A 121,896-nucleotide genomic window follows, 5' to 3' on the forward strand; every position below is an offset into this window, starting at 1 on the left:
TTTACATTGATGTTCTTAAATACTTTAGAAATTAGGTTCGGTTAGCATAATTTGTCTATTAAAAGCGCAGAAAATGTCCTTGAATGAATCTTAAGCACAATTGCTTAGTAGTAGATATACTCCTAACACATGTTTTTCTATACATTATATAGTATTCTATCGTACCGTGAACGTACGTCGGTGTTTAGAGCGTAAAGTCACGGTTACATCACTCGGTACAGTTTACGATACGCCAAGGTCAGGGGTTGGTTGGGTCAACGGCCGCCCGCATCGCTTTGTTGAATAGGCAGGTCAGCTCGAGAGCGCGCGAATATTTTCAAATTTCAATTTTCGAATGTGACATTTCTGAACGGTTCGAAAACCAATCGTATTTAAGACAAAGTTTGTTACCCAATTAAATTAATCCTTGTAACGCTTTTGCATTACAAAAAATATATGTATTTGGTAAAGCTACTAAAAAATAGTAAAAAATAAAAGAAAAAAATATTCGATATTTACTTAAACCGTTGTAAAATACTGTTATGTAAAATATTTATATTATTATTAAAAATTGTATAAACAAAACAATTTATGTTATGTTATTTAAATTAAAATATGAATATTTTATTTACTTGTACTACATATCTGTATACCTATATGTAAAAAAAAATATCGGCGTGTGCTACCTAAGTGTGTCAGCATAAATAATCTAGTGTTGCAAATAAATACCTGTCATATCTAGATCTTGAAAACTACACAGCAATTAATACGTTCCCTTTACTGATAAATTATATATGAAGTTACTTACAACAAGTATTAATTCATTATAATATATTCCTTGCCTTCGTTTGGTCCAAATATTAAAAAAAGGTCTTACATTTTTATATTTTTAAAAATGGAACCAATTTAACAGCTCATTAAATAAATGCTAAATACCATTCACTTGGCACACTGAACAAAGAAACAATAATTTACATTTATAAGTTCCTGTATGGATAATTATTATCTAGGGGCGGAGGTGATCACTTACCATCAAGCAGCTTATTCGCTTGACTGGCTAACCGTCGTCTAACAACAACCAAAAACCAGCTAAATGATTTCTTTGTTTATTTTATCAAAATTCAAAAATGCGCGCGAATTAAAATGAAACCAAGCAACTAATGACATAATTTTCTACAATGTAATCGTAATTTAATTTAATATATATATATATATATATATATATATATATATATATATATATATAATGACTTAATAATAAAAAAAATACAAATACTGCTTTTAAAAGTGGAGTTTGTGTTTATTGTAGATAATATACTGTATTTAGGTTTTGATGTAGGTACTAAATAAGATTTGTCGTTCATTTGTTGTTCGGTGAGCAAATAAACTATCGGCAACTTGACGAAATGTGCATGTAAGATGAATTTCGGAATAATTTTAGGTAATTGTCGTAAACTTGTTAAGCGTCGAAACCGTCTTAACAGGAAATGAGACATTTGCCTAACTTCGCAATACTGATGATCACATTTATATAAATGAGACACAATATTATGATTATTTTTCTATATAATTCAAAAATTCCATAAAAATATGTCAAACAATGCTTATCCTCTAAAACTTCAAAATTGTTCAGGTGTTTATGAACGGGTAGAGCTGTAACCAACATCTTAAATTAATTATTCTACCGCTATACAGGAAAAAATTGTATTACTTTGTTTCGACTTAAAGGGTGAGTGAGCCAGTGTAATTATAAATACAAGAGACAAAACATATTATACCGTAGTTAGCGGCACGGAAACGGTGCATGAAATGATAGAATTACTTTGCCTGTGGATGATCATTGGACGACCATTTACCGTTACGCGGCTCATTTGCAAAGATAAATAAAGAATATATAAATGAATACCTAAACGTAAATATTTCTTATGGCTCATACAAAAGTATTAACGATGTTTTATCAACTTTGTTAACCAAATTAAGCGATTACTTAGCTCTCGAATGAAGGCTTATTGACGACACGTACCGAGTTGTGGCATTTTCCGAGTAAGGGCACTACCGTATAGCCAATGATATTATTTCATATAGCAGGTGTAATGCAGGCAGTTTGTTGAATATTAACAGAAAAAAACCTTTTCTGTTGAGAGAATAAACACATTAAAACGAAAATAAATTAATTTAATTAGTACTTTATTTTAGATAGAATACAAATTTTAAGTTTTTTGCATAATGATATTTTTAAAGTTAACCAATTTAGCAACAATTTCTGTAATAAAGAACGTTTAAGTATGTTGATAATTGAATTTAAAGCACTTAATAAATAAAGATAATTTGCTTAATATAGTGCTAATATAATAATTTAAATTTAGCCCGTAATCATCGATCGTAATAAGAACGTCTTATTTCCTTAAGTCGTTAATGCGCAGACATCGTTTCAAATACATAATTGAATAATAAATTTAATTATTGATAATATTTGAGACATTTATATCATAAGATGTAAGGTCTCTGTTCCTCAAAACCAAATAGAATTAACAAACACCGGAGCCTATTTAAACAATGACATTTTCTAACAGGTGGCGTTAGTGGTCTAGTTTTTGCGTGTGCGCAGTGGGTGGGCCGGTCCGTGTTTATTTATTTATTTATTGCTACCGCTTCTCACTTGATATACTATGCGTTTTTTTTGTCATATGCTAATACATGAAGTTTATTTATGCAATGTGTAATTTTACAGTCGAAGCGATCTCGAGAAACGTGTCAAGTTCCCTGTATTTTTGTGTCTTTGACGATCTATTTACTAATATTATATACATGAGTATTTACTTTACAAATCTGGTCAATTTTATTGATAGAGGTTTTTTCTTGTTTTATATAATGCTTACTTTTTATAACAGCCTTGTTTGTCTAGTGGCTATCTTGTTTAGTCGCAAACCTTGAGATTCTGGATTCAAATCCCTTTTGCCAAAATTGTGTTAGGTTAGAATAGTTAGGTTTGCGTTTTGAGGCACGGAAACCAAAGGCAGGTTATCTACCGACTGACAGAGTGCCATCCCATCGATCTATGAGAATGATTCGTGCAAATACTCGTTATCTCCTGCGCGTTACTCTAGTCTCCTTTGATTATGGCCGCGGTGCGGAGAATACGTGTTAAGACCGTAATAGGTATAATATAAATTATTATTATACTTAGATGGTGTTTTAAAGAGCTAATTTTTTTATGAAATCTATAAACAATTTATGCATGTTCTTGCTCGCAAGGAAATGATACTAGTTTGATCCGGATAAAAATGCTAATCCGTTGTCTCTGTGACGTTATCACTATCGTTTTGGTTTTTTCATTTCATGCGGAACTAGAACTCTATAGCTATGATTTTTACATTACATTAGCAGCCTGTAAATTTCCCACTGCTGGGCTAAGGCCTCCTCTCCCTTGAGGAGAAGGTTTGGAGCATATTCCACCACGCTGCTCCAATGCGGGTCGGTGGAATACACATGTGGCAGAATTTCGTTGAAATTATACCGAATATATATTTGAAACCTTTGATAGTTACTGCTTGTAAATACTATATAAAAATGACTAGATTGCAATTCATAACATGATAGGCACATAGGTATATATATTTTTTTGCCTTTTAGTCTCCGAATATGTTTTTACCGTGCCTCTGGTACATCTTTCTATCATTGTAATTTAATCTCAATCAAATTGTTTGGACATTCATACCCAACATAGGTATCTACATGGGTAAATTCCTATCGGCGTTCATTAGTATGAGTGACTGACGGTCGTGCTTACAAAACGTCTTAGTGTGCTTGATATAACTAAGAGTAGTAGTAGAGAGTAGTTTTTATTAGTAGGTATATGTTTCGTTTATATCGCAATGAGAAACTTCCTCTTGTTTATAATGGTAATCATAGTAATAATAGTCTTAAAAAAAGTTACTAATTATTTTAAGTAGGTAGGTAATGGCGCATTGTTATATATAAAATATACTATAAATTATGAACTGTAATCTGCGGTTTTCACAAGATAAACTTTCATAGATAAATGAGTAAATTTTCGATGTTACCGTTGCAGATACGATTCTTACCCCAAAAGTTATCTACCGGTTTTTTATTATACAAATTATAAAAAATGTAGTTGTAAAAAGAAATACCGTGGTAAGTGCTGGAACTAAAACCATATAGATACCTAATTTAATAGAGATTCGAGAATGTTCGATTGGTCAATGCAATGGGCATTGACCAATCGAACATTCTCGAAATAAATAATTTGACTTTCATCGACCGTTTGCCGAATTTGTAACGCTTATTGACTTACTATCTCTGTCCCCGACTCTACGCACCTGTTACACTAAGGGTTTATGCCCTAATAGTAAAATATATTTCCTATACGCAGTTAATACTTCCGCCTATAATATACTTGGCTTTGTACATCTTTTTCAAGATTTAAACAAAATATTAGGGTATTCAGAGTCAGTAACCTTGATGGCTATGTAATTCAATTCAACAGCAAGCTCATCTACACGTTATACAGATATACATATATGTATATTTCTCCATAACTATACATATAAATATCAATTACTACGGACTCAATGTTTTTTACTTATAATATACGAATTGTTTATAGTCTATTTTAAAATGTGTATATTCGAAATTAAACTACTGGCTTACTAGCCAGCCAGGCTTAATTCTTCAGACTCTGCTAACTTGATACATCATTGCGCGGACAAGGTATTCGTTTCTATTTTTTTTAGGCTGTTCCTTATTAATTCGTCTATTATTAATATTACAAATTAAGCATCAGAAAAAACCTTAATAGATAAAGTTTGTTACATAACATAAGAATTTTTTTTTCAATCACTGGTAAGCGGACGAACAACTGGGCTACCTGATGGTAAGTGGTCGGGCTATAGATGTGGCGCCGTAAGAAATTTTAACCATTCCTTCCATCGCCAATGTGCCACCAACTATGGTAATTAAGATGTTACGTCCATTGTGCCTGTAGTTGGCACTGTACACTGGCTCACTCATCCTTCAAACCGAAACACAACAATACTAAGTATTTCTACCCAGACGGGCTTGCACAACGCCTTACCATTAAGAAACGAATAATTAATTTGCCATTATTTTATTCTACCTTAGGAATATTACCTAGGAACTCATAAAGCGTAGATTCTCCTCTTCTGATGTATTTTTTACCTCCAGCTAACCGATATTTCTCTCTAAAGGAAAACATACAAAACTAAGTTTTCCACAATATTAAATATTTTTCCATTTATCAAACCAATATAGTGCAATTCTTAGAATAGATCAAACATAAATAAGTAAATAAAAATATAAATAGCTCCATAATTTTTTGAGATAAGCGGCCGGAAACAAGCACTTATTTTTATACGAGAGTACCTAATACCCCATCCGTTACTCGTACATTGATCGGCGTTACAGAAATTTACATTTACCTATTTTATTTATTATTATTTTTTATAATTAACCCGTCCGATTATTAAAGTATTAATATTACTTTTATAACACGTCGACCGGTACGACCGTTTTATACCACGCTGCTCTATTGCAGGTCGGTGGTTAGATAATTTTATCCAAAAGTGCGTGATTCTTATCTTTCTTTAAAAATATAAAATAATTAAATTTAGCGTAGAAACGATTTAAATTCATAACATACCTAATACAAATTTATACATTTAGATACAATAAAATGTATACCTACTTATCATAATTAATTAATTAGATGATGAGGGTTAATTATAATATCATAAATATGTGATAATACGGATTTAATGAGATAGCCTTACATAGTTAATTTATTACTGATGCTTTGGTATTGGATCAAATTTTGACTCTACTTTTTTAATCGACATTCGGGCAAAGGCTTCGTGGAGCTCTGATTACTTACATTAACTAAAAACAAAGCAAACTTTTCAATGTCGTTACAACTCTTAAATATTCCCATATCAATATTCTTACTTAATATTAATATAATCTTATAAGAACTGCGTATATTGTTAATAATTGTGTAAGTATATAACACAATAAAATTAAGTTATTCGTATAGAAAACAAATTAAATAAAATAGAATAGAATTAAAAATAGAGTTCTTTAAAATTGAAATAATTTCAGTTTTATTTTCAAGTAACTTGTAATATCAATTAACTGTATCTCTATATAAATGTATTATGATAATGTTTATATAGAAACTTTTATTTCTAAAAGTATTTACCTAATGAAAGAAAGTCTGTAATTATAATGTATATAAATATCACAATAAACTTTTATAAGCCGCCATACCAAATACATCCAGATAGAAAACTTTTATAGCAAAAAATATAGACAGATTACAATCACAGGCATATCTACTTATAAAGATGAATAAACAATATTAGATAGATCAGATATTTAATTAAATTTAAAATGTACTAACAGATTTCTAATTATGTAGGTATTATATGTATTTATCAAATGTAAAATACGTAGTTTCGTGTAAACGTTATCAAATGCTTGAACAAAAACTCAATCGTGTTGGTATTGAAACCGTGACATTGTAAATGAACTATATATCACTTTTAAATAGAAGTTATTGAAAAATAATGCATAACTATTGATCTTCTCGCCGGTCATAGTAGAATCTAATTTCTGATCCAGAGTAAATTAACTTTTAATGAATTATATAAATTGACGATTCAAAAACTCATATAAGAGCTTACTTGGATAAAGTACCTACTTCTAATTATTTTTTTAACGCTTAAAAGATTACTTCGACAATCACTTTCCCAAATATAATAAATTAAAAAATTATCATACCTTGTAATAAGACAAAATGAATACAATCTGTATTCCCTGTAACGAATTAACAAAACATTTTTATTCTTGACATCACAAAACGAATTCGTTCTAAATTCAAATATTTTATATTCCATGCGTTGATGTGAGTAGGTAACGACACACACTTATGCCCACCTAAGTTTGTTTTATGTAGTTAGTTATATATAGTTGGTATGTGTGACTTAGGTATATGTATTGAAATAATAAAGGGATAAATATAATAAAGAATGATTTTGTATTTTAATTTATTTAATATAGTACTTATCATATTTTAAATATAATAGAGCAAGTTATGTAGAGACGTTTCTCATTTACCTAAGACAAGAAAAATAAATATATTATCTATATATTATTGATAACTTTATCTTAACAGAGATATCTATCTAGATGCTTCGAATATCTATTTTTTCTGTAGGTATACTTAAATAACTGTTTATCGGTTTCGTTTTTCGAGAAAATATTACACAGGCTTGGACATTGTTGTCTGGACTAATGCTTGTTTTGGTAGAATTGTTTAAGCGATGCCGAATGTAAAATGTTGTAACTTTAAAACATAATAAGCGAGTAGTAAAATCATATGTAGATTTATCTAGTTATAACTGGCTTAAGAAATAAAACAATAAAATTTAATAGGTGGGATAATTTATTATCTGCTAAACACCAAACAGTCGTAAAAGCTTTAAACAGTTTTTGGTCTGTTCTTTAGAGGAATATTACATAAATTGCATAAAAATAAAAAGTAGGTATGAAATTTCTTTATCATTTCTTTGGGATATTAATTGGATTTATATTGCAATAGGTCTAGATTTATCTCAAAATGCTCTCTTTGTATTAATTATTATGTTTGTTTTACAATTGTAAATGTCGTGTCATAATTTTTTGTCCAATTAAAACGATACGTTGACGAGCGTCTTAAGCTAAGCGAACCAAAATAAATGTCGAATCACGGAATTCGAATAAAAACTATTGTGCTCAGATCGTCTGCAATTACTCTGCGTAATTAACGCCGAGGCGTGGCCGCGTTAATGAGGGACGCTCAGAGGCGGCGGCGGACGTAATCAACATTAAAGATTGGCGGGAGATGCGCCTCTCCCTCCCCCTCCCCCGCACCGGGCTACCCCGCGCTCCCCTCATTACTTATACAAAATACTTAAGACGCGCGTCGTCCCGCTCTCCGCGCGCTAATAGCTCGCGCCCACTCTATCGCCGTCCCGCTTCGCCCGCTAAGCGTAATTAAGCTCGCCTCGCCTCGCGCGGGCCCCGCCCCCTGAGAGGCGCGGGGGGGAGCGGAACGAGCGGGGGGCCGCAGCGACCGGCCGCGCAGTGTGCCGGCGACCGTTGACAGTGTAGTGTCGCGCGTGTTCGGCCAACAATCGGAACGATACAAGCTATAAGCGACAACACCCTCAGTTCCTCATTAACAGTTCAGTGTTATCGTGCCCGAGTTCTCTGTGTTTTGACTGACCCCCAAGTGTTGTTTGAGTTTACATTCAAATATTGGACAAGTGCTATTAGTGACTGCGCGTGATATGCCGCAAATACGTGTTTAGCAGCGTTCTGCGGGCGATGCTCACAGGTTATTATTTACGTTTTACAATTTTATATTGGACTCTTACTTTACGTAAAACTTATGTTCGTAGTGTCCACTTACTGATCTCTTTCATTCGCTCTCTATTTTCAGTCAACTTCGAAGTTTAGTTTAGAAAAGCACATTGTTTATACCTATCTCCTTATAGGAAAATTTTAAGTCAACGAAAGTTTTTCAAATTTTTTTTTTTGTCTTATGATAACATTTTAGTAATGGCCAATAGAGTTTTTGATGAATATTCTAAAGAAAATTTCAAAATTTATAGTGGATATTTTGATCATAAAGTTAGTTAGCATACGCTTAGACTTTTCCAACAGTCAGATAAAGATAAATTATTATCAGTTAACATATAAGACCATTGTCTCTTTAGAAAACATATTAGATTCTATTTTCAGATATTAAAAGACTTCGTTTAGAGAATTTTTTTTATTAATTATTATCATCACTATTTAAAATCTTGATATAAACATGTTATCATTTCAACGTGCAAGTGCTAAAAATACCAGTATAATGAACACTTACCTTTATTTTTGTATTAATAATAAAGTTTCGGTGTTTCGCGAATCTTTAATGGCCGTCGCACTGTTTTAAAAGTCATAATTCTAAAATCTTTGAAAATAGAATACATTTTTTTTTAATAGAAACATTAAGATATACCATAACAAACAAGATAAAAATATTATTTTAATAAAAAACACAAAGGCAAATTCGTAATAAAAAAATAAACAATTTAATGTTTTTTAAAAATGGAATTTCATTAAATTGAATTCGGGTAAAACATACATTTCAGTTATGGTATTATTATAATCTGCATCCACAAAAAGCTAGAAAGCTGTCAATCTGAAATGTGGCTTAATCATTGTTAACGTATCGACAGTTAGGAATCTTTTATCACAAATGTTTGTTTCCCTGAAAATAACTTGGCATTAAATTTATTTAATTCACTCCGTATAATATAATATTAGAAAAATTAAGAAAAATGTATAAACAATGGAAAAAATAATACAACAAAATTCGATTCTATTTTTAAATATTCTGCTTAAAATACGATAAATTCTAATTACTCGTAAGAATTCTTATTCGAACTTTGATCCTGTTCATATTGGTCTTGATGAAAATAAAATAATAATACAAAAAATAATAAAAAAGTCCCCATAACGAAAATGTTCACTAAAATTATGTTAAATTTTATTGCCAGTTTTACCAGTTTTATTACCCTTTGCTTATAACGTGTTGTTAATAAATAGGTAGGTATTAACAAAAATTTGATTATCTTAAATAAATAAATATCTATTAAAAACATTATTTTTATAATGTAAATGGCAATATATTCTCATTTATAATAAATATAGAGATGCTTTCAAATCTTACAAGATATATAGGGAATAGGTACGTGTATGTATTTTTCTAATAGTTATTATTATCTGTATTCTGAATTTAATGTTCCTGTATTCGATATTTGAATATATAATTTCCATTATATACCTATATAGTCTATGTTTATAAGGAAGAAAATTGTAAAAAGTTTAATTATTCTGATATGTTGTCTAAAATGTGATTTACATTTCAAACAAAACTCAGGTTCAAATATTTTGAAATAAAAGTTAATGTTGTTTTTCAATTAGTAATCTCGGAATAAGAAGTTCAGACCCTTTTTTTCCCTTAAATGTGGTTCTATTGAAATACCAAATACATTAATTAGTAGTTTAGAAATTCATGCCAAGAGATTATTTCCTACGAAATATAACTGTTATACCTATATAACATAATCAGGTGTCAAATCTTTAAATTATTTGAAATCATTTAATAATACCATAACATCTTAGTTATTACGTAAATAAATATTTGATATTTTATATTAATTTAATTTCCCATACATTTATTACTTCTACAAAGTTAATCAAAAATATAAAAAAAAAATATATTTAAACGTAATTCTAATTCGAAACTAAAAAATTAAGATGAACTATAAAATTATATTAGATTATAAATTTCTATGAAATAATAGCATATATTCGAATTTCGATTACACTAACATAAAAACAATCGTTGCGCGCGCGCCGCATTCTCTCGCAACGGGGCGGCCATCTTGCAAGATCGTTTCGATCCATCCCGATATCCCAGACGATATTCGGGACAGATATAGTCATTAATCAAAACGACCTTAGATCGATATCAGTGATCAAACAATATTTAATTTATTACAGAGCGCATTCGTATAATTGATAAAGGTGCGTAGGCGCACAGATAAGGGCCATCGTGACGGCTCGTTGAGATGGACCGAAAATAGGGAGATAACACTTTTTAGTATAAGTGTGTTTGTTTTTGAGAGTACGTACTTAGATAAATTTAAAACTGAAATTTTGTTATCCAAATTCAAATTATTATAAAGTTTTTATTTTTACCTTTATCGATAGTTGCTAATTAAGTACATAGTACTAGTAGTAGTAGTAGTATATAATTAGTATAGTACATATATATAATATTATAAATTACATTTAAAACTCTATTCTTTAAATGAGTATGATTTATTTAAAATCTTATTTTGATTTAAAATGAATAATGGTAATTATTTTGATTATATAGATACACCTATCATTTTTATTGTTAGAATGAAACCACATAATCCATTAAATATCTGAGAAGCAGTAGATCATTTATGTTTAATAAAATTTGCAGTTTCCACGTCTAACCATAAATTTTGTATAAATAGGCTGTTTAAATTGTCTGCCTGATAATACCTTCAAGTCACCGACCTGAGGACGTCGGCATTTCGCCTAGATACATAGTATTACACGCACCCACAATAGCACTCGCAGATTCAACAGATCCAGATAGAAACCTCTGAAACATTGTAAACATAATGTTCTACAAGTTTACATAACAGGATGAGGTCGGATCTGAGGTCGGCCATACAATACGAGTATAACCGACTGAACGGTCCGTGAACGTATTCCAAATTTGAATTCATGATGTAAACATATTACCGAAAACAGTTGACGCGTGTGACCCGTTAAAATTAAAAAAAAAAAACACGCGTTCTATTACCGTTGCCGCGTTTTCCAAATTTAAACGCGAGATCATAAATTTTCGTTCCACAACGGTCGCGATCGGTGCGCAAATGTCAACAAACATGGCTGTCGAACAAATCGATTATCGAAATTTCAACGCCGCATTCTGATGGAGACTTTTACGAAACATTAGTTTTTATATAATCTAAATTGTTTACTATATTTAATACATAAAAAGGAATGAATCGGTTAAATTTATTATTCACTAGATGTTACTAAGCGCTCCCAGCAACTAAGAGCATTTATTGAAATCAATTGTCGAAGTATAAGAATTTGTTAGGAGATAATAATTCTAACGGTTCTTACGACGAAATGTCCAATTTATTATTTATATTGTGCAGACCGACCGTTGTGTATTCAAGTTATTACGGTGTCCACTTTCTGGTTCCATTTTCTCGTTTAGCGCAATTTATCTGTGCCCGGTGACATCAATAAATTTTTCGTTTTCGTACGTGCTTATATGGGTATGATAATTTGTTTCCGGTGTATGCGGTGCGTGCGCATGCCACGACAAACTATTACATTCATGGCGTTAGCACGATTTGCATTTGAAATATTTCGTATGGCTCGCGCCTAGGACTCACAATAGCGGAGAGGCGTCTCGACAGTTAATGCCCTGTGCCATATCAAATTTCGTGGTTTATTTTTCAGACTCGTGCCTCGGGTAGAAGGTTTCTTTTGTAGGAATGTGTGATAATGGGGCACATTTCGTGACACACGTGTCCGTAGAATGGAGCCTTACGGTGTGTAAGGAGTCGTTCGACTAGGGGCTTTGTAAGCGATGATTATGAGCTCCACTTAACTGGTTCCGAATAATAAATTTCTTTACCTAACAACGAGTAAGTAAGTACATTGGCTTGTTATGCTTTGTTTAACTATTTATATGTTTCTTTTACATCGTGTATTAAAGAAATGTTTATAGCATAAGTTTCTTTGCTATTGCGAACTCTTTGAAAATATTTAAATAATGAAATGTTTCATAAGAGTACTTTTGTGAGCTATATGTAGATATTGCACATATAAAATATAAACATTTTGAAAACAATTATGACGTGGTAACTCCAGTAGTGCTTAAAAAAAGTGCAGAGATCCGAGGAAAAAATAACGAGAAAATATAATTTATATTTGAATGTATGAGTTTCTATGTTGTATAGTTTTATCTATGTGAGAAGTTGGCTATAGATATAACTTTGAATAGTATTTAAATGATAATCTGTCCATATTAATTTAATGAAAATACACACCTATTTATACAATAAATTGTTATTAAACACTAAGTCAAACCGATTAAATGACTTTATTTAAAATACCTGAACTACATGATTATCGAATTTTAGTCGAAATACTCAATGAATGGGCAAAATTCGCTAATTAAGCGAAATGAATCTGACAGCATTTCTCGATGTGACGTAAAGGTAGAGATGCTTTTGTTTTATTGAATAATTGCCGCGAGGTGTTTCGACGAGACGAACTGGTTCCTCCAAGGCCAGCCGTCGAACTTGCCGACCGATGCCACTATTCTGTTAGCCGATCGATTTCAACTCGAACGATTGGCGAAAATTACTCCGATACACTTATCAACACGCTAGATATGTTATTCAACATCCTTATTCTGGTATACTAGAATACAAAACGCATTTTAACCGACCTCGTTGGCAATTGATAAAAGAATAAATAAAAGATCAATCAAACTACTAAAAGTAAAAGCAAGACGAATGAGACGAGATCATAAATTTAAAATTATCCCGAACTATTACCAATTTATCGGCTAGCTCGGTTTAGGTGGCGTAAAATAAATTTATGAATCCGAAACGGCTCCACGTATCTCAAATAATAAGTTTGGTTATTGAAATCGCCCGAGGCGAATCGGAATGGCGTGCGGGGCTGTAGAGCCAGTGCCTCTCATTCCGCGTTGACACCGCGCTAACTTTGACGCCTCTGTGCAATTACATACTATGTTTACCTTTTGAGCTTTAGTACTCGTGCTATAGCTATTTGTATATAAATATTGATTCGAATGTACATAATTATGTTTATTCAGTACGATCAAATATCATAAGTAGGTACCTATATAACGTAGAAAATTAATGAGGATTTTTTTTTATATAAATTAATTAAATAGTTTTTTTTTGTGCAAAATATTTTGATGGATATAAATATTTCAGACCTCAATATTTTGGTAACAAAACCATCAATTTCGTTAGATAGCAATCTACACTAACCACTCACGTTCCATTAACTAGATACCTAGTAAAAAAAAGTTTAGTATTCTCAATATTTCATAAAATGAAAACCAGGCAAATATTAAAAAATACATCTATATGTTAAAATAATTTATTAATTAAAAAAAAAAAACTCTAAATTCGAATTTCGAACTAAACATTTAACGTTGATTAAAAATATAATTTATATGAATATACATTATTATAATTAATACGAATAACCTATGCATAGTTTTAATAATAAATAAAAAAAAAAAACAAATGACATGAACATAAATTTGTAAACTTTAATATTAGATAAGATATAATCCCTACTATATTGCTGCTATCAGTTGATAAATATCGGTATATTTGTTATTACAAGTAATGTAAAGTGCTAATTGCATTTTAATCCTATATGATTGTTTTCTATGTACTTGAAGATTTTTAAGTTATAAAGAACTATTAATTTTACTTAAATGAGTGAAGTGATCAAATTATTTGATGATTATCGAGTAGACTGGTGTACTAAATAACCCTTTACAACAACAACAAATTCAACAACAATTGTAAGTTACTTTATTTGTATCTGTTTACATATAGAAAATATAACGAGGATTTTTCAAAAGTCTAACAACATTTTTGGCATGAATGAAGTATTGATATTATCAAGTTACAATACAGTTTGAGTGGAATTGGTTTTTCAGTTACAAAATTATCATGTGTCAATAAATAACCTCAGCAGTCGGTTAACAAGATGTACCCAAATGTATAATGCAATCATTGTATGGAAACTTTCAATGTATAAAACAAATATGTACATATGTATATAGTAAGTCCCCAAATAAAAGCAGATTAGCCAAGTGGTCGCATTGTCAAGGCACTTCACTGCTGTAATAGCGGAGCTATCTCCCAATAATTAGTGATAGTCGATAACTCCCAAAAACGTTATCAACAATATTTGCTATTAAATAATCGATACCATCGCTCTGTTGGTACTCGATAAGCGGTCATTGCTTGTTACAATTATTAGATACTAAAACTATCGGGAAATAACTACTTTATTTTTATTTTGGTTACAGCATATGAATCGATGTTTGATGTAGGCTGAATATAAATTAATACTTTAAAATTTAAACCATTCTTACACCGTAAATACGAGGCTAACTAGGGCTTAAAACGGGACAAAACATATATTTTATATCGTTTTTATATTACTGTTCGACTGTAGAATCTACCACCTTTTATACCACAAGGTTTTGCTAACGTGTATGTTTAAATAATTTCCCCTAATTTGATATACGAACGATCTGCTAGCGAAATAAGACAAAGTCCGGATAAAGCGTAACAATACTTATTTCCACATAACTATAAAACGTTCTTAAATATATTCAATTGAATTCCAGTGTATGCTACTTATATGTGTTGACAGTAATTTATAAATTCTATTTATTTGTAGTGATGCGAGCGTTAATAATGTCAAAAACGCAGAAACGAAAATAGATAAGTTATTTTTTTATTCATAAAAGCATCTGTTACAGCTCTATTATAGGCATTGAGATGACAAAAACTCGAAATTAGCAGCTCAATTTCATTGTTTATGATAATATTGCCCTTATAAGCGTCTTGGAACGAGTCCGGAGACATCACGCAATGAATTTGCGGTACAGACATTGTGCGTAAATGCGTCCCTCGATTGCGCGCGAATAATTTTATTATGCATGCACAATGTCAATTTAATTAAGTTTTGTTAGCAGATGTGGTCGCGTTTTTAAAAGCCAGCTCTAAATAACTCACTGTAAGACTATGATGTAGCATTTTCAGCTCTACCATATATCGAGGTGTCGTAAACTCGCCGTATAGTAAATTCGATCGATATAAATTTTGACAATTTCTTAAGTCACTTTGTTCTGTAATTAATAGAAGCTGACGTCACCTCTATATCGCCGTAATAAATGAAGATGGCGGGTTATAATATTTTACAGCACAATTAATTCATAAAATAAACAAGTAATCAGCTTAATTTGTGACACGTATCTTATAAATATCGTTCGGAATTTTCGGTTTTTATTGATAATTAATATTGGTGGCAATTAATAGTTAAGGCTTATAATTACGGCTAATTGTAAATAACATTGGATTAGCTCGCTTCGGCATGTTTAGTAGTCGTTATCTTTATCTTAGTTTATGGTTTAATTACACGTTAATATTGGGGCTCGTTATATCGTATCGCTGCGGAGGTGTAAAATTGAATACGACTCTATATTTTAAACTAATAAACGTTGGCCGTGAAAACTGATCGTTTCGACGATCCGTTGCTAAACGAGCACCTCGCTACATAATCGATGGAATTACGATCTGCGGTCTTCATTAGGATTTGTGCGAAACTAATTTCAATCTTTACATTCAGAGCATGCTCGATCGATTCACGTATTTCTCAAAAGTTTTAAGATCCTAAAGTTACTTTTTATGGCGCAATATCCCAAAATAAATGCAAAAAATGTTGCACATGTCCTCAGACCGCCGAGAGGTAATCCTCCATCCTACAATAAGCTCGCGGCTGCCATTGTTCAGGGTTGGCGAAGCTATAAAAATTACCTTAAGACAATAGCACCCTGGGGCTGAAACTGCCGCGAAATATATTCATATGATAATTATTTTCGAAAGTGCACGCCTCAAACGCTTCTTGGCTGGAACAGGTGTGGTTTTAATAGCCATTAAAATGTCCGTAACTTTTTAATACCAACATACTAATGATTTCGAATCGGTACAGCCAATATTTGAACGGATTACATTAAAAATTTTCGACGGTCTCATTCACTACAATATTGCGTTCTGAATTAAGTATTGCTGTACTTGCCAAAATGTATGTTGATTCGACTGTTAACATTACGATAATGTACATCTTACAACTTTGCTTAATTTAATTTGTATCGAAGCGTGAAAAAAATAACACTTTACCTCGTTGATATCGTCGCAAAAGTTTTCGATAAAAACAATTGCATTTAGAATGTATACAACCAAAATTCAAAATAACGTTGACAGTTGACAATTATAAAAAAATACAGATGTCATTTTCAAAAATGCTTCTAATTTCGAATGTCATTCTATATTAAAATGCAAGTTTTTTTTTTAATCAGCCCAGTCTTTTTCTATAGTAAAGATTACTCGAAGCGTGTTCGTTAAGCGTATTTTAATAACATTTTCGGTCGCAGAGCCACGTAATTACTGTTTATATCATCAACACTCGCCCCAACACAATTAAGTTAGTTTTTTGGGAATGCGCGACAATCACGTTTTGATTACGGTCCACAGAAATGTGGACACACTAAGATTTCTCTCAATATTATAAACCATTGTAATTTGTGTGAGTTTTAATTAATGATTGAAAAAGATTTATAATTGAAGTTTAAATTGCTGCAAATCTTCGATCATTTTGTATACAAAAATAAATAGAAGAGTTCACGCAACTGTACAAATTTACACAAGAGTTGATTACGCATAGATTTCGAATACAAAAAAAAAATGCTTTTCATCTTAAATGACTGCGTCAGTCAATCAGACATCGCTATTAAATCTAATAATGAAATTAAAACTCGATATGTCCACGTTATTACAACGTATAACAACTCGAATCTTTATTTACTAATGCTCGTTTGTACAACAATTTTGTTTTCCGTCACATTTAGCCGTTACGTAATTGGTGTTGAAAAAACATAATTTCGTGTCCCACGAAAACGTCCACATGGAGATCGTATCGTGTGAACTCAACTTTATATTAATAGTGTATGATCGGGCCTTTGTTACGAAACTACATTTAATTTTCATGAATTTTCCCACTGATGTTCGTAGGAATGTAAATAGACGGGGATCATAGAAAGACTTAAGTGGAATTAGTGTATGTATGTAGTCATACTTGTAACCTTTATTATATCGGTAACTATAAATCCATTAAATTTCAGCTACTCAAATTTCGACTTTATTGTTCAAAATATTGGGTATATAATAAATTAATTCAAAACCTTAAGCCGCTTAATTAATATGATATACCAATCAAAAGATTAATTAGTTCTGTCCATGCAACACTTAACCGCTATCAATCTAATAATTAATCTATATAAACAAATTCAATTTAAAACTAGTTTTTGATTCTAAAGTGGATCGGAGACGCCAGTGATAACTCTAAGTAGATTTATAGAGATTATAATCTTGCTAATGATGAACATATTCGCATATTTCGATTTATAGTGAAAATAAATTAGCGTAAATTTTTAATTAAACTGCCATTCAATGCGAGGTCGGAGGAGGCAATACCGCTCGCCATAGCCGAGGTAGGTAACGAATATAATAAGGATAAGCATCGAAAATATTTATATATGTATATTCATATTTTATCGATACTTATTAAAGGCCGGCTACCACTCGCGTCGTGAGGTGAGAACGATGGTGCCCCCTGCTGGGAGCGTTCAGAGCGAGACGGGAACAAACCGAAAGGAATTCAAAATGAAGTTATGACCCTACGTTATTTTTTTATCTCGTTTTATTCTTTATTACATTTTTGTTCATATATTGTGTATATAAAAGTCACATTCATTTTAAAAGGCATACGTATATCAAAAGTCGATGTTAAATTTTTACCAAGCTACATTAATTACAGTAGCGGAGCGGTCGTGTGAATCTGACGCCAGCAAACAAGTTGGCCACTACGCCATTAGCTCGCGAGTTGTTCAAATATCGAGTCAATGTTTGCAGTCGCCGTGTAAATATCGACAACAGAGTTTGCGTTACGCATCACTAGCGCGTGTTTGTCGACGCTCGCGTGGTACACGGGAGCAGGCGTAAAGGGTTGCCCACTCAAAGAAATCATGACGATAAATATCCTCGTTTACCTTGTTACGTTAACAAATATTGTCGAGTGCAAGTTCATTTGAGTAAGCTCTCGCGATGCGTTGACTTTTCTGCAGTAGCTAAATTACACTTCATTAAAAGGACTCACGATGTCATCTATCATTTAAATATTACCTCGTTCGAATTGAATACATACGTTCAAATTTTCTTTTGTATTCCAACTGTCATAATGTGAAATAGAAAAAAAAAAAATTTTTACAATACCTACATACAATCCTGAAACCAATAAAATGTTTTGCAGAATCGTAAAGCGTAATAAACCAGAATTTATATGAACGTATTTACAGATTATACTATTTCGAAACATAATTTCACTTCGAATATATAAATTGATTTTTCGTGATTCGAATCATTTTTTTTTTCAAACTTGAAGTAAGTCGAATAAATAATTCATAAGTTCTATTATTGTTTCCAAAAGTAAACGTTGTTTTATGCAGAGGTCGAGATAAAAAATGTATTAAATATTATGTCACTTGTCTAATAGGTTTAATATTTAAATGGGAATCGTGTCTGGCTTTAATGTATTTAATCAATCATAAGACACGATTAATTACCCAGATATGTCCGTCGTTTCGATTGTTACTAGCATTCGAGTGGATATAACAAGATCTATTGTCCACTTCCAAGTAATCAAAAGTTCAAGGTTTCGTATTAAGATGCTTATTAATTAGTCATGTTGAAATAACCGCCAGCTTAATAAGTACGTGGCACGAATATTTTCTATTGGATATGAACATTGTCACGGTTTCTTAATTTATGTCGATTATGTTAATCGATTATATTAAAAAAAAACATATCATATAAATTTGTGTTGATCGTAAAGTACTATACAGATTTCATACAAGTCTTACTCACGTTTCCTTTATATTTATAACTAGCTGTTCCGTGCATTCATCTGCATTGAACAGCTTCAACTCCGTAGGTTGTCACTACTATCGTACTATCTGTCATAAAGCTTTTTTTTTCAATCAGTGCAATGGTTCAAACAAATTAATTCATCAGAATTATGTAAATAAAGATAGAAAGACAGACGAAGATCTATTGGGCCAGCTGATGGTGAATAATAATACATACATATAATAAACCCATTGACATTAGCAATGAGGAATATCAACAATTCCCTATATCGTTAATGCGTTTCTAAACATGGTATCTAGGTAAGCGGAAGGCTTTATGACCTCTGTGATAAGAACTTCGAAACTATTGATTATGTACAAGTACACAATGAACATTGTCAATTGTCATTTTGATGTGTAACGTCAAAACATATTATAACTACCTACCTAAATTACGAGTATTTTAATTAAAGCAGTAAGTACATTCCAGTAGGAAATATAATGAATTCGATTTTTTTTTTAAATTAAAAATTCTAAAAAGACAGTTCAAATATTAATAAATGATACAGCAACTGTAATCTCGTAGGAAATTAATTAAAAGACGCTTCGATTGAAATCACTACGAGCGCATCAGAATGTGCGATGTAAGTGCTCGGCGCAGACTGGAGACAAGCCTTAATTGACGATAAATGTAAACGAATAATTTGACGTAAATTAGACTTAAAACTACTATTTTTCTTTGATCAAGGCTGCTTGTAGACTTTACACATGATAGAATCCGACCTAATTATTTTTACATAAGCGGCATTTATAGGGACATTTTTATTATATATACATAATGATCATCTATTTATACTTTTGACATATTATAATTAAACGAAAAAATGTCAAAAATAAATAGTATTACCTATATTAATACAAATTAAACATGTTAAATTGGTATACACAAAACCATTAAGATCAAATTTAAGTCTGTCAAGCTACAATTCCCCCAATTACCTACATGATCAATTCTGGTTTGTTTGTCTAATGTCTACACCGTTCTAACGGTGTGAGATAGACTACCGGTTTTACACCACGGATTTCTCAGTACGGCGTTACCATCTCATTTGTCGAAACTATTGAATCACCGGCTTTGATGGTTATTTTAAATTGTTATTCATTCAGGGTAAATTTTTTTCAAGGATCGGTTTTTTAATTAATTAATTTAAATAATACCATATAATAGATGCAAATACCTACATTATAATTGTCTCGAAGATAGGAGATTGCTGATTTCCTTTTTAATAATACAATACACAAGTTGTATAGGTAAATACCTCTCATACCAGACCGCATATAAGCAAAACGATCTCCTTAAAAAATAACTTCAGCCAAGTCGTGCCCATTTTCAGGCTGTTCCTACACTATATATATAATAATATATATTAATACACCGTGTCTGATGCAGCTACGACATATCTCGCAGTAAATAATCATACAATAGATCGTTCAAATCTTCTAAGAAATGACGTCAGACGATTCTATTAGTGAGGAAAATTAGTGTTTATAGAATTTGTTGTTTCGTATTTGTACTTAAGTCCTTTTAATGTTTATATGTGTTTGTTAATGTCATGACTATCGTCCATTCATATTCCGTACTTCATTGACAAAGGTATATTCATATAGAAAACCAAAGCAAATGAGTAACGCTTCATTCACCACAAAATTATAATTAAAAGGTGCAACTTGAAAACGCACCAGTAGTATTGTCGAGTAAACATAATAAAACATTTAACCTTATTTTGATATAAATAAAGAATAATTTGCAATGAATCGGTAACTGAGCTATGCACATTGGTAATATTCAGTATGAGTCAATGTAGGTCGCTATAGATTATCAGACGTCGTTGGTGGCTCCTGCTACCGGTTTTACGCCCAAACCGTCGCCGTATTATCAAAACACGAGACTCCCGTGTCAAAACACTTAAAGATCAAACAAAATAAATGTAAACAAATTAAATTACAGCATTATTTCATGGTCTGATAAAATGGTAAATTATTATTTGACAGTGTTTAATATTCATAATTTATTTCAAAATCCCAAAACAATATTTTAAACATTTTGAACATTTGTTTAATATGCAGTATTAATAATGTTTAACGTTAAATTAATTTAGTTTGTATTATACAACCCTGTACATAATATATATTTTTATTTGTAGCATACGTTTGTAAACAAATAATCATTCGGAAGACACGTGTTACTCTGAAATCAATTCACATGGACTCTATGAGTGCAGTTGATAACGTCACAGACTACTATTAAGAAACCGTTATTCTAATTCCAACATATAATCTCAAGCTACAACATATAATAAGATAAATGTAAATAATAAATATCAGTTTGTCATATCTTATTTTGTTTAATATTAAAACATAGCTTTGATCGATACTCATTAATAAATCAATACATACGTCACGTACTCGTACCTCAATACACTGCTTTGATTATAAGACAATGAAACGGTCACTTAAGTATGACATAATTGTTCCGTCGATTTATATAGCATTTAAATTATAATTTAAAAAATAAAATGATAAAACAAACTGCTATTTATTATGTAGATGCGGATTTAAAATCCGGTAGCCATCGTACCGCGGCGATCATCAATTCAAACATTTAAATTCGTCCGACGGAAATATCACGCAGAGATAAATTATTTACGATCTTAAAAACACTTAGAAATATCAAAATCCATTTCCATTCATAAGTCGAGACGGAATACGGAGTCTATAACTCGCGAGCGTTGCTCATAAAACCAGTTTAGATTTTGATAATTTTATTAACGATCGAATGCACGGTGCGGGCGCGCCGAGCCAGGGACCCCTGAAGTCTCATATATTACGGCATTAACACAAATTATACAAGTTTAGAGCCACAACACAGAACGCGTGGGTGTCTTAATGTTAAAATGTGTCGTCTGTAATTATTACGACTCGAAGAACTTTAATGTCTTCGAAATATCGCCTCCTTTATTACAATAGAATCTTCATTAAACTGGATATATTGGATCTATTATTGTATCACAACACATTTGTTTAATGTCGATAATATACGACGTCCCCGGAATGCGATCGCGGTTATTTTATTATTCGTTCTAGTTTGAGAATAAATAATGCGACGATACGCACCAAAGCTTTAGAACGCTCTGTAATTATTGTCGTCCATTCACTTTACATCATTACGTGGTCTCCTACATCTTCTTTTATGTCTAACCATATTTGTAACACTGTCGCTGGAACTCTCTGTAGCGTAAATAATTCCCTCAACCGTCCCCACATTCATTAAATGCACATTGTCTCGAAGAGATTTTAATAGCGCTACCTTCGAAATAACGACCTCTACGTAATTACGTAAATTAAATCTATTTTGATGTTATAATGCATCGACCGAACAAAGTCTGACTAATTACAAACATGACTTACCTTGATAATAACGTGTTAAACCGTACATCACAATTAGGTAAACACAATACGTACCAAGCACCATTTGTATCCACTTACATAACAATATCAACAAGTAATCTGCTGATCATCAGTCGCTTTGATCTTTAGAAATGTTAATTCTTCAAATTCCTAACACAAACACACGAGAGACTGTGGCTGTTTATTGCTACATAGCGAATCAATTGAACAAACTGCTTTCGGGCACTAATAAGAAGAAAACGATCCATTCGTTGCGTCAGAAGGTAGATTAATTAAACTTCTTACGACCAACTATACGTTATTCCATTTAAGTCTCGGCGGAGTAAAGTACTTTAATTAGTAGTTTTCCATTTATCGGACACCTGGTAAAAGCTATTTGACTTATTAGCTGACTGACGTCTATCGTAACATTCTTGTCGAGCAAACAGATACCTTAAGTTGCACTAATACAGTACAAATTAGCAGAGCTCTGTTAATTTTCTTGCTCGTTTTTATTATTAAGACAAGTACAGTTTTCAGAGCGATCCCATTGGTTGGCATAATGTTAACGCGACAATCACGAACTTAGCATTTTCATAGAGTTATAGTCATAATTTGATAGTTTTACTTGGTTGTCAGTGTAAGTGTAAATATTATTTGTATACTCACACATCGACGACTATAACATAACTAGTCAAAGACATGTATGGAATGAGTTTATGAAATAAGATTTTCATTAATTCGCTAAAAATAATGTTTTACTGAACAAAAATTGTTTCATTATATATTTTTAATATATTGAAAATTAATACCTTTAATGAGCATATGTATTTTTTCAATGTGTTAGATTTATTTAATAATACAGATTCAAATTACCAACGGATTCAATATAATTTACCTGTAAAGGATTTTAATATTCCTTAATATAAGTCACTAAATATATTTTAAACGGCGATTAAACATTCAAGTAGCATGATGTCAGGTCACAGTTTTGGTGTCATTCTAATGTCGATAATTACATTTTGGAGAGGAGGCACGTTTTCACCTTATAAGTGTTACACGAAGCATTGACATTTTTGTCGGTGGCAACAACAATTAGCATTTGAATGTGTTAATGTAACGAATTTCAATTACCGGTACATTTTAAAGCAAATAATGTTATACGCGTTTCTATTTTCAATATGATTAATTTGAAAATTTCTTTGATTTTGTTCCTTAAAATCTATAAATGTCTTGTCGATACGACGATCCCGAATAATGATAATTGCTTCTAGACTCTGACTGCACTTAAAGATTTTCTATCCTTGCTATAACTTCAAACATAAAGATAGCAATATTTTAGCTCAGTGGTAAACATCTAAACAAAAAACATTTCTCGAGTAACACACACTTGCCAGTTTTTGCTAGATTTTCTAGATATTGTGATGTATTTCAGTTTGTCTACTTATGATACAAATAGAACTATGTCTATTACGTAAAAAGTTGCTAAGAATAAAGTGACCCCTCTGTCACGATTTCAGCGGTTATGAATAATTTCACCCATTGAATCATGTAAAATAAGCGGCAACGGTAAAAATAATTACGCGTTAGTGTCAAATCAAGACGCTCACGACTTTTATGAGACGAAAATAAAAATAAGTAAAAAACGATTCGTGATTCAAATACTAAAAACCCATAGAGAAAATAAACGAAATAATAAAGTGACATAGTCAACCAGAAAGAACTCAATCACAACTTATTTTTTATTAAACATTAAAAATGTCGAATCGGAGATGTTTAATTTGTGACCATTGGTTCTGACTTCAATAAAGATAATAGATTTATTTTTTTATTAAAATAACAAAAAATAAAAACCTTTTATGGTACAATTTTATCTTCCCTCTAAAGTACGAATTTTATCGATGCGTTTTTATCAAGTGCAGATTTTATTTGGCTTACATAAAAATCATGTTACATTTGAAAATAAATGCCATTTGCGACTTTCAGAGCGTTAAACCTTATTCGTTTGCATTGTAAAGAGATCGTAAGGAACCATAAATATTGCTTTATCTTACGTCCGGAACACCAAAAATGTGGGACGATTTCATTTCGGCATTACGAAGTACGACGTGACTCTGCAGGGCTGCCAGCCATGCATAGGTATCAGTTATGGCGACAAAAACTGATCTCATTTAGTTTCACTGGTATCAACAAATCGTGAAAGGTAATTTCATACTGCATTTTCCGTTTGACACGCATTTACAAGTAGTTTGACCATTCTAGTGTTATTTTTCACGTCAATAATGATATCGGTACTTACAATGTTTTTTATTAGTAGACTGTATTAATATCAGTCATGCAACGCAGCTATTTGAACCTTTGTAACTGTTAAGGTTTCTGATAATGGTTTAAAGTCTAATGAATGTATAATATCAACTCATGAAGCTGTTATCAACTGGATTATATTTAACGTTTTCTTTCTTCATTTACTTATTTTAGTTTACTATGACGAATACAGCAGATGTTACATTCAATAATCAACGCATTATGGAATATCCCAATTAGTTCCAAATGCAGTAAAAGTACACACATGTGACATTATCACTATTTTGTCTTATTGTTGTTCGAAAATATGAACCCACACAATTTGGGGAATTTGTTATAATCCGCGCAGTCGCTATTGTTATGCATTGTAGAGTTAGCGGGGATAAAACTGAGGGGTGAAAATTTTATCGAAGCGAATGGCTATTTACGTTATTTCGTAAACTGATCGATCTTAAATATTCACAATGGACTTTTAGTATTATCGGCATGGAAATGGGTTGTAACATTCGTGAAATGTGCTCGCATCGATGTAGTCATTAAGAGGTACTTTGAATAAATTAAGGCGCGGTAAAGTACAGGTGGATGATGCTTTAGGCTAAGAGTGGGATGGGAGTCGCTCAGACCGTAGCGTGGTTTCGAAGAGCGGGCGAGTTATTAATAATCCGCATTCACGAGCCGCACGAGCGCGGCGAGCGACCGGCTTGCGACGACATTCCATCGCATTGTCCCGGCCCGCTCCGCCCGCGACACTTTTGTCTATTCAAAACGATAAATCACAGTCCGCTTCAATGTACGCATTATTTACCTCTAACGACGATCTCGTCGCGCTACATCGATTAATTAGTGTAACACTATAGATAAGATAGTGGGGAAAGCGATCGCTTTCAATTTCCTCTCGAGGGGCACTCGGCGTAAAGTACGCGTTAAGTGCGGACAATCGGAGATAAAACGTGCGAGACAAGACTTGCCCTTAATCCGGTGATCGAAGATTGCGAGAAAACGTTTTGTCGTGGGGTGGCACGGTCCAGTCGGTCCAGTCGGTCGCATTGTTTGGGAGCTAGCTCCTAATTTGATTGCCTCAGACGGACGCGCGCATTAACGTGGGCGAACACTTGATACGTGGATATCTAATTAAGCCTACGAGATGCTAATAGGATACGGAGTACTTCGTGAAGATATTGTTCGATAGTACATATCTTATCCATTATGTTACTAAAATACCTGACGGATTATGATTCACAGTATAAATATTATAACAAACATTTTAAAATTATCATTATTTAATAACACTTAATTAGAAGTTCTCTTGATATAACCCGAAATACAATTATAGAACGATTTTTTACAACCTCATACAAAATAGTAAACCTTATTAGAGACTCATAGGTCGTCGCCACACGCGATGAAAACTTATCCAGACGCAATGTCGTACTCGGTACGACGCGAGAGTTTAAATTGATTGTAATTTGAATGTGTTTTGAACAACTGTGATTGGAGTCAGAAATGTCTTCTGACTTTCATTAGACGTTTACATGGTCATTCCTCTTTGACCTCGCAACGAGAGAGTATGTTTTGTCAACTGACATTTTTGCGGACACAATTCTATTATTGGCTTTGTTCCTGATTTCTGCTAATATACCTTATATTAGCAGGAATCGCCCAAGGCGAGTTACTTATCTATACCATCGGCCTGATTAATATGCTTATTAAATTATGTCGATGGCAAAACCGAGGCCGGCCAACTTGTAGCTTTAGGGAGTAATTAAATAAATGAACCTTATCCAGAGATTTAATCACCGCCTTTAATTATAACTTTTATACGCAAGCGTTCACGAAACGATGCCTGCAAATCTTAATGTGACACTAATTTATACAAGGTGGTCACAATTTATAAAATTAAACCATATAAAAAAGGAGAAACTATGAGGATTATGAAAACAGTCCATTTGTAAGTGTAACAAATGAATAGGAAACCATTTGTGCTACTGAAGTACGCTATAGCCAAAACAAAACGATCTATTGAAGTCAAGTACTATTGTTGGTGCTGAATGGTAATTGGAATTAGGGTCAAATCTTATTGATTAGCGAACAAAAATTTGTGAACAAATAGCATGGGAGAGTCTGGGATCGTCCGCAACAGCATTAAACAACTTTGCATATCAATACCCATTTTAATATCGACACGCATCATTACATTTAATTACATTTCCTCAATGTTCGTACGTTGTACTTACATTTCATCCGTACCTGTGAGCCAGTATTCAATAATTATTTAGACTCGTTAAATATTTATAATGATCTATACGTTACTTACATGTCAATTAATGTGCTGCAAATTGACGTAAAAAACTATCAACTAACAGTTCACCATATACGAACATCAATGTTTAAACATCGACGTGAGCTTACCAAAAGCAGTTACCATATTTTTTGCACTAATCAAATATAATTCACGTTTAATTGTGATTATCAAAAGTAATCCGTTCTATCGTTACTAATTTGGTTAGAATATTATTAGTAAATCAACTTCGAATAACATAACATGTCGAGATGATGTTGAATGACATGAAAATTATATCGGCCCAGTTTTCATATCCTCATGGTTTTAATCACCCTCTGACCATAACGCGTCGACTAGGTCGGAATCAGTTGCCTAACACGGTCTTAGATTGCGATCCAATTATTTCAATTATAAGAAACATCACAGATAGACGTAATATTTCTGTAATATTACGTTAAATTTAATCCCCTTTACATAACATTAAAATCCGTGTTTCAGCTGTGCACTTTTGTCCCCAGCATAAATTTACCACCAACCGACATTGGAATCTGTTCAAAAGTGTTAAATCGGTTAATATAATGATGATGGATGCCGTCCCGACCAAACAGCACACAGCGGGGGTGTTTTACCCCACTATACAAATAAAATATTTTTATTATTAACTAGTCTTCCATCCTTTTCTTACTCACAAAAGCAGCCAATCAAGCCCTCCCTGTCGAACAATTTAATCGAAATCATATTTCTGTTTTGTCATTATGGTATCACGTTTAGAGAGTTCCTCTCCTTTGTCCCGAGCCTTTGGTTTCTTGTTACCGATGCAGCTTTAGTTTTTGTCTTCTTTTTTAATATGTTAAACTTGTTCACACTCTTCGGAAATATGAGGCTTTTAAATAATCGATTGATGTTTGATTAAATCCTGCAAAAAAACTGCACATTGCCATCTGTTGCCAAGTAGTCAAATAGATGTTAGTTTTTCTTGTTCACTTTAATATGTGAATGAAACACTACTAAAAAAAGGTGCAACCGTGTTGGGATCGAGCAATATTGTTTAAAATCTAAGACAGTCGCATATGATTTCCTTTCATCATCACGGCTTTACCTGTGGGGGTTCACAAAAAACACGGCAGGTAGCCCATTTGTTTGTTATTAATTCTCGCGTCGAATCTCGTTTTTTCCTCGGTCGACTGCTTTAATTCTGTAAGAATATTAATTATAATTATAAACGGGGCTCGTCGCGTTCGTTATAAGGTGCTGGAACCTTAAGTTTTGGTTCTAAATTTAAATCTGATCATTTATCATGCGACACTGTCGGTTATCTCTGTTCCGTTTTTTTTTATAACTTTATACTCGGGAGTGGGTGCCTGATGAATTACAACCTAAGGCTATGTTTACAGTGATATTAAATTACTAATTTCTTTAATATACAATTAAGGAAAACCACTATAATAATATCAGAGTGTTATAAGCTGGTAAGTGATTTCCTAGATTTTTATTTTACTAAGATAATTTATAAAGTTTAGTACTGTTTTATACATCATAACTACGTTTTATAATATGAATGTATGTGTTTATATAATTTAAAATATATCATATACATAAAATATGTGATATTTAGAAATAAATATGAATATAATGTTACGGTATATGCGCAAGCGCCGTTGACACGTCACCAAGTGAATTATCAGAATACGCCCGCGCACGCTTTCTGAACACGTTAAAGACTAAAAATAATACTTAGCAACTGGATAGTAGTCTACCTTACTGAGTAAATTGTTAAGTAGTACATAATTATATGACTCCATCTGTAGTGGACACACATCGTATCCTTTAAACTCGCATTACCTGTTGACCCTTACAGCTAAGTTTCAACTACAAAATGGGACGTTAATGACATTTCATAATATAAGTGTGACTATATTGATGTCAGTAATCATAAGATTTTGATTGTGATACTACCTCGTGATAAAAACAAGCAAGCTCATTAAAAAAGGCAAGAAAATAACAGAAATGACATGACACGTCTTTTCGTGGAGATTTATATTTAAATTTCATATATATATATTTTATATTTAGGTCATAATTTTACAACGTTATCGCCTATCGATATAATACATACATTACAGTTTTTTTCATGGTGGTACACCGATAGAGCCCACATCAATTATTATTTTACTTTAACTTAACTATTTTTTATTCATCATAAAATACAAAAAAATACAAAATGTTCTTTTGTATTTTTTCATCAGTCATTAATATTACTTTCGATCTTATTTTTTTTTTAAATAATTCGAATTTTAAAATTTTAATTCCAATATTTTTATCTAAGTTATGTAACTACACATTAAAACTTGTATGGATATTAAACATTGAAATTGTAAATCTGGTTATCTCGCTAGAATTCGTTGTGCGAAAATATCCAAGTGTAAGGAAATATTGTGTGTGCTAAATAGTTTGATCTTTTTGAGAGCCGAGATAGCATTGAATAGAACACATCAATCTTAACCGAAGAACGCGTGTTCATAACCGAGCAAGTAACTTAGTTTTGTATTTATAATTCAAATCGTGCTCAGCGGTGAAGGAATACATCGTGAGAAAACCTGCATTCGTTGGATACCCTGCATGTATGAGAGGTCTTCGACGTACACTTCAATTTTTATACAGAAAGATTAAATATATTTTATTACCTTGACAAAATCGCCAAATGTCTAGAACCATGACCTTACTTTAGTTTTATAATCACGATGTTCAAAATCGTGATCGTGACAAATTGATATTGAAGATCTATAATATCCTTGACTTTAAATTTAAACAATAATATTATTCATTTTGGTCTCAATCTTATAGTATTAGGTCATAAACTAGATCAATGTAACCCGGAACCGTTACTTATTTAACTCAATACAGATATATGCAATTCATCTCGCGTAGTAAATTATTGTCTCGATACAGTGACTTTAAATGATTTCTTTGAATTTGATTAATTATTAATCTGTTGTCACCTCACACTGAATCACAATTATAACTTAGAGCCAATACTTTTTATGTAAGTATATATTTCGTATATTTATTTCAATTAGTAGTATTATAAATTAAGTACGTATTTTTTATACATAAACTAGTATTGCGAACATTTATATACATTAAATGCTAAAGAAAACGTCAAAGTTACGTCGCATATATACGAAAACATTTGTGAAAAAATAAATAAAGAAATGGATAAAACACGAAGGTATTTTTCAAATTGAATATTAGATTGAAATTATGTACTCGGGTGGTACTCTCCTCCACCTTTGTTACGCGAATGATATATAAAGCGCGCGCGCATACAAACAGCAATAAGAATTTTAAATTAGCATTCTTTTTGTGTTCCACGCCACCCTAACCTTACCCTCGCTCCACCGTCTTAATAATATGGAGAAATTGAGTTGTTATACACCCTTTTCGGAGGAGGCGCGGGTGCAGCGGCACACCTCGAAGAGAAGCCTTTTTGTAATTGAATTTAGATATTCTCTCCCCGTATATAAAGACGGGGAGGTGGGACGTTAGTTCCGCGAATAGAATACATATTTTAAAGGATATGAACATCTTGATGTGACAACATTATTTTCCTTGCGATTTTTATTACTATTATTCGTTAGAAGTATCAAAGCACTACGTTCAGGAATGAATATAATTAACGATTCGATTATTTATGGACACGTTGAATGTGTAATGTGAAATAGAATGTAACCGAGTAGAAACAGAACGTAATTTGATCGAATTGATTTCAAATGTCCTAATGTAACTGGTCTAACAATGCTTCATCTAAATAGATTCTATTAATTTGATCAGCCTTCCGAGAAGCAACGATAGCATGATACTGCTATGTAATTACAGAAGGCTATTAACATCGTCCGTGTACAAACATGGCGGCTGATTGTGGGTTTCATTTTAATTGCGCACACGCATCCCGATAGCAGCAAGTTAGAGCTCTCATTGATTTTAACCTACAATATTGTTGAAATCGTGGGAATTTTAATTGCTATCGATTTTTGTTGCCCATATGTAAGGAGGTAGATAATGCACGAGATAAGGCTTTTCCCATCGTCCTTATGTCAATAATAAAATCCATACTAACTGTTACAAATAAATTATAACAAATGAATTGTGAGAAGAGTATCTATTTATACGAATATGAACGATTGGTAAGCGCGACTTATTTTAATAATAAAATTCATTGTATCTCAACTTTCTGAACATAAACTTAATGGATGATCGTAGCAATGAAAAATATAACAATCATTCAAATTATCATTAATGACACGTCCTAAGCAACGGGTCGGCGTCACGCTAATCGCCAAGAAATAAGTTTAAGACTAATTCGAGGTCCACCAAATTATAGACGTTCAGAGCGGCGGATGTCGCCGCGGCTTCAGCGGCGCCGGTGCAATCAAAAACCGCACGTCATTGTTTTTTGTGTTACAGCCCCGGGCGCCTTAGGATCCGATCCGACCCCAGCCGCTAATTAATTATTTCACATGTATCGATCATTAATTACGTACGACGCTCCGACCGATACCGTCCACCCGTTATCTTTTAATGACGACCGCCAATTTGTCGGCCATAATTATCTTACAAATCAGACGAACAAAAACCGAATATAATGATTTAAAATTTTAACACGATCGAGGCATTATCCGGCATAACCATTAATAGCAGAAAGCATCGAGATCGAATCAATCTTAATCTTGTACAGAAACGTAATCCAGATTTATTTATGACGGAGCAGCGCGTGTGCTATTATACTCGTCTGCAGCAATTTGCCTCGGAAATTGTCTTAATCGGTCGCTCAAGGGACTATTTATGTATAATTATTTCCAAATTCGACGCTCCGTTTGATGCCTTTCCGCTCTCTTTGAGTTGGTTCGACAAAAAAGTCATCTGTGGTAACAATTAAGCGTCGAAAAAATAGAAATAAGTATCGAAGGGTCCGCAATAATTACAGACGCAAATTGAAGGTTCCTAAGAGCATATCGGGCGAGTGGCGCCTGCCAGGTTACCTGCAGATTCACGCGACGACCATCAAAAACAGATCTTCATTGCACAGACAAATTAGTGCACAAAAAATATAAATCGAGAAATAATTCATGAAAACTGTGTAATATTTCTTTAAGCTAAATCTGTGTAATGCTGATATATTGCAAAGGTCGAAAGTTATAACCGATTATGTTACGTAAATAATCGTGTGACGAGCAATTTTTTCTGTGACTCATTGATTTTTTTAAAATAAATACCTATTGTTTGAAAATGAATCAGAAATTTGCGATATTCATGCTTTAAAATTTGTGCTAAAATAAGGTGTGATTTCCGCGCGAAGATTATGAAAAAAGACGATAGGACCCGAAACATGTCGAGTAATTTTTAAATATAGTAATATTAAATTCTCGAAGATTTTTTTCTATTATTATAACGTAAAAGTTGACGAAATGAACAATGTTTTTATTGGTGTTTAAACTACACAATAAAAATACATTTGGCAATATTTCAATTTTAGCATACAAATTTAAATTTGTATTTCATTTTAATTTATATAAACAATGTGAAAGTCGAATTAGACGTTACTAATCGTCGTACAAAATTAGTATTATTCGTCTCATGAGCGCTTTGTAATTACTAACACACACTTTCTGCTATGTCATTGTTTTAAGTAAAATGACTCCTCATTTTAATTACAGCTTTCTCCATTCCATTCGTATCTTGTAAGCAAATAACATACATTTAACCCACACCTAATCGACAGGTAGTAGCAGTCTCTTGATTACTTCTCCTATTTTAATTCATCTCTGCATGTTCAATTTCTATTACTTGATAGTATCATAATTGAGACGAATGGCTTTCAAAACATCATGACTCATAACTTCAAAGTAACATTTTTCTTCGTCCTAACAAATTTTAACATTGCAAAAGTAACCAATAAAAGTAATTCACAAATGTATCATATATCAAGATTTAATCAGAGCAGATCAAAAAACCGTTCTCGTAGCTTCAAATGCTTTAATTCAGGCTTATTATCATAAATGGTCGTCTTATTTAGACTCTGATGATGCTTAAACTTTACCATGTAGTAGTCGTCGATACCGTCAGCTTTCCCACGAGTAACAAGACTATTACATACAACGTTATACCAGTTTTCTTGCTATTTATGTAATACGTAAATGGTTGAGTCTAACTCATCTTAATTTTATTTTCCATAAACGTTTTTCGACATTTTCTGTTTGGCAACAGACGTTACTCCTTGTTGAATTTAGTCGTTCATTCTTTAATGTGCTTTTACGATATTTTCGTGAAGAAAGCAGGTTAAGGATAATTATTTAGCTGTTCTGCGGTTTCGTGCGCGAGACTGGCGACTTAATGAAGGTCTGCATAATAACCAACGATTATTAATACACACGTAGTTTACCGCGTATCTTGTTATAGCGTTTTGGTTTCTTATAAGTTTTGCTCTAGCATACTAACTGCGGATTGGTTTTTTTTTTTTAATATAAATGGAGTCATAAAGTTTAACAGTTCTGCTCATTCTTATCTAAATTTCTGGTTGTCGTTTCGACCAATTTGTAACGTGACAAGTGGAATTCGACTCGTCTTGTTAGATTTTGTACCACATTATGTTTCTAAATATATAAGACCTTTTGTAAGTTAATCAGAATAATTTAAAATATTTATCTGACTGTGTTCTTCATAATGTATTAAAAGATTCGGATTAACGTATGAATAAACAGTTATTAGTCGTAATTGAACATCGACAAAAACGACATTCGTTCCTTCCTATCAATATCATTGTGGGAGCCTCATTAATGAATTGAAAAGCGCACATCTTCATTATGACGGACTTTACAACTATTGTAGGAGACTAATCCGATGCGGGCGCTTTGTATGTGCGCGTACGCGGAGTGTGCATGTGTTAATTATAATCCAACTGCAACGCACACGTAGATAAACTACGTTAGTATATCATTTGCACACATGCAATATCAAGTACATTTTCTCACGCTCCCACACACGTAATGAACATAAAATTAGCACTTATACGTATGTATTTGAACTGATTTACGTATGAGTATTTATCAGAAAATGACCAATAAAGACTGCAAGTATCACAGTGTATTAGCTGAAACAATTAACATAAACTGAATGCCTTGATAGTCTCGGCACATGTTACCTTACGTGCATTAGTTAATAATTTTGCCATTTTGAACATAATTGAAAAAAGGAAATTTTACTAAACTACCATATAGGGCGTTATTAATTAGCACGTATAACTTCTTAGTCAAAAGACTTTTAATACAACATACGCTTGTTTTTATCGATGAAATAATAAAATAAAACTCATTTATTGATTTTTATTTTTACCACCTGCAAATATAACATTAATAGTGTACTAATTTGGTATTCTAATAAGAAATTCAATGTGAATCTAAATTCGACTCTATGAAATATTTGTAAAAAATTGATAACCATTACAGACCGCTCCCCTCCCGGTAATGACCAGTACTTTGCATATTATTCACACACGTCGAGACTGAGAAATGATCTATAAAATGCGGTTGCAAAGGAAAACCACGACAGTTTCATAATTAAAGACTTTTAACGGCTTCATTTAATGATATACATAATTTTATAATACTACGCAAAAAAAAAATAGTACATTTTCTTTTATAACATTTGTGTTATTTATTTGATATAACGAGTGATTTGGAATGAGTGCGACCGTACAAGGAGCTTCTTTCATATAAAATAACTGTCGTTACAATCAATATTTACAGTGTTATCAAATTTTTGTGTAATATAATTTATCGTTTAATCATGTAAGGGCCGTGCTCGACCGTTGGAAATGCAAACAAGTAAAGGCGTGGCTCTATGTGAATCAAAGAACCGTTTCAAGGTCGTCTAATTATTGAAAAAAATATATGTATATCCAAATTTGCATAGTTTATCTATAATATGGACATCCGTTCCAATGTTGTACATATTATTTAGTTTCAACGTTAACACCGATACTCATTATCGGTCGTACATCCTGCAGTTATACACTCATTAGTCAGAGTGATTAGCAAATTGTGAAATATCACTTAGTCAGTCTCTTCGTTTCAAATTAATTTTAATTCTCAAAGAACTGAATGTCTATCTAGCAGCTTATTCTGATAAGTAAAAGGATTTTTAGGATAGTCTAATAACGTGATCATGGATCAGTGCTAGTTGTACGTATATGTATAATTTTCATAATTGAACGCGTGAATCTCAGGAACTAGGCACCAATCTGATTTGTACAATTATTATTACTTTAGCTCGATCGATATTGGAAAAAAAATTATTATAACTTCATGCAATGATCCTAATAAATAGAAAAACAGATAATCATAAACTAATATGTATAATCCAAATTAAGCGCTGCTAGAATAACAGGGCATTTAGTTTACCGTGACGATCATGAACATTTTCAGCAATCATGTTTTTATTTTTAACTTTACGTCATTAAAATTTATCTAAACACTTTCTGTCAATTTAATAAAAATATCGATATAATTTTCGAGTCTTAGGTAGAACATGTATATCGTTGCTTATAGTTGTGTGTATTTGATAAAGCCTTAGATAACAAAGATGACGGCTTAATCTCGTTTTTTAACAAATTTTTACTCTAGATTACGTAGTATTTATCAAAGTTGTATATCTCTTATTTAGACTCTTAATGCTAATAACTATAAGGAAGACATTCGTAAGATAGCCTGCTTTATAATCGTGAAATCTATGTTTGCCGAGTTCCTATAATATTGGTTGCTTAATTGTAAAAACGTCGTTTTTGACAGCGTGGACAAGCTGTCATTCGGATAAATTGATCACAGTTGTTTGCGCAAATACGAGATAGATAAGCGGTTATTATCAAATATTTTAATTTAACGACACATCACATTTTATTAGTTTTGACTCAAGGAAACGAACGTTTAATCAACCACTGAAAAATTTATTGCCTTCAGAATTTTTTCGTAATCATTTTTAAATTATATTTTGAATAGGTAAATAAAGGTATAGATTTATAAGTTAAAATAAAACAGGAATACAAAAAGTGATCAGACAATTATAAAAGATCGTCTCCACCTATTTCCGTTTACAATGTTACTCCATACAAATGTACCTATTCAATGGTCACCTTTAGTTGAAACTAGTCCGTGAGAAAATTATTTATGTTAGGTTTACAAATTAAATCAATATAATTACAATGAAATTTCTTTTTAAAAGTCATTCTGAGTTTCTAAAACTAGTTCTAGTTTATGATAACTTAAGAATAATTTCAATTTGCAGGAGAGCATGTGATGCCGGCCTTTGACGCCCGGCGCCATGCCCACGCCGCTGCAGCCCGGCGGCCCCGCTAGCGGCCCGCCCCCGGAGCGCAAGCGGCGCCGCAAGCGCGACGATCCCCAGAGTTCAGCCGCGCTCGAACCTGACGACGACGACGGCGACATGAGCCCAGAGGAAGAGCCGCGAAACGCTCCCGCGGCCCCAGCGGCGCCAACTCCAGCGCCTTCATCAGCGCCAGCACCCACCTCACCTCCTGCTGCTCCAGACGCAGTTGACCTCACTTCGCGCCGTGACTCCCCACAACTCTCATCCGACGTTGAGCATTTTGATGGAAAGATCGTCTACAATCCTGACGGATCTGCGTACATCATTGAAGACCCAGAAATTTCCGAAGGTGAAACGAGTCTTTCGGACTTGCCAAAAATAGAACCCGGATGTATCGTGGATAGCCGGGACAGCAACGTAGTAGAAAGACAGCTTGACTTTCCACAAATTGCGAGTGCATTCTACGTATCCAGAAATCCTTCCTTGTATGGTGCTCTGTATGGAAGATTAGCAGCGGAGAGAGCGCGGGCGAGGCCCGATGCACCTGTGATGCATAGTTATCGAGTGTTTAGTTTTCGTGGAGGTAAAGACGCTCCTAGACCTCAATCTCCTGTACCAGAGTGTCCTGTTAGCGTGCCAGTGAAACCAATACTAATGTGTTTTATATGTAAATTGAGTTTTGGATATGCTAAGTCTTTTGTAGCCCATGCGCAATCAGACCACAGCTTATCACTTCTCGACTCTGAAAGAGACGCCTTATCAAGAGAAAATGCATCGGCAATTATACAATGTGTCGGTAAAGACAAAGAAGCCCTAGTCTCATTCTTAGAACCAGTTGGAGCAGCTGCGCCACGTGCTTCTATTTCAGGCAGCCCTGCCAATATATCTGGATTATCCAGTCCTTCAATAGAAAAACGACAGGATACATTGACTCCAGATAGAGATAATGAATTAATGATTCCCAATGGATCATGCGACGACAGAAGGCCGAGTCCACCTGCATGGAGACCACCAAGATCCATAGCTGAATCTTTAATTCCTCAACATTCCATGATCTCTGTGGCACATCCACATACAATAAATGCTTCCGTACAACCTCGCGCTAGTCCAAACTCATCCCCACCGTTCCAAACAGCGCCGCCAGCTTTCCTATCTGGCACAACAATAGGAGTATGTCCAGATCATCTTGGAGGAAGACCATCTGGTGCTGATTGTCCTAAGTGCGAGCTTATTTTAAATTCAGGAAGGCTAGGTGGTCCTTTGGCTGGAATGCATAGTAGAAATTCTTGCAAAACATTGAAATGTCCAAAATGTAACTGGCATTACAAGTATCAAGAGACATTAGAAATACATATGAAAGAAAAACACCCAGAAGCTGAAACCAGTTGTATTTATTGTATTGCCGGTCAACCTCATCCACGGTTAGCGCGGGGAGAAACATACACGTGTGGATACAAACCTTACAGATGTGAAGTTTGCAATTATTCGACGACAACTAAAGGCAACTTAAGTATACATATGCAGTCTGATAAGCATCTTAATAATATGCAAGAGTTACAAAATGGTGGCAATCCCGGGGAAAGTAATTTACCACCGGCTCAACATACACCACCAGGAGCACATAAACCTCCCCTACCACATCACTCTCCTTTGGGACAAAAACCGAAACCAACATTTCGTTGCGACGTTTGTAATTATGAAACCAACGTTGCACGTAATCTAAGAATACATATGACATCCGAGAAGCATACTCATAACATGCTTGTTCTTCAACAAAACGTTAAACATATGCAAACATTGTCAGCGTTACACCACAGGCAACAAAGTCAGCAACAGCTTGAAAGCTTATTACATTTCCATGGTGGTGACGCTCCACCACCTAACCCAGAAGCTGCCTTAGCTGATATGGCATACAATCAAGCACTCATGATACAACTTATGACTGGAGGCCCAGGACCATCACCTCCAGAACTAGGAGCCCACTTAGACGTTGGTTTAAATCCAGAAGCAATGGAACCGCCACCAGAACCAGCAGACCCTGAACCCGAAAGAACCTTCCACTGCTGTATATGCAATTGCTTCTCAACAGATTCTTTGGAAGCTCTAGGACATCATTTAGCACAAGATCGCACAAAGATTAGAGAACAGGAAATATTGGCATTAGTAGCCGGTCATTACGTCTGTAAATTATGTACGTATAAAACAAATCTAAAAGCAAATTTTCAGTTACATTGCAAAACAGACAAACATCTCCAGAGGTTACAACATGTCAATCATGTAAAGGAGGGTGGTCCAAGAAACGAATGGAAATTGAAATTTTGCGGTGGTGTTGGAACTGGTGGTGCGGGAGTAGGGGGAGTACAAGTCAGATGTTGTGCCTGCGACTATTACACGAATTCAGCACATAAGTTGCAACTTCATGCTGCCGGAGCCCGCCATGAAGCAGCTGCTCTTCTGTTGAGACATCTGAGAGAGTGTGCTTCTAGGCTACCCCGTGATCGTCCACGCGTTTATCGCTGTGCGTTGTGTGGTTTCGGTGCACCGCATCGCTTACCGCTATTGCAACACGTACGTTCCGTTAAACATTTGCAAATGGAACAAATTCATCAACTTCAACGCCGGTCAGAAGGCAAAGATCCCACCCCAGATGTCGCGGAGCTCTTCCAAGTAATCCCGCAGCCGCCTGAATTACAAAGCCCCTACGATCAACAAGAAAGTGGTAAGCTAATACGATTTTTTATTTACTTTTATAATATAGTCATTTAACTAAACTCACACATTCAATTTAAAAAAAATACTTTAGACTAATCTTATGGCTATTGAGTCCGCTCGTTGTCTCCTTTCATGTTTATCAGAGTGGTAATAAGGAAATTGCTACTCGTGTTTGCCACTAATGCCTTACCAACCGTGACTCTCCTATTGTTATTATTATTGCGAATTAACTTCCTCGAGTCATTGTCTCTTTAAGTAACAAGTTTTAATGATATCTAAGATGAGAATAAAACATGGCTAAGTAAAAAATGGTGTCTGCGCAAAAGATATATAAAAACGTGCAGAATGCAATTAGATGCGCGTGCGCCCCTCATACTTTCTTATTAATACTTCCAACTAAAGTTTAATAAGAAAGTATGAGTTTATTACTGAAAACTCTGGAGATTGGAGAAATACGTTTTATTATATTACTTTCGCGGTAAACACATTTCACAACTTTTATTCTACAAGGCATGAAAATCCCATTAAAATTAATTCAACTAAAACTATTATTGCTTGTCGTATCGATAAAGTAATACTGAACCAACTTATGAATGTGGTTTCGAAACGTCACTATCGGTTTCCAATTTAATACGATTCGTTCCTTAATCAATTTTGAACTGTTTTTTTTTTAAATCAGATTTTGTGGATTACAGGAATAAGCAGTATTAATAGTTTCATATTTTAGTTCAAGTATATTGCAATAATTACACACATTAACATTACTGTGTTCTGTTCGTTTTATGAATGCTTCATCAATGATACATAAATGCACGTGACAGTCACTTCGTATCTGATTCGAAAGGCAATCTCCATTTTAAGCGATGAACATTTAGCGAGGAATTCGTAATCACAATAATGAGATAATTACACACGGACCAAAATTTAATTTAAAGCGCGCAACATTAGAACAGGTTTCTTTAATAACGTACGCCTTACACGGTGTCGCCACAGTCGAAGTCGTCATTGGTCGGTTACGACTCCGCCCCGCGAGCGAAGGAGACGGATAGAAGATTTGAATCGAGAACGCGAATTTTCCATAAGTACAGCACGCGGGACAATGACTCGCATTACGTATGTGGCCGTTGCGCATTAAGGATGATTGCCCCCTTGTGATGAGGCTGCTACATCATCTTACAATGTCACCGGCCGCATTGCCCGCAATATGTTTATGGACACGGCAATACGATAAACTCCGAGAGGAAATTTGCAAGCAATAACACTCAATGTATCTTGTTTGCTTATCACTTATCAATTACTTACCTTATCAATATATATCAGAGATCTATTCGTATTTTGACTTTCTCTTATTCTTATTTCTAAAAATAACAATTTAATTTAAGTATACAAAATGCGTTTTCTCTATTCATATTAACTTATATTTTTTAATTTGTTATTATTAACAAGTATTTTATGTACTATGTAAAACTAATAATACCGTAAACTTTACCTGCACTAAAATTGGTACGTGTTATATAATTTATTCAAACTGTAAACAGTATTGTATTGTACAAAAAAATGAAAATATAATTATAAAAGTGAAACATATGAATATCATTGTATGTGAGCAAACTGTTCTAATGAGAAAATATGAAATTTTTCATACCTAAAATAATATAAACATGCACTCGTTGACACTTTAAATGTGTTATCGAAGGTCTAATAATCTGAGAGACAAATCTTACAAGGTATTTTTATAACGTAAAATCAATAATTGTCTCGTTATTCAATTAAACTCTCAATTGTATCATGCATTAAGCAAATTAATTAGTACATTAGCACAGACTTAAGAAGATAGATAAGACGAATGACCAAACTAAAAATAATATCGAATAGGTAGGCTTTGAATCATTGTAATATTACAATTTAAACTACATTATATTAAACTACAATAAATCTTCATAATTAAAAAAAGTTTTTAAGGCTCCAAATTGCAAAATTTTAACGATTCTCCTTTATAAATCGTTCTTACATAGTTTATTACTGCTTTGTTCTATGTAGCAGAAATAACACCTGATCTAAATAAACATACGCAACTTATATTCATTAGTTACATAAAGCGAAACTCGAAGACTATAAAATATTCAAAAATCTCATTGTATTCCTGACGCCACATTGTAAAAATCCTGACCCAAATCTCGCAAAACAAAACTCACTGCACAATACTTACTTTATGACGCTATAACGATGTGGTGTTTCCTTAGACAAAAAGCGCCAGAGATGGCATTTATGCAGACATAGTCCCTTTACCTGGCCATTGTTCTATGCTCCTACCAGACTTTGGGACGACGATTCAACTTTATAAATAATTACATTCACTGGTCACTCGAGTCCTCGATTAGGGTCAGTTGTATTTTGATTATTATTATAATCCTGATTTACTTATCCGAGCTCCCCTTCATTAGATGTAACGGTTTTAACTGCTTAAAACTATGAAACAGGTTCCCAAACAGGGGACAGACTGGTTTCAGCTGCGTCCGACTGTGAGATAATTTCAAGTTTTAATTAAGTAAAAAAATTAAGTTGCTTACTTATGCACATTTATTATGTCTCAAGAAATATACATTTATTTATGTCTGATTAAATATAGATCAATATCTTGATTACAAATGCAGCAGCGAAACGTGTTTGATAACCTGATAACAATTATATATTTTCATTTCATCTTAAGAATCACGATCTTGTACTAACGTAATGACAACGACGCCAGTTATTCTTCGATGATACAGATATTAAAGTATACTGTAACGTTAATTTAACGAATCTTGTGTATTTCTCGCATCGGTCGTTTCTTTTACCTTCCTTATTTGAGCGTAAACAATGCGGGCCAGCTTCTTTCACACGCTGCGGCGGACATATCCCTGGTCAAATAATAATTGCACACACACATCCCTTAAATACATAGTCACGTCTCGCTCACACTCATCGTCACGTATGTCGATCATCTGAACGCATTTGATCCGATGCGAAACGAAATATTCGAAACCTTTTGTAATAATGAACAATGATTGTTTGCCCGTCCTGTATCTCCCTTTGTGTGCAAAATTACAATATACTTGTTACGTTAGCGTTAATACATCGTGGATGTGTGCGTACGGGATGGATAGAGCGATACCTTTGTCTTGTCGGGACGTTGCAAACAAAACGAGTCCTACTAATAATATAAAGGAGAAGAATTTTATTTTTAACTTCAATTCAGAAAAGTAACAAACGCTTACATGTAACAATAGTCAGTTTCATTTATAGAAATAATCTTTTTTGTAGATAAATCTCACGTAAACGTAGGTAGACTTTGTGTTTAATATATGAACACAGTTAACTGATCACTATCCATTCCATTGGCGGATTTTGTAAAGAGAGGTTTGTCGGTGTGTAATTTTATTTAGTATAAAACAATTTATTACTTAGAACATATGAATCATTATTTTTTATTTGTCAACAGATAATAAGGAGCCCATCGATCAAAAACCAGAGCTAACTCAAGAACAAAAGATGATGCGATTCTTGGAGCAGCATCAACAACAGCAACAGCAGCAACTTCAGCAACAACAGACTGCTCAACCACAACCATCTCAACAAAGTTGCAATGACAAAGAAGAAGAGCCAGAAACGCCAAGTCAACATAACTGTCCGTACTGCAACTTTAGTTGTGCAAGTGAAAGCAGATTAAATGCTCACGTTAACTCAGTACATGGTGATACAGTGCGGCATTTTATCTGTCCTTTGTGTCAAGATGCTTTCAAAGAGAGGCCGGCCCTCGAAAGACATGTTATGCAAATTCATTCGGTTAATTCGGAGGGTTTACAACGACTCCTTCTGCTTGTAGATCAAAGTCATTGGCTTAATGGAGGTAGTCAACAACAAAGAGAGGAATCGAGGCAAGGGGAAGAGAATGAAAGAGAAATTTCCTCTCCTCGTTCTGAAGGCAGCGTAGATGGTGAAACAGAACGCTGTTCGACATGCAATCGCACATTCCGTAATGTTGATGAGTTATGCCAGCATCAAAATGAATCCGGTCATTTAGAATTGAAACAAACACCACAAGGACCGGGCTACGTTTGTTGGAAAAAAGGATGTAATAGATATTTCGATTCCGCACACGCTTTACAAAATCATTTTCGAGAAGCCCATGCTCGTAATTCTATTGCAAATATGTCGGTATCGGAAAAACATGTATATAAATATCGCTGCAATCAATGTAGCTTGGCATTTAAAACAATAGAAAAATTACAACTACATTCTCAATATCATGTCATTCGCGATGCAACAAAGTGTGTTTTGTGTGGAAGAAGTTTTAGATCTGTATTAGCTCTTCAGAAGCACGTTGAAACTTCGCATCCAGAGCTATCGGAAGATGAACTAAATGCTTTTAAACGAAGCCTTGCCTCTAATCCATTATTACAACCTGGTCATGGAGTGGCCTTGGACGCAGCAACCGCGGATTTGTTGCGAAAAGAAGCTCTTCGAACACCTGAAGATGAACTTGGTGAAATGGAAGACAGGGATTCAAGTGCCACTGCTGCTGATGAATCTGGTCATAATGACGCTGAAAACTCTGATGATTCAATTATTTACAAGGACCAACAATTCCTAGAAGACTACTTAAACTCCCAAGCAATGGCGGAAGATTCTTATAATGATCCAAACAGAAAATACAAATGTCACCGGTGCAAAGTTGCTTTTACGCGTCAGTCTTATTTGACAGCACATAATAAAACTCTGTTGCATAGAAAAGGAGAAAAGCTTACTTATCCTATGGAAAAATATTTAGATCCTAACCGACCGTTCAAATGTGACGTATGCAAAGAATCGTTCACACAAAAGAATATCTTGCTTGTTCATTACAATAGTGTAAGTCATTTGCACAAATTAAAAAGAGCTATGCAAGAACAACAAAACAATAATAATCCTCCCGTTTCGCCCAGTGCGGGGACCGCGCCGTCAAATTTGACTCTCACGCCTAAAAGTACATCAAGCGAGGAAGATGATCGTAAGCGATACAAGTGTAACATATGCAAAGTTGCGTATACTCAAGGAAGCACGCTGGATATTCACATGAGATCGGTTTTACATCAAACGAGGGCGGGAAAATTGCAGGAACTAGCCGCCGCGGGCCACGTGGACTTGACAAGGCCTCTAGTCGAGCAGCCGGACAGAAACGACCCCGCTAAAATTTTACAAGACGTATTGTCGCCAAAAAATACATCCCCTTCGTCTACAAGTAGCGGGGGACCGCGTTCCTCACCCCCCGCGCGCCCAGGTAGTCCGCGATCCCCTCGCGCAGGTAGCGCCTCGTGCGAGCGCTGCCACGCGTCATTCCCTACTGGGGAGCTACTCGACGCACACCGTGCAACTTCATGCCCGTTTGGCGATGCGCGGGCGCATTCGCCTCTTGGTGACGCAGAGGCTGCGGCTCTAGACGAGATGGTAGCTAAGGGCAATCCGCCCAAAAGAAACTCACAAATGTATAAGCAACTACTCGAGACATTCGGATTTGACCTCGTCATGCAGTATAATGAAAATCAACGACGAAAACTGCAAGAAGAACGTGAGATGGCACGAGTGCCGAGCCCGCCACCGCCGCCACCTGAGGAGAAGCCTCCTGACGGCGAAATCAAATCGACGTGTCAACATTGTAACAAGGAGTTTTCTAGTGTTTTTGTTTTAAAGACTCATTGTGAAGAAGTGCATAAGGATAAGGTACCACTCGAGTTCCTGGAACAGTTCGCAGAACAGTTTAAATCGGAATATGAAAGGAAATCTGGTGCACCAAATTCGCCACGTGCTGCATCTCCCGCTCCTCAAGGTGACAGGTCACCGTCTCCGCGTGGTGACAATGGCAACTTCAACGAAAATGGGAATGGCGCAGGTGAAGCTCAAGCTGGTGCTTTGCTGGCAGCTCAGGTTCAAGAGATGCAGGCAGCTTTGAACATGCTGCAACTACAACAACAGTTGGGACAGCTACACCCGATGATGGCTCAGATGCTGTCTCTTGGTCTCCCATTGGGACTCAACATGGGTGCGCTTGCTGCCATGAACCTGCAGCCACCACTAGTATCTCTCATGCTACCTCCACCACCGTTTGACGCAATGCCCTTCACACATGACGCCCAACTGAAACAGCAGCAGCTCATACAGCAACAGCAGCAGGTAAGCAATATGAATATGTTTTTTAATTTAATCATAGGCATAAGTTCAATTATTAAATAAGTTACTCGAAGTAATTAATAAACATAATTACAGTTTCGTATTACTTATTAAGACATCCGGACAAGAACTATTCTAATAATTATATATTAAGTTGACTAGAATACTTTTCTAATATAAATAGTAATTAAACTGACAGAAGACGCAATTTGTATTATTGCGATAAGAAATTAATTTTGTCGGGAATAATCACTTGTCACTATTAAATAACCGAACTTAGTGAATATAGAATCGATTTAGACTTTTTAAATTACAGATTTTTTTTTTTTTAATAAAAGTAATAAGTATCTTTCTTAATTGCCATGAATGTAAATAGATCAAATTTAATGTCTTATTTAATTTCCATGTGAACTTAATAATGTTTTCAATTTATCGATCAGAATAAAAAAACACGGTTGCTATATAACCTTATAGAAAAAAACGAACACGTACTGAAAATAAAGGACTCTATTTTTATTCAGTTAAAGAGCGCGTTACGTCATTTTTTATAAGTTATCAATGAAGTACATTGTATAAATCAATGTTAGATACTATAAAGCAAAGTTTCAACGGTTGTAAGGGTGATTTTCGATTGGTTTTATCTTGCGAAGCGAAGCGATACGATATCATGTACGTTACGATGACTATAATAAAATAATGTGCAATTCTAATGAAAATAATCACAATGTACAATAATAAAAGAAGTTGTCAAACTATTTATATTTTCTCGCCTCTTATATTTTCTTTGAATGTTGTATAACATTAAAATAAAGTTTAGAAAGTTATGAAAAAATCTTTATTTTTTTTTGTCATCTATTAATCGTAATATTCGTTTGCATTTTTTTACGTTAGCAAATTTAACGAGCGTCGCACGCACGATCGAACAACTTCTTAATTTTCAAGTATTTAAGCTAAAATGCTTACATGACATTCGTAGTTGACACTTTATTTTTATCTAGATGTTAATTTGCAACTTGCTTTAAGAAAAATATTCATGTATGATACTTAAGCCAGCATATATTTTTGCATAACGATTTGGTATTCAGATAAACATAGATAAAAAAGATTAAAACTATGAATTATATTTATGACTTTTAAAACATATCATCCAAGTCATTACTAAAGATTAATCATAAAATAATTGTCATATTGTTCACAATCATGATGAGTAATTCTGCTTTGAATATAATTTTTCGTTAATTACTAATTACATATCAATATGATGACATTCACTGTAATCCTCGTGAAATGATTCACGGAATATATATTTGTTTAATACTTATTCCTAGAATAAATTTATATCATGTATATGCAATATATATAGAGGAAGATGTTTATTGAATATGACTCGATATATATTTTTTTATAATGATTTCTATAATATTTAGAAAGAAAATATATTTTCGTAAAAATTTACTAGTTTTATGAGTTTGAAGCTAAGAAATCCATTAATTTATTGTTATGAACAAAAAAGTATTTAATACCGACTTAAGCTTAACATACTATGCTTGAATGGCTAACGGGTTATCTAACAACCTTAAGTGTGTGTTGGCTTGACAAACAAGGAACGCCGTTTGATTATTTCTGCTGTATAAATTCGTTCGTAAGAAGGATATCGACAGTATTATAAGATAAGAGTTAGCTATCTATTTGTACAAACCAACAGGGCGTTCATTGTTACCCTTGCGAGGGGAAAAGTATTATTAATTCACAAAGGATTCTTTTAGCATTCATACTCGTAGTTACCTGCAATCAGTAAGCTAACATCAAACGATTATTTGTTTTACCTTATTATTTATATTAGCGATAAATATATACTACGTTCAGTTTTTATTCAATTTAATCACATTTTGTTGTTAAGTAATGTGCGAAGACTTTTATACAAAAATAAATAATATTATTTGTTCACAGGCAAATGCTGCAGCTGGTCAGAAACGTGCTCGCACTCGCATCACAGACGATCAATTGAAGATTCTACGTTCGCACTTTGACATAAATAATTCACCAAGTGATGAGGCAATTGCGAAAATGGCTAAACAATCTGGACTAGCCACAAAGGTCATCAAACATTGGTTCCGAAATACGCTTTTCAAAGAGCGCCAACGGAACAAGGACTCTCCTTATAATTTTAATAATCCTCCATCTACGACTCTGAACTTGGAAGAATATGAAAAGACAGGTGAAGCGAAAGTAACAACTTTGGATTCTTCAGCTAGTTCTGATGAAGGCAAACCTCCACCTGAAAAAAAAGCAAAAACTGAAGATATGACGTTGATTAACCAACAGGAAGTAAAATCTGAACCAAATGACGAACCCTCAATTGAAGAAAAATATAACTCATATGATGATCGCCATCAGGAAGATAGGACGTTTAGCTTTCAACAAATTCCACCTCAAAGTCCGGCATTAAATAATTCTGATAATATACAAAATATATCGAGACCGCAAACGCCTACTCATATATCACTGAATTCTTTAATTCAGTCTCAGTTGGATTCAATACCTGCAACGAGTATACCTCAGCCACCACATCCATCGATGCTACCACCAAAATTAAATCCGAATTTCACGTCCCCAAACTCCGCGCCCCCGAACGTCCTACCTTTGACCCCAAATCGGAGCCTAAGTCCTGGCAGAGGACCGGCCGATTTCGGACTTTCCGGGGGCAACTCGAACGGATCCAACAGCTCGGGGTCTTCTGGCAAACGCGCCAACAGAACTAGATTTACTGATTATCAAATCAAAGTTCTACAGGAATTTTTTGAAAACAACGCATATCCAAAAGATGATGATTTGGAATATCTTTCAAAATTATTAGGACTAAGCCCAAGAGTAATCGTGGTTTGGTTTCAAAATGCACGTCAAAAAGCAAGAAAAGTTTATGAAAACCAGCCAGCCGCTGATCCACCGGCTGGCTCAATGGATGACGCTAACCGATTTCAAAGGACTCCTGGCCTTAATTACCAATGTAAAAAATGCCAACTAGTTTTTCAACGATATTACGAATTGATAAGACATCAAAAAACTCATTGTTTTAAGGAAGAGGATGCGAAACGATCAGCACAGGCTCAGGCGGCTGCTGCTCAAGTCGCCGCTACTCTTAGTAGTGAAGACTCAAACTCAAGTATCGTAGAACACCACGTTCCGCATGTGCCAGTATCACCGGCACCACCTCGCACTCCTACGCCTGCGGCCCCAAACTATCCAGTTTCTCCGGCCCCACCTGCGCCACATACACCCATTACACCTCTAACACATCAGCCAAGAGAAGAAAAAGATGGTAATTTTCAATGTGATAAATGCAATCTAGTCTTCCCACGATTTGATTTATGGCGAGAACATCAACTTATTCACATCATGAATCCAAATTTATTTCCTACATATCCACCTGACTCCCCTTTTGGGATCTTACAACAACATGCTCAACTACAACAGTTAAATGCATCGCTCACGAATGATGAATCACGCCATCCATTAGTAGCAGCCCTAAATCAACAAGTAGCTAAAAGAAAATTTGACGAGTTTGAGGAGGTAGATACTGGAGAACAACCGAAAGATAAACGACTTCGAACTACTATTTTACCAGAACAATTGGATTACCTGTATCAAAAGTACCAAATAGAATCTAACCCTTCCCGGAAAATGCTGGAAAATATTGCCCGTGAAGTAGGGTTAAAAAAAAGAGTGGTTCAAGTTTGGTTTCAAAACACACGAGCACGGGAAAGGAAAGGACAATTTCGAGCTCATGCACAAGTCATAAATAAGCGATGTCCCTTCTGCCCAGCTCTGTTTAAAGTGAAAAGTGCGCTGGAAAGTCATCTAAGTACTAAACATGCAGACCAATGCGCTCGAGGAGAAATCAACGTTGACGCTCTTCCAGATGAAGAACTAAGTACTGAATCAACACCAAGTTTTGGCTCGCAACAAAGTGATAGGCAGCAAAATTTTTCCCAAGCGGGGGCTCCCATGTTGCCCCCTATTTTCCCGCCTTTTCACTCAGACATGGAGAAATTTATCAAGCAGTACAGTGAGGAATCAATGAAACGATATGTGAGTGAGCTTCAAGCACATGCAGTCGCTCAACAGAACGGCAGTAGTGGTAATGAGCCTTCTGAAAGACGTATAGAACATGGAAAATCAGAAATACCATTAGATCTCAGTAAGCCTGTAGATTTGTCTCGGCCAGGATCAGATGCTGACGAACGTTCAGATACCGCTTCGGAAACTATGGAGTTCTACGAAGAAGACGAACCTACTTCGCCTTTACCCGGTCAGCAACATACGCCAAGACCCCCTGGTAAACGCTTCCGAACGCAAATGTCTTCTATACAGGTGAAGATAATGAAATCGTTATTTGGTGACTATAAAACGCCGACGATGGCTGAGTGTGAAGCACTTGGACGGGAAATTGGGCTACCAAAACGTGTGGTTCAAGTGTGGTTCCAAAACGCTCGAGCCAAAGAAAAGAAAGCTCGTCTCGCGGCTGGTCTATCGGAAGTGTCAGATGCACAGCCACCAGATGACTGCCGAGTGTGTGATTTTAAATACAGTCATAAGTATTCCGTTCAAGACCACGTGTTCACGCGCAGTCATATCGCCGCCGTACGGGCAAGATTGGAAAGCAGCGCTGGCGCCGGAGAAGATAGCACACTTGCTCTGATGCAGATGGCAGCACGGCTGGAGGGCGGTCTCGGAAGCGAATTGCACAACGCGTTTCTGCGACCACAACTCGCCGGCAATGGTGAGTGCACTACTTGACCGCGGTCCCAGTCGTCTAGTGTTTACGAGCACTATGCGACTTTGGACTTCCTAATGTAGAACCTCGCAGCGGCGAGCTTCGCTCACACGAAGAATCTAATTGTTGCTTTCCGTTTTTATTAACTTTTACAATATTCTCGTATAGAGCGAAGCTCATATAGTGCCGTGACGGTCGTTGGTCTATTTTCCTACTAGTGAGTCCTTTTGTAAATAGTTTTTAGATGTTACGCGATATAGTTATGCAATTTCTAAGTGATGTTGATACTTTTATGTCGATGAAGAGTATATCTTTTAAAATCTATTTATGGCTGTCTTTGAGAAAATGTGCACTGGATAGGTTTTTCTAATGTAATGCTCATTCCTGTGTAGTGACGACACGTTCGTAACTGATTCAATCATAGCAATTATTTTATGAATCTATGCAATACTGTAAATTAAATTGCATAAAATTTCAAGATTAAAATTTAATGTGTCATCATTGTAGTTATAATTGAGCTCAGTTTTATAGTTTAGTGACAAGAGTGATAGACCGCGAGTCTCGTCGCGAGAGGTACGAGAGGCGTGCCGGCCGGTCGGTGGGTCGGTGGGCCGGTGGGCGTCCCTCTCTAAGCCGCCGCTATTTAAATGCAAACGAACACAACAATGGTAGGAGTTAGGACGCGTGAAGGACGTCGTATATCTAATGAGACCGATCTGGCGCACATGCATTTCTCTCCACATGAATAATCAATTATTTAAATGACGCCAATCAAAAGACTTTCTTGGAAATTCAACGTAAATATCGATTGTTTCTTTTATTTTAACTCGATTATTATATCATTAGTCGCATTGGGAACCAACATCACATAGTCATGTGCATAATAATACTAGTAATCTGTTGCATAATATTATTCTTCCTAGTTGTTCATATTTAAAACTCCTATTAGGTTTTAGAGACTTGTCGATTGTTGTAGGAATGTAATGAAAACCAAATTATATATTATAGAGAATTTAAAACATTTAGTTAATATGTAAAGTCAAAGCGAAGCCTGAAGTCTTTAATACTATTTAAATAAGGTGCCTTGTACGATCCAAGTGTTTGTAAATTATTGCCCAGAGCTCCACTGTAAATATTTAAATGATCATGTAAAAGTATACTATTAGAGTTTAATGTTAGGTCGCTGTAAAGATTGTCTCTAACCGCTGTTCGCAATGCGTACTGCGATTAGTTGTATGCAGTATAGATAGATAGATTTAAATAAATATATTGTTCGTTTCATAGAGGCATCTTAAAAACTTGTGATATAACTGTATCTAATTAGTATACCACATATCTTCTGCAAGGGGAACAAAAATATATGCAGACATAACATAGAAGAGTTTGTTGTATTTTACATAATAATGAATACTTCGGTGACTTGTGGGGTCGCCGGCTGCAGTTTTTGATATTCGACTAACGAATTTACATAAGAGTGGCTAAAAATTGGGGAGTTGGGCGATATGCAAATATTTTCTTCAAATTTAAATGTGCTATAGGTACATAGAGACTCGTGCGCAACCTTCCGCGCGTACAACAAATCGTCGCACGCGCCGCGGGTGTTGCCTTTGAGTTCCTATTTATTATGTGAAAACCTACCTCCCGTCTTACGTGCCAAGATACTTTCCTATTATGCTTTCAAATGCAAATATTGCACTTTGAAATCGTCCACATATTTTGAATATTTGATACGCAAAATACTCTTTACAGGTCCCTTATTATTTGCATATCGCTTTTGTTATTATTTTCTTTGCTTTTGTTATGTTTGTATTTATTTTTGTTCTTTAGTTTTATTTTATTTTATTTTTTGTTTCATTTAGATTATAATATGTACCTTGGTGTGTCAGACAGCTGACGAATACCTTGATATTGAATTTGCCTCCAATACGACTTCCAATAACTTTATTTTAATTTGTATTATTTAAGTTTACCTAATTATATGCGATCTGCATTTACTGTTATTAAAATGATATTTTTCGAAATATTTTTTAAAAGTGAAGTCCAGTGCCAGCCAGTGAATTATATCTTTGGTTTAAGATGATAACTATTGTCTTTCAACTGGTATAAAGATGAAAAAATCTTGTAAACTGAATAGTATTATTATAATTATTATCTACAGTTATTATATTTGCCGAATTCGTTGAAATAAATGCAATATTTATATTATTGAGTTATGTTTTTTTTTCTTTTTTGTTTCCTTGGTTCCTTTATCCTATGTTTGTAATAATATTTTTTTTTATATATTTTTTTTATAATATAATATTTTAAAAAATAACAAAGACACATTGTTGCTTGTTTGTTGACGATCTCCAGCTAAGATTTCGAAAGAATAAAGGACAGGTGAGCATCGACATTTAATAAGTTGAATGCGATCTTGAGTTTACGCATTTTAAGCCTGTACCTGCAGCTTAAAACAAAGGCCTGAGGACACTCTCGAAATGAAAAACATACAAAGCCTAAAACAAAGAAAGATTTGAAGATGTTTCCTCCTCAGTGGGTGGTGCTGTCATTTAAAATGCTATTTTTATGTTAATAAATAAACAGATTGCTAGTTAAAATAAATCTTAAATATGATTCGTTATCTGTAAGTAGATTCTGGCTAGTAGATGACAACGCCAGGCAAATAACAATGTATTAGCAACGATCGTGACGGCACGCGCTTTAAGTTTTTTTTTTTATTCATTTTATGTTTTTGTAGAATACTAGTTGTTAATTTTTTTTATATGTTAATGTAAAATACTTAAAACTACGATCTGGTAGTGACTACGATTGAGCTATGAACACAGTGATTTTAGAAAATAATTACCCACTTATAGCAAATATTTGATATGATTACTTGGTAAAAAATATTGTATGTAGCTAGAAATAAATGTTAGTCAGTATTGAAACTCTTACAAATGAAGATTGAAGCAAAATATCTGACGGTTTGTAGCAAAAAATTCCTTCGCATAGAGGTAGTTCACAGTCATCGATACCCGATTGACAGACCGTCGCATAATCAATCAACAAAAAAAAAAAGATAAAACATCGTGCCGGCATTGCAGCTGAACGAATAAAGGCAATAAGTTTGTAAACGATATTACTATCTATCATTGAAAAATCCCTTACTAACAAAACGCACTTTTTTTTCACTCACCCACAATATTCGTGATTACAAAAAATATTAAATTACACAACCAACAAAGAAATAAAGCTAATGTTGGAAAAAATCTCCCGTTACCGAACCAACTAATTATTTCATTGTATAACACAATAATGTAGACGTGCTTGCTGGAAAACAACTCTTTTTGTTAAACGACAAAAGATTTTTTCCACATTCCGAAACGATATCATGACGATATTAACGTATCGTTGAAGAAATAGATCAACTATTCAGAATTACTTTTTTTAATTCAAATCCACTGATATTATTCTGACACTCCATTTTTTTAGTTATAAACGATAACAAAATATTTAAGTATAAACTTTTTATTAAATTGAGTCTGCCAGTAATTTTCAGGTTTGTTATAGATTAGGTATGTGAAGTAATTAAGTACCTACTTTGACTCTTACTAAATAAAGTGTAGTTAATAAATGATTATAATATAATGTATTAAAAAATAAAAGTACTTCCATATTCAATACAAGAATTAAAATTTAAATCATTTTATCATAAACATTACTCACAACCACAAAAAAATATTTAATTAAATGTATAAATATTACGACCTTATTGTAAAGCGTAATTCTTGTAGTAGAAGTGAAGTGTTGTTGAGATATGAAGATTATGTTTTATACTTGTACTCCAATTATAATTCACTATTATAATTCACTATTTATTATAATAATCATTGTTTATTTGTAAAGATCAGATTAATTTTATAGAGTGAGGGTAGAAGTAGAGACAAAAATTTGTGTTATTGTTGAGATTATTCCTATAAGTTACATAAATATTCAGAGGAAATAAGGAAAACAAACAGTACCTTTTTCTTCCGTTTGCCACCGGATTTTATATTTTCTTAAGCAGTTGACAAGCTTTATTGCTATCAAACAAAACATTTAAAAAAATGTATGCAAATTTACATTAGGTTTTCCTTATTTTTTTATATTTCCCTTAATGATTGATCGATTTTCGATCAATGAGTAAACATTAGCTTTCCTTATTATATTACTTAAACATCTAACAATATAAATTTAACAATAGTGACGAGGAAAATAACAAATACCTAAATACTATATTTTCGAAAATAGACATGTATATTTTTCATAATCAACAAACTTGACAAGAAATTATACGGTTCGTGTCAAAGTTTATTAATATTTGATGACAAGATAACAGTAACTAGCAGAAGCTACTTAAACGGAACCGGCAGTTAACGAAGTTATCACCGTGGGACATGTATTCGATTGTTACGAGGTGTAATTTACATTCCAGACTAAGTTCGCACATTCTATTTAAAGTTTAGTGGCGCGGCGAGCGAGCTGCAAATTTAGCTAAATTGTAATAATGCGAGGGCAAGCTTGAGGCAGGAGGGGCCGACCGGAGTCACGTCGGGTCCCAGCCCATTAGCCGTTCCAAACCGTATCGACAAATAACGCCAATTATTGGATCGCTCTACAATCTTTTTACAATTTCTTCTCCGTCCGTTATTATATTTCTATTAAGCCTTTTTTGTAATCAAACTACTAATGATTCGATTCCATTTCCTAGGCGGACGTGCCGTCCCCGCGATGTTAATGACACTATGTAATTAGATCCGGATGGTTTGAGGGCGTTGACTTGCCGCGGTGCTCATCTGCTATATAATAGCAAAGTGTCAATTTTACTAAAAATATGGTAATTTACAACGACTTATTTTTTTCAACGGTTAATGATAATCAGCGCGTGCGCACCCAACGAACCCAAGTGTGAGAGTAAATTTATATGATGATTACAGGAAATTTTAGCGTTCACCAATAAAAATAATCATTAGATTCAGTCTTTTTAGAGTCTGTCTGAATTCAATTAATGCATATAATAAGTAAATATTTTTAATGATACAAGCTTCACAAAAGTTTAAAAAATTGTATACCAAGATATCATTCAGTTATACCAAAATTATATCGAATAGATACTAAGTTACATTGTTTCGAATTATTGTTTTGACGAAATCCAACAATCTGCATGGCCTAACGCAATCCTTCAGTATTCACTTAATTGTAAACACAACGGATAACTGTTCAGACTAATTATTTAGTGTAATCACAACTAAAAGTTTAATGGGAAAAATAATTTAAACAAGATTAACGCATCACACAGAATAAAATAACATGCAATTCTTCAGCTTCTCAAACTATCGAGTGCGTGTGGAAGTTAAATCAACGATAAATGCCAATTCGTAGTTCAATCACCGCCACGGAGGGCCGTTGGCATAAAAAAAAAACTAAACGCGGTCATGTTTCAATTTGCCAAATTGATTTGTGGTGCGAACAGCGTTTCACGCGCATTGATGACTCTAACGATACTGATTTACAAGTACAAATAAAACGTTTCAGTTCAATCGCCATGTCTTTCTCATATTAAGAAAAAAATGAATATCGGGTTTATATTTGTCATCAACAGCAACTTATTCATCTTTGGAACCATTCGTATTACCTACATATAGTTATTGTTATTTTTAACGCGGCATATACAGATAGTATGAAATCTGCAGTGTAATAAAAAAAAAACTAAAATCACTGTTCAATTCCAATATCGTATAAAATAAATAAAAATAGAAAATTAGCTTAAAGACAGACCTCATAGTTAGCATTATTTTAGACAATCAAATTAATTTCAAAACCACTTGATTTATTTTATTACACGCTAAAGTAATTGCATTAAAGCCTTCAAAGTTAGAGAACACTCATTACCAACCGTACTTCCGCATAAACGTTCATTTATTTGCTAAATAACAGGTTGACAAAGCAACAGGCTGGGCTAGACACCTAGTTATTACTTAGGGCCAAATCGCATGTGAAGTAAGACAGTCGTAGGTGCGTATTGTTTTATTATTTAATTTTTTGTTCGTCTATTGTACTAAACTGATATATAATTGATACAATTTTTGTAATAAGTTTTTTTTTATAATTTAAAAGCTGTTTCTTTTTTATAAACAATTCTGATATATTATCTCTGACTCAATTTTTATGTCACATGTAGTCGAACAAAAATTTATAAAGTTAGAGCCTTGTTAAGTGTTTAAGTTACGCTTAAAATAAGACAATATAATTATGACAAAAGAAAATAAGGCGGAGAATGGGACTTATACACAGAAATCGTGATCTTGAATTTTTTACTTTTTTGTCTTTGTTGAAGACATAAAGTTAATCTTCGTTATTTATAGTTACTTCAATTTATTTAGCTAACTAGAATCATTTCATGCTCTATATCAGAATCATAGTAATAGAATAAAAATATAAGTGTTTTCGTTTTAATAAATTAACAATAATAATAGACCTATCATAGTAGGCACGGAGGGCCAGCAATAAGATCTTCGCTGAATTTCGAATCATAACTATTTCCAGCACATGTTTATCAAATGTTAAAATTTATAAAGCAGATAAGGAATCTTTAACATATCAATAAATGATGACTGTTGACATTCAAAAAATTCCGCAGATATATGAATATATACATGCGCAAAGACAAAGTTTTTTGTTTCACCTCGTGGTTTTGGTCGCAGGCAAATCGCCTTACCCATTCCCGCCTTAAGATTTTCTAAACAGAAGAACGTCTCATTACGGAGTATTAAAGTCGTGATTATTATTTTAATCGTTTGGCTAACAAAGAGAAATAGCTTTGGAGATTAGCGGTAATTATCTGTGCGGTCTTCATATACAACATAATTATGCCGATGCTTAAGCCTTATTGCGAAGGTATTAGGGTAATATCATTACTTAATTTCAAGCATTTCGGCCAGGTTATTTCTTAGTGATGTGAATTTTCTCCCAGGATCTCATAAATGAATTTTTGACTATTAAACACCGAAACATAAACTACTTACCTAATCAATGCTTGGTCGAAACCAATCTTAAAATTCTAGAGCACCACAAGTATCTGTGTAGCTTACTAATAATAAAGTAATCATTATTAATTTTAATGACCTAAATAATAAGCTTATAAATATAACCTCCAAATTTTAGATATACATTCGATACGGGATAGAAAAACCATATCAAAAATTTTAATATGTCTACAACAAATGTATGTTACATTTAAAAATTACGATAAGAGCACATTACGTTTAGGCGCCATTACTGGGGAAATATAAACACAAGGACATTAATTATTTTATAAATTACTGCCACATCAAAAAAGTAAGTTAGTTTGAATAGCGAACTTTATTTCAATAGCCTTTTAATTTTAAGGAAGTATTTCACGTCACTTAAAATAAAATAATAAAAATTCAAATATTTTCAGATTTAATTAAAATAGTATTAAGTTATTTTATTTAGTTGGCAACGTTTAACAAGAATTTTCGAAACGTACGTGTATTATAAATTACTTTGGCTCATTTCCCATTGATAAGCCTCGTCTCGCCTTCTATACAGAGATTTGAAAAGTTTATTCCGATCGGATATTTTCTTAACAAAATTTGCGCAGTCACCTCATGATTACATTGCCAGTTAATAAAATATCATAATAATGACACAAATATTTATTAATTAGTTAAACTTTATTCAAAAATAATCTTAAGGTAGTACAAAATAAAGTCGCATTTCGCGTCTTTAAACTTGGCGTTTTAAATTTCTATATTTTTTTTCATCATAATTAAGGTAATGAATTAAGTTAGGCTTAAGTATACAGTATTTCTATATTAAGTTTAATAAAGGATACATAAAGGTGTCTTGGGGTCAAATATGATATGATAATTATAATACATAAAGATAATATCGAACCATCATAAAAAGATTTACAGAACACACAACTAGTCTTGATACTAGTCAAGTAAAAATAACAACTTAAATTTTATAAAATAAAAAAATATATATGCATTTACCTCACTTTATTTGTCACTAGTTTAAACTTCAGCCTTATAAAAATAAATAACACATTACAGTAATAAGGGATTTTTCATTGTTACACTTTGTAATAATTTTGATATTAGAAATGAGTTACATATTTGAATAAACACGAGTGAAAAAACGTGTACACTGTATGATGGATGAGCTTAATACAAACAGAAAGATCCCTTGGATGATTATATTATAATATTTCCTTATGCGTAATTATATTGACCGTGTATTAAAATTTAGATAAAACAGAAACAAAAACCCAAGAGCATAAAAGATATAACAGATTATAAAAATGAAATTAACGCCATTCAAACCATAAAGCTAAAAGTAAGTGAAGAAAACATTATACAAATTAGAAAATCAGGTACAAAGTGGCACAATTCTCCGCGAACGAGCAAGCGGTTAACGCAAACCGACGAGCCCCGCCCGCGATATTTTCATTACCACCATAAATACCAAGCAATCTTCGACTACCATTGAGGTTGCAACTTAATTACGTTTCATGGTATCCAACGCGTCTCAACAATAAAACGCCTGACGTGACATTAACGCCATGAGTACGCATTGTTCTCGAAAAATCATTCCGATTTATAAACGATCTGGGCAGAGCGAGACACTTCTGGAGGTCATTTAAATTCCATCAATAGTAGGAATTTAAGCGCAATCTTTGAAGTCCATTATTAACTAATCGAATTTTAGTGTTCGTAACGTGCTGAACCAAAAACAGAAATGTTCGGAAACTTTTTGATACTATCCCCACAATGTTATCGACTATTGACGAAATACTTTTAACATTTTTATTCCATGTTTGAAATTAAGAAACAAAAAATACCCAATTATAACAAAGGTCAGTATAAATCGTTTGTTAGAAAGCAACACTGTATATTTACATCACCACCATAAACACGACGCAATTTAGCAACGAAAAAAAAAAATCAATGCCACAATATTCAACCGGAATCGCAATGCAACTAAATTACTGCCAAGAGCATTTAATTGCTCCTTAAATGGTTTACGTGACTCCAATGCGTTAATACGTTAAGTACACATTGTTCACGAAAAAATATTACCGATTTAAACTTAAGACATGGTCAATGTAAGACTTAAAACAATTTTAAAATTTCCTTAAAAAATCATATAACCGGTTTCGTAAAAATTCATCGGGAACTGTTAAGGAGAAAAGAATGTTATGAATAAAGTAATTGGATAAATACATTTGAGATATGATCTCTTAAAAGATAAAGTTAAGGTGATGGAAGAAACACAAACCATAAATCCACGAGAAAATACTCTTTTACATAATTCATGATAGTCGGTTGTTAGTGTTAGATGAACCTATCGTATCAATCTGATCCACTTATTTAATATAAATAAAATGTTGTTTTGTTTTTTTAATTGACGATCGAACCTATTTGGTCTGAATAACTTTGAGGATAACTGGAGATCGTTAATTACAATATATTACAGCCGGGCTGTAGAAACAGACACTCTGCCTACGGGATAAATGAAAAATTAAATAATAAATTCTTGACATATTTCAGTATGTTTCAATTTGTATTCAGGATAAATTGAATTAATTCAGTTTTAAATTATACAAAATAACTAAGGTGCGTGTGACGTTTGTGTTTACGAAGTTATGGAAAACGATAGAAGCATACGTATACCACTTCTAGAATAACGTAAATAAATCTGAATTATAACCCTACTATAGGAACTGAATGAGAAGAAAGATGGTGATTTACTAACTTAAACGTAGTTATCCCTTAAGTTAAATATTAGTAATTCAAACAACTTATTGTATCTACTAAAATTTAATTTATTTTTAAACGAATATTGTTTTTTGAGTATCAAGTAATATGAATATTCAATTCGATATGTTTCTTCTCAAAAGTCAGTTTTAACATATATATATCAAATATATTACAACGTCATATTTTGTGAACTACGTGCAAAGGAAAGTTAATCCTAAACAGAGTCAAGAGGTCTGAGATCATTTACAATTATTTGAAATCTAATTGTAATATATCACTACTATAATATTTTTTAAATTATTTATTTAACAATGTACCAAAAATAAAACAGATTCAATAATGCTAAAAGATAAGCATAAAATACCTGTACATTATCCCTACTGTCGATATTTAAGAAAAAACTTAATAGAATAAAGAATTCATTCAATTTGATATTAATGTCTTAATTTTATAAATTAAACAATTCAAAAATAAAACTTTAAAAATGTTTACTAAAAAGCATGAGTTTAAATTTTCAATAAAAAAAAATTATATACATAAAAATAATTCACTTTGCATTTTCACGGATACAGTATTTAAAATGAGTCAATTCCAAACTCAAATTCAGTTTTGACAGTGAGAACAGATTAGCCGTGATATTCCGTGAAATAAAATTGGCCACAGAATAAATTGAAAAATCGTTATTTGACGTCTTATTAGGAATCGGTAATTCGAAATAAAACATCTATATTAATAATAAGCTCTTGTAAATTTTAATATACCAAAATTTTCAAATGTGAAATAACTAAGTTGATATAATTATAAACAAAAAGATAACAGTTTTTGTATTTTTTAGGGTTCATTTAAATACAGCTATACAAGTTTTTGAAGCCTTATACAAATACATTTATTTTAAATCTTGTTTTACTTTGATTACTGTTAAAAGTATATTTTAGACATTACTAAAATAAATTTTAATAATGTCAGATAGAGAATGATGAATTTGAAAACATCCAATGCGTCCTAGGCGTTAGGTATATGATATAAGCGACCCTCGACTTTTGATATCATACATATAATATAATAATGAATAACGATCAGCAGGAGCCGCCATGACGGCAATATGGCCGCCACACTTTGATAGTCAGATTGGTGATTTGCAGCTGCATTATAATCGATTCTGTGTGTACTTTATATTCCTTGGATATTAAATGAGCTACAAAATCATCACAAATTACCTTAAGATTTGACTGTGAGATATATTTATGACGTGTCGGCGCGAGCGAAATGTTATTTTTGATTAATTCATAGTGGAATATTTTAGGTTATGTTGGTGGAATGTTCTTGTTATCGAAAATTCACGAGCTAACGATGTTGTCTTTGAAATAGAACATCGTGAATGTGTTAAATATTCGTACGGCGGTGTTTACCCGATAGTTATTATACGATCCTTATTCTAATTATCAACGTTGAAACGTCGGCATTGAAGTCTTTGTAGCCGATAATTAACAACTAAAATAATACTGTCATTATTCATTGTCTTTATATAATTGTATAATTATAGTATATTCGATAAACAATGGCAAGGGCAATAGTTTAAAAAAAACATACATAAATTTAAACCAAAGTTTAACGTTTCTTTAATGTAGCTGTTGAAATCACTCGTACGCTAATAAGAGCGGGAATCAGTGCGGTGTGCGCGCTTAAAATGTTGCATCGTTATTTATTAGAATAATATTTACTTTAGTTTGAAAATTTATATACAGTGTAACGTTTGTGTTACTTATAAATCATAATTGATTGTCCGTATTCATGTTTAAATATGCGTATGGTAGATAATAACGATAACATCTATCATTAAATATTTGAAAACACCATAAATTTTATGAATTTAGTAAATGGTTTCATAAAACATTTTTTTGTTTCCAATATGTATTATTGTAAATTACCCTATTTATATTAAATTATCGTAAACCTTATAACACTTAATTTGTATGTGATACTTTACACAAACCTTTGTAGTCAATTAAAAAGAAATAAGAAAACTTTTAATCCATTAAAGCGACTGGTGACAGAAGCGATCGCTAATTTTTTTGTTAAAAAAAAGAATTCCAAATAAACAGATAGCTAGCATTCTTTACCATTTTCAGCCGTCATTTGTATTGTAAGCATATACCATTTATTAAGAATGTTAAACCCGATGTGATATTTTAGCGGCCCATCCTAGGAAGGGGCCCGCATATCCGCCTGTCCTAATTGAGCCCATCGCGCTAAATAGTCGAGTGAGATTGTGCCGGGACAGATTGTTATCTGATTGAACGGTTTCAAACCGATACAATAAGGAAGTCCTGTGAAGTTCTTAGTGGAGGATATTGAGAGTTAGGCATATTGTTTCACTATTGAATCTGTGTTAATAAACGACATCCCTTATCAAGGTTTAATTGTTTGTGTATTGAACCTAGGCGTGAAATAGCTTGCAAGCATAACAGCATTAATTGGTCGTTGAATGGAAATGAAACGTTAGTTCGAACAAATTTCCTTAATTTGAATCGGTTAAGACACGAACAATTTAAAAATGACGACAATGATAAATGTTAGCTGGCGTACTGGTCAGTTTTACTTTTGTTTTGGTAAAAAAAATATCGATACATTTTTTTCACACCTCATCTAGATATGTCTACAATCAGAAATTCCATCCATTTGACACATCCATTCACAGATTTCGAAACACGAACATAAAGTCAAACTTTGCAAACTCTCCCATTATAAAAAAAAAACATATTGGAGACGCAATATCGGGCTTGATTTTAAGGGCTCTTCACACAATACCATGGCCTCATTATGAGGGTCCTTTGTCCTAAGAACCAGTTCTTTTATTTCGTTCTTTTATTTTGCTAAAGCAACGGGACTTTCAATAAGTGTATCAAATCAAAATGTCCCCTACGAACTTCTTTATTCATGACCTCTTTAAAACTTACTCGCCCTGAATGGAGACTTAACTTACTTTTAATTAAACTGGATTGTCTTTTATTAAGTATGAATTTAATACAATGGTTATATAACGATCGATGTAGTTAATTCGATTCAAAGTAAAAAATAAAAAATGATAAAAATTGAAAAAGATTGTCTCATAGTTAATTTTTTAAAGCTTAGCAAAATTTATGATTACATCATGTTTCGCTCCAATGATACCTACTTTAGTATAAAACATACCAATATAAACAACAGAGGATACTCACATTTGCCATGTTATTATAAGAATTGATAACATTAAGTGCTTAAATATATATACAAATATTAATTAAAAATAGTTACTGTATAAATCTTGACCGCGTGGAATGGTGGCAAGAATGCTAGCAGCATTTCCCCGTTGAATCGCAATTCCGATCCTCTGGGCTAAAAACGAACCAGCCCTCCTGTCACCAGTGGAGGCAATAAGGCGAGGTGTTACACTTATTTAAATCTATATTAAGCATTTTTGAAGGCATCCTTACCCTATAATAAAGGTAACTAGTAAGTATTTAATAAATAAATATCTCATAGACAAGCAAACTCTCCGCTCCAACGATAATACTTAGTGCAAACATCGTGACCCTCCTTTTTTTTATCTGTACCTAAAATCTTATATGATGGTAAAATTGTATTACAAAACAACCTTTTAGTTTTAAAGTATAATTAAAGCAATTCTATTCCTAATCCATAAAGAAAAATTATAATATGTGCAGTTTCAAGTTCGTAAGATATTTAATTATTCTATACAAGGGTTCAATTTACATCAAATAGTAACATGCTTTAAAAACCTAAGCCAGGTTCTAGAAGAACTTTCCTAAGATTAAAAAAATAAAAACTCCTTGCATCACTTGTAAATCGTGTTAAATGCTTGTGTTATTCAAAAGACATAGAACCTTTAAGTCAAAGCGAACGATTTAGCATTTAACATAGAATAACTCGCTAACAAATATTCGCATTAAATAAATAACTATTTAAAATCAAATACCGAATTCTTGCACTCCAGCCAACTTTTACTATAACAGAACAATGTCAATCTCTTTAGCTAGAAACGAATGTTAAGTAGTTAACTGTTAATACTTAACAATAAACAGATTAGATTAAATAGAAATGATTCGAATTTAAATTTTCAGAAACTTCAAGATGATGTTTATCTTTTTAAAGAAACTAATTAAATTGTATCAAGATTCGTTTATAAAAACGAACATTGCAATATATTTTTAATTTATTCGTATACGTTTTTCGATCTTTTTTAGCGACACAGCTGTTACTCGATTAAAAATTTGTGAATATCGTTTTTTAAGCTTATTTCCAATTAGTTAATTTTTTATTTACGACCGATGGTTTTTAAGGCGAATAGTAAATACTAAAGTAAAATATATGCTATTTAATTCGAATTGATTTTATCGAAATCTGCACAACGTCTATATAATAGTTCAATAGAAACGATGACAGTATAACATTTAATTACGATAATAACACATTTGGTAAAACTCTAGTATTTGGAGCTATCATTACGAGACCACGTGAACAGAACGACGCAATTGCGATTAATTGCACGTTTAACAGGTTTCACTTCGAACGGATACTACAGACTGACAAAAGCTAAGACCACGGTCTAATGCAAGTCAGCGTCGCGTGATTCCCCCATCACTTTATTGTTTACACAGGCTTTATTCACTTAATGAGGCCTCTAATGGGGCCTTCGTGACGCTGTAATTAATACTCCTCCACCAATAACATCTGAGTACTTTCACACATTTACATTTCACAGTACATTGCGTTTTTCATCGCTATTAGCTCATAATGAGTCTCAAGAATGGTGCAATGGATGTCACGTTATGCATTTCAATCAGCAGACGTAACAGTGAATGCGATGTAACATTCATATGCCACGAAAGCTTAGCGTTTCATTTATCAATCTGATCACGCAAATATGAACAACATTGCATTCGAATACCTTTTTAATAGATTCTAAATTGCTATGAATCATTTGATTTGTGCTTTCTGAACCCAATGTACTTCGTACCATTCTCGGGCACACACAGACAAATATACGTCGGATAGCAATGCAACCCATCTAATTATACCGACGTTCCATACGCCTCTCGGTTAATAACTGTTGCGTAAAATAAACGTTTAATTGCTGTGTCTTTATCGCAATTACACGCATCCGTGCTTCGAGGGCGGCCCCGTGATAAGATTTCACTTCTGACCCGAAACAGAAAACTAATTGTAAATTAACGAAACGGCTAAAACTCTCGGCCTCTAATGGCGACCACTTCGATCGGGATAGGTTTTTTTCATAAGTAACACCTGTAAAATATGCTATTGACACGTTCACATTGTTACTCGAAATGAAAACCTTGAACATAAAAAATCCTCAGTCAACAATAACAATGGTCGCGAATTTGTCATTACCGGCGAACGTGACTGTAACGCAAACAGCGTTGGTGCCACGCATATTTCGTTTATTTTAATATCACCCTGATTTTTTTACTGTATTCCACGTTTTTAGAAATTTTTTGCACGACGACGTGATGTCCTCGCGTATTTTCATCAAATCAATAAATAAAAATCAGGTGTTATTTTACGGAACCTTCAAGCGACTGTACGCGGATTAGCATAGGACCTTGTGATTCACGTTTGCTCTAGCCCCGGATCCGGCGCCGGCACGTAAACACCGAACTGATGAAACTTTCATAATCATACGCGTGTAATTCTTAATAAGAAAACTTTACTGTAAATATATACCATAATTGAATAAATATTTTATAATTTAATTATTCTCTACCTAAAGTTTTGTGTTACCTTGTATGAAGCATTTCAAATAGTTGCTATCGAACTAGTTAATAAAATAAAGGTTTAATTTCTCTAAACGACATTTACATAAACAATGCATTTACTTTAAATAATTTAGGTAAAGCGATGTTGGAAAACTTATAATATAACTTAAATAACACTAAACAGATTACGATGTAATTTATACATACTAAATCCCGAGAAACTATTCAGAATATATATTGCATAATAAAAATAAATTTGTGTGAAAGACGTAATAACAATAATGTATTTATCTTTACTTATGTTTCTCTTTTTTGTTTCATGTACCCTCCTATGACGCCATTTTAGTATAAGGTACATAATATTGATTTACTAAAATAATTTATTTTAATCAAAACGTTCGTGAAACGTAAATTTAAGTTCATTGACCTCGAAGCAAACTAAAAACGCCCTCAATCTTTTTTAGACTATCAAAAACTGCTCGAATACTTCGAATATCTATTTCAGTTACATACCTAAAAAAATATAAAGCGAATTCGAACATTCAATTGGACATGTTTATTATTCAAATTGTTTAAGAAATTGTTTTTGATATGAAATTATCAAAACTTAGAGTTTAAATTATTTTATCGTAATTTCAATAGTTATATAGATATATAATCGACGTAAAAAAAATATTAAAAAAAAGAATGCAATTTTTTTGTCATTTACTGATTAATATTTATATTATCAGCTGTTTCATGAGTCATCATGAGTCGTATACGTCAAATTATATTAAGATTTGGTTCTTTCGTGATCAGTTAACAAACATATAGAGTTTAGCATTTATGCGCGATACATAAGCTTTCCTCGCGATGTTTTCCTTAACTGTTGAGCAAGAAAAGGATTACAAAAATAAACCTAGCACATGAAAACGTAAAGAGTTCATAAAGGTAAAAACTTAACACTTAATTAAAGTAAGATATCATAATAAAGTCGTCCTAGTATATTGAATACATGTATTAAGCAATTCAATCGTCTATCCTACATTCGAACACAACGTAGAGGCGAATAGAATTCCGCAGCCTGGTTATTTGATGAGCGAGTGTCCACCTGTTAAGCTGGCATGTTTCTAAGAACAGCGAACAATTTTATTTCACATGCTAAATACACATCGCCGCTACAACTTTGATGTCATTTAGCGAAAACAATGGAAAGATCCGCGCGCCCAGTTGCATGCTAATTCGGACATTTTATTTAAATTAACTTATTCTTATTATAAACGTGACGCTCGAGTCCAAATGCTATAATGTATAAATCTATTTTTACGCCTAAATGAGTCACGTGAGACTCGAAGTCCTTTACACCTGAGATCGATTCATCATTATGTCTTGTGAGAAATTAAAAGTCATTTACCTTCGAAACGATTTGCGAGTCGTTTTCCTCATTGTCTCGCGGTACTTAGATGATTTCTCTACCGTTATAAAGATGCAGAAGTCACTGCGGTTGGTCACGCACATGTAACTCTAGCGTCCGTTATGCGCGCCTTAATTCTCGATTTGCATCAGTACCTTATGAGCTTTCCTGGCAGTTTTCGCCATCATAAAGTAATCAAATAAGTGATCAAACGCAATAAATCAGTTGCTGTGGACTTTCCCCGGCTGTCGTTACGATTCGCCGCGCTGCCTTATGCTGCATATTTTCTGACATTTTGCCAGCTTTTTGTTCTACGTTCTTATGCGTATATATAATGATGGGCTGTTAAGTTCCCGTAGAGTACTTTAGTGGCGCTAAGGAATGCTTAATGTGACGGTGCATACATTTGGTTACATATCTTGTTTATATACAGAGAGACATTTTATAAAAGCTTTTTTAAATTTCTTACAAAACTTTTTTGCAATATATCCATATAAAGCAACGACTGCCCTTGCAAACTGACACTTAACCTTCATTTAAACTATAATATAAAAACATTCTAAATTTGAATGTGATCTTTAGTTTTACATTGTTAAAAAAACAATTGAATGTAATCATCATCAACTACCAGTCAATAGTAATCTTCTGCAAGACAGGTCTCTCCTGAAGTTCTCCGCCATACCAACATGCAATATACAGAAATGGATTGATGATACAAAGCAAGGAGTTAACTCCTTCAAACTTATTCGTTGGTTTCCATATAGAAAATATAAATTTAATTATAAATATTGTGATCAATAGTCAAATACGTGTTTGGAATTAAAGAATTGTATTAAAAAAATCTGAAAAAGTACAATATTATTTATAAACATGTGTATATGTATAGTACAATATTTGTTTTATAAACATGTGTATATGTATAAGACTTGTACATATTCGGGACTATTAATAATTATTAATAAGTTAACACAAAGCAAATTTATAATTTAGCCTCATAGCTTAAACTTACAACTTGATAATTAGAAGCTCCATTCTCCGCCCTGCTAATATCGGGCGTTTATTCCATTTCAATTTGATTTATGAATGTTCACGATTTAATATTTAAATATCTGATATATATACGAAATAAATAATAAAATATAAAACATATAAAAAATAAACGTATATTTTTCATTTATTTTGTGATGAATAGTCCAAGATATATGTTAACATTCAAATCACACACACGTATTGTACATTAGCGAATAAATAAAATCAAGAGACAAAATATTTAATTAGATTCAGATCTAACGCGACGAAGTGGATACCACGTTGAAATCTTGATAATATAGCGATTGTAAAAATGTAGGTAGTTTATTTAAGCTTGTAGATCATTGGTATGCGTCTTACGGACACACGAACAAAAGACGTTATAGCATCCTGTTCCCGCGACACCATACAAACTCTTATTATTATACTAATGACAAAAATTTATAGGTCCTTAAATTTGCCGTGCTGCAAATATTAAAACCTTTTTTTAAAAAAAGAAATTTACAGCCAGTGACATTTTGTGATTAGACACGTTTTTTTTTTTAAATTTTGTTTAAATTTTTATAATGAAGTCTATTATATCTCTCTATGCATATATTTACATACTAACAATATCATATTACTGTTAGAAATACGTACTTTTGTATATCTTAATTCAATCATGCAAGTGATATGGTTCAATAGTCTTACTTGGAATAATCTTAACAGTCTTTAAATAAAGAAAGATATTTAAAAAAAGAACATATAGAAATGAACCAAGTAAAATATAAGCAACTGTGTGTGTGTTCAATTGTGATACAGATATACATATTTTTCTTAAAGTTATTTCGTTAATATTTCAAAAAGATGATAGTTTTCCTAAATAAGCCTGAATGATTGATTCCAGATTACATTTTTACGAATGTCTTTTTTTTTAATCCAAAAAATATTGAATGCATAACGTCGTAATTTGAAAACACCGTTAAATCAATGATCAAAACTGATTACATTTCAAATTCACTACTTACGTATTATTTATTTCTTTAAAATAAACTTCAAATAAATAGACATTGCTTAAACCTTTTTTAAACCTGTTTATATTTCCGGATATAGAATATGCTTATGGTAAAATAAACGAAGAATCTTTTGCATAAACAAGTCGATATACTTTTCATAGCGACCAATAGCAGCTCTCAGATCTCTCACCCTTTAAACGGGGACACAACAATACCGAGCATTAAAACATTTTAAACTCAAACTCAAACTCAAATTCCTTTATTCAATATAGAAGCATTACACTTTCTTATTGATGGTCAAATTAAACACTACCACCGGTTCGGAAAAGGAATCACCCTGACCTGAGAAGAACCGGCGAAAGAAACTCAGCGGGTCTTTTTTTTTACGTCAAATTAATTATATACATAATTGTATATGAATAGAGTAACAGTCTCGTGAACAAGACATTCGTAGATAATGTCGAAATATCGAACTGTACCAAATAAAAATAAAAAACATGGTAAATATCCCGTTTCAAATACTTATAGTAATACTAAGCATTGCTGTTTGACGGTAGAATATCCGATGATTGGAGTACCTAACGAGACAGGCTTGCACGAAGTGCATTGCATCAAGTGTATCTTGACAATATTCATAAAAATATTGTATTATATTCTTGTAAAAGATAGAAAACCCAACTCATAATACATTTTAGTATAATATATTAGTTAAACGTTGCCAATGAATAAATTGAATGTCATGTTGAAAAATATGAATAAACAAGGTGAGGTTTCAATAAAAGATTATTATAGGTGACAAAACTGCGCAAAGGTAACATTTATATTTAATGTCCCACTGCTGGGCTAAGGCCTCCTCTTCCTTTTGATGAGTATTAGAGCCTATATTACCACGCGAATGCAGGTTGGTGGATACACATGTGGAAGAGTTCAATTGAAATCAGACCTCACGATGTTTTTCTTTACCGCTAAGCAAGAGATGAATTATAAACACAATCAAGCACATGAAAATTCAGTGGTGGTTACCTGAGTTTAAACCCGCAATCATTAGTTAAGATGCACGCGTTCTAACCATCTCGGCTATCTCGGCTTCGAATAATAATAACTTGTATTTAATAAACATACTTGGATACATTTTAAATATTTTTAATCTCAAAAAAGTATATTGAATGTATGTACAATGTAAATTCTATTTAAATGTAGATACGCCCTTTAACTATACGATCGTACTCATGTAATTATACGTTCAGATAATACCGAACGGTCAAGCTGAGCCGATCTGAAACGAGCAACATATTAGCGATGTATTTCATATCAATGTCCCGATGGTCCTGAATCTACATTAAAAGCGTTGCGGCCGCTCCAGTGCGCGTATTTTTATGCAAATCTCATACGATCCAAGATTGAAGTCCATCACTCGTCGGCTCGGATTGTTTTCGTCTAATTTGAATGTCTAATATATGCATTACATTACAGTTTTCCCTACTTACTTTACGTACTTACACGTATCTATCGTACATTTAGTATTGCATCATTTACAAAACAATTTTAAGATAAATTCAATTCGAACTGGGCGGTCTTTAAGTTCAATTTATTTGCGTATATAGTTTACATTCTATTATAAATCTTGCCAAAGATTACATTCGATTTTGTATATTTATTAAAACATTAGTTGTGGTCCGCGGCTTCGCTCGCGTTTAAAAGGTCGTCAGGTTTCGGGCGCAAAAAAGTAGCCTATGTCCTTCCTTGGTTCAAACTTTCTTCATGACGAATTTCGTCATATTCGGTTCAGTGGCTTGACCGTGAAATAGCAAAAGACAAACAGATTAGTTACTTTTATAATATTAGTATAGATTATCACAAATATTATATATAAACTGCACTAGGTACTTAATAAACTCGATTAATTTTTATACATGTTTCTTTAATATTACTGGAGTTCAAGTAAATAACTCTAATAAAAGTGAAAGTATGTTTTTTATTCAACGAATCCGTATTGAGTTCTGATTCCATGATTTATTCCTTTCAGCGGTATCATATTACGTAATAAACAATTTATTTTCTATGTATGTTCAAGTCAGTGTTATTGAAAGAGCTGTTTCCTTAAAAAGTCCCGTTGTATAATCAACGCTTTCCTCGCATATTTTTATTGATTCCACAGAACGGGCTTCCTCCCACCGCCTCCAAGGAAGCTGGGCAGGGAGCTGCCTCCTACCGCGCATTCATAATCGTATCGACACACACGACACATCTAACACCCAAAAAACTACCTTAATTTAAACAGCGTACAGCCCAATATCGTAACGCAAATATATCCTCTAAAAGAATGGAACAGAATCGTGCGTTACCAGCCACGAGACATTAAGCGTCATATAAATTACATTAGCATATAAATAAAGTATTTTTGTTGTCGCTCTACTCGTAGTACCGCTCGGCTCTTTTACGACGTCGGCAGGGTTAACCCGGGGTATTTTTGTTCTTTTTAGATAAATCCACGGTCTTAACGACCGCGAGCAAGTACATGTTATCGATATACATTTATTGCTTATACGAACTCATAAATAATTCTAAAGGAAACATGAAATTAATTTCATTGTGGAGATGGAGCCCTACCTATTTCCCTGCGTCGATGTATAATGCATATAAAATATTGTGCAGCTAAATGAATATGATTAAGTTATATTATTAAGACACGTTTCGTTAACAAATAAGCACGCTATTTGTTTTTTTTTTTAATATTTGTTGGAATATCTCAAATATTGTAGCAGGAGCCAATTGATATTTTAAAAACCATATTAACATTCAGCTTACGTGAGTCAGTAACGAATATATATATTTTACCGTACCATAAGAACTACATATATATGTATTATAAATAAATTTCAATGCTTAAAGTTTCATTAGGTATCGTCTCCGATAATATCAAATTACGAATACATTCGTTTCAAATAAAATGCTAAGCAAAAAATACATTTACAAACATCTTTCTATTTTCTATTTTTATCTCAATAAATTTTATATTGCTTTATAAAATTTGAAAAAGTATTTCAATTTAAGCTAATCCATAATTAATTAATTCATAAGTTTGGAAGAAATACCTCGGGCGAAATATAATTATAATATTTCGAACAACCTCAGAAATTTTATATCTTATAGCTACTTAACGGTATGCCAATACGCTATTACTTTTAAAGGCTTCTACATCGTATTACATATTTGAGTAATATTCTCTAAGAAATAATACGAATTTTTCTAAGAATCAAATTGCCAATTCAACTATAAGATAATGTGTAACCCGCCCCTTGGAAATATATTCCCATAGGTATGACGTTCAATCATTGACATTTTTTTTTCATTTCCCTCCGTTTTCCTTATTACATAGGTATATAAAGGACATTAAGTATGTTACACGAGATTGACGTTGTGAATACTAATCACCGGGCGGTCGTGTACTCGTCTACTATAATCAAATCAGAAGTCATAAAATATATAATATTTGATTCTCAAACCTATACAGGCCTATAGCGTGCTAGTATTAAAAATACTAAGAGATAAATTTTATTGTTTTTACGTCGCATATACGAGATTTAGCTTCGTGTATTACTTGAGATATAGATAAGTACCTACACTGAGCTTAACTCGTTTATTATATCCAAATAGTTCACAAAACGAAAGAAAACCTTTGACGCTATGATAGGGAATCATCCCATTTTATTGAAATTTAACAATAATGAACGTTATAAGTGCTAATTACTTATAATCATATCGCTAGTGACGTTTTATAAACACCATAGATATATCAATTTAATGACGTAATGTTTCTCTTTGTTATTTAGTTCTCTTATTAAGATCAATACATCTTTTTATTTAATCATTTATCGTCCAAAGAATCGGTCAAAATCGAGCATTCTTACCACCATACAACGCGGTCATGATTTGTACAGTAGCTATTTTTAATTTCGATTTGTTTATACATATGCTCAATGTCAAATTATTCGTGAGTTAACAATAACAAAGAAAAACATGCTCATATAATGTCAAAACATATATTTAAGATAGATGAACAAATATCAACGTTTTATTCAAACTGTATCTAAAGATAGATTTTATATGCATGTATATCTTAAGAAAAATTATATCCCTGATACATTTCTGTGAGATCGAAATCTCTTTTGTAGCATAATTTGGGTTCGGGCGCGACATGTAGATAAATGAAGGTCGTGTATATCGGTCACCCCCGCCCTTATACACTTGATTGAAGGAAAAATGGGTTCCGATAGCTATTAAATCTTAGATGCGTTGTATTACAATATATAACTTGAACCAATTTGATTTTGTTTTAGATATATACAAATCGTATAATTTATTGTGACGTCATCTTATATTAAGGAATATAGAAGGTTTATAAATAACACAAAACGTCTCGAAAAGTCATTGAACGAATGATTGAATTAAGCTTTTTCAAATATCCTTTGAACTTATCTGTTAGGTCTTGTTTGAAAGGTTGCGGTACAAGGAAGATATTCAGAATCAAAAAATAAAAAAAATTGATCATTTTGTGAAAACGCAATTCATAAGACGAAATGAATCATGTTTAAAAAAAAGAACAAATGTTCGTTCTTTTTTTAAATAAACAGAAATATTTCCGAATTGTAATTTTTTCAACAATATAAAATCAGATGAAACATTTCTAAGCATCCTCTATTCAAAATGAAATATTCACACATTTCCCTTGAAGTCTTCATTAGAACACAGAAAGACATTGAATGGGCGAAAAAATTGCCTAGACGAGAACAAATCAAAAAATATATGCACCCTTCCCTTACGTGACGTGTTTTTGAAGATCCCATTTACGTGTACCTTCACCTCGCGTGCCACGATTTTTTATTTAAATCATACTATTTATATATGTTGCAAGGAATTTTTCTTGTCGTATGACAACATGGCCTGAAGGACGATTTTTGTTTCCGTTGAGGCGTGAATTGAATACATTGTTGAAGATTCACAACTGTGAATATCGCAGTCTTCAGTATCGGCTTTTTACAAACATTTGAACGGATTCAGTATTTGTTTAACAAACAAATATCTTAAAGGTTTCGTGACGTTAATATATTCTTATATGAAATTCTGCCTTTTCAATAACCGGAATAAGTAGTGTAATTATATCTGATAGTGCTAATAACTATTGCTTGTGACTCGCCATCGAGTGTCAAATTTGTCAGTTTACCTAAATAAAAGTATTCTAAATATAAAAAAATATATATTTATATCAATCCGATTACTCAACTATAGTTTTATTGGCCCGATATTTATTTTAGATTTCAATGAAGTTCTATTCTATACAATATTTCAATTAGTCTTAAAATGAAAAGTATAATGTTTATAAATACAAAACGTAGAAGTCTGAGACATTTTGCCTTTATCATGATCCAGCTTAATTTCTAAATTATTCCATTTAATTCAAACGTAAATACTTTTATATATAAGGAAGCTTACAGAGACACGACAAAGGTTCAAATATCCCATCCCCGACGTATTCCGCTTATAAGCCTCTTATCTACGATTTCAACGCCATTACATTTGAATGTTATGTCATATATTTCGCGTCTTTGTATTTCGCGTTATTATTGCACTTTATTCATTCTTAAATATATCTTAACTTGTATGATTACCACGAGTGAAATCGTGCTAAATGCTTGTATATTTTTAATTTCACCATTAATTTTATCTCTTGTGACGTCAAAAAACTATTTATCTTCGAGACTATTTATCTTTAGTACATAACAAGAACATCCCTTATTCGCACATACTGCAATATCTGCGTCATTTTCCCCATGCCTATAGTATGCCAAATCACACCCCATACAATCGCAAGCCTATCAGCGCCTTCCTAATGAAGGCTAGGCGTCGATGAGCCCTTGTTTCTTCTGTAATTAAAACACAGCACGCATGCGCCAGCCACGCCTACACAGCCTCCGCACCCCCTCGTCCCCCGCCCTTTAATTACTGCCAAGACATTACCTCCGTATATAACCTTCGCTTTAAGGGAAATAGAATTACCCTACTTTCTGATCCGGGTATATGGAGCTACATTATACGCTGAAGAAACATTATGTGTAATTTATTAATTTTGAAACATTGTAATTATAATAAAATTAAGTGATTAATTAATAAGTTGTCTGTGGTTTTTTTTTACAAGCATACATTTATGTAAACCATCGCCTTTCGTGAACGGAAAATAAAGAAAGGCGTGTAAATATTCAGCAAGCAAGTCATTCAGGTCAACTCCGGGTTACTCAAAAATGGAATAAACATGTGGAGTAACGTATAAGAGTTGTATAGTGACGGAGGGAACGTTCATTTGTTACCGGAGCGCTGGGTATGCGGTGCACGTCCGTAGCTTTCTCATTTTTCACTACATTGGTCTTAGGCGTGAATTATTGTTTGGTGCTCTTCGGTCTCCTTCTTTAAACATCGGGGAGGCGTTTGTTTCACAATTTCCTCTGTCTCGTTTGATACAACGTGCAGCACACAGCACGTTGCTGCCATTACTCTTTGTGGAATTTTCTCGTGTCTCGTTATCTCAGTTGCAATACTACATGTTGAAGTTTAAACGTCTCCTAAATGGTTATCGCGTATGAACTAGCTGGTTTCGATAACGATAATATCGTTCGGCATTCGAAAGAAGGACCGTACTAAAAATATATGATACCTACATTATACTAATATATAAGTTGAATACCTACGTATATTATTAACATCGCTTGCCAATAATAATAAATTTAATACTATAAAATGTATCTGCGTTGAATGCTAACGATACCTATTAAAAATGTAATGAAATAAATTTTGTAATAAAATAATAAATTAAAATGAGAAAAAAGCTTGAATTGCCACATTAATATTTAAAATAGGCCATTATGTTTCGCTATATCCTAATACGGGCGGACCCACTAACGTATTCACGCGCCGAACAAGAATGCCTCCACCAACAAAGAGGCTGAGCGCTTAACTGTCCAAACTCAATCTAAATTTCATTTTACGCCTCAAGTATCACGTACGAGCATATAGAATAGACTACCGTCCTTCGTAAGAACGTTCGCTGTCAAATTTTAATTTCTCTCTCAAATATTTACCGAAGGAAAAAGGATTCCCCGGCGGGCCGCGCTCTAATAAGTTTTCCATAAGCGTAGGGGGACCGGGGTGGAAGGACACGGGAGGGAGGTCGAGAAGGCTCTTATTGTGTTTGCCGAAGCCAGCGCATCCGAGCGCATACCTAACAAGATGAATATGTACTCAGCCACCCCTTTCGGACCGCCCTCGTACCGTCTGAAATACTGCACTGAAATTGCATTTTCGAATACTAATTCTGCCGTTCTGTTACGTATGTCATTCTCGGTCATGTTCCTTTTGTATTCCATTCGAGACTATATTGTTTTCAATGTTCTTTTTTTGAATAATTATTAAAAAATGTTTGCATAAGATATTATTAATCGTTATAAATATCGGAATTAGGGATTAAACCATTCCTTAAATGGTTATAACAAAATCGAGTATGTTTATGTTGAACTTTTTTTAATCTAGTTTTTTAATTTAAATAATATTCTTGAAATATTTGCTTATTTCAAATTTAATACAAACTTTTATATTATAGCACATTATGGGAACTCATTTCATTTTATTCAATTCGTAAGTACGAGCATGTACTTGTACCTGCTAGGTCTCAAATGACTGACGTCGTGAAATTGTAAACGACCCTGTGAACTATCCTATTTCATCAACCCGTTTGCTTTCTATGTGACAAAATATTTATATATAAGATGATGTTGTTGTTTTTGAGTTCATATATAAAAATATGTCTTTAAATAATAGTAATAAATCCGTACACTTGATGGACCACATTATACAAATCTACCCGAGTTTCTCTTCAGGTTTCTGTTTTGTTATTTTGAAAAGTATAATATTTGACACTTAAAAAGTGTAAAATGTTTTTATTCACCTTTGTTTCTGCTGTAGTTAGGTATAATATTCTCATATACGACACCAGTTTTTATAGAATCTCTTATCAATTTACTACCAAATTTCAAAACAAGATACAACGGTTTCGACTTCCAATTCGATGTCGAAAATCGGATACATGATGCGCTTTATTTTTTTAAAAGTGCCATAAACATTCAGTGTAAGTAAAATTCTATGGACTCGGTCAGATTTATTTCCTTATTCCTTAAACAATACGAAATACAAAAGTTTGTGGAGGCTCACGTCCTCATGCGATTGTCGCCACCAAATCGGTCCAATATAGGTTTTTCTTTTCGATTATTTCAACCAGTTCTTAATGTTTTTATTTAACGCTGAGTATTGAGTGGTGTCTGCTTTCGCCGCTCGTCCTAATTTATGGCGCTGCTTCACGATCGCCGCGGTTTTTGTCCGCATCCAGACCGCCCGATTGAAAGAGGGTAGAAGCCTGTGAGCCTTCTAAAAAGTTGCGACGTGTACCATCCATTGAACGCCAGGAATCTTTCACCAATTTTTGATCATATTCAACATTTTATGGACATCGAACTGCTTCATTTATTGCCTGCTGGTGGGATTACCGTGGTACAAAAAGGCGATTGTGGAGCGAAGACTGCGCGAGCCGTGAGCGAGTTTTTACTTGCGTATCGCTTTAATTACCCCGTGGGTGCAGGAACGCGTCGCGGAGATATTTCGGTATGTGCCTCCGTTCACACAAAACTGGGACCAAAAAGGTCCGATGTTTAAGAACTTAATTACTTAAACTTCTTGATCTTTGCAATTTACTGTTATTTTCTTTAAGGACGAACCAAATAAGCAATTTGAGAGTTGGATATTTTGTCCAATTTAGTTTTAATAAAATACCTTATTAGAAGATTAACTTATTCTTTTGGACGGGTAACATTACTTTAATTAAATTTCGATAAAACTAAATTCTCACTAAATGAAACCAAGTGTACTAAATGAAAACGAATTCACGTTTTCAATCTTAGATCGGGTCGGCAAAGGTGTGGATGTCTACATACAGTGACATCGTCCAAGCGAAACCTCCCCTTAAGGAGGCCTCAGAAAACATACATTTTTAACGTCCTCGCCCGCCGGAGGGTGAAAAGGGGGAGAATTACAAAAGAAAACAGCCTTAATTTCCAATGTCATCTCCGTTCCACCTAATCCTCTTATCGTTTTATATTTTTGGCCTTTGAAAATTCATTTATTTTCGTTTGTTTAAGGAAAACGTCCTCAGAGTTTAGGCATTTCGCAACCTGTTTTATTGATTTGGTACGAGCGAACTGCTTTTTAGCGATCCTCGACAATATGATAAAAACTAAACCTAAATGAGTTCTGGCTTTTTGTTTGGAGCGGAATGTTTCTGATTGCCTCTGCTTTATCTTGGTTTGCCCCAACAAATGACTAAATCATCTTATACAATATTTGTAATTCCATTTTATAAACAAACCTCGTAGAATATGGGAGATCTATAAAATAAGGTCGATACGATCTTAATAGACAACTTAGCCGTGTGGAAATATAACACTTAGCACTACAAATTCTAATATGTACAATAGTACATTGTATTCAAGCAATAGTCGAATATTTCGTTCTTTATCTCAATGAAACAATGTGCAAGCCAACTTTACATCGTATCCAATAATTCTTTACTAAAAACATCTGATATACAAATAGGAAGTTACAGCGATAAAATGGATCGTAATATATAAGTTACAGTATCGTTTTACTGCTTGAGTCATAAATACATAATAATTGAATTCGTTGATTTTAATGTTTTTGAAAATGTGACTTGAAAGATTTATTTTCTACTTTTTCCTAATCAAATAAACTACTTAAAACATTTCGAAGAAACGCGTCGCCCTCGGATCCCGCAGTAAGTGATTTAAATTCATTCAGGAAAACATCGTGAGTAAAATTCTGACACGTTTATATCCAACAGAGCGCAGTGGAGCTGCATGGTAGAATATACCGCATGGCCATTGCCTTAAGAGGTAAAAAACTATTACCGAGCTATGGGATATTGGTTTATCGCAATCACAAATAGCATTTTCCAGAATGACGTAAAACTTGGATTGCAATTATTACAAGTAAAAATAAACATTTCAACACAAAGCAGCTAATAAACGATTCAGAAATAAAACCACATAGGACCTACAGGACAAATCCCGATACTTACACATTCCGGTCGACGATTCTTTTCCATCTTATTGGTCGATGCAGATCCGAGCAGACAATAGCACGTCAGTGCGGGATGTCGCATTAATCAGCTGTAGTGCAACCATAATTCAATCAATATATAGGCACCGCGGTCACGGGCCGTATGTATGGAATGACCAATGTTGGAGATGCGATAACCGTGATGGATATGTGGGGTTCGAAGATTCTTCGTCATCAGACGTAAGGGAAATTAGATAACGTTTAGATTGATACTATGCTTTTCGTATCTCGACAAGATTTTATCGTATTTATATCGATGTAAAAAAACTATAATGAAAAAAACATTTTAAATTTATGATCGCTATTGAAAAATCATTAACTATGTAAATACTTCAGACATCGTATGTTCAGTCGTTCGAACTACAAGCGGTTTATAGCTTCACTCAATACTTAAACCGAAACAAACATAAATTCATATTAATGAGATTGTAAACTTAAAGGCATATCTTACACAATTTATGTCTGACATGACACAGGCTTTAAGTGTTTATCCCCTGGTTCCAGTACCGCATCCATCTCGGTAGTTATCGGGCATCAGGGCCGGGAGCGGAGCGAGTTTCATATTTTACATAGAATACGCACTGCCAATACGAGCGAGTCCAGTTCCAATCATTCAGGTCGATATCTATTTGAGCATTTGCAAATAGGACCGATGATAACATTGATTGACAAAGAGCGAGTATCGGATCCTGGGACGACTTTCGACGAACGCTTCTTCATTTGAATTTCTAATTGCGTCGTATCATCTTCGAAAATTGGATTCAATCGTAAAGTAGCGTCATAAGTCGAAACGGTAAACAAAAAGTAAAATATCTTGTAATTTATTACACCGAGTCCGTTCCGAGAATTAACTATATTAGACGTCATTAATTGGACTAAACCAATAAAGACGACATCCTGAGACACGTGTAGAGACTTTTTATTAGTAAAAAATGAAATGGTGGCCGCGGTAACGTATTCTAAATATTTCTTTGGGCAGCCGATGCTGGGTTTTTAATTGTTGTTTTTGTTCGAATTCCGTTTTTTGTGATTGATTCAGCATGCAGTTGTCATTGTGTTCGTTCAAGTTTTGATCACGTTTTTTTCTCGTAGCGTCCAATTGTTTGTATGTTTTGAAGAACATAGCCAGACTCGTTTTTTGTCTCGGACTTATGGTAATGGAATATGCTTAATGAGTGATGGATTTAAAATTTAAATTATAAGTTTTATCCTATTGTTTGATTTAACTTCAACGAACAATATATTCATGCTTGAATATTTATTTGTGATATTTATACCATTAAACAGAAACAATGTGTAGCATAATTGTATATCACTTAGATTTAACACAATAAAATATAACTGAATATATATAAATAAAGTCGTAACGCACTTAAATATCACGCTAAACGGGAATCGAAGTCTGGACATCGCCAGTCATCCAATGAACATTTATCATACATATCGACGCGGCTGCACCCTAGCATTAATACGGCCTTTCATAATATTCATTAAATGGTAAAGCTTCACGATACGTGATCTAAAGCAACGACGAAGGTGCATTAGCGAAATGTACTTTTAACCAAATTGACTTTATGGATGTTACGCTTTAGACGATTCACAAATGATATAAAAAAAAATCGGTAGGCCCTTATTGGTTTTTTTATTGTGGTTTCAGTTAGGGATATATTTTGATATCAAATTAAAAAAGCAGCGATAAAGGAAAACATCGTGTGACACATGTGAATCCATTAACCAGCATGGGACTGCGTGGTGGAAAAAACTCCAAATCCTTAACGGGAAATAAGTCCTAAGCCCAGTTGGCATTATGAGACTGATATTTTAAACAACAATAACGAGTGAGGGTTACCTTTTTTATTATGGCTTCAATAAGCGATTTATTTTGATATAAAATGGAAAACTTAGAAGCATTTTGTAAAAGAGATTTAGTTTTATATTCAAATTGCATTTTATTCGATTACCAACGAGTAACTGATATGGGCAAACGCCTCTGATAACGAGGAAAATAATACATAGTTAATTGTGCGCAATGATCAACATTCTCGTGCTCGACGATGAAGGACAACATCGTGAAGAAATTTGCATGTACCGAAAGACATGTGTATCCACTGGATTATCGGAAACACCCCACTTCCGTGGTGGAAGAAACTATCTCATCAAAAAGACAAGAGGCCTAAACGGTTTATCAAACTGACACTTTGCTTAACTTCAGTTAAATTACCGTTTTTTCTTTTATATTTTGATATTTCCCTTTACCATTGTAATATATAATATTATCCTACATAATTTACTTTCAGGTCTTAGTCTTGATATAGGTACATAACTTTATTACTTGATGAAAAAGGTATTAGTAAAGTTAGTCATCGAAAAATTATCTTAATTTCAAAATTCGCTGTCATTATTCCACATGGATCTCGAATTCCTTGTCACTCATCTATGACGTACTTCTCCAGTATTAAAATGTGGAACATGTTATTATTATTTCGAGTGAGCTAATAAACCGACTACAGCTGCCCACACTTCAAGGAGCTACTCTTAGGGGCCTGTTAAAATACACATTTTTTACGACTAATCGAACGTAACAAAATAATCATTACGGATATTTGCACGGAACCAGATCTGGGCCAATTTAAAAGAGTAATCGCTATAACCACCAGAACAAAACATAAAGCGTTTTATGACTGCCCCCGTTGATTTATTTCTCATTTATAATTTAATGTTTCGGTACATCAGAGGATTTAATAACTTCAGATAGAGATCGCTTAGACCGACGTAAAACTGTTCGCGTCTTGTGTAACAATCATAAAATACACATTAAGACGCATTAAGAATAAACTTTAGCGCTTCCAGAGCCCAAATCTTTCACTCTTAGTCTAGTTATTTTAAAACGCATATTCGACGCTTTATTGACCGACGTCATAACTGCTTTTATTGCTATAAGACGTTATTACGCCTACATTACTTTATTATGACTATTTCAAATTTCTCAGTATAAAAACAAGATAAAATATTATTATCTAATCGATATTTTCGAGATGAAATCCCTCTTTCCGATAATGTATTATTGCAGCATTACGACGACGTTCCAAGTATGAGTGTGAGAGTTAATTTATCAAATGAATACTACATTTGTTTATACGAGTGTTCGATTCGATAGGTGAAAGTGACATGTGACAGTGGTTGAAGGACACGAATGAACCCTCATTGCATATGTCAACACGACACCTACAGCGAAGGTAAACATTTAATTAACATCGTAAAGTACCAAGACGCGGCAATCTCCCAACACTTATCAAACGTCCATAATAATTTGAGACGCGTTGTTATGGCGAGGTGCAAAAGTGCCTGACCTGACATCACGCCTGTGACCCTCGCGGTATACCCGTCCCTATCGCACGCGGCCGCCGCTCTCGCTCGCACATCACGCCCCCACTTTTCATAATCATCTTCTTAAAGTCACATGTTTTCGTGACGTCTTTAAATTAATGAACTCTAAATCATTGGAGGTAAATACGAATTTGGATCGAATTATACGGATCGAAGTAAGGAGAGTGTCTTCGACCATCACCGTGCTCTATTGTTATGTCGTTTTCTTCGGCTTTATAAACAATCTTTTATTTTCACCTACGAATGTAATCGGCGCTCGTGGAATTTCTTCTTTATTCTTATCGGGTGGTCGTTCCGGTGGAGTGTACAAAGCTTGTTCGTTGCCACAGCGTGTCAACGGTGTGTACTGACGGACGATCTCGTGATTACATTTTGTAACAGAAACAGTTATTTTAATTATATTGAAAAGGTGACCATGCAATGTATATTGCTATAAGTGTACCTAAATACATTTATCATTAACATTTAAAGGTTGTCTCTGGGTTTATAATAAAGCAAAGAGTTGATAATCACTTTGTTAAAACTTAAAATCGACTTCCTTTGTCTTGTACGGTAAAGTAAAATTAAAAAATCAACAGCACAATCGATCACATAATTTGCTCTACAATAATACTGTTGTTAATGTTTTTATTGCATGCAATTTGTCATCTATTTCGCTTCAGTTTTTGTAAAGCTGTATTATCTTATTTTAATTGCATTCAGTGACGTAAAGATTGGCGTACACTCACCGTGATTATCAACATTTATTTAAACGACACATATTAAAAAAAATATGTATATACCGTTTTATATTATTTCCTTAAAACTCGTCACAAAATTATATGGTGCTTTTCGCAATGTGTTTAACTACATGCTTTAAATTAAAAATTGAAAGACATTTAAGAAAATAAAACAATATTGCCTAAAGTAAAAGAATTTCTTAAAAACGATACATTATGCAATTATCGTTTGTTTTTAATTAATCCATTGAATAAAATCTTTAACAATTATAATGAACTTTCATCGTTTTTATTATCGATTTGAAGCAATACAGATGACGTTTCTGTCTATTGCCCCCATAGAGTTGTAATGAAAATTCCGCATTTAACTGGTTATTTCTCGTTTTGTTCGGTTAACGGTTACATTTTTTGTAGGTAATGAGTTGCACGGTAGTATGATCTGATCGTAGTATGTACAAAGCTTTAGGTTGAATCAAGAATGCGTCTATAATTTGTAATGAGGCAGAATCGTGAGATGCTGTTCTACGCTCCGCCTCTTAATCGGTTTGCCTTGTTATACCGTTCCCATGCTCATATCTCCTGACTCCCGGAATTTTAGGTTACAACGCTTATTAACATCTCTTTGCTCTGTAGCCTTAACTTATAACGGCTAAAACATATCAAGTTTATTATTTATTATGACAAGAAAAACTAATGCAAGGCATGCATGCAATGGCTATTTTTTAATGATTGTCACAGGACAATGTACATCTCTCGTGTGCCACTTATAATTGTGTATTGCTATTTAGCCGTAGAAAAAAGACCTGCACAAAATTCAACCCGATTTAATAGACGGTGATATTTGAACGCATAAAATACATAACAAAAAGCTATTCATTTTCACATATCCGATTCACTAATCACATGTAAATTGACATCTGTTAATCATTAACAACTAATTATTAATACCTCAGTTATAAGCTACATATTTTATAAGCTTTTGTTTAACTTCACCGATATTACTTGTGTGTCGAATTTTGCAACTGAATTTTAAATGTATCACCAAACCGAATCAGCTGACACTGTGCATAATTTTGTTTTGTGCAAAATAGTACTTCATAACCATATCAATTTGTAATCACTTTTTTGTTTTATTAAATAAAAAATGTTGATGTTAATAAATTAATATAACGAAATTTAAAGAAAACTAGTTTTTAACGGATTTAATCGCGTATATTAATTATTTTAACATCCTGACGTTTCGAGCACTTTGCAGTGTTCGTGGTCACGGGCACTACAAAGTGCTCGAGTGCGATTAAATCCGTTAAAAACTAGTTTTATTTCAATGTGTAATAATCGCGAAAATCTAAGACAACATTATAACAAAATTTATTGACGTTCCTGTTAACCATTGAGAAGTTGCTTTATTTGGGACCAACCTTAGGTGTACAATCAGGTCATTATCATTGGAGCTAAATTAAGTTGTTTTATTACAGCTTACGAGATTTGACCTAAACACATAAACAAATATTGCAAGATAAAAATAACCTATAAAAGATAATTAATGTTTATAAACTAGATAATAATGGAGATGCTTTATAACAAATAAATATCTAAAGTAAAATTCTCGTCGTATAATTATCGCAAAGCTTTCGGATGGCTCTTACTAGAAAGCTCGCAAACAATTAGCTTTAAATCAGAACTATCGAGCGTGATCAATTAGTATAGTTGTACACGAACCATTTAACCTAAATATATATATAATGTTACTTACGGTACTCCGTCTGTACGTTTATTTTCTTTTCAATATACTTTTGTAACTAATATTATACTATTATTTATCATTGAAAAAATATCTATAAAAAATGTTTTTTAATCTATGTGAATAATATTGAATACACTATAATGTAAATTACATTATTATTGGAAATAATTGTCTTTGGTTAACCTATAGGACTTTATTTTGTACCAATTTATTAATAATTAATTACATATTTCAAAGTAAACAACCTAAAAATTATAAACTAAATGATTCGAGCTATAAAATAGAGTTTGCTATTATAATTTTACTAAATATACTAATTAATCACCAGAGACATTATGATAATTTAATCATACGGAACCAGAGTCAATCGCTAGTCATATAAACAGAACACGATGTATAAGAATAACTTACATTGTCTTACGTCTTTAACTCGAAGCACGGCCATATTGAAAGAGTCACGAATAAGAGGTTAGGATGAAATTAAACAAGATTGACGTTTAGAAATTCAGTGAAATATTAAGCAAAATATTTGAACAAACTTTGATATTTCTTGATTAAATCTTTACATGTTAAACTTTACCACGATTGTGTATGACTTCAACAATTAATTTGATTTTAAACAATTCACTGATTATTTAACGGTTAACTAAATTTTTATTTAGGGTAAATATTTTTTCAGTAACGAACAGTTTTATATTATATTTTTTTAATTAAACTCAATCAATCAAAACATTATTTAAATTGAAACATAATCATCAATCAAAATTCCAAATGAAAGCGGGAGTAAAAGTTAAAAAAAAAACATCAACATAACATGAATTCTTAGTCAATCCTGAACCCAATATGATAGCACATTAATCCACGCAGAAAGCTTAAACTGGAATGTGTTAAAAAAGTCTAAGAATGCACCCGACGTCTCGCTACGTGTCTATCGCTACATACCAACGACTAATCGTGTCTAATAGAGATTGCCAAGCAGTAACGTATTGTAGGCATTCTGTAGAATAAGCGGCCATTATCGCCGTATTCTTAGACTGGATGATAGTTACATTATTATTTCACACTAGCTCTTGTTAGCAACTTCGCTCGGAATTCGTTAAAATCAGCTACATATTTTCAATACGAAAACTATGATCAATATCTCTCTTGGTTTTTTATTTATTGTTTAATAGGTAAATCGTTATTGTGCTGTTTTAAATATTATAAAGTATGTAGAGTTTATTTTAAATAAAGGACAAGATATTTAAGAACGCATGTGTGCATATTGTCAATGAAAGCAATGTATGTATATACCTCTGCAAAGAAATGCATATATATATATACTTAAAATAGGTAGTTCATCATTGTCCTTCTGTTTCCTTACGATTAATAAAAAAAGAGCTGATCTAATAGCAAGACAAAAATAGAAATCAACACAATTTCAAACTTATAGTACTAACAGTAAATTCTATTTTATTTAATAGTTTATTTCAAAATAGGATTTAGTTACTTGTAAAATTATGACATTTAATTAACTTATTATTATTTATTGTTAAATAAAACGGACCAATTAAGCAGACAGTCAGAACTTCCAGCTTAGTAATTCATACTCAACCTAAGTATTTATGTTTTACTGTATTTAAACTTTTAGTATGTAATATAATTGCTGTTTTTAAATGCTTATATTTTTTTCTAGGTAAGTGTCACCCTGTCGATAAAGATATGACGGCTTATGTAAGTATATAGAAATAACTGTATTATATGAATATTACTAGAAACATATTAAATATAAATAAAACTCATAATTATTCCACTAAGCCAGTTGTAAAAAGGTATCTTGTATCATTACTTATTATTTTATAACTATTATCTTTGAAAAATTATCATAGACCAGAAATAAATAAAAAAAAAATGCAAAAATAGTCTCGAGCTTTTACACGTAAAGCGTACTCGTTTAAACCTTAAATTCCATAACTTTTTATCAGTCAATTATAATTGAATAAAAATAGCGACATCGAAAATACATACAAACAGTCTAATCAACATGTACTTTAAATACATTTTCAATAAAGAATATTCTTAAAATACGACTCACTCAACATCTCTCTAGGAGTCTAGATCGTTAAAATTTTATTAAACGTAATTGGTTATACTTATGTTAAGTAATGCAGTAAATAATCACATTATCTCTTTGAATATTTTTAAACACAATAATTTTACAGTCTTATACATACAAATTATGCGTTTATTTCGAAATCGCCACACCGCAGTGGCAACAATATTGCGCGGGCGCATCAACGCGGCTATTAGGTGTCAGGCATCAGGCGCATTGTTCTGGGAGCAGGTCTCCTGAGTTAGTGCCCATAACAGATATAAATGTTAATTATATAGCATATTCTGTGGTGCGAGAATACTTCGGCTGACGTTATTTATGGGCAGCGGTTGACCAATGTATTCGACACTTTTTAAAACTCGAAATATAAAAAATATATATTGTATCTATAATAAAAATATATTCCATCGATTATATTGGATTCTACTCAATTACGCTCGTGCATGTCAATATATATCGTTCAGTACATGCAAAAACTTTATATGACAGCAGAAATAATATTCAAATTAATATCGTATTAACAAATTTCATATTATTCGAAGTTTAAAAATGTGTTCCAATTTTTTTTTTTATATTCGTATTCAGTGGAAAACACATTCCCAGCTGAAGAATTGTCATTATTTGGGATATAATTTTGAAAGGCGAACGTCAGACGATGAAAAACCGCACACGACTTTTACGGCGACAGCGAGTATGCTTTATGTGCCCGCGTCAGTCGGCAGATCATTCGATTTACATTAAAACTGCAATTAGCTGACACACGTACTGAGTATTGTTGCAAAAATATAAATACACATGCCACGGCTGATTAGTAAATACCATAAAAGGCGATCCCGGTGAACCTAGAAACCGTTATAAGTATTAAAGTTTGCGTTTTCAAAACATAATTAGCGTTTTATGTACATTATCTCATAAAAAACCGTCGTAATTATAAGTAGACTTCTAGACTATATTTGTAATATTGGGCTCATCCATATTTAAAAAGCACGCGATATACTTACTCTAAGTATCAAGTAGGTACAGCGTGTTTGTACATCAATTAAATCGTATGTGCGTTAGTGTACATCAGTTTAAACAGCGTCAATTAAACGAGACTTCGAATGTACAATAAAACAAACTGTCCGTTTCGAGCTAACAATGCATCGAGCTAGCGCAGCCGCATAAAAACTCTTGCGACGTAAAATATTAATAGAAATGCACGTGCGTTCATTATCAATAAATTACCCAAGTGACAGAGCAATAAAAAAGTATATTTCTTGCGGAGTGAATGGGAGGCTGCGAGGAGGCTTCGATGTGAGGTAGCCAATAAAAGTGGCTGGCGGTCGGTCGTAAACTTCCGCCGTAGACTGCGTGGCGAGACGCGGTGCAAGGCCGCGGCATCCTCTCCACTAAAATAATACTTAGACATAGACCCGGACGAGAAAGATCCTTACACGGTCGCGCACTCATAACTTGAATAAAAATAAAGGTCACCCGATCTATTTACGGTGCCGACGATCGACGTGGCACAATAACAATCATTAATTCATTTCGGAACGGACTAGATCTACGTCGCAATTCATTTCTTGACGCTAGCATTGATATACCAAAATGTACTAGAATCATCCGTGTAACATCTCAGCGTCCGACGTATAATTCAGTCCCTAACGTAATACAATAAGAGGCATGAATGTTGCATGAGTCACGTGGATCGGGCCGAGAGGTTTTTTCCAGAGCCAAGTGCAACGTCGAAAGGTCAGGGGACTTAAATTAAATTAGACTATATAAATAATTTGTAGAAGAACTCGACAGTGGATGGACGGCTTGACGTTCGAGAGATATGATCGGTGACCCGCCGTACAGCCTCACCTTCTAATCTCCACGATTCATCTCATAATACCTCGTCTTGTTTCGTTACCGAACAAAAAACATGTAATGCTTTTAATTAGATTAAATTGATTTATACTGTATCGATCGGCCGTTAAGATAATTTCGGATGGCGAAGGTAATTAATCTCTGCAAATAATGACCGTAACGAACATTCGATAGTCTATTGTTGAAAGATTCTCGGGATAATGACTGCTGTTTTATCTTTAAATGAGATTTTCATTTACATATGTACGGAACTCAATACTTTTACGCCTATTAACTTTCCATCGTCAGGTATGAATTCTTCCACAGTCTTTGTTGTTAGTTGCAGTGTAGTTTGAAATTTGCAGCCGAAGATAATTAAGAATCATCCGTTAAACAAACCATACGCGGTGGTTTGAGGCTTTGTCGATGCCGACAAAGCGAACATTTGCTTAGTTTATTTAAGATATGGCTACAAATTTTGTTTATAAATTTTGAAAATAGATAAAATCACAAGCGGATTGTAATTTTTTTTTTATTAATTATTATCTTAATATATTTTATTAATAATATGATAACAGTAATCTCATTGCTGCAAATATCAAGAATTTTAAAATTACATATAAAGGTATACCTACAACAAATTAATGAACTGGTTCAGACAATTTGAAAGCGAACTTAGTAAAAATTTAGATAAAGAAATATAAACCGAAAAAAATACAATACCACCCAGTTTTATTGACAAAGTTTCTCATGTATTTGACGAAACAATAACACACGTCCGAACCCTCGATCGTGATCCATAAAGCGCGAACTTAGCTAATGAAAACCAAAAAAAAAATACAAGTACACTTTTGCAAATTTTGAACTCTTCCAATCATATCTTCTCCCTCGAATTCCATCTCTTATACCGATAAAAATAAAGCACATATTGTTAGTAGATAATTTAATGAGGTGTTGAATATAAATTGGTTTTGTGCGCCTACCTGCGTGCGCTTTGAGCTCATTGTCTACCTAGCTTCGCTGAATGCAAACTGAGCAGCCGGCGATGCGTCGAATTTAGGGTTGCCGATCGTTCATCCTGAATACCAATCATACCTTAAATATATTCTTTACGATGTTATTTGTTTCATTCCCTGAGTATTTACGGCAACAAATTCCACGTAATGTTAAACTAGTAGACTTAACTTCATCAATTATTTTAATATGTCTTATTTAATCTATTGGAATTATTTACTTAAATCAGATTTGTAATAAAAAATATTTAAATATCATATCACCTATACCGTTAATATTTTATTTCGTAATTAAAAACAAGCGTAGTGCAACCCTATTTAAGTTCATATGTTTCTAACAAAAGACTTCATAATTATTATTTTTCATCTGGTGCATTTTTGTCACAGTTATCAATCAACGCAAGGGCCGATATTTTCTCTCGTTCTTCACTGTGCCTTTTTGTATCTATTTGTCTTACTTCTTCGCCATACAGTATAATTATTATTGGAACACCTGGGCGCAAAAGAATGTCGCACAAAGAGACAAGTAATGACGATCCGAATCTAAGATCGGGGATTTCGTTACCGAGAAAGCTTGTTGCTTCATTAATTATGAAACACAATACTCTTTACAATTTTCGTAAAATTATATTCGTTGAACGCTGTCATATTATTTGATAAATTACGGACGCTTTATGTTGGGCCTTCTGTTTAACTTTAAAAAACAACTTTTGAGTTTGAATTCGCTTCGCTTTCCATGTTTTAGTGGTAGCTACTGTTTTGGTTCTAAGAAGAGTCTATTGATAGTGCGCGTCTCGCGGATTACGTGCCTGGTGTGAAATTAAGATTTCTCGGAGCCAAATGTCAGATATAAGAAATAGAAGATTGTCTATCTAAACACTTACATGGAACCGAACAATAGTACACGTCACTAAATTATAAATTAAATTATTGTGAAAACCTTAAAATGTAAGAATGTTTTACTAAACGAATAGAAATGAATAAACTACCCGTTTGATTTCCTACAACAATGATTATTTTATTATATTCATTTGTTATCTTAAATAAGAACTTATGATGGCTACGTATTAAGGCAATATTTCGCTAAAACATTTATAATTCTATAAGTGGTTCTCTCTTCGGTTTTTATTGAACAGTTCGTAAAATTTCATGATTGCTTTTATTTCCTCGACGTTTCAGAGTAAGTGAACCCTAGCTTAAATCCAGAAGTGTGGATACAATAAAATGTTCATAATTCACATACTTACAGAGAATATTGTGGTGTGTATAAGGCAATAAGATGACGAGTTGCGCGCTGGCACGTCGTTAATGAAGAAATATTGCAGGCTTTTGATAATTCTCGCGATAACTGCGCCTGCGCTGAGGCTGTGCAGCGCATGCGCCGTGAGCTCGCCAATATTAATTATACGACGTAAACTTACTAAAAACTGTTCCGTAAGGTGCAGCTTTTATCTGATTGTACCTTTTGAATGAGTAAGAAAAGATACTCATTTTTTACGCCTTCTATAGTGCGCTTGGTATTTTCTTTGTGAATTCATGTTACTTGTTTAATTTTAATGTACGAAGAAAAATAATAATCGCCCAGTCCATCTCCCTTTGTTGAATTCGAAATAGAAAAATATACTGTATGAGAAATGTCTCCCGTTTACCGAGCAGAAAAATACATTAATATTTATACTACTATAAATATATCCTTCTCGTTAATTTAAATAATTATTTATTTAAAAAAATATTTAATTGTAAACTGCACGCGGTCGTATCACGCAAACAAGCATGCAACTTTAAATTAAAATAAATAAAATTTTTCCTCGAAATCTAAACAGATAAAATTCTGTCCGAGAGTATTAGAAGTGATGAAATTTTCGGCGTAATAAATTGAAACTATATCGGCGGTCAGCAAATCCCGACTGTGTTTGTTTAGGGCGAGGCCACCCTAAAATATTTATTTTATCTTGGTTTGCCGAAGTCGCGTCAATAGTTTCTTAGCATTTTTACCCCGCGTTAAAAGATAGGATATTATAATTTATAAGACCATTGGTCGCCATGTTTACACGTCTGTTGGGAGATATGTAAAACAAACATCATCGGAGCGAACGTTATCTAAACTAAATACTTTCGCGGAATTAAATTTCTTCGTTATTGATTTAGTATCTTTACGATGTCTTCGATATCCGGCTATCACGTGAAGATGTCTCTTCGGATAACCATATAGCTTAAAATGAAAAAAATTTAATTAGTAAGATAATCACGACGTCAATTTACGCGAAAATTATATGAAAAATGATATTAACCGATTATGAAACTTAGCTTTAAAAAACAAGTACATATTATTTGTTTTAATTAAATTTATAATTAAAGCAAAATAACAGACACAGATTATTCAACTTTTCGATTACTAAACATTTCGAAGAAATTTAATTTTCGTGCAAATTAAAAAATATACCTTAAGTAATTAAATAGGGACTTTTATTTTCAACAAATAAGATTTAAAATGCAGTGGCTTTCTATAATTACAAACGCAAAAATATCTTTGACACTGTCGTGCACAGAAATCGCTACCTGAATGCATTGTCTAAGCCCAATATTGTGCTGCAGAAAGTAATCCCTTAACAAACGGCATCTTTTATTTTAAAGCCGTGACGTAAATCGACTTTTGTTTTTGGATTAGTCAAACGTTTTTTTTTTTTTTGTCATGGAACAATAAACAAAGGCGTTGTTGCTCTATGGCGCTTGATGGACCCTGGACTACCTAGCACTTTTAGAGTGGTTATAAATCTTGAAAGATGATAACACTTACCACAAACATGGGCACGTGGACAAGATTTATCTATAGATAAGATACTTTCCAGAAATATAAAATGGAACAAGAAGTGAGCTTGTAAGCCAAATATTGGATGTACAGCATTTTCAGTATTAATTGCCCTACTATTTTTTTTTATATTTCGAAAGAGGTTTTAATCTTTTAATCATAGATTCGATATCGTTCGTGGTAAAAAATGTTAATAGTTTGAATTCGCAAGTATTATTTTATCGCGCACATCAAGGGACGTTTTGTCATCGGTGTCGATTTTACACTACGATGCGCAGGAGCACGCAGCTGTATATATTAATAAATGGCTTGCCTTTTAATCCCCCATTCAAAGAATTTACTGTTTATTGTATTTCGAACGCTCAGTAATAGTTTGTTTAAATGTGTTCTGGAAAGAAATAAAACAATATTTTTCCTTATTATAGTTCAGTAGAGATGAATTACAATATATAGTCATAAGTCTCCTGTGATTAATTTAAATATATTGGATGATTTTCTCCTGTCTAGTTTTGGAGGCAACGGCTATTCTTAAGAGTATACTGTATGTTCGTTTAAACACATTTATATCAACAGTCCGCATTGAACCATCGTGGTTGAACAAGTTTCTTCTCCTCTGCACAGCAGTAAAACAATAACGAGCGCTGCTTTTCTACTTTTTAATTTACTTTATCCTGTAATTCGGAATCGGAATTAATTCCAGTACACACAGGCTACGTCACAACGTTTAATTATAATCCTAGAAGAACATTTAGAAGCATTACCAGTGCATTATTACTCAGGCACGGTGGAGTGATGATTTGCGCAAGACGGCTGGCAGGAGCTGGATATGAGTTGCCGGAGAAAGACCACAGTGGAGTGGCATTTAGAGAGGCCTATGTCCAGCAATGGACGAATTTGGGAGGATGATGTTGATGATTACCAGTTTCTATTTAAGCGGATCACTAAATAATTAATATAGTTTTTTAATCCTTGATAACCACACTTTATAAATTGATCTTACAACACTCCAACAATCTTTTCTCTTTATCAAAAACGTGTCAATAAGTATTAAGCTCTTTGGGCTCACAAACGATCAAAGGGTTTTATTCTATTGGATCAGTCTAGATTCTTTATGAATATTGGGACCTTTCATTTTGCAAATCAAAATCATTGCGAAACATGCTTTATTATAATAAACTGTTTTGCGAACTCTTTAATCGTCATACAAACTTAAACATAAAGACCTGGTGGCTTTATGTTTCGTGGTTCCGTGTGTAGACTCTACTGAAAAGTTACTAGGTTTGTCTGTAACTATATAAAGCACTCATAATAATTTTTGATCACCTCCACAGTATTTACCGAAAAAGATTTTTCAATAAGAATGATTACTTTTTTTATTTAAAAAAAAAGTCATCAAACGGACAGACTGTGATTTTATAAATTTAAAACATCAATACACACAATGCTGAATAATTTATTATATTTAAATCACAAAGACAATTCTATAAAACTTTTGAAAGACACAATTGCAATGCAAATCTCAAGTCATGCTTTTGACCAATAGTAATTAATGGTTGGCTTGTTTCTTGAATACCTAATATTTTTTTAGGAAAAAAAATATATATTCGTACCGTCCATTGATAGAATTCATTGTCCGTGCCCACCCTATCGCCCCACCTGTAGTGAATGGGCCGGAGCTTACAATGAAAAATGTAATTTTTTTCTCTATGCTCCTTTTGTCAGTGGCAACACTATATTTCACGTGGAACAATTATCATTGTCTTTGGCACCTCGAACAGTGCGGTTACGTAGCTCAAAGAATCTTTTGTGTTTCTCAAGATTTTTATAACGTTTTTGTTTTTCGCAGTGATTGTAAAAGAAAAATTGCTCAAATTATTTTACGTTTACGCCTTTTCTTAATTATGAATGTAAAAAAAGAATTGTGATAATCTAACTTTCATACTTCCTCCTTTTAGGCGATATAAATTATTTTCTTTGTACTTTACATCTTTAATACCTAATAATAAAAACAATATTTATAATATTTAAATAAGTACTATTGCCAAATAATGCTACTTATTATCTCTATTTAAAATAATAAACAAATAATTATTGTAAAGATTGAATTATAAGACATATATTAAGGTCGAATTTAAAGTTTACTTTAAAAAAAAAACATTTTGACCCAAAAAAAGAAATAAAAAAATGTTTTAAATGTTCTGTCGCGTGTACTGAATTGCACATGTTCCTATTGTGTTAGTTGATTTTAACAGTTTCGTACCATTCCTTAAGAAATTGAAACGCTTTATTTCGTTCTTCCCCAAAGCTAATTCTAAAAAGACCTATGACTAAACTTACATATTTAAGAAATTTTACTTTTTAATTATGTTTTCCTCTTAGTCCAATATTTATTAACATAAGAATTGAAAACATTAAGTGCTTAAATATGTACAAATATGAATTAAAAATAGTTACTGTATAAATCTAACATCTTAGTTCCCAAGTTTGGTAGCGCATAGGAATGTTTACAATGTCTTACACTATCAACGCCATTCGCCAGTCCACCTACTTATAACATAAAAAAAATTAAATACATATAGATCCTATAAATACGTAGGTACTTTGGTCCGGAATCTAAAACTGTTTCATTACAAAAATGGCGACTTATTTTTTCCAATAAAAGAGTTACAAATTGATTTATAGTAATTATTAAAAAATAATAAATATACGACCATTATAGAGCGAAAAGGAAAGCGGGATTTAGAGTCGATTTAATTTTGACCAAAATTTACGACTACCAATAAATAAAAAGCGTTGAATCGACTCGCGCCATTGTCGCCATTTTTTTAAAACCATTAAAAAACTTCTGTATCGATGACACAAAATCTATCGAACTATTAAACGTATAGCTATCCCTTTCTTTCCTCTGCAATCTAATAATGAACACGATAAATAAAAATAGATTTATGCGAGTAAAAAATGTTAAAAAAAATATTAACACGCGTAACAAATTTCTTTAAATAAGCAAATAAATTGCGTTTCGATAAAAGTGCCATTGTTAGTGAGTAATGTTGATTTATATGAATATTCATATAGATTTTAATTTTTATAACAATATGGCGTACGTATTTATTATATGTTTTAAATTGAATGCATTGAATTGATATAAAATGGCATGACATTAACGAATATGTTGGCCGCACGTGCGCATACTTTAATAGAATTATTTATTTATATCAAGGCTTCGTTATGCATCGTATTGATTTTAAATATGATGTCAACAATTACTCAGTTTATATTTTCGAATTATATTTTTTTACTGAATAGAAAAAGCTTATCAAGTTAAATTTATTCCAAAACTATTTTATATTTTTCATACTCCAGATCAAATCAATATTCAATAAAAAGGCTGCTCTACTAACAATATCGTATTTACATTGAAAACAAAGTAAATTAAGCCTTATTCCATAGATATAAAGGCTTATTGTGTGTACGGGTATGGAGAAGTTGCGACGAGACGGTCGGATGCGCGGTGCACTGCGTGTCATGTCTAGAAACGATTCGTCGCTAAACAAACAAGCTTTTTAAATGCTACCTAACTTGTCTTTTTTATATCGCCATTTGAATATTTCCATCGTTTCGTAAGGTTCGTGACACGACACGGCACGGGCATCACGTGAGAGATATTTATAAAGAAAAGCGGTGTATCGGCAATATAGCATTATTTCCAATTTAATGATTGCTAATACCAAATCGGCCCTGGCGGCACGTCACTCCGCCGTCGTTTATTATCATTTCGTATCGCCCAATTGTTTGTATAGTAACTTCTAGGTAAACTAGTATTTGGAAAATTACATTTTTATCGGTACATTTGTGAATAACTTACTTAATCACAATGATGAACGCTACCATTATTCATAATTTTAAACGTATTTCAAAAAATATATTTAGTGTAGAATCATACGCTATGTAAATTTTAATGCAGTGCTAAATTTTGACACTTAAAAAAATAACAATAAACCACCCCTTAGCCATAAACAAGTAGCTTCTGAAATGTTTAACCACAAACTCTAAATAAAGCCGTATCGCTCGCCATAAACAGCAAGAAAAAACGGTCGAAAAAACTTCATCAACAAAAGTGTCAACGAAAAAAATACCCCGCGATCACATGCAAATGTCACCGCGCGACTCCGCTCATTACGGCGCTATAAAACCATAACAACAGTCATTACGCGCACAATTAAAAAAAAACTTCACAGTAACACTGGGCGAGTGTGACGAAAACCGCTTACGGTGCTCCCACATAGTTTGTTTGCAACAAAAAAAAATACTTAAAAAACGAGGGCGCCTCCGTCTTATGCAAAAAACTTCTTACGTATTCACCCCTCGTGAATTTCTATTTTTAATGAACGCTCGTCGTTTTTTTTTTAATACTCGACGCAGTTGTTTTGACGGATTGCAATCTAGCCACTAATTGCTTTTCCTCCTCGGGGTGAGCATTTTACCTCGCGAAATTACATTTTATTAATTGAATAATATTAATGATACTTCCTTCGGGCGATCAATCTTTAATGACGTTTTTATTCGTCGTCAGAGGAGTGACGCGACTCCTCTCTCCTCCGCTCAAGAGCACTCGAGTTGATTTTTTTTTCTAACGACCGCGATCGATGTTAATTACGTATCTAATGGCTCCCGTGATACACTTCCATTAATAATACGTCGGACGACATCGTCCGCTCTTCCAAGATTTAATAACTACACATCGCGTACGAGATTAATAGTGCATCTGTGCCGTGCGTTATTATAAAAATATGGGAGTACCGTTGCCCCATTACACCGCCGTTTCTATTACGCCGCACCTAATCTTACCGCAACTTTCCAATAGCTTCAAAAGACACATTACATGAACAATTTCGTTCAAATCCGAACTTAACCTCGAAATATACATAATTATAATAATAAAAAGGTTTAGTTATTACAGAGGCAGACAAGCGAAACAAAGTACCTCATTATAATACAGTACTTCACGCGAATGAATTTAATCCAAAAATTTACGACAGCTGCCGCGTGGAAGCCGAGCGCGAAATGTCAAAAAGTTTATCTATGTCGAGCTAACTAAACAAACCTTGATTCATTTCCGAACGAATAAAATGCGCCTATTGTTCTCGGTCGTTATTATAACTTCGTTTTATTTAACCATTTCATTTATTATTATCATAACGATTTTTTTCGCGATGGATCCGCGTCGCTATAATTTCTTTTGTTCCGCACGCTGACATTGTTTCTTTTTAGGGTTTTTTTTTTCGCTATGTATGTGCGTGTGATTTATTCTCCCTTTAAAAACAACACCCGTGCGAGTTACGATTAGCTCGGAAACCTAATATCTAATTACTATGTGCGGGCACGTACGATCATAACTCGTATGTTTCCTCCTCCGATGTGGTTTATGGAATTGGATCCTCATATTTCGGTAGTTTTTCGTTGTTTATACGAAGTTTCTCGGTGACTTACGCTTCCACGTAATACGATCTTAAGTTAAGATGCCTAAGCTGTATAAAAAACGAGTTCGTTGTCTATGCAAATTAGGAAGTGTTTTTATATGCAGGCTCCTCTCCCCAGAGACGATAGCTAATGTTGGTAATTCCAAATTCAATCATCTCAAACAAAGGAGGTCTCGCGCAGCTAAATGGCGTTTTTTAATCGGATATTATAATTAATGTTCCTTTTGTCGCGTGCTGACGTGCCCCGCGCGAACAATGGGATTTCTAATAGAAGGAGATATAAATATTTTTTTCTCAGAAACAAGAAGCTACCTGACGATAAAACACAGACGACAGGATCGTTCGGACTGCATTGAAATATATTCATCAGACTTTTGAATAATTTCAACAAAATATTTCTCTACGATCGAATGACTATTTCTACTATCAAAAGAGACCTACGTATACGTATGTTTTAGGAAAAATATACGGAAAACATACACCATAACAGAACAGTCCTCTATCCATTAAGACTGCTCTACGCAAAACTTTTGTAGACGTAAATTTTTTATCAAGCGAACTAACCCCTGTCCGTAGTCCGAACCCTTCTTATCCTAATAGTTAAAATGTATAATACGTAGTCAGTATTTTTTTTACTTGTGGGTATAGAGTAAGCAATAAAAAACTGCATTATATCACTGTACCCTCCTTTCATTATGTGTCGCGAGGGTCTGCGGATGTGTGCGTAAGTTTTTTTTTATTAGATAAATATATATTACGTCTGATTATGAATTACTAAAATAACACTTTCCGAAATGTTAATTTATTAATCATTAAAAGTTTATAAACATCTATAAAGTAAATTAGAAGTAAGTACTTTTTCTTAAAAAAAATTCTTACATATGATAAGGGAAGTGAATATTGAAAAAAAAAATCAAATAATAGATGATATTTCTAAAATTCTAATGGCGGACCCATTAATTTAAAAATAGAACACAACATTTTTAAAAATAAAACTTCCAATACATTATGTGGAACAAGCAGATTTTAATATATATATATAACGACAGAATGTTGACAATAAGAGATAATATTTAATATTTAATCGTAAAGATTAACACGAACGGCACGAGTTCTAGTGATATTTTTCTCAAAGCAATTAAACGAGTACCCATAGTCCTATAAATTACGCTTTGTGTCCCATGTATTGATTCATGCCCTTTTTACAGAAGCCATAAAAATAACGACTGCCTCTCAATTATTATAATCATAAATCGAAAGGGGATATCGCTTATTGATTTTCCTTTTAATCATTTTTATCCATTTGAAACCTCTCTTTTAATATTTCTTCTTAATAAAACATCGGCCGATTCTTACTATTGTAACGTAGACTCTAACATAAAGAGGCATCATAGTTTATTACTTACATAAACTACTAAAATTATAAACGTGTAATAAACATGGCATATAAAAAAGACAGAAGCCTTCGATTGAAATGATTTTTAATTTAAAAATGAAGCTGATTCCTATAAAATGTTACCCATAAACAATATAATATTAAATTCGAGTAAAACAAATAGACATTAAGAGCCGAGACCGTGCCGTATCGCCATTCCACGCCATAAAAATAATCAAATATATTCGTTCCATCTCATTTGGCGGCGTCTTAAACGATTTCTCTCGTCCGGCCTTTATTACCGAAAACATAACTTCTCATTTTCTTTTTTATCCCCTACTCGTTGCGCCTCCCGGGTATAAACCTACGCAGGGGTTGCCTACTGCATATTTTTATGTATCCTCGAGGATTTCGCCTCATCTCTGCAACCCTTAGTATATAATGACGTCGTTCGCTACTTAAAAACTTCTTTAAAAGTTTCGTGTACGCTCTCTCAAAAATAACGAGCTTAAGCAAATTAGATTAAAATATACTGAAATATTTTTTATATTTATAGCTCTTATTATAAAAGCAATAAAGACGAAAATAAAATCAATTGAATTATATATGAAAATAATAACACATTGTTTCATTTACACGAAAAACCGTACATAAAGTGTTTTATCAGTGGGAGTTCACATATTGCAAGGGGACGGGATTTTTTCCTCACCTAATGCGGTTAATTTCCTTTTTCCTCTTTATTTATAGTAATCCCTTTATAAGGTGATTACAGAGATGTGTTTTGTGGACGTAAAAGAGCGCAACGTGGGGTCTTACACATACCATATTTTACAAGGCTTTTTCGTGGTAAAAAACAATAAACAGACATGGATTATTATAATAAAAATGTATATAATACTTAATAATGCTTACGGATTACTTTTAAATCAGAATGAAAATACTAGTTCCATATGCATAGGCTATCACAACCACAAGAGCATATAAACCCCGAAATAAACAACATTTGACATCGATTTGAAGCGATGTCATTTAATTATGGATTTGCGAAAAAATTGCGTTTTAAAGGCGACAGAGCTGTAATTGGAACTTTGGGAGTAAAATTATAGCGGATATAAGTATATTATAAACAAAGAACTGTTTGTAGTACAAGGTATAGCTGAGCTATGAGCAAGTTGTATATAATGTTTATTATCTTTATTCTTTCTCCGGTATACCATCGTTTATTCCAACATACCAAAACTGTAATCCAAAATTTTTGTAGCTATGGATAAGACACAATATAAATATACAATACTACTATTCATACATCTGTCTTAAGAGTATGTTCCATATAAATACGCCCGCGTCTATACTCGAGGTTCAACCTTGTTTCAAAGCAAATTTCATCAAATTCGATTCAGTGGTTTGGCGGTGATAACAGACAGACAGTTACTTTCGCATTTATAATATTAGTATAGATTAAGAAAAGTTGCTTCCACATATCTACTGCCATTGGGTAAAAACCTTCTCTGCTTTTAAGAAGATGTGTTTAAAGTTTATTTCATCGCACAGAGTGTGCATTGCATTTGAATGTTCTATCTTTATATAATAATAAATATTTGTGCCGTTAAATTATTTTATAACGACGTACATTAGAACAAATGAATCAATTGATTTTTATATATTGAAGATCAATTCGAATCCCGAACATTACATACAATTTTTATTTCGACCGTTAGCCATCACAGGTCCGTAAATTTATACGCTTTTATTGAAAGTCGATTTAAATCAATGTAAATGAAGAAGCTACACGGCCAAATTAGAATGCAGGATAAACGTGATACAGAAACATGGCTACATAATGTGTCCTTGAACGACAAAGATTCATATTAATGTTATGTTAGTTATACGCGGACGTCATACTCGAAACAACCGCTTAGTATAATTTTACGGAAAATTTTCCTATAGTCTATATGTTTGTAAACTTGAAACAATAGCTTGGTTTCCTTTAGAGGTTTTATTTTCTAGTGTCTTAAGTGTTCTACTGCAAAGAGTTAAAGACACATTTCAAAACGGAATGCTTTATTTTTAAACTATAAAATTATGAGTTAATAAAATTATTAGTTTTTAAAACGAATCGCTTCGTAGGTATTCATAAGACTATCTACGTTGTTGAGCACTTTTAAGTTAGTGTTTTGATGCCTAGGTTTTTAAAAATTCGTTTCGTAAAATTTTTAAATTTATTATGTCGTTCGTAGTGTCGTTTCAAAAGTATATAAGTAGATTTGGTTACAAATAAAAATATACGCTTTACGCTTTTAAATGTTTTTAGAGGGTCCCGTTGGATGACATTGAGGCGAAGAGCCTTGACCCAATGTTTGCAACTATTCATTGATTTTTTAGCATTTTCTCCTGTTCATGACCGCATCTGCTCCGTATTTCGTTTTTATAAATGTTTTCAAAACAAACATTATACTTTTTAAAACAAAATATTTTTTAGGACAAATACCAGGATTTATTTCATTTAAATTCGAATATAAATATTCAAGATATTAGTTCTATACGATAGTAAGTAACTAAAATAATATCATTTTGAAATAAAAAAAAAATAATATCTTAATATTAGCCCCTTAAAACGTAACGAGTAAACCACTGTGTATATGTATAAGTATATATCGTCATTTCACTAGAGTGCCTTCACCCTCTGCATATAATTGCTTGTTTTTGTCTAAAAATATTTCGCCTCAAGCTCTGATTTACGCATCCAAGGTGTGCAATAATAAAGCCGACTTAGAAAATATTATCAGCATTTCGTGTGAAGCACGAATGTATGTCGTAACGCCTTAAGATTAGATTCATATTCGATCGGAAGTGTAAAGGGACACATCATATTTACAGAAAACCGTTGAGCAAAGAAACTGTTTGGGGAGTTTCACCACTCCAGACCCTCGTTTTTTTCGGCAATTTTCCTGCACCTCTTTAATTATATAGAAATGGTTTGCTTCACGACGCCTTTGATCGCACCGGTGATCTAAGTGAAATTTAAAATGCACCTAAAAGGAATTTAACGTCATTTGTTGAGTTAAATTCTAATTAGGAAATGCAGACAGTTTTCTACTTTGAATAATGCGACGTCTTATTGGATTTAGTTTTTCTCGAAAATGTATTTTATTACAATTTCCAATGTGGATCAACGTGGTGTTAGTATCATTAATTTAGAATTATTACATATTTACTTCTTTTATTTTAGGCTGAACCAATTTGTACATTTACTCACTTTTTCACTATGTCATTAAAAAGTTTAACAATATTTAACATTCTAACAAAACCTTGAAGTTTTTTTTTTATAGGCAACAATAATTATTTTATATTATTTTCAAAGAAAAAGCCCGAGGCTTAAGATAAATATCCATTTTCTACAATAATAATAAGATTTAGGCGCCTCATTCTTGCGGTGACTTTGTTTAGCACAATCGTTATTAAAACATACCATCTCCCCTCTAAGAAAGTTGACTCATAATAAAGGCCGGTATAATTTTTTCCTTTTAAAACTTTTTGATTAGATGAAACGGGGAGGTTGGGGGTGGATCGAAGGGCGCTCGCAGCGTTGCTCCAATATCGGCTATTCTAATTGTTGTATTCTTTTACAATTCAAAGAAGCGTCTTGTTTGTATTTTGCTTAAAAAAATCGTGCCTTTCGAAATGTGAAATCCTATCTAATTAATCCCGTTTGATGTACAAAAATCGATACCGACAACCCTCTTGCTAAAAAGCCCTTCTATCGATTAAAATTGAAAACATCGACAGTTGAATTTGACACGCTTTTATGTCCGACATGTCGCTTGCAAAACCTATTTGTATCGATTGAGTTTAATTTATTTTATTTGCACAGCGGGGCTTACTTACACCTCAGTTAAGTGACAGATTCTCTTTGATCAGAATGAACAAATAGTATTAAAAAAATAGAATAAATACAAATTTAAACATATGTAACTTTATGAACAGCTATTTTTTTAATTCAAGAATTCTAGTTAGAATGTAAATGATTTATACAAAATCATATTATTTTCATACAAAAACTATACGAATCAGTAGTGAGTTTAACTAAATATGTTTACGTATGAAACGAAAAATATAAAAACAACTACGAAACGACAAAGCTGTGCATGTAAACTTCGCAAAAATATTTTATCAAAAACATAATAACTCCCCGAAATATAAAATGTCACGGACGTAACGTCATTTAGGGTTGTCCCCTGTTTTTTTTTTTCAATTTAAACCATTTGACAAGGCAAGCGTCGATCGCAGTGGCCTTTCCGATGGCATACAATACAAGTTTTCAATAAGATTGGTTACACTACACTAAGCAGCACAATCAATCAAAATTGCGTCGGTCGATCGGCTCCGGCGCACAGCCCTACCCATAACCCACGCTTTTACATGCGCGGGAAAATTTTAACATTATTATATTTTACACAGTAACAGATTATATTAAAAACTTCAAAATCATACAGCGTGCCCTATCAGTCTCGAAGTTAGAAAGTATTATTCCATTATGCTATTAAAATAATTAAAATACATAACATGTTTGTTAGTAATTAAGAAGCTATGTCGGGTTAAACGGCGCATGTAATGTTAACAAAAAGCCGCAGACGTTTACACGGTAAATGCTATAATAGGCGTTTTTTAATAACTGTCTACACGTAATTAGTTCACCAATTAGAAGTTTCTTTACAGTGCACTGTCAGTATCCATTATTACACCTGTCTTTCATTGTTTCTGTAAAGGGTTATTATTGTAAACGTATATATATTTTTATACTCAAATTTTTAATGTAAATGTTACATTTTATTTTATTTACACATTAAATATGATTAGTTTTAATATAAAATCAATTGAAATGATTTGCTACAGCGTAATAAACAATCATTCAAGCATGGCCTTCATAATAATTGTGTTGAAACGCGATCATAACGATTTATACTTATCGAGTATTTAAAATTTTCACAATATTATTTATATTAATTAAATTGAAAAACGTTATCTTCGCACGGAAATTACAAATAAAAATCGAAATATTTTTTTCGAAAAGAATTTATACGAAAATAACAAATTGTCAAACGGGGTTACTATGTAAACTATAATTACCTACGTGGAACTTTGTAAAAATTAAAAAGAACAATAACTAAAGCAAAGGGCCGCTTAAAAGACAAATGAATAAACGTTCCGGAACACGCGGAGGGCGGGTCTCGTGCATTAATAATTTACTAATTTGTTGGATCTACGGCACCAAATTATACCTTACAATTATATTAATATTAATAACGCTTCTGTACGGAGTTGAAATTTATCAAGTTTTATTTAACAATATCGTTCTGTAATTTAATACAAATGTACTTTCTTAATCATTAATAAACTTCCATAGTCATATATCTACAGATAAAATAATGTATCAAAACGATTTTACAACCTTTTGAAATGGGATATGGAATAAAAATATTGACAATTAAATATAAAATAAGTAATATTTACAACGAGTATCAGAAAACAATTATTATTAATAAAAGTATTGTCTGTGATATCGTTATACAACATATAATTACTTTGACAATTTTAGCTGTTGAGGCGAAATTAATGGTAATATATAATTAGTACTTAAGACTATGATTAGTGCCTGTTCAGTAAGTCTATCTCTTGTCTTTCTTGACAAACTATTTTTGTTCAATCAGGCATACTTTGCTAGTATGTCGGTATTACTGATCACAACAAGTAATATTTAAATTACAATGATTATAAAAGCGATTGATAATTTTACTATTCTCGCAAAACACAAGAGATATTTAATAAAAGAAAAGTTTTTTCAAAGTTATTTTGCTATATAATAAAGCTTTCTTATATTGTACAACTATCGACCATTATTCGTTTGTAAAAATTTAATCAAACACTTAAATAAAAACATTATATAAATTATTATACTTAGAACGTTGATAAAAGACTTATTCTAATGTATAAACTTATTTACGAGTTCATTTTAACGTTAATATTCATAAAAGCCCTATAAAAATGATTCATATAAAAAATATATTTCCTACTACTAAATTTTCACTTTCAAAGTCCTGAAGGCTTTGCAATGGGGCATGAAAAGCCCCCATTTAACGCCACGAAAACAATCCCAGCAATAACCGCTAAGCGCTTTAATGCCTTAATTACCAACACTGACCTACCTCTACTTTCCCACGAGTTTTCCTCCCTCCTAATTGCGCAGCCCTAACGAAGGCTCGGTTAACCCTACGAACATGCAAATTAACCCTTTCACTGCCGCCTGTTTACAAAGCCTTATTGAATTAAAGCGAACCGCAACCTCGACTTAATAATACAAGGGTTGAGGGATGATATCTTGTTTGTAAGAAGATTCCGAGGTTTTAATTAATGACTCAACCCTTCCGGCGCTCTGTTATTAGCTGCCGTTTAAAGCATAATTATAGATGGCATTAGGGTAGCGGGTCAGTGTTAATGCGTCAATTGCTGTTTATTAAAATTAATGAGCGATTCTTTGGGAGTTTCTAGCGAAATCGAAGACAATACAAAAATACATGTTCACATTGTGTTCGTAGTCCTTGATTCATTATAATTTACAAGTATTAAATATTTTATATAAACCTATATCTAAGTACGAAAAAAATAAATTCAAATTGAATATAATAAAAAGTTGTTCGTTTAAAATCATAAAGTCTCAATAACAAAACTGAACTGAAAGTAGAAATTAAGTCAAAAGAAAAACAAGCGAAGCGTCCCCGCAGGCGTCAGACGGAAAACCTCTAAAATTCAAAGGAAAATCAGAGCTGAGCTAAATGAGCGAGTGTCCGCCCCAACTCAGTTAATTGCTTAATCGCCTCGTAGGCGGGCCGCTTAATTGGCCACTGACCGACCGCTTAAATCCGACAATTCTCGACAACTTCCGACGAGTTCCGACAAGTTTAAGCGTTGGTAATTACAAGGCGAGATGTTTAATTACGCTCCGTCGGGCACTTGGACGACCAAGAATTAATTAGAAGTTTAAAGTCGGGGGAAAAGCGAGGGTTGAATGAGACAGTGGAAAACAGCTTTTAAGGAATGGAACTGATTTTATTTTCATTGCATTGAGGAACTTTGATTTGTGTTTATCAATAAAATGTACACTTGTTTACAAATATAAATATAAACATTTAAAACTTACATTTTATTTTCAACTAATTGCAGTTTACCTACCAGGTTTACAGACTGCATAATACCAGTATATCCAATTGCTTTTATTGAATACCAAAATTAAACCGTCAGGTTATTTAATTGTTTATAAATTTACTGTGAATATGTCCATAGTTTATTGAAAACATTACAAACCGATTGTACCTTCACATTAAACTGATGGCATGCTTGTGAAATGACGATTCAAAAGTGCTTTCAATTACGGCCTTTCGAAAGAGCGTTCTCGAATAAAGTGAATTTTAAATTTAACGTTATCCAAAGTATTTTGTAAGTTCGTCTTTATTTCCATGTCATTCAAGTATAATTGTTATTACCTATTAAGTTTAAGTAATTACTTTGATGAAATTATCGATATTGCTAATATAATTTGTGAAATATAAACCATTTGACACGCGTTTAGAAATAAAATTTTAAAATAAAAACGAAAGCTAACAAGTCTCGATTACAAATTACACAGGCCAGTGTCAGTTCGGCGACCGAACAGATTTAAGGAGATGAGAAAAATGTAATTACACCAAGACCTTCCGTAGCTGCTCTTTAATTGAGAACTTTTAGCACCACCCTCCACTCGAGTTTGCATTCCCCCGCCCCAGTTCCGGCGTCGATTACATTTTTTTAACATTTTTTAATTCCGTTCGAGGTTTTTAATTTTCTTTGCGCTCGCCTTGCTTTTATGTAGCACGTTTTTTCTTTCCGTTCGCCAAGAGATATTTCTCACCGCCATTATACGGGCAGTAATGAGATTTTCTTTCATTATGTTTAATCTCCCGATTAATTCAAATGTTTAATCTCTTTTCACCTCGCTTCTTTATGGCCGGTACGCAACCGTAACGAAATGGCGGAATGGGCGTCGCGACGGGCCGCGGAGTTTCGTTACGTTTAAAAATAATTAAGAAACGTGACTTCAAGCAGATAGACTAAGTACCTCATCGAGCTCACCGGGGAAGCGAGAAAATCGGCCGATTAGGTTTTCTATAATTTAATTCACAGCGAATTCAAAACGCCGAACGGCTCAAGATAGGTAGTGAGACGTGTTCTGAACACCAATGGCTGGTCTAGAGTCGGCAAATTGAAAACACCTCCGGCGAGGCTGTAAACACGTCACGTGATTTAGGTTTTAATCAAGTAGGGACGCGCAGCCCGCCGTAATTGTGACAAATCCTCTGTTTGTCCGAGAGGAGAAAACTTTTAACTCGACGGCGGAACGGCCGTAACGGCTCCTCGCACGTGCCCCGCCGAGGGAGGCGGTTTTTTGTCGACACATGTGCTCCCTTCCGCTCGAGCCCCGACTTGAGCCTTGATTAATTTTTAATATTTTTTCTTCCCGTTCACGTACACCATTTTCACTTTTCCGCTCAGATAGCCCTTTCTTAAATCGAACATAGATCGCGTCACGTTCTCATGTATTGACTTATGATTTAGTGAACTCTTGCAGTTTGCTATGTAAAGTTTTTATCTCATTATTACTAATGTAAGGCAATTGTTAGCTAAACGTTTCTGTCGCCCGCGCTACACCTACATAACTCATTAGTGAATTAGCAAGACTGGCAATTGTGTCAGTAATAAACTCAAAGAACGCTGAACTTGGTAGAAGCGACATATTAAATACATTTGAAAACATTCGTCATAGCATTTAAATTCTTCTGTCACAATTTTTAAAAGGTCTTGTTATAAAGTATTAAAATTTAATTATGATTTAATTTTTACATATTTTTCAAGGATTGATTTTAAGATTTTATATAAGATTGCTAGAAGTGTCGTATCTGTGCGAATTAATGTTGTTTGCAGCGTAACAGTAATCTGTCGCAATTATCGCGTGGCGCATATCCCGATTAGACGGCGCGACGGCAATTAGGTCGGCGGACATACGCGTTAACCTGCAATGAGGATACGCCTAAACACTACTTCATTGCTTCAAAACGACCGCTCTTCTATTACTCTTGCATTAATAATTTCAAGGATCTAACCGAAATCTGACCATAGACGGCGAACTACGCTCCCCTGCTTATAAATCACAAACTCACTCTTTGTAAATTTACCTTCGCAACCCACCCTCGGAGAGTTCAAAGAGTGCGCCGGCCGGGGCAATGTCCAAATTATAAATTCGCATTAGAACGGACGCGCACGGTTCGTTTACCATTTCATTTTGGTTCAATATCGCCACTCTACTTTGTTCCACACACACCCCTCCCCACCCTCCCGCATCCGCGTCTTAAGACGCCGGGAAATATCTGCGTTTTAAGCTATATTTCTTTCATCCCTCATTTTTGCAGTTCGTAGCAATCTGAAATCCAACACGTCCCCCGTAGGGGTCCCCCTCCTCCGGGTGGCACCCCCGACGTATTCTTGTACCCGGATAAAAAAGCGATATCTATTTATAAAATGTACGCAAGCGTGTACGTAACGCGTATGGACGTGGATTAGCGTATGTGTGAACGCGGTTGTGTGCGTGTCCCGCTCATTTGCAAACCGTCTCCTGAGATAACGTCCTCTAGCCGGTTATCCCGCTCATATTGCCCCCTTCCACACATGATTACTGTGTATATCTATAGATATTTCGCTGATGAAGGTTGCTGTGGAAAATATAAAGTTTGGTTTTACTTTATAAAATATATAGGTATAGTATAAGAGTTTTATCATTCAAAGCTGGCATGAAATGTAAATGTAACTTTTAAGTGAAGTTTTGAATTTAGCAATTAAATTGTTAATAACAATTTTGAGTGGTACGAGTACAAGAAGTGAACTGGGTAGTCGGTGAGTGAGTGCGAGGGAGGCTGCGACGTCGGTGTCGGCGCGGCGTCGTTGCCCGCGCTCACGTATGAACGTAATTATAAAAATTGAAGGCAACTTGAGCTCCTCGGCTCTCCCTCGCTCCCGCGGAGTCGTGCATTTTTTCGTACATATTAAACTCCCGCTCCCCGCGCCGTTTCACCCCGCGACTCCTCTTTTTAATCGATTTTCCCAACACAAGGGGTGAGCGCTCTGGGGTGAATGTAATTTTTTATGCGTTTTTTTCCATCGGAGGAAACCGTCGCCGGAGGTGCCATTACGCCACGGCTTGTTGAGAATGTTTTAATTATAAGGCATTAGCGCGTTTTATGATAGCACTCCCGCCCGAGTTTATAAATGATCGAGAGCTAAAGTAATTAAATATTTGAATGCGGTGAGATTTCCGCGGGGAGTCGGAAGGAAGCGAGATAATGGACGTTTCAAGCCACTCGCGCGTTGCCGTGATGGATATAAAATTCGATCAAATTATTGCTTAATGGTCGTTCAAATTACTATGGGGAGTGGACGAAGAAATGACTTGTATAATATTTGTATGTTTCTTTTTTTAATCAACGAAATATTTTTATTTTAATCTTCGCCATTTTATTTATACACACAAGCTGAAATCACTACGTTATAATGAGTAAAGTCGTTGTTTTTAACAATATGGTAAAAAAACTATTTAATTATTAATTACTGGCTACTGACTACTGCGTTATTTATATAAACAAAATATTCATCAGAAAAATCTTGCGAACTTTCCTCACGAAATAGAATTACTAATTATTTTTTAAATCACGATACAATCATTAAAATACAAATAAATTATTTAGACATAACAGACATATATGAGCCGTTCTCAATTAGACATTCAAGTTCCACAAATACAGTCGCGTTACTAGCGTGAACGACGTTAATTCTATTAGAATAAACCGGATGAAGTACTTACACGGATAGTTCCGCAAATTACTGACGCCTATGGTTTCACAATATTCACCCTTGCTTGAACAGAGACTTGGAATATTACACTAATAATACTTTTATGCATAATTTAAATACACAAGACACGATAGGTACAATCTGTTATTACATATATTTTCTATAAAAACATGTACGAGGATTTCAGACTTAAGTGGAATTAGAATTGTCAAATACGGTTTTGTATGTTTATGCCATAAGATCGACATCGGCAGATATTTATAGATGGGGGTGTACTGGGATTTGGATGTGGCGATTTTAAGTCGTTGCAAAATAAAACTTGGTAGATTTTTATTTTTTAATTTAGTTAGCACACAAGTGTATCGCAGGAACATCTTTTTTTTTTTATTATCTCAAAGTATTGTCTGTAAATGTCAAAAATAAGTATAATTTGTTCTTCTATTATATAGTTGCTTTCTGAATATAATTTAGTTCGATTAAGTTAAAAGTTGTAAGAACTACCTAACTATGAAAATATTTCAAAATGTTAGATTTTCACGCCTAAATTGATTTGTACATTATAATCTGATAAATATTGATATTTTTTGCAAATATGTTCTGACATAGGTACAATAATAATTAAATTTAAATGTTTTTTTTTACGTTGCCAGAGTTTACATTTCCGTAACTACGCACGTAATGCTAGTACTGCACACGAGCTGTTGTGTCTGATAGCCGTCCAATACATCATAAAAGAGTCGCGTATCACACTTGCGATAACAGACTATAATATTATCTCCGTCGCAGTTCTCCAGTCTCCGTTGAAAATACCGCCGTGTCTGAAATCGGTCAAAAAGACAACATCTTTAGTTTATCCTTGTCAAATAATCTTCAGCAATGTCCAAACAAAATATGGTTTTAGTTTAAGGAGATTTTTTAAGCTCTACCTCTGATAAAACGATATCCCTTCTTGACCATATTACCTACACAGATTATAAGATATAATTGTTGTTTCAAAAAATTTAAACTCTAATTATATTAGCAAATAGTGTAAATTATATAGGTTTAATGTCACGCCCAAGCCGCTAGGAATGTAATGGCATTACAGTTTAATATAAGTAGCATTAACATACTATCCTCAAACAGTGTAATTACTGTATATCCCTCTGGTACACGCAATGTAATACAATTTACTATTTAACAGATGATAATTTAAACTTATTTTAAATTACTTTTTATGTTAAGATTTTTTTAAGGCAGATTATAAAAGCCGAAATAGCATTAAAAATATTCAATATTGGTATAGTGATTGCGAAGGCAAATATAATATATTCATTATATTATTCATTGCGTTTTTTATCTTTTCTATTTAAAGTGTTCAATTTTCGAAAAAAAAAACAGTTTTTTTAATTTTGGAGTTCTGAGAATCTGTTGGTGTGATTATGTTCTCTTCATTCCTATCGCTCATCCTAGTACAAATTATGACATTGCTCTCAAACTTGGAGTCATAACCGCAAACAAAGATATGTTCGTATCGTTTTTAACAAAAACAAACAAATTATAGTCTCTATGAAAGTCAAAAGATGCCGATAGTGTGAAAACTGAAAAAAAATAACAACATCTAATTAGTTTTCATACTTTTCTCCTCACTAATAAAAATACAAGTAAAAATAAAATAATATTCATCTCACATTTTTTATATTGTAGTACTTTAAAATAAACGGGATAGTTTAATTAGGATGAATGAATACAGAAAAGTAATTTTAAAATGTATGACTTTCAATACATTTTACTTTAATAATTTATATTCTCAAACCACTAAAGGTATAAACTAAAACCGAATAAATTCTTTTCTTATTCCCTTACTCTAATTGCTTGGACTTGTGCGACACTGATGAGACAGTGAGTTCCTCTGTCCTTAGGAATTGTTGAGTGTAACTAAATTGCAATGTAAAAACGACCTTATCTCTTAAAATTTAAGAACTGTTTTCATAAGTACCGTTTCAGGTAAGACTGCGCTATTGATAATGTTTACTTAGATTGATTTGACGATGGAAAAAGGTAGTATTCTTAATAGTGTATTTATATGAACATTTATTTCACGTCGTAAATTTACAAGCTATAATTCGTCGTATTATAAAAGTCGAAATAATATTTGGAGAAACAATTCTAACTAAATTATAAAAACTTTTTTATCATTTATAAATATATTTTTTGAAAAACCCTCATAATAGTTAAAAGATTTAGTATATTAATAGTAATGCCACAACATTTATCGTAGTTATATCAAAACGTTAACTTTTCCCTAACGTTAAGGGGAAAAGAACACACAAAGTTGGTGACACTCGTGACCCTGACAGTAAGTTAGAGAGGTCAGCGCGGTCTCAGCACTTGTTTGGCGATCCACTTTAATTACCATCCATCAGGCAGACGGAGCTATCGCTACATCGCGAATGCGTAGACCGTACCGAATACGGACACGGGACGCGAAGTAATTGATGTCGCTAATATAAGCGTCTTTTACGACAGGAGACGTATCCTGCTAACTCATTTGCGTACAGTATACGTAAAATATAACTATTAAAATATACGATACTATTATATATATTAAAAACTTTTATATATTAAAAACTTTTTTATACGAGTGAGCAATATCGACGGCACGTTCGAAATTTAAAATATTAATTAAAAATAAAAAAACCGTTGATTAGAAAATGATTTAAATGCCGACTTATAGCGGAAAAAAACGTTCAAACTTAAAAGAAGCAAGTAAAAGTTGATTGCCATTAAGCCGCCGGAGTAGGGCATTGTGATCTATTCCTAGAAAATTGTATGAATGCTGAAAGCTTTAAACGAAACTTCGCATAATGCGTGGCGTCCTCTAGTCCAATAATAGCATCCTTAATGAGATGTAAATGAGCGAAGAAGTAGCCGACTCCGTTCGCGTTATAATAACGCGTAACGACCTACAAGTCCGGATTAAGAAGCCCTTTGACTTAAACCTAGGCACCGAGTGAAATCGCCCACCTAATATTCCCACCTGTTTAACATATTCAACTCTATAGCTGTGTATATAAAGTTCATTTTATACTACCGCTAGTTGATTATTAAGTGCTATGTGGCGGCTAGCAGCACAATAGTGTGGATATTTTGAAACTAATTGGCAGAGAGGGTTGCGAATTAACGTCACGGCCACGGCGTGTCGTGGTAACCGGCTTTGTGCTTCCCGAGCCTGATAAATAGTTGAGTTTACTTTCAATTATAAATTAAATTTACTCTGCTGAATATCACGTATATTTATAAATTGTTTATTTTTGGACTTATTCAACTAACACTCCCAATCTGAGAATCGTTTTCCCACTGAGCCTTCCGCGTGCAAATCTATTCAACAGACGTCAAACCCTGCCCCGTTAGCGTTCATTTAGAATCCTTTTTGATATGTCGGATTCATTATCGTGAACATTGTTAAGCGCAATGTATGAACAATCTCAATAGGTAAGGTCTCATTACAGCAAACACGATCGTTCAATCAGGCAAGCAATTGTTAGCAGAGATCGAAAGCTACGCTCCGATTCGCACAACATTATTCAAACAGATTCCTGTGCTGTGCGCTATTAAATTGACTGGAATCGTGGAAAAGGGAACTAAAATACGGAAATATAAACTACGCGATGGTTTCAGAAAGAAAGTAAAACAAAACTACTTATATTATGTATATGTCAAATTGCCAATGTTTCAATTCACTCATTAAAGATTAACAGTATTACTTAAATATAATATAATACAAAAATAGCAGTCAAATATAAATAAGTATCAAAATTAAAATTAGAGATGGTACTTAATAGAATTTTCTGTTAGTTGACCAGTGCAGGTTCCAATCTATTGGTTATACGAGATATATATTATGCATTCGTGAATATAAGACGCATAAACCAGAGTCCGAATCAATTATAGAGGCGGGCAGGGCTCGTTAGAAACGCATCACGCATCTGCGATCGGCCGCAGTAAGGTAAACAGAATATATCTGGTGTTAAGGCACGGAAAACAATGGAACAGCCAAATTAGGACTTTGTAGTTGGAAGGAACCTGATTGATGTTTCTTTGTATTATCTTTTCGGCTCCGTGATACATGCCAATGTGTTTGTGATGATAATTTAAGTGTTTTATGAAGTAGTTTCTGACTTACAAGTACATGTTATAAACTTAATGATGCTCGCTCGTCGCAAAAAATATGGTTTTAATTAAGTAAAACTCGACGTTCAAGTGCTAAAGTTTTATTGGTACCTCTGTGTCCAAATGTATAGAGTATGCAAGTAGAAACGCAATTTACCTAATTTGCATCTCATGAATTGTCATGTGTGATGATGTTTTTTCCGTTGGATGTACAAACGAACTGTATAATTCCTTACTTATCCTTGAATTAGATACATGATACCAATTCATTTTAATATTTTACCGTTTTGAGTGAGTTATCTTCTTGTCTAAATCTTTTACGTTCAAAGTTTAACAATACTATTTTCCTTTTTTTGCAGGTGGAAATCCACAACCACAGCCTCAGCCTCAAGGGTTGATTGTGGAAACAGGGAATGGTGCAAGCGTTCTCCAACTACCAGCAACAACCCTGGAGCAGATACGACATATCGCGGCCGATCCTGGCGCTTCTACCTTACGCCTGCCGCCGCCCGCAACGGAGCTCCCAGTTGGTGCTCGCGAGTCCGACTTCGACTTATGCTACGTTTGCAAACATTGCAAAGTCGCCTTCCCATCAGCCGCACCTCTACAAACTCACCAAGCGCGCTCGTGTTACGCCGGTCGAGAGGCTTTGCGAGGTGTCATTCGAGTAGTTCAACCAGCGCTCGAGTGCAGAGTATGTCCCGGTGAACGGTTCCGTACCGCAGCAGACTTCCGCCGACACGCTGACACTGACTCTCACCTTCGCCGCACCGCACCATCGTCGCAGCCAGCCGTGCCGGAGCCGCTCAGCCACGAAATGGAGGATGTCGTCAATCAGATAACGTTACTGGCGGCTCGCGCCGCGCAAGATGCCTCACCGAAAGATCCCAACGTCACCTTCTGCGCGCCGGGATCGCGTTTCACGCAGCCAGGCGAACTCCCTCTCGCCAGCGCTGGCCATTAATCCTAACTAAGAAATGTATAGTTACTACTACTAGTAGAGCTCCTCGCTCTCACCGTTGTTCAACAACGCAACAGTTCACTATTAGCTCTTAACGCTTCTTTTCGTTGATAAATGTTGTCGCAGAAGCGGCACTTTCTTAGTTATACGTTTAAAGCTTGTAGTTATGTAAGTATAGGTTAATAGGGAGCCGACCGACGTTGCGAGTTTTTGTACGCAATGCAACGCAGAGGGGCGCGCACGCACGAGGCGTGCGGCGCGCGGTCGGCTCCCACGTCGCCGCCGCGTACTGGGAGGCGGCGGCGACGGCCCGCTCGGCCGCATTTCGGCGCCGCACTTCATATCATACGTTAGACAGGTTTTATTATATACGTTTATCGTTGTGGCCGCACGCAGACTGCGGCCGGGCCGGGTAACTCGATTCTTTACCATCTTCTCCCAGGTAAACAAGTTCCTATCTTTATGGCATATAATATTATCGATATTGATAATTACGATTTAATTATTGTTTAAAGCTATGTAATACATACATATAATCGTTCTAATTTTAGGCATAGATACGTTCTCGTAAGAAGTTCCTGATGCATCGTAAATGTATGAAGATATATATACGTATATGATTTTTTTAAACGTGAGGCGATATTAGGTACGTACGTATGTTAGGCAGTAGTGCGGTCGTCCTCTCGCGCGGGTTTCACGCTCGAAGAAAATGTGTCCCCACGAAATTGAATCAAACGCGACCCTCCGTATTAAGCGGCGTAACTTCTGACGGAAGTGGCGACGAGTACGAGCGCGTACTCAGGGCCGAGGTACGGATCGGACGCGAGGGTGCGAGCGCGCACACTCGAGAGCCGCCCGTGGAGACGCGACGACACCGCGTAGGCTTATTGGTAATGGTTAATTATAATAATTATTATCGTAGCAAACTTTTCCAAAACGAACGAACTCGAAACTCGGGCTGCGCGCCAGCGCTCAGCCTACCTCGCAAACAAGTGAGTTTATTTTGGAACTAAGTGTGATTCTTGAATTTTTATTGATATTGTAATGATTATTAGTAGTGGCATAAGTGAGTCGAAAGCAATGGAGGTACATGCGGCGGCAGCGCGGCGTGCGCCCGACGCCCGACGCCCTGCGTTCGCCTCACTCGCATGTATATTCATCTCTTTTCTGTGTGCGTGAAGTCCCTTATATTTTCGATGGCACAGATCACGTTATTAAAAATATTTTACATATTTACATTTTATCTAGTGGAGTGTAATACAATATTTTATCTACGAGCGAAACCTACTACAACATTGAGTTAGTTCTTTTGTAAAGTCCAATGTTTTATTCCACCGGTAGCCGGCGGTCCTTGTTATTTGTATGTGCGATGGGAAGTTGCTTGCGCGCGTTGCGTCTATTTATGACCGTTGACAACACTCGTCTGTTAACTTATAAAAATACTAATATGTGCGTGTTATTTCAAGACCGAACAATATATATTGAAACGTAATACAGAAAGTGTCAATAAATGTTTATTAAAATAAAATATAAAGTACTTATACGGAGTTAAAAGTAAAAGTCATAATGTACACCGCTGAGCCGGACGCGCAGCTCGCAGCGCGCGCAAGCATTGTTTCCGACGCGACGGCGCGCGTTTTACTACATTATTTTGTTTACTGCGTTAATAAAATTATAATGTAATATTTATTAAGAAAATTCCCTATTGTTTGTTGAGGCGTTCGCAAAACTCCACCGCGTAACTTCGTCTGTCGGACGGTAGCGTTAAAGAATATATTTATTTTGTCGGTTTGTAATCGGGAGTATACTGTACGAGTAAGTTTGAGTTAGCGTAGGTGGACAAGTCGGTAGTGCGATGTTGTGTCTCCGCGGACGACAGCCCGCGGAATGAATCATGGTTCCTATGTATATTTCAATATTATCGCATCTAGAGTTTCACTATACTTTCCGAATACAAATTTTAATATTTAAGATTAATTCGGATTAGTCTGTTGTATCTGCTACTAGAGGTGCCGCCACGGCCTTGTTGTTTGTTTAGTTATCCAGGATGTTTTTATTTGTTTCTATATTTTTGTAAGGAATATTCTGCACTTTTATATTATCTATTGAAAATTTTGTTATATTAAAAATATTTATGTATCGCAACCTTCATCATCCTCTAGATGTAAATCGTTAAAAATATAAGTTTACGATTGTAAAAGGTAGCACTCGCGTCTATCATAGTTCCTATACTGTATTGTAATACTAAATTATTTTGAAAATTCTTTCATAGTGAAATATACCGTTCCTATATTGTAATCTGTAACAAAATTTTATGTAACTGAAATAGACCATGTGATGTTTAATACAATTAACGTGTTTATTCGATGCCTGTTTATTTGTGGTATGTGAGGTCAATTTACTGGTTATATTTGTTTATCGAGTAGTTACGCCCGTGCAGCAGCGCGCGTAGTCACCTACGCGCGGTCTACGCGCCTACGACGCATGCCACCCGTAGCCGACAACAGATTACGAATACATTGTCAAGTGTAAATGGTAAAAATAAACTCAAAGTTAGTTTATCAGAAACTGGAGTTTTATTTTTGTTACACCATGTATACGAGTTTATACTGATGTGCTCATATCAGCGATGATTTATTAGATATTTATTTATGAAACAATAAATGAAATATAAAATTATACCTGTCAATATTTATTTATTGGACAGATAAAAAAGTATTAAATTATATTGATTTTACTTTTTAATTTAAAAGATACTAAAGCTAATTTTTAAAATATCCTTATTTAAAATAAGAGTAAATAATTAAAAATACAATTTATGCCTTCCTTCCTATCATATCCTATCATCCTATACCACTATTTTGGAAATAGGTACTCACTCGTACGTGTTGGAGAATTTCTTCTGCTACTGGTGTTCCACTGCGCTTGCACGACAAACATATTTTAGAATATATCCTGACATAGTATTGCAACAAACACATGACTTTATTTCACCGCCGAGCATGAGAAAAATCTACATACAAGCTTAGCAATCAAATCCATGAGATTATTAATAACACATAAAGAAATAGCAATAAAATAATTAATTACGTTATTATTAAATATAACAAATCTATATAAAACAGACACGTCTATACGTATTTTATGGAATTTTTAAATTACTTACAGAATGCATTAAGTTACTTTTTAAATTTTTGACTCCATCTATACAATGAATAGACAATTTAGCACTATTTTTGTATAATTGATGTTATATAGATTAATTGAAAAAATAATAATGATAGGGCAAAGGTATTACATCAATCAAACGAGTTTTTGACTGATTTTTAAAAAACCTATATTCTAGAAAATGTTTTGCTCCAATAACGATAGATACTATTCTACTATAATCTGGCAACATTAAGATGTTAAAATAATCAACTGAAGCTGAACACATAAGGTGGCTTAACTTTTTTACGAAGAAATGTTAACGTGAAGTTTATTTCTCGAAGAGATGAAGAATTGATGAAATCGCTTGTACATATCACAGAAAAGATCATTATCAAAAAAAAAACTTTGTTTTCTTCTATAACGAATAGTCTGACGAAGCAATAATTAATTCCCGCGAATCATTGCAAATCTTAAATGTAGTCTATAATTATATCCAAAAAATGAGGTTACGCGATCATTGAAAAGACGCACAAAGTTTCTTTAAATATATACGAGACCAAAAACCAATTTAATTGAATAATAATAACATCTTATTAACAATTATGTCATCTAATATATTATACGTATATAAAAGTAAAAATAGTATTTATTTAAGTGGACTCATAAACGCCTTTGGATTTTAATTTCACAATATTTAAATAAATTATGCATAGCTATCTCTAGTACGGAAAGGAGATTCTATCGAGTAGAAACTTGGTCGTTAAGCTTTCATAAACATATATATATAATAATGTTTGAATAGCTACGTAGAACTGAAAAAAATATTTAAATACAATTATATTTTTCGTATATTTTCATTCGTTTCGGAATTCAGTATGCGTGAAATAAATAAGTTAATCAACCTAATTGCATCTGTGGTAGTTACCAAGTCTGATAAAGTATTGAGTTCGATTCTCAACTCTATATCTTCTTATATATCTTATATCTCAGACCAGATGATAGTTGTGAAAAAGTAGAGATTTTTGCTCAAAAACCTATCCAATTAAAAACCTATAAATTAAACAGAGGTAAGATAGAAATCACTATATATTTGTAAATTGCGTATGTTACTCACGAAGGCGCTCCACGTAAAATTAATTAATTTTTAATAAATTAAACTTTAAAAATCGAATTCGTATATTTTATTATATTTACTCTTAGTAAGTCACGCACACTAATGTATTATTCCCATAAGCACGAGCGTCACTCAATCATACTAATGCACGCTGATAATAATTTAACGTGTTGGAGTGTGCCCTCGTGAGTGTATAGATGTATAGCAGTAATCTGTCAGATTTAGACCACACAGCATAACTAAAAAAACTAACCAATGGAGCTAGGGATACAATTATGTACAGATGCTTGCAGCGCGAACAAATGTAGCTGGAGTGTATATTCACACGCTCTCATAGTCTATTGGGACAGCTATACGATACAACCGAGATGTTAATCATCTCGGGTGTGTCGTAAAGGAACACCAGCGAAAAGTACGAGGCACGGGAATCTAACACATTTATTTCTTCCGTCTCCAGGATGTGAATCGACACTTCGTGATCTGCAACTTTGCAACTTTTAAAATAGTCACTAAAGCGAGGCAGCAATTAAACACATTTATCACGTTGTCTGAATTGTTTATTATACCTACTCACTTATACTATTTTAACTTGTTACTGACACTAAAATTCTCGAAATCTTTTAAACATTGAAAAAAATTAAGTTATCCGAACTACGCGTGAAACGCGGATGAAAAAAATATTTTGAACAGTTGTTCACGCTTTAAATAACGAACAAGTTTAAAAAAATTATAAATAAGTACCTAAATATTTTTGCAAAGAGTTTTTTCATATATTTAACCAATTACTTGAACTATTCACAAACACCTTCAAAACAAAATATAATATGTATGCAAGAAAACAATTTACCTTTATTGATAAGTTATCCATGAAATTTAAATTATTAATTAATCAATCTATATCCACCACTAAATAAATTTTAAGAATAAAGAAGTTGTTCCCTGAATGCGAAATATAAATAACCTTTCGTAAACAGGAAAATATCTTTTAAGTTCGGTATTTTGGTTATATTAAATACTAGACAATATTCTATGATATTATCCACACATACATTTATATTTTATAAATATGTTAAATAAAATTAACTATTATTGAACATTTCATTGTGGCTATTCTACAAGAACATACTAAAAACTCTAGTAGGACAAACTTACTAAAAAGACTAGAAGTCAATCGTGAAACACAAATTGATGCACGATATTGAGTGCAATGAGCATAACATTCAAAGGATACGCGCATCAAAATAGCGTATCTCAAGTAAGTTACTTATCGATATTTTAAGATGGAGCCGAGCATCGAATTCTAATTCTTTTATCTTCCACAATAACTTTGTTTAGCATTACTGATTAATGGCAGGTGAAACAGTATGAAAAAAATGTGTCTATTACACGGACGATGGTAG

General features: G+C 33.5%; 1 protein-coding gene across 2 annotated transcripts; it reads left to right on the forward strand.

The window, feature by feature from the left end:
• The first annotated feature begins 8,146 nt into the window (after positions 1-8,146).
• On the forward strand, positions 8,147-116,403 carry LOC125069616 (zinc finger homeobox protein 3). Of its 2 annotated transcripts, none has more exons than XM_047679179.1 (5): positions 8,147-8,392; positions 36,789-39,549; positions 43,024-45,731; positions 47,679-50,508; positions 115,631-116,403. In XM_047679179.1, exons 2-5 carry the CDS (start codon positions 36,825-36,827, stop codon positions 116,233-116,235), a joined length of 8,868 nt encoding a protein of 2,955 aa, XP_047535135.1. In that variant the 5' UTR covers positions 8,147-8,392; positions 36,789-36,824; the 3' UTR covers positions 116,236-116,403. The 2 variants fall into 2 exon arrangements, with proteins under 2 accessions (XP_047535135.1, XP_047535136.1); XM_047679180.1 differs by lacking the exon at positions 115,631-116,403 and adding an exon at positions 50,674-52,711 and having other exon boundaries at positions 47,679-50,435.
• Positions 116,404-121,896: the final 5,493 nt, after the last annotated feature.

This window comes from Vanessa atalanta, chromosome 15 (genome assembly GCF_905147765.1).
Source record: "Vanessa atalanta chromosome 15, ilVanAtal1.2, whole genome shotgun sequence".
Taxonomy (NCBI): domain Eukaryota; kingdom Metazoa; phylum Arthropoda; class Insecta; order Lepidoptera; family Nymphalidae; genus Vanessa; species Vanessa atalanta.

Bases quoted from the DNA above. Each gene is read 5' to 3' on its own strand.
- LOC125069616 (XM_047679179.1), top strand. From the start codon at position 36,825: ATGCCCACGCCGCTGCAGCCCGGCGGCCCCGCTAGCGGCCCGCCCCCG. The intron at 39,550-43,023 runs GTAAGCTAATAC...ATTTGTCAACAG, and splicing joins CTACGATCAACAAGAAAGTG to ATAATAAGGAGCCCATCGAT. The intron at 45,732-47,678 runs GTAAGCAATATG...ATTTGTTCACAG, and splicing joins TCATACAGCAACAGCAGCAG to GCAAATGCTGCAGCTGGTCA.